This window comes from Neovison vison, chromosome 6, assembly GCF_020171115.1.
Source record: "Neovison vison isolate M4711 chromosome 6, ASM_NN_V1, whole genome shotgun sequence".
NCBI classification, from domain to species: domain Eukaryota; kingdom Metazoa; phylum Chordata; class Mammalia; order Carnivora; family Mustelidae; genus Neogale; species Neogale vison.
This window is the reverse complement of record NC_058096.1, coordinates 115,102,595-115,214,340: the sequence shown is the minus strand read 5'-3', so window position 1 is coordinate 115,214,340 and position 111,746 is coordinate 115,102,595. Positions and strand designations below refer to the sequence as shown.

Here is a 111,746-nt window from a genome sequence, read left to right as displayed (position 1 = left end):
CTTCCACCAGATCCCCACCTTCACCCTGCCTGTGTCTGGCCTGTCCATCTGCCAAAGGGCACAGCACTTCTGTGTTTTATCTCAGGTGTGCTGCAGGGTTTCTAAACTCCAAATTTTAGAGCCCCCCCCTCCCCCCCACAGACCAGCACTAATCCTCTCAGGGAGGGTCTTGCTGCCCTGTGGCTGGTACCCGGTTGTCCTAAAATTGGTTGTGCAACCACACCGTGGTATGCAGTTTATGGCAAAGTGGACTAAAAGCCAGCACTAAGGTTTGCTGCCTTCAGCCAGTGTCTTTGTTCCTGTGGTAGGGAAAGGGGCAAGTCAATGGTGTCCACAGGTCTTTTGTTCCTATGCCACCACTCCCACATGCACTTCAAGCAGGGGAACAGCTTCTCCTCCCATACCCGGGAGATTCTCTGACCATGTTGCCCACTCCTAGAATTCCATTCTTAGGAGGAGAAAAATCTATGAAGTTCGTCAGATTTTCAAAATTCTCTGTGAGCTCATGAAGGTGAATAAGCCACTAGACACACACCTTTGTTAGTCCTTTGAGCTGCTGGATTCAGAGCTCTCTCCTTCTTCCATTCTCTCTCCATCTGGCCTATTCCATTTGTTCTTCCCATAGAGGAGTCATATTTTTGTCTAGTTTTCTTACAAACTGTTAACTTACTAAGGGCAGGGTTAGTGTCTGATTCATTTCTGCAGCCCCTTCAGGTCTAACCTTAGTCTAAGAGCTTGGAAGTTGTTTGCTATATGAATTAATAGGACAACAAGAAGTTGAGAATTAATAAGAGAAGGTCCTTTTTCATAGTTTGGGCTCTTTTTTGTCCCTAGATAAGATAAAATTTTACTTCTATTCATTTAAGTTTTGACATATTTATCACATTTTCAATTTGTAGATCTTCTAAATAGAAAATTAAGGTAGGGAATATGAAAGACAAACCATGACTTCAGCTTAAGCATCCCATATTTGTGTTTCCTAAAGGGAGCTCCCTCTGCTCTGTTCTAATCTGTAGAAAATGTGTAGGTTTTGGTGCAGTGGTGGTTAGGGGTGGCAGGGGCAAGGAGTGGGTAACAGACTGAGTGCAGTTAAAGTACAGTTAAAGGTCACTCAACTGGATATCATAGGCTACTCAATACCCTGTCAACCAGTATCAGGGCCTCTTAGAGATACTCCTTCTTAATCCTGCAATAACCCAAGCCTTCCTCACTTTGCCTTGTATAGCAGCCACCTCTGTGTTGTTTTTCCCCTTTCATCGGGCCTCAGTCCCCTGAGGACAAGGATCCAGCCTGTCCATCCCTTCACCCTTCATAGGGTCTGTGTGGAAGAGACTGCTAGCAACCACCGTATTTACTTCCTCTTCCTCCTGGCACACAGGTAGACCACATTTCCTAGTCAACTTCGCAGTTAGTCAGGTATAGGCATCTGGCTGAGCTCTAGCTAATCTTCTAGCACAGTAAAAGTACCTCTTTCAGGACTGGTCCATAGAGATCTTCACTGATTATCCTCTATGCATTCTTTTGTAATAACCACAACAGCCTTGGAAGCTACTTGCTGAAGATGATGAAGACACAAGAAAGAAGGACCCTGGGACTCAGGATCACTGCTTGGAGGATTACTTCTCTTCCTTCCACTGCTCTACCAATGCTCTCCCACCACCACAATTTTAGACCACTCTTCTACTATGTTAAACCACTGACAAATGTTATTCTTTGTGGCTGTTCTAGCTGTCAGCTTACTTTAACTAAACAGTATTGCCAGTGTAGACATTCGACAGTGTTTGTGAAATGGGATGCCCTAATAAGGCTTCAGTAGTTAGTTGAGAAAACAGCAAGGGAGCTTTGAAATCTAGATAAGACATCCAAATCCAGCCTGGTTTCCCTTTAGGTCATGGGGAAGTGAAGATAGGTAATCATGCCCCTGCCAAATAAGAAGGTGCAATGTTGTTCTAACATACTCCACCATGCATACTGCATCTTCATTTCATAAGGCTCATGTACTAGAGGTAGAGACATCCCTTCTCTCCTAATCCATATAATCCCCCCAGGACCTTCACCTCTCCAGAATCAGAAAAGAGTTCTTGAGAAAATACAGCAGAAGAGGGGGAAGTATTTCCTAGTGGAAATAAGCTGGACCACAGACCAGAGACCGGTCTCTGAGTTCTTGATCTGCCTTTATTTTGTTGTGTCGCTCTGAGCAAACGTCCTTCCATCTCCATGTTTCTTTCCTGTTTTCTGGAAATTGTGTCCTGAGTCAGGAACTGTGAGAGGAGATGAGATACTCTTAGTCCTTTACTTCCTCTGGCTTCACTCTGAACAGTAAGGCCCTATTAGGTCTAAGACTAGGGTTCTGGGGGGAACCAGTTCTTCAGGTGAGGAGAGTATTTTCATGAAGTGAGCATTTCACTCCTTTTCCTTTGCATTTCATCATTCTGCTCCTTCCTTCCCTCCTACCTCTGGAGATCCTACCTTATGGCATATGGTGCTGACAACTTCTTCTCATTAATAAGGAGTTTGCCTTCAGGGTTCACCAGGAGGCACTGTGTTTTGCTTCCAGTCACAAGAGGTCAAGAATCTGGTCTCTTCAGATAGAAAAGAAATCTGAAGAGTCCCAACTTAAGTTACAGCCTCCTGGGTGCTATGACTGAGCAGCCTAGAGGAAGCCGTTCCCAGCAATGCTGAAGCCACTCCTCCCACAAGAGACCCTTTCATCCCCTCCCTATCCTCCACTCCTATGTCCCCACGTCCCTGCTACATGCATCAGCACAATTGGTGACTCTTCCACCTGTGGCCTTCACGGGGCTGATTAAGCCATGGGGGTATGACTGGCATTTTCTTGCTTATGGACATTTGAAAGTAGATCTTTTGACTTTTAATATCTGTTTGACTTCTAATCTCTTTTAATATCGAAATCCCTAACCCCAGGAGTTAGGGTTTAAAGCAGATGTGATAATTTTCTCGGCAGAGCAAATCCTCTGGTGGCTGAAGCAAGTACTCAGTACTTAAAGAACCTCAAGATTACCTAATACAAACTTTGACCTAAAAACTTAATTATCTGTATGGTGAATAGGCCGAATGTCAGCATGTATACCTCTGGGGTTGGGGAGCTCATTACTTGTGAGGTATTTGTGAACAGTTGTGATTATTAGAAGAGTTCATGTTTAACTGAAAGAATATTGGTCATCTGTAGAAAGAAGCTAAGGTCTTTGGTTTGGTGAGTAGAGAGAGCCCTTTAGCCACATACAAAGCAAACACACACACACACACACACAGAATGGATTAACCAGTTTGGCCTGTGTACAAGCTCTTAGTGGTCAGGCACACCTCTGTTCACATCTCCATCATCATCGCTCAGTGCCTCCCTTCTTCCCTTCTATTCTCAAGTCTTACTTTGATTTCTCTTGATACACCACACGGGCTATATTTTCTCATCTCTCTTGAACATTGTCACACATTCTCTTTTGTTCTCTGTCCTAGATTGTGCTCACAACCCACCACTATACCCCATTCCTTCCACCTGGTAAGTTTCTACTCGTCTTTGAGATGTCAGCATAGATGCCATTTCTTTCAGGAAGCAGTTCTTGTCTCAGCAATTCAGTCTGAGTTCTAGATCCTTTCTGTTTAAGAGGCTGCTTACTGGTCTGTCTCTCCTAAGCATCTGTAAAGTCCCTCAGGGTAATGAATTTCTTTTTTGCCACTGAATCCCAAGGGGCTGACAAGGGTCTGAAATATCTGATGTTAAACATGTAATTGCTGAGTAAGTGTTGAACAAAGTTTTGATGAGTGTTATATTTTGTGTCTTTGGGCTATAAGTAGCAGAAACCACAAACAGCAGCAGTTTTATTAAGAACATCTCATTACATATTGGAAAGATGTCTAGAGTTAGTAGTCCCAGCCATAGTGCCATGGCTTAGTGGTATCATAAGGACCTAAGCTCTTTCGTCCTTTGCTGCACTTTATTGGCATTGGTAGAAAATAAGTTATTCTCGCTCTTTCATCAATAGGATAATTAAAAAAATAGGATAATCTTTTCCAGAAGACCTCTGCCCCCAGTTGTCTTTCCTTTGCATATATCGTTGAAACTAGGTCACACGCCCACTCTTAGGTTATTCATGACTCATCATGGTGCTTTAGCTGAAGTCAGGCTGCCAGACAAAGGAAATGTTCTTTTAGCCAGAAATATTAGTGTATAGTTAATGGGTAAGAAGTGAATGAGCACTACTCAAGTCTTTAATTAGATTCTACCAAAGCTCAGGACTCCTTTCTCCATATTTTAGTTCTACCTTAAATTGGTGATACTTAAAATGCAGCATTTGTGATGACTTAGTATTCTATAGTGTGGGCACCTCAGTAGCCTCTCTGGCATGAAAAGCTGTTTACTTTCATCGCCACTTCCTCCTGGGCCAGAGAGCACACTGGATTCTCTAAACTTCAAGGTGGCACGAGTTCCTCCTCAAGGCACCCAATAACTCCCTCTCAGTAGAAAGAGTCAAGTATCATTCTCTGTAGTCTTGATTCCCAGTAAGTTTTCTTCTATGGTCAAAGTGGCAAGGATTTTGCTCATTGGACTGGATGTAATAAAAATTTAAAAAAAAGATAAAAGTGTTTATTGGAAACAAATAAACCAGCCCTTGAATGGATCCTAGTGTACTTATTTTTTGATAAAAATATCAAATTCACTGGTGATTATATAATCATGGAAACTTATATGATATCCTAATATTCAGCCTTTTTCATTTTTCCTGCATTATATATTTCTCTGAAAATTTTTTGCAAACTAAAAAGAGAAAATGAAAAGAACCCAATTATTATTATAATAGTTTACTTTTTAAAAAACTTCTCTCAATTAGTTTATGATGATGGTGATGATGATTATCTTTTATGGAATATGACAGGAGCTATAGATGATTTTTTACAAATATCATCTTAGATCTTCCTATCAACTCTATAACTGTTATTGATATTTTACATATTAGAAAACTAATATGCAGATTGAAATAGAATCTAATATAAATACAATCTATAAATATAGATTTATATTTAATCTGTATTTAGATTAAATTATAAGCTTATAATATATGTTATAATATATTATAAATTTATAGATTATAAATTACATTTATATATGTAAATGTAATCTAATATTCAGATGACCCTAATCTGTCCAGCATCATCGGTAGAGCAGGGATTAGAATTCAGGTTTTCCTAATTCCAAAATAATTGCTACATTCCCTGCCAGGAGCCAACCCTCCTTCCTTAAAATCTCTTTGTCACCCCAACATATCCATTACTTCCCCAAAGTCCACATGGTTTTTATTTATCTCTCACTGGTTAATCTTTCTGTCTTAGGTGGTTGTTGTTGTTATTTTAAGATTTTATTTATTTATTTGAGAGAGAGAGAGACAGTGGGGAGGAACAGAGAAAGAGGGACAAGCAGACTCTGCACTGAGTGTAGGTAGACTCATGCAGGGCTCAGCTTCATGACCCTGAGCTCATGACCTGAGCAGGAATCAAGAGTTGATTGCTTAACCAACTGAGCCAAAGAGGTGCACCTGTTTTGGGATTTTAGTAAAGTGACTATTCTCATTTGTTAGTTGAGACATTTAGGGACAGCACAAGAAATTATTTGTCTTTCTGGTTCGACAACTTAAGTCTAGAGGTGTTCACATTTACCTCAACAAATAAACACCAGGGAGGAAGAAAAAAAAAAAAACAAACACAACAAGCCGATAGGTTAGCAGACCAATCCTGTGGCTGATGAGAGTATTTCCTCTCTTCTCTTTGTTAGCCTGATAGGTGAAGTATGTGCTAGGAGATTTTAAAAGCACCTAAGAACAGCAGTGACAGGTAGTGACTGTTCTGAGTTCCCATAGCCCTAACTGGTATTGATTTTCCCCAAAGAATTATCCTGGAGGTCTTGTTTAGATGGAAGAGAAGAGTAAGGACCACCGGGGTTTGCTCAACCAAGGAGAGGAGAATGAACTGGTGAGTCTTCCCTTTTCGTGATTACAGTCTTCTCAAAGTACCCGAGGCTGTGGGCAGGTGCTACTGTATTGGGGCTGGCTTTAGGAAATGCAGAGGTTTAAGTGTGGTAAGGCTCCCTGAGATCTGAGGTCACAATTTTATAGTCAGGAAAACTGCAGGGGCTGAGAAAATTGTGTTTTCTAGATGACTGAGTTATTGCCATCCTTATATGCATCAGACCAAATGAAATTTCTTCCTTCTTAGACATTTTGTAGAGTAGTCAACATGTACCCTACATGGTGCTCATTAAGGTGTCTCCCCCTTATCATCTGGGTCTCCAGGTAATTGGCAAACTCAGGCAAAAACTGAAACTTTTTAAAAAAAATTCTTATGTTTTTGGTATATCTGTTTAACTTAGGCTCAGTGTGCTTTGGGCTGAAGTTATGCAAACAGCATAGAGAGGTTTAAAGTGTAGAGTGACCTGGGATTTAACACCTGTTTTTTAAAGTTTTCACTTTTTTCCCCTGTTACCTTTTCCACCAAATATATATACGCTTCAAAAACAATTACTGGGGGGCTTTGGTGGCTCAATCAGTTAAGCATCTGCCTTTGGGTCAGGTTATGATCCCGGGATCCTAAGATAGAGCTCCGCATCAGGCTTCCTGCTCAGTGGGGAGTCTGCCTCTCCCTCTCCCTCTGCCACCTTCCTCCCTCCCCCACCTCCAATTCATGCTCTCTCTTGCACACTCTCTTTCTTTCAAATAAATAAATAAAGTCTTAAATTTAAAAAGTCTCAAATAAAAAAGAAAAACAATCATTAAAACCTTGAAAATTACAGTGCCTATTTAGGACTGACAGGTTTACATTTGTTATTTTATTTGATCCTCAGAACTCAGTGTTGAAGAATTAATCCTATCTCATAGGAAGGACATTTGAGACCAGGGAGGTTAAGTAACTCGCCTAAGGTCTTCAGTCTACAAGAGACGGGTGGGAAATGCAGCCCACTTTTTCCCCTTTCACGCTCCATGATGTTTATAGGGCAGTCATGCCCACAGCGAGACAATGAGAAAGAGAGAAGGAACAGGAGGGCTGGATCAGAGAGAGCAAGCTGGAAGGGGATGGGCCCAAGGGATACAGTTCACACAGCAGAAGGGTGTCCGTTTCCTGCTTGGCCTCCTGGTTCCCCGTGAGATCTGTGGGAAATCCACACCCACCCTCTCTCCACATACCTTTCTTTGTTAACCTAAGAGGAATAAATGATGTCATTTATATCTGCACTAAGAAGACAGGCACTGGCCATATGTGGTTTTTGAGCACTAATAGAGTAGCTGGACCAAACTGAAATGTGTATGTATAGCATACATATAGCATACATACCAGATTTTAAGACAGTAAAAGAAAGTGAAATATCTCATTAGTAATTTTTATATTGGTTACACATTGAAATGACAACTTTTGGATATGTTGGATTAAATGAACTATATTATGAAAATGGATTTCACCTACTTCTTTTTACTTCTTTCACGTGGCCACTAGAAAGTTTAGATTCCAAATATGGTTCATATCACTTCTGTTATTATACCATGCTGATCTTGACAATGTTACAGTGCTTACAATCTTTAGACTGAAGGGATTTAAAGAACTAAAACCTAACTTACCTGTGTTCACTATTCAACAGTTTTGTGCTGATTCTGATGTTTTTTTTTTCAATGTGTAGATGAGTGTTCATGAAAATCTTTGGTAGCTTATTATTTTTCCCTAACGATGTGCATATTTGTAAAGTTTATAGCTTGGTATTTTAATTCCCTTAATCACAGAGAGAACATAGATACTTCTCCTCAGTCATGCGAGTCTGGAGGCGCACCTGTGTGCAATATTAGCATTTATTTTGGGATGCTCTTTGGCTATTCTTGTTGCATTTACTTTGTGGAGATGATCTTGATTCTGCCTCTGAAACTCAAGAGATGTTTTGTTCACATGTGTTGCAAAGCCCAACCATTCAGTTGGTACCTCCACGCCTATACAAACACCTACCAACTAAGTGTCAATATTACAATTGGAAGCAGCTCCAGAGGGAAGAATGGGTACTTGGTGTGGAGGAGACAGATTTGACTGGAGAGCACTTCACTTCGTGGTAACTTTTTTCTGGGAACCAGTGGAGCACTCCTGGACTCTAAGACCACAGAACTGGGCTTTAGTCAAAGAACCACTGCTAACCACGTGGTGTGGACAACTTTTGGGACCTTGCTAGTTGCCCCAAACAACATCACTTATCCCTCCTGACTTAAAAGGTTTTTAAGGGCCACATATGAAATGTGGGGAGTGCTATGAAAATACAAAGAGTTATTTAAATCCAAGGAATCAGGACTTAAATGGTGGGCAATTTGAAAAATGCAGAACTGCATATAGTAGGTGAAATTGAGGTTGGGAATATCTCCCCTTTCTCTGATTAAACTTGGGTAGTGATAATTGCTTGAGGTCTACCATTATGGAAACTGTGTGAAGAGTTAGTAGGAAAAATTAGGAACTTAGAATGTCTAAGTTATTTTAGACATCATGTACTCTTCATCTTCTATTAAAAAACCACAAACAGGGGCACCTGGGTGGCTCAGTGGGTTAAAGCCTCTGTCTTCGGCTCAGGTCATGATCCCAGGGTCCTAGGATCGAGCCCCCATCAGGCTCTCTGTTCAGCCTCTCTCTCTCTCTGCTGGCCTCTCTGCCTACTTATGATCTCTGTCTGTCAAATAAAAAAATAAATAAAATCTTTAAGAAAAAAAAACCACACACACACAAACACACAAACCCTACTCAAAGGATTAAAAAAGAAAATAAAAACCATGCTCTATTGGCTTTTATCTTCTGTCAACATTTATATTAACAGCTTGGATGGAGGCAAGCTTATCTAATCTGCAACTGAGCCCTTACTATGAGGGAGAGATAACAATCTAGGTGACAGAATGTGGGAATATCAATGACTTGGGCTTAGTGGCTATGCATGAGAAAGTAATTAAAGTTCTTTATTCGGTTATGACTGAATTTTAGTTGCCAGGATGATATTGCTATAAAAAATTAATCCTTGGATGTCTCAATAGAAGTCTGTTCTGCATAATAGAAGAAGTAATAGTCCTGCTATAATCTTTACTATTTAAGAAACCTCTAAGGAGTTAATATTTCATCCTAAGATTCACACAAGAAGCATAGCGTTTCTAGAGGGATATCTGGATATCACAAATAACAATTATTTAAAGGACATTGGGAATAGTTCCCCAAAGAGCAGTCAAGGCACTTGTCTTCCAGTAGTTGAATGGTTGATGTGGAGAACAGAGTAGAAGTTGGGATAACCCAGCCTGATTTATTTTCATTATAGGAGAATGTCCTAACCATTTGTGGTGGGAAAATTTTAACATGACATCTCTCCACTGAACCTGCCCTTATATAATTCCCTTCAGCTGAGTGTGGTGGAACCCATAAATATGATGAGCTGTAATTCCTGTGATTATGTAATGTTATGTGGCAAAATGGGTTTTACAGCTCTAATTAACTTAAACTCAGCTGAGTTCATCAAAACGAAGATTGTCTGAGTGGACTTCACCTTATCAGGTGAGCCAGAAATGATACTGTGTCCTTCCTGAAGTTAGAGAGATTAAGAGTGTGAGAGGGGCTTGAGGCAAGGGAGGTTCTCCATTGCCATTTTGATGATGGAAGGCTCAGGGTGGTAGGAACTCTGACTGTCTCTAAGAACAGAGAACCGAGTGCAACTTCTGGCTGACAACCGGCAGGAAAATGGGCATCTCTATCTCAGAGCTACAGACAACTGAATCCTGCCAATAGCAAAAAGATCTTGAAAGAGGCCCTTGATTTCCAGAAGGGACACAGCCCAGATGACACCTTGATGTCAGTTTTTTGAGACACTGAGCAAATGATCTAGTTAATGAGACTCCTAATCCACAGAAACTGAAATAATAAGTTTTGTTGTTTTAAGCCACTAAGTTTGTTATGCAACGACAGAAAACTAAGGCACCACAGCTGTCCAGCAAGAGAAAGTATACCCCTTTAAGTCAGTGACTATCTTAAGCAGACACTAGATGCTCATTGGCGAAAGATGGTCTATAGCTAATTTTTTCAGGAAGGAAATTGAACCAAATAATGTCTGAGACACTGCTTTTGTTTAGTGGTGCTCTTATTCCAGGAATAAACTTTAACAAAACATGCCATGTTGTCGCATGTCCTTGGTTTAAGGTAAATTCTGGCTCTAGAAATTGTCCCTGCTGATTAGCCCATGCATCTCATTACCTTTTGACCCATGCCTTCTGCTCTTTCACTCCAGCCACATCAAAAGAAGGTCGTTAGTTGCACTTTTACTTCTAATTGTGTTTTGGAAGACCACATATTAGCACTCTTGTTAGTCGACTTTATGTGAATGCGTGTAACTGAGAGTAATAATATGCTCATCTCTTTGGTACTAAGTTTTGATTCACACCACTAAAGAGGAAAGACACTTCCATATTCCAGAAGGAAAGCATAAGGGAAAATTTAAGATGATGAACTATTTTAATAATTATTTTGAACATCTTCAAGACTCAGTTTTCTTGATCTACAAATAATAATTTATCAACATATCAATAATTATAATATTATTATTTAACACTAATTATAATTAATTAGAATATTAATTAACAATAGTACTTTCAATAAAATTATGCCTATTTCATGGACTAGGTTGTGATGATGAGATGGCACCTAAGTAAGTGCTTGAGAAAGGTTATTTCTCATTGCAATATGTAGAAAACATGAAAGTAGTCCAAGACATTTTCTTCCCCTTCTCAAAGGACACTTCATGGCATAAATGCGAGACAAAATATATGAAACTATAACTAACAATGCTTGATGATTAGTGATAACTAACACAAATGCCTACATGTGGTCAAACCAAAGCAGTAATAGAGGGGTGAGGAACAATGACCGTACTAACAGGATCCATTAAACAGAGACACTATTATCCTAACATTAAAGAACCTTGAAACATGTCAGATTTGGAGACAAGAGAGTAGAGTTCTAAGAACCGCTTCCCATGGAACACATAAGGAACACATCTTAGCATGTTCAGATAAAGATGACAAAGGGTAGATTGTGAATAATGAATAGAAACCTGGTGATGTGATTGTTGTTTGAAAAAAAAGAAGGCAAACATGATGAAATCTTTCCCCATCAAAGGAATCAGAGATATTATCTCCTTGGTCACAATTCAAGTTCTAAACATTTGATGTCAACCCAGAAAAAGCTAACTTACTCAAGTCTTTTGGAACACTCACCCATGGAAAAACTTAACACTTCACAGCCAAAATTGGCATTGCCATTCTCTGAAAGTAATTATAGTACTAAGAGTCATTGATGTCATGTCTTGGTTGAATAGGTATTTTACAACTTTGTGCTGTGAGAATGTTGGTTAGAGTAACTGACTGTGTTATGAACTGTAACCCAAAGACCCATACTACTGTGCCTGTGCAACAAATATTTAGATGAATAAGTGAAAGATGAGTGTAAGAATAAAAGGATTTACAAAAATGATAAAGGACTTCTTTCAAGATATGTCTCCAAAGGCAAAGGGACTTCATCAAAATCAAAAGCTTCTGCACAGCAAAGGAAACAGTCAAAACAACAAAGAGGCAACCCACGGAATGGGAGAAGATATTTGCAAATGACAGTACAGACAAAAGGTTGATATCCAGGATCTATAATGAACTCCTCAAACTCAACACACACAAAACAGACAAGCATATCAAAAAATGGGCAGAAGATATGAACAGAGACTTCTCCAATGAAGACATACAAATGGCTATCAGACACATGAAAAAATGTTCATCATCACTAGCCATCAGGGAGATTAAAATTAAAACCACATTGAGATATCACCTTACACCAGTTAGAATGGCCAAAATTAACAAGACAGGAAACAACATGTGTTGGAGGGGATGTGAAGAAAGGGAAACCCTCTTCCACTGTTGGTGGGAATGCAAGTTGTTGCAGCCTCTTTGGAGAACAGTGTGGAGATTCCTCAAGAAATTAAAAATAGAACTTCCCTATGACCCTGCAATTGCACTCCTGGGTATTTACCCCAAGAATACAGATGTTGTGAAAAGAAGGGCCATCTGTACCCCAATGTTTATAGCAGCAATGGCCACGGTCGCCAAATTGTGGAAAGAACCAAGACGCCCTTCAACGGACGAATGGATAAGAAAGATGTGGTCTATATACACTATGGAGTATTATGCCTCCATCAGAAAGGATGAATACCCAACTTTTGTAGCAACATGGATGGGACTGGAAGAGATTATGCTGAGTGAAATCAGTCAAGCAGAGAGAGTCAATTATCATATGGTTTCACTTATTTGTGGAGCATAACAAATAGCATGGAGGACATGGGGAGTTAGAGAAGAGAAGGGAGTTGGGGGAAATTGGAAGGGGAGGTGAACCATGAGAGACTATGGACTCTAAAAAACAATCTGAGGGGTTTGAATTGGCTGGTGGGTGGGAGGTTGTGGTACCAGGTGGTGGGTATTATAGAGGGCACGGATTGCATGGAGCACTGGGTGTGGTGAAAAAATACTGAATACTGTTATGCCGAAAATAAATAAAAAATAAATTTTTAAAAAATGGTAAAGGACATGTTCACAAGACCAACTATGCACAAATGCTAGTGCTCCAGATGCAATGAAAATTCAGGAACAAAGACAGAGAGCCTATGGACCATTCCACACGACTAAGAGGATCCCTCCTAAAAAGAATTTTGAGAAGAAACAATGTTTAGTTGAAGCTGCACCCCATAACTCTTCTTTTCTAAGGAATTTGGCTAATCTTAGCTCCATGTCTGATAGAAGTAGAAGAGCTACCTATTAAAAAAAGAAAGAAAGGTAAATGATTTAAAAAGTGCCCTTTATAGGGATGCCTGGATGGCTCAGTGGGTTAAAGCTTCTGCCTTCGGCTCAGGTCATGATCTCAGGGTCCTGGGATCAAGCCCCACATCAGGCTCTCTGCTCAGCGGGAAGCCTGCTTCCTCCTCTCTCTCTCTCTGCCTGCCTCTCTGCCTATCTGTGATCTCTGTCTCTCAAATAAATAAATAAAATATTTTAAAAAAAGTGTCCTTTATATACTATTACATACATACATTCATGTATGTATGTTCTCATTTAATCCCTAGGAGCTAGCCAGTCAGATAGCCACTTTACACTGGGAAAATGAGGCTCAGTTAAGTCACAGATACAAAGTCACATCACATTGCTGGTGAGGATCCCCCATTACATGGTTTTCTTCCTGTATAAGTATACTGGGGGGTGTGTGTATGTGTGTGTGTGTGTTTGTGTATGCTCATCTATATAGTTCCGGAGCTAATTAATCTTTGAATCAATTTGGTGTTTATCTTACAGCCCTTCTCCCAGTTTCATGTATTACAAAGGTGAGCAGTTTTCTGTTTGGCCTGTGTTTGACTTTAATTTTGATAATTGGTGTTCTGTGCGATAAGCAAAAATTCCATTTAGGACATTGGCTCAATCACTTTTAGAAATACAACTTACAGTTTTCCCAAAGAGCATTTAGTTCTGAATATTGCCTGTGGTCGAATCATTTCACAATAACTCCAATGGGACCGGCCACTTTTCATCCACTGAGATTTTGTTGAACTGTGGATTATTCAAGCTAATATTAACTTTTAATATATGCTGCACACTCAAAATGTTTCGGGAACTGTGCTAAATGCTTTGCATGAATTAACTCATTAGTTTCTCAAAACAACCCTGGAAAGTATTTTTATCATTTTCATTTATGGAAGAGAAAATTGGGTCATCAGAAGAAATAAAGTGGGTTGCCCAATGTCTTACACCTGGTTAAGTGGTAGGAGAATTATCTGATTTTCTCATGCCATATCCCCAGCTTTTAACTGCTACACCAGAATATTCCTGTTGCGTTTTACAACCAGCCGCATTTTTCACATGAGGAATCTAAAATTTAGTGAATTGAGCCGCTGCCTTCGGCTCGGGTCATGATCTCGGGGTCCTGGGATCGAGTCCCGTATCGGGCTCTCTGCTCAGCGGGGAGCCTGCTTCCCTCTCTCTCTCTGCCTGCCTCTCCGTCTACTTGTGATTTCTCTCTGTCAAATAAATAAATAAAATCTTAAAAAAAAATCATTTACCCAAATCACATTAACTAGTAAGTGATGGAGCAAGGAACAGTGAAGTGAAAGCTTCTAGAAGGCAGTGGGGTGGGGTATAAATAAGACAGGCTCTGCTGATAAACCTGGGAGGGGCTCTAAGTTAATGACCTTTATTTACTAGCAACCTCAGTTGAAAGGCATGTGCATATTTTATTCTTCCTCCTAATCCAGGCTACTTCCTCTGGACTTTGGGCCTAGGAAAAGACTATTAAAGATGTGGTACCTCTCCTGGTATCAGGAATACAGAATTTTAGTGAGAAACGGAAAAGTGAGGGGACTGCTTAGAGAGAGTACAATTCAAGTCTATGTGAAAATGGCATGACCCCTGTGCTATTCAACTCGACTCACAGGTGTCAGATCTGGGTTCCTCGCCCCGTGGAACACAGCCTGTTTCCATTCACAACCTTGTTTCAGTATATTGCAACTCAAAACTGAAAACTCTCTCCACCTTTGGCTGAACCTGTTACCAAGGCACCTGCTGACATTGATTGAAAGCTTCCTTTGTGTGCAGCACCTTACACCTCTATTTAATCTTCACAACTATGCCTCCAGGTGTGTGCTATTATCCTCTAAGTACAGAGTTGGAAACGGAGATTGAAAGAAGTTAAATCCCGAGAGTGGCAAAACCCACTCTACGGCAAGGAACCATGTGTGGTGGGTTTGAAATTCTGATCGTCCCTCTCCCGGTTCCCAATGTCTTTACATCTATGAGACCTCCGGATTCTACTCGTCTTCCTCTTACAGCACACAAACTGCCCCTGGTTCCCTCCTCTACCCTGCACATCTTAGTGGATTTTACCATGGGTATTTAATACTTTGGAGAAATCTGAGTGACTCTTACTGCATCAGAAGAATAATCATTTAGAACACTCAAATAATACTTGAGATTAATTGATCAAAATGGAAGTATATACTGTGATAAACTCAAATTATGCAAATATTGGCAAGCTGACCAAGAGCAATTTGATTAAAAGAATTCCAGATTAAAGAGTGACTCTTTTAACCAAAACCTCAAGTCCATGTCTAGCATATAACTTTTGGGAAAACTGAGAAATGATAGAAAGGAAATTTACCAGAGTTTATGAGACCAGTTTATCAAGGAAGCAAAAATATTATTTCTATTCATCTTTGCTCAAGGAGGTACATATTTCTGAAAGCTACTTTGACACTTACAAGCTCTTTTATATCTATCTAGTTACTTATTTTTTTGACAGATGGGGGAGGGGAAATCTGCTGACATTTTGATTGGGCTGTCCCCAACTATAAAGAGGTCTTTCACAGAAACCTTTCCCCTTTCTTTTTTTTTTTTCAAATGATTTTTTTATAGATTATTTATTTATTTATTTGATAGAGAGAGATCACAAGTAGGCAGAGAGGCCGGCAGAGAGAGAGAAGGGGGAAGCAGGCTCCCTGCTGAGCAGAGAGCCCCACGCGGGGCTCCATTCCAGGACCCTGAGATCATGACCTGAGCCGAAGGCAGAGGCTTAAACCACTGAGCCACCCAGGCGCCCCCCTTTCCCTTTTCTTGATTATTAGGTATGTGGTCTTATCTATGCTCAGTGAAAACAAACACTTCCCAATCATGCACACTGGGAGGCAGCTACAGACTTCCTAGGTCATCAAATCTTCCTTCCATTTCTCACAGAAACTCCTCTTGCTCTTATTTGTTTTCACTTCTCAAATTTTGCAGCCATTTTCTCTTTCTCAATCTTACTCCATTAAAGAAATTAAAGTAACTCCTGCCTATTTGGAACCATGGCTAATAAACAGCAAACTTTATTTATTAATTTTTTTTGAGATTTTATTTCTTTATTTGAAAGAGAGAAAGAGAGTGTCTGAGCAGGGGGGAGGTACAGAGGGAGAAGCAGACTCTGCTGAGCAGGAAGCCCAATGCAGGGCTCAGTTCCAGGACACTGGGATCATGACTTGGCCAAAGGCAGGAACTTACCCGACTGAGCCACCCAGGCACACACCCCCCCCCCTTTACTTTTTATTGGTGGTGTTGATAAGATGCACTTATCTTAAGTGCACAGTTCAGTGACATCTATCACCAATTATTTTTGCTCATTTTGGAACTTCCTATGGATAGAGTTGTGTATCAATTTACCATACTTCATTGACTCAGTATAATGTCTGTGAAATTCATGCATACTGTTGTTTGCATTAGAAATTCATTTTTAAAATTGTTTTGTAGTATTCCATTGCATGAAAACACAAAATTTATTTATCTTTCTCCTGTTGATGTACCTTTAGATTGTTTCCAGTTTGGAGCTCTTCTGAATAAAGCTGATATGAATATTCTTGTGCAGATCTTGTTGTGAACATATATAATTCTCTGTGTAAAAATCTAAGAATGGAGTTACTAGCTCATAGATTATTTGTATCTTGAGCAACATAGTTTTTCAAAATGTCTGTATCAATTTATACTGCCAATAGCAATGTATCAGAGTATCATTTCTCCACATTTTTACCAATACTTGGTATATTCAGTCTTTTTAATTTTGCTATTCTATGGCTATATCATTTTGTCATCTTTGCATTGTGTCATTTTAGAGTAAATCTTCAAATCTGATTGTGTAAGCCTTTCAACTTTGTTCTTTTTTAGGATTGTCTTGGCTATTCTAGCCTGTGATATGTCATTGTAATTTTATTTTGCATTTTCTTAATGACATAATATTGTGTGTCCTCTTGCATGCTATATGAGAAATCTTTTGTAAATTGCCTGTTTCAGTGTTCTGCTCATTTTTTATTGTGTATGTATTTCTTTTTTTATTGATTTGAAATAGTTTTTTGTGTTTTTTAAATATTATTCTTTTTTATATATAGGTACAGATATACATACATATATAGCTAATATTTTCTCCAGACACCTTTTGTTAAACAGAAACTTTAATTTTAATAAAGTCAGATATACTTTTGGTCTTTTTGTTTCCTGTTTAAGAAATATTTGTGTGTACTTAACTGTGTGTACTCCATGAAATATATTTTCTTTCAGATCATCTGTTGTTTTAGTTGTCACATTTAAGTATATGTGCTACCATTAATGAAATTTTGTGTATGGAGTAAACCGGGATAAAAACCCATTTTTCTGGTACTATTCATTCTGATCCAACAACTACTTATTGAGCAAACCACCCTTTCTCCTACTGAATTGCAGTGGTTCTGGTTCCTTTTTTTGTAAAGAAAGCGATTTACATATGTTTGAGTCTCTTTCTGGACTCTCTATTTTGTTTCTCTTTTCTTTCTTCTTGTCCTCCTTTTTTTTTTTTTAATAATTATTAGGAATTTGTAGTAAGTATTTCTGGCAGTGTAAGTCCTCCACAATTGTTCTTTTTGAAAATTGTCTTAATTACTTTAGGTCCTTTACACTTCCATACCAATTTTAGAGTCAGCTCATCAATTACCATAAAAAAAGTCTAATGTAATCATAAATGGAATTGTTCCTGGCTAATCCCCAAACTTAATATATATTTTCATTTATTTAGATCTTTGCTTTCAGCAATAATGTGTAGTTTTCAGTTTAGAGGTTTAACTTTGTTAGAACCATTATAAGGATATTGATATTTTTTGCTTGATAATATTACAAATAGCTTCATTTTCAAATTATTATTAATATAATTGGTTTTCTATATTGACCCAGTATCTAGCAACCTTGATAAATTCACTTATTTTTTTAAGATCCTATTTATTTATTTTAGAGAGAGAGCATGAGCCGGGGGAGGGAGAGGGAGAGAGACAATCTCCAGCAGACTCTGAGCTGAGCACCGAGATCGAGGTGGGGCTCGAAAGCCCCAACCAGTGATCCCCTGACCTGAACTCAAGAGTCAGATGTTTAACTGACTGAGCTGCCAGGCCCCAGTAAATTCACTTATTAACTCTAATAATCTGTACCTGCTTTTGGTTTTCCTAATGTACATAATTATATTATTTATTCATACAGAGAGTTCTGCTTTTTTTTTCTTAGCTTTGTTGAGATACAATTGATGAATAACAACGTATAAGTTTAAGGTGTTTAAACATGTCGATTTTGCACATTTAAATACTGTGAAATTGCCACCAAAGTGTTAGCTAACACTTCCATCACTTCACATAATTACCGCTTATTCTTTGTGGGAAGAACACTTAAGATCTACTCTCTTAACAACTTTTAAGTATTGATACAGAATTGTTACTTCTTATGTTCCAGTTGTTACAAAATTGTTACTTTGTCCTGTCTTACTGCACTTGTTAGAACTTTCAGTACTATATTAAATACTAGTGGTAATTATTGATAATCTTATTTTACCTATAACTTCAGGGGGAAAGTACTCAGTATTTCATTATTAACCATGATGTTGGCTGAAGGATGTTCCTGTCTATTCCTAGTATGCTGAGAGTCTTCTTTATTTTCTTCCTTTCTTCTTCCCTCCCTCCCTATCTCTCTTCTTTCTTTCCTTTTCTCTTTCTTTCCTTCTCTCCTCTTCTTTCTTTCTTTTCCTTTCTTTCCCTGCCTCCCTCCCTTCCTTCCTTCTCTCTCTCGTTTCTTTCTTCCTTCGTTTCTTTTTTTTTCCCCTCTCTTTATTTCTTCCTGTTGAATTGACTTTTTAGATTATGAGCTATCATTCTTTTTCTCAGAATATGTATTTTTTCAAGTCTATTTTTGGGGCTTCTGGGTGGCTCAGTCAGTTAAGCATCTGTCTTCAGCAGAGGTTATGATCCTGATGTCCTTGGATGGAGTATAGGGCTCCCTACTCAGTGGGGAGCCTGCTTCTCCCTCTCCCTCTGCCTGCTGCTGCTCTCCCTACTTGTGCTCTCTCTTCCTCTGTCAAATAAATAAATAAAATCTTTAAAAAATAAAATAAATTCTACTTGTTTGAAATTAACATAGCTATATTAGTTCTTCTTTGCTAGTCTTTGTATTGCTTACTTTCTTTCCCTTCCCCCCCTTAATCTTTTTGCTTCTTTGTATTTAAAGGGCTCTCTTATAAATAACATATAGTGGGTTTTTTACTATCTAGTCTGACAATCTTTGTTTTCAATCACAGTATTAATGTCATTTACATGTAATGTAATGACTGATATCATTGAGTTAACATGACTATTTGTTTCTGATCTAGCTTACCTACTCTTTGTCTTTTTCTTCACCTAACGTTATGTCATAGACTGGCCCATATTTCTGCATCAACTTCATACATTTTCTTTTTAATGGTGCCACCTTGGCCATCATTTCGTATTTCACATCTTGCTGAGCTATTAGCTATCATTTGGTTCTTCCAGTAACTTTGCTATTACAGATAATACTGCCCTGAACACTACTATGCACATCACTTTCTACTTGGTGTATCATTTCCTTACAGTGTATTTCCAAGTGTGAAATTACTGATTCAAGAGATAGAAACATCTTTATAAATCTTGATATAATTTGCCACCTTGCTTTCTCTAAAGAATTATTCCAGTTTATAAGGTTATTAACAGTATGTAGTTGTAGTGATTTTATTGCCATGTTGCTGGCATTGTCAGTTCCTTTTTTTTAAATAAAAAATGTATAGAAAAGAACTGAAGGGGTATCAGAATTATGATTACCAATGTCATCATTATATGTAAGTTAACAAACAAACAAAAAAAAAGGGTAAGACATTTGAGATCTGCTTTTTCAGCTACAAGCTGACCTAAAGTTCCAAACCATTCTGCTTCAATTTTGAACACTTTGACAATAAGCTCCATGAGTAACTTAATAAAATAATGCAAATTTATGACATAATATGTGAACTGGCATATGCAGTTTATTGGAGTCTAATACAACTATCATTCACAAATAAAACTAAAGCAGGTTTATAGAATCAGAAGGTAGGTAGGAAGACAGAAAGGAGACCCAGCTGAAAATATGCTTAGAAGTAGAGTGAACACATTTTTAAATTCATTTAAACCTCATCATGAATAATCTCAAAATAGAGGGGCTGCATCAGTAAACTTAATGAACATTTTTTTCCCAGGAGGATGATAATACTGAGGAGCATTGGAAAGGAACTCTTAAAATTGTAATTACTTTGCAGAGCACTTAAGGAGACATTATTTCATTTGAGTACAAGTACCCTGTAAGGCACGTATTTCTAATTGTTTTGTAAAGGAATACATGAGGATTCCCTAGAGGTGATATGATTTACCTAAGGTCACATAGCTGATAACTAGTAGAGCAGTGACTCAAACTTACATCTTTGCTACCTGTGACCTTCCCATTACATTTAAGGATTACTTTCAACAACTGTTATTACAATCTTAATCTACCAAAGAGTTCTTTACTAGAAACAATTAATGAAAATGACCATATTGAAGATGAAAACTTTTCCAAAGTATTAAGCCAAGAGATTAATTATAACATGATCTAAACCAGCATAAGATTCAGGAGATTCTGTCATTAAAGACGGTATAGAAACTCAGTAAAAACCTATTTTCTTGACATTACATTTCTGTGATCTGGACACAGGAGTTCAGAATCTTAGGGAAAGAGCACATAAAAATAACACAGAGCCTAAAATAATAGTATAGTAATGATATAATTCACAATCAGCATCCCTCTGAGTCATCCAAATACAATAAAAGTCTAGTTTTTGAAATTTAAAAACTGATGCTATGAAACCTGATTGTGGAAGACGGAAATAGAGATTGGCTTGAAATAAAGGAATCTATTGTTTTTGGCTATGTGTTCGCCCTAAAACCACATTTCAAAGACTTCACTCCATTCAAGTTAATAGCAACTACCCTACTACTAAAAGTAGAACTACTATAGCATGTTACTGTCAGGGTAAATTCCTATGAGCAATCTTTTAAAAGTCTTTCATGTCCACAGATAATCTCTTGATTCATATCATCCTACTCTTTGTATCATCCTCTTCCAGTAAATTTACTTTAATATATTTTTTTAAAATCTTATATCTGAAAAAAGTAAAAGTGCTCAAAAACCAGTTTGAGGGTAACTACTGACCAGAAGAAGCCTTGAGAGACTTTTCAAGAAGCCTCGAAACATCTCTGGAGGGACATCAACAGTCCCTGGGCCGTCATGGGGGGGGTCTGTCAAGGTGACTCTTGAGGTGTTTAGAACCAAATAAGTCTGCCTATTCCTTGCTCCTCCTGCCTCATGTTTTAGTTTCATATGCCAGGGTAGCAAAATGAGTTCTTCTTTTTTTATGATATCAGCTGACAGCTATAAGCAATCAAACTAATTCAACTGGCTGAAACCAGATTTCCCACCCAACTAATATTGCTGCCTCTAACACTTGTGTTTCTTGGAACAGAGTGGTGTGTTTATGTGAAAAAAGAAAAATAGAGTCATGTTTTATTTACATTCCAGGAGGTGTTTGGTTACCGGACCCAGAATCTCCGCAGAGCCCTCTGCCTTATAGCCTCTGTGCTTACCTGTGGGGTTCTTCTGCTTGTGTTCTACTGGAAGCCCCAGTGGAGGGTGTGGGCCAATTGCATCCCATGCCCTTTGCAAGAAGCAGACACTGTTTTGCTAAAAACAACGGTGAGTGCCCTTCAGCATTGCGTTGAGCACAAAAGCAGAGGGAGCAGAAGGCAGAGGGAGAGGGAGAAGCAGGCTCCTTCTAAGCAGGGAGCATACTGTGGGACTTGATCCCAGGGCCCTGGGATCATGACCTGAGCCAAAGGCAGACGCTTACCCGACTGAACCACCCAGTTGCCCCAATAGTTCAGTTTTTTAAGAATACATATTTTGAGGGGAAAGAAGACAGTTGAAACACCTATATGTCACTTTTAAGATAGCCAGAAAATGTTTTCTGGATATAAAACTCTCCAGTAAAGTGTGTCTTTCTGTATTCTCTAGCACAGTGGTTCTCAAATTTTAATGCAAATCAGTGACCTAAAGGGCTCCTTAAAACACGGACTGCTGACCTCATCCCAGAATTTCTGATTCAGTAGGCTTGTGGTGGGGTTGAGGATTTGCATTTCTAGCAAGTTCCAATATAATGCTGAGGCTCTTGGTAACCATTAGTCTAGGTAGATATTTGGTTGATTGTCTTATTAAATAAATGACATTTGAGAATTTCATGGGCTGGATTTCATGGGTCTTCTCTAGGATGAATTTCAAAGATATATGAGGAAGAAAGTTATATGCCTCTACTTATCCACACTAAAGTTCCCTATAAGCAAGAATCCAGAAGAACCTGTGGTGGCTGACCGCCACTCTGTCATTAACCAAGCCATATTGAAGCCAGAATTAAAAGTAAGTAATTTTGAGTGCAATGTTATGGCATGTTTTTTATAAAAAGAATAATGCAAATGTTTGTTGGATGGAAGTTCTGAATGTCACATTGCTGGGCTGGGAATTGCAAGGTATCAAGGAAAGTGCGCATGGCATTGGGACTTGTGCCAAATAGACCTCACTAACACCATGGGCTTTACTTTGTCCTATCACATTTGTAATTGCAGCTGCGATGTATCCAAGTGCAGAAAATCAGGTATGTTTGGAATTACTTGGAGAAGAGGTTTCAGAAAGTCGGGTAAGTTTGACTTTTTCTCAACATTCATCAGGGTATAAAGGAAAAGCACTGATATGTTGAATGCCATGAGCTGAAGCATGCTTCTTGTCCTGACCACATCCTAGGCTACTGGAAGACAGCAACTCCTGCCACGACATCCATCACACATTTGGATTGGGCCTGACCAGTGAAGAACAAGAGGTCAGGTAGGGTTTGTGACACTCCCTGAGATAAACTCTGCCAGTAAAAAGTGAGATATCAAATGGCTTATGATCAGTGAACTGTTGACATAATGTTTCATCAGCTTCCTATAATCCCAGTTTATTTACCAGCAACAAAGATACATTTTAAGTTGTTCTCATCTTAGGCAAACTTATTAAAAAGAAAAGCCAATCAAATAATATTTGATTTTTCCCCTCTCAGGACTGTAAAACAGTCTCCTTTTTGTTGTCTTTTTTTTTTTTCTTTCCTCAAAAAACCTTGAGTCATTTCATAGACATCTGTTTCCTCATCCTTCAAATCCTCTGAGAGAGAGAAAGACAATATTATGACTGCATTTTCCTGTGAAGAAACAGCCTAGAGATGAGGATTTTGTTTGCTCAGGTAGTTGTGTCATTCACCATTGTATTGTCATTCACCTTTGTATCCAGCTACCTGGAACAGTGCCTGATTCATGGTAGAAGTTTGATAGGTATTTACAGAATGAATGAATATAGTAATATATTTGTTGACCTATGAATTCAATATCTCCTTCTATGCTAGGCACTTTGGAAGGAACTAGGGATCTAAGGATAAATAAGGGTTAGTCATTGCTCCAGAGGCATTCATTGACTATTGGGAAAGAGAGACAAAGAACAGTGGTATAATTGTGAGAATGAGATCTATAAATGCACATAGATTAGGACATAATAGTGTAATAATAGTACAGAAATGCTTATGCTGCTCATTAACCCATGGAGATTTTGAGTTCCTGGTTCCCTCATCTATCATCTGAAATGGTGACTCCTGATGAGTCTGAAAGTAAACCATTGCAAGCCTTCTCCAGAATCTTAATAATCACCTTCATTTCTTGCCCATTTTAAAGACATTTCTTGCCTGCCCTTCTTCCAGTCCATCAGAAACACAAATTCTCAAGCTAAGAAGCAATCTGGTACTTAAAATATGGGTTCTTGGGCCCACCCCCATAATTCTGATCTAGTAGGAGTAAAGGGTGGTGGTAAGAGCAGAAAATGCACTTTTAGCAGCCCCATGATTCATACACATACCAACTCTGAGAATTACCTATTGGCTGTTGTTTTTAAACTTTTCATACTGCCTGAACATGTTGAAAAATGAACAAGGCATCTAGATTCTGACAATATTTGCAAAATGCCTTAGAAAGAATATCATTATGTAAGATTTCAGATGCAATGCTTAATACTCTGAAACACAAAATATTTTCAAAGTCATAAAAACATACTGGTTTAATAGCATTAAGCGCCAGGTGTCCAAAGAGTGGATCTAATTAGGAAATTTAATTGATTATCACAGATATACTTTGCCTTTGCCTAGGACACCATTTCCATAGGAAAGATTGCCCATCAATGTAGCTACCTCACGTTTGTCCTTATTTATCAAGTGCCAAGCTTTAATAAACATTTAAAAAACATCATACATAATTAAATTTAAATCTGGCCCATGCAGTAAAGAACTTGACAATCTAATAAGCAAGACAAAGAGTCTTGCTTATTATATATATATATATATATATATATATATATACACACACACTATATATAATAGTTTCCCAGATATGAAGAATAGAGGAGATAATGTCCTTATAAATATATAGGCAGACTTTATTTATGGCCTTTTTAAATTGAACAGTAAAACAAGTAAGTAGAATGTAAACTATTTCCCCCCTTAATTTTTTAGTGTAAGACTAGGGCTTTTTTTCAAAAATTAAATGTGATCAATTCATTTGTCAGTTGTGTGATATTAGATTGATTTCCTGAATGGATATAAGCCTGCCTTTATGAAAAGCAAGGATGCAACAGGAGCAGTAAAGGAAGGAGAATCACAAAACTCTCTGATAACGAAAAGCCACAAAGTCTAAATACAACATTCTCATTAGGCTTCCTTGCCGCCAGGCAACGATGGAAAACGCACACATCTCTGTAGCAAAAAGGCAACTTGGGACATCAGGAGAGATAACGTTGTCCTGAAGAGAACTTTTCAGAGGGTCTCAGGGAAGAAAAGTGTTCTAGGAGGTCCCCTGCTCCTATCTCTATTCATTCATGAACTAGAGGCCTGGGAACATGTTTTAATTCTACGAGCTTGCTCCCTGAAAATTCTAAAGTTCACAGAAGTGGGTCATGCCAGAACCCCCTGGATTAGCCTTAGCTATTTAGGAAACTTCAGGTCTCCCTTTCTGCCAAGGACTCCTTTGGTGGCTTATCAGAATGGAATCAGAGTGGACATGTGTGGTTTGAAAAAGGTCACTAGTGATTCTGACACAGTCCTCCTACCTCCTTGAGGACCCCGACTCTAGGATTCACCATTTGGAGCCTCACAAAACATATTCGCCATAATTATTTGGTGAATAAATTGAAAAATGTATGAATGAACAAACAATAAAATTGAAAACAGACATAGACCATCCCAAAAGATGGTCCCAAAGACCATCCCATACTACAAAAGAAAGTATTCCTAGTCATTTATATTTGGTTTTTCAGAAATAAATACATTGCAGTAGATTTATTATTATGGAACAGTTGCAGGAAAGCTCAGTGATTCTTCAAGAGTAGTTTAGAGCCAACCCAGAAATGCTTTCCACAGCTTCCCTGTTAAGAAGTATTTCAATCTCTTTTGGAGAGGGACCTTCTGCCTCCAAAGAAATTATACTCCTAATGAATAGTAGTGAATATTAGGCAAGTCTACATAGTTTTATTCAGCCTATTTAGTTCTAAAAAGACTGGATATAATGGAATAATTCTGGAATAAATCTAGGATGACTTTTCCCTTCCAGCTTGTCAGATTTTTAAAGTCAGAGTATGTAATCTCTGTTCCTTGGAACTTTCCTCACATTTCCAGCTTCATGACTTCCATTCCTTCTGATTGCTCAGCCATTGGTCAATGTCCCTGAAAATCCTTCTTTGTGCTCAGATTGAGATGAGTACATGATCCCTAAACACGCAATATCTTTTGGCAAGAGATGGTGGAAAAGACCAAGCAGCAAGAGGTATGCCAGGCTGTGATCCAAACATGTCTCAGACAAGCCCTAAAAAGGATAATCTATAGGCACTGATTAATCTGTTGGGTCTCAGTCCTCATGGCAAATGAGCTCCTCTTCTTTTGATGGTAACACCAGAAACTATGTCACCAGACAGAAAAAGATGAAGAACATCAGACTTGCCTTGTTTCTTTCTAAACTGACTTTTCACAACTGTGTGCTTCTATAGTTCTGTGAACTGGATTTTCAGACTTGTTAGGGGAGAGAGCATTCTAGACATGGTTCACAAAGTTCCTCATTAATTAATCCCAATATTTAGGGAACATTCTCTTTCATACAGTGTGCCTCTAGATGTTAGAAAAACAGAGTTGAAAAGGCTCCATCCCTGCCATTAAAGAGGGTCTAGGAAATTTGAAGAAAGAGATATATAACTATATGATACAATTCAAAGAGGTGCCTGCTACCACTAAGAAAAGGAGGCATGTTGGAGGAGAGGAAGACACAGTTAATTGTGCCTGTGGGACTAAGGAAGACTTGAAAGATACCTGGCATTTACTGAGAGCTTGTCATGCCCTTGGCACTTGTGCTAAATGCTTTACTTGTTTATGTTATATGTTACTGATAGCAGTTTTATGAGAAATGTGTTATGAAACCCACTTTATAGGTAAGGGAACTGAGGCTCACCCCTCATTTATTCAACAAATATTACTTGAGAGTAGTATATGTATTAGGCCCTGTTTTAGGCATTCAAGATATATCAGTGTCCTCTAGAAGTCTATATTATAGGGAATGATAAGAGTCTCTTGTTGCATGCTTACTAACATGTAAAAAATTAGGTACAATTTCAGATTATCAACACACTAATAAAGAAAAATGAGATAGGGTAAGGAGATAAAGAGAATCTGAGTTGAGTATCATGGTGGCTGTTCTCAATAGAATTGTTAAAGAAAACTCCATTAAGGGAGTGCTATTGAAGAAAAACCTGAATGAAATGAGAGAGTAGGCCATACAAAGATGTGGGAAATCTAGTTCCAGGTCTAGGGAGCAGCTAAGCCTTAGCTGGATTCAAATCCAGGTTTGTTAAATCTCAGATTTCTCCAGCCTTAAGCTCTATCATCAGATTTGACTCTCAAAGCCCGAGTGGGCCTTTATAAATTGAAGATTGTGGGATGGGTATTCTAAGCAGAGAGATAGAAAGGGAGAAGACCAAGTTTAGGATTCTGAGAAGTTCTGACACTTTGCCAACAATAGGTTATTTCCACAGATTCTGGAAAGGATCCTGAGCACCAAGTGGCTTGGTTACGTTTCCTTCCCAGTGTGAAGTTTGGAGACACGTAACATTCCAAACCAGTAGCACATACTGTTTGACCTTTCTGTCCTCCAGCATCTCTGCACCTCAGGGTTTTCACATATGGGGTCAGAAAACCCTGGTTTGAGTCCTCTTGGACCCAGGCAAGCAATAATTGCACTTGGAAAGGCATGGCTTGGAAGTCAAACAAACGGGCTCAGTGATGTCATGGCTTAGCTAAAGAACCCATAATACACACTGCACCATTGGTGCTAATGGAGTGTGCAGTTGAGGCCTGGAAACCAGGGTGTGAAACCTGGATCTGCTTCTTTCTAGCTCTGAGACTGGCAGATTTACTGACTTTATTCGAAGCTCAGTGTTCTTTATAATAAAGATGGTAATATGAAACCTCATAGGGGTAATATGGGGATTACAGAAGATAATACATACAAAAGACTAAGTGCAGTTTCTGACAGTCACCTGTGCTTAAAAGTTGTATTGTCACAATTAATACTAGATATGCATGCTTTTGCCAAAACAGCCAAATGAATAGTTTTTCCCATTGGAAAGATGGGGATGTTGCCCCTTCCCTTTGGACCATTTGATTGACAATCAAATGAGAAAATCTTGTGTGAGAACTCTGTAAATTGTTAAATGTTACACAAACATAAGAGCTTCTTATTGGAATGTGTGGATTTACAAAGGTTAGCTGTGAGGACCATATGTCCTCTTCCAGTTCATTAGCTCATTCATTCATGTATTTATTTTCATATATTAAAGGCCTGTCCTAGGTGCTGAAGAGACCAAGGTAAAATGGATAAGATCTCTACAGTTAAGAGCAATCTCAAGTGCCTGAGAATTCTAGGAACATCTTCATATCCGTGTCTTTTTAGCTGTTCCTAGAATATAATTGAATTATTAAAAAATAACTCAAAATGCCTTACTAACTTCATTTTGATTCTTGAGCTACATTGTACTTAAGATATTTTTTAACTAGGAAAAACAACTTTGTCCATCATGCACTTTCCTTTTAAAAATACGTTAATTTTTTAGGATTTGCACATTAATTTGTGATTAAAGGCACAAAGTGCCTAGAGGGTAGAGCAGTGACTTTTGCTTAGTTTGGCTTGTATTTACTTACCAATGAGGTTTTAGATATGTTACTAATAGGTGATCAATCTCCTACAGAAGATTAGTGTGCGGGCCCAACGCCATTGAGGTAGAAATCCAGCCTATATGGAAGCTGCTTGTTAAACAGGTAACTAACTGTTTTTATCTATTTTTGAAAAAAAAATTTTGGTTGTTTACTTTTTACTTCTTGGTACACAGGGGAATTTCAGGTAACACATGGATACTTTGATTTGAACAAAATCTGTGTTTCATATAACTTCTTTTTATTCCCTATTGTTTTTAGTCCATGCTTTCCTGTCCTTAGAGGTTTTATTTCTTTTCTTTTCTTTCTTTAAAAACATTTCGATAAATATATATTTTTTATTCCAGGATTTTAAAAAAGATTTATTTGTTTATTTCAGAGAGTGAGCAAAAGAAAAGAGAGAGAGAGAGAGAGCATGCATACAAGTAGGGAGACGGGCAGAGGGAGAGAGAATCCCAAGCAGACCACCCCCCACTGAACATGGAGCCTGTTGTGGGGCTCAATCTCATGATCCTGAGATAATGGCCTGACCCAAAATCAAGAGGCAAACATTTAATCAACTGAGTCACCCAGGCGCCCCTATTCCAGGATTTCTAACTGATCCTTTTCAATAACCACTTGTTTTAAAGTAAATTCCACTTTAAAAAAATCCCATCCCAGTATGAGAGACATATTGCTGTTTCATAATTTTCCTTTTTTTAAAAAAAATTATTTTCTTATGTTTCTGATGGTGGTTGTAATGCTGGTGGTGGGTTTAATATTATGACTTCTACGATCTTTTTGACTATTCTAAATGGAATTGTTTGGTCTTTCTCATGTTACTTTATCATATTAATTTTCTCGAGAATGATTTTTTTGTTAGTGAGCCTATTTACTTTTTTTTTTGGAATATTTTCTTTGTGTGCTTTGAAGTTACTATTATTAGTGGTGGTGGTGGTGGTGGTGGCAGTGGTGATGGTGGTGATGACGGTGGTGGTGGTGATGACGGTGGTGGTGGTGATGGTAGTGGTGGTGGTGATGGTGGCGGTAGTGGTTGTGATGGTGGTGATGGTAGTGGTGGTGGTGGTGGTGGTGGTAGTGGTGGTGGTGGTGGTAGTGGTTGTGGTGGTGGTGGTGGTAGTGGTTGTGGTGGTGGCGGTGGTGACGGTGGTGGTGGTGGTGATGGTGGCAGTGGTGGTGGTGGTGGTGGCTTCCCATCAGTGGGCCTTCCCCTGCCTCCATTTCTCTCTTTCTCTCTGTGTTCACTCACACTCCTAGAAGGCTCTGAGTTTGACTGCCTCTTAGTGGTCCCAGGGTTCTCCATTCAGAGCCAGGGCCTTTCCTGAGGGTTGGGGCTCTGCTCCCCAGGATCTAGCAGACATGGTCCCTGAGCCAGTTGGAATGCGGCCAGGTTCACAGTTGCACCGTGAACTCTGTTGTTGTCTACTCCACCCTCTGCTAGGGAACAGTTGCTGGTTGTGATTTTTCTCGGCCTCTGCTCCGGGGCAGGGGGACAACCCTGGTTTGGTCTCCTGCTAGTTGTGGAACACTGTTGGTCTTACTCCCCACAGCAATGAATTCCTAGCCATCACTCTCCAGTACTTATGTGGAGGCCAGTGGGCTGATTGTGCTAGCCTCCACTCCATGCTGCATGTTTCTAATCTATTTCTAAGACATTTTGTTTAGTAAGATATGCTTTTCAAAATAATGTTTTATTATTAGACTATTTTTAGAGCACTCTAAGGTTCACAGAAAAATTGATTAGAATGTACTGAGGTTTTCCCACTTACCCTATTTCTCCACATACACACAGTTTCCTCCACTATCAAAAAGCAGGCTGATTTTTAAACTTCTTATTCATGGGGCACCTGGGTGGCTCAGTTGTTAAGTGTCTGCCTTCAACTCAGGTCATGATCCCAGGATCTTGGGATAGAGCCCCACATTGGGTTCCCTGCTTGGAGAGCTTGCTTCTCTCTCTCTCCCTCTGCCTGCTGTTCCCCATGCTGTGTTCTCTCTCTCTCTCTCTCTCCCTCTCTCTCAAATAAATAAATAAATACAATCTTTAAAAAAATAAATAAACTTATTTATTTTCAAACTGCTGAAGATTCTCCCAGGTATCAATTTGATCTATTTTGAAAGGAGTGGTAGTATTATCTCCACCTACTTACTAAGCCTTTAGTAGGAAAAAAGCAGATAAAACTATTTTGTATTTGATTTCAAAAGAATATTGAACAAGGGAACTAAATTAATTATGATGGTGTTGTTTCTTACACAAGAAGTATTTAGCCAATTTTCTACTGAATTTATACAAATTCAAAATCATATTATCATTAGTGCATAATCTACAATTAAAACATTTTATACATGACAGAAGAGCTATAATTTCTAAGGAAAGCATGTTGCAATGGAAATAATAAGAAACATTAAGGAACAAATCTTTGTTAATGTACAAAATATATCCAAGGGTTTAAGGAACTCTTAAGATAAAGCCTATTAACTTATTAACCTGATATCAGTTCATTTTCAGGACTAAAGGAGAAGTTTATTTAACATGTTAGAGAATTACAGAAGGTAGAGGTAGAAAGAGTAGCACTGGTTTTAGGTAATATTGCATCTAATTCATAATTATCAGAAAGAGCACTTTATCTAGAAAATAATCCTTAGGAGGGCCTGGGTGGCTCAGTGGGTTAATGCCTTTGGCTCAGGTCATGATCCCAGGGTCCTGGAATCGAGTCCCACATCGGGCTCTCTGCTCAGTGGGGAGCCTGCTTCCTCCTCTCTCCCTCTGCCTGCCTCTCTGCCCACTTGTGATCTATGACTGTCAAATAAATAAATAAAATATTTGAAAAAGAAAAGAATCTTTATTTTGCTCAGATGGGCTCTTTAATTCATGCTATGTGTGTACATCATATGACTCTAGCTCCTCAGGTTTGCTTTCTCTGCTATCATTAATAGTGGGGTCAGCAAAGCCAAAATGGGGACAACTGAAGGCTTAAAAAAAAGTTAAAGGTATTATAAAGAGACCAAAAAACTATGTGAATGGATGGCCAGCTTTGGGCTGAGGATAGATTCCGCCCATGGTTTTCACCACAGCTGTGGGTACAATGGTCCCTGTTTAAGGGCAGGCCTGTGCTGACTTGCCTGACTCTCAGAGCATCATGCTAAGACCTGTGACATGAAGAATCTGTTATTTTTAAATGACCTGGATACAAGTGCAGTCTTGCATCTTCCTCACACACCTTGACTCAATCTGCAGCATGTGATCACGTGAAGAATGCAATAAAATGGTCAAAGCTGAAGTTTGTTTTTAAAATAGACTAAATTGGGGCCCCTGGGTGGCTCAGTGGGTTAAGCCTCTGCCTTCGGCTCAGGTGATGATCTCAGGGTCCTGGGATCAAGCCCCGCGTTGGGCTCTTTGCTTAGCCGGGAGCCTGCTTCCTCCTCTCTCTCTGCCTGCCTCTCTGCCTGCTTGTGATCTCTCTCTCTCTCTCTGTCAAATAAATAAATAAAATCTTTAGAAAAAATAGAGAGACTAAATCATAATTCTCTTCCATTATGGGTAAATACTGTTTAAAAAGATAACTTGTTAGATTTTGTTATTGATAAAATATATATATTTTTTGTTTTTAAAGATTTTATTCATTTATTTGAGAGAGTGAGTGAGCGAGAGAGCATGAGTGGGGGGAAGGGGCAGAGGGAGAGGGAGAAGCAGGATTCCCGCTGAGCAGGGAGCTCAAAGCAGGACTCAATCCCAGGACTCCGAGATCATGACCCAAGCCGAAGCCAGACACTTAACCAACTAAGCCACCCAGACAGCCCTAAAATATTTTTCAAAGTTCAAAAGAAATAAGAATGATCAATGTGTGGTCAGGCTCTGAGTGCTTAAAATAACTTTGCTTCCACCATAGCACATTCTCCGTGCTTGACATTTTCTCTACCGAAATTGAGTTCTAAGTGAATTCCTGTATATTAGAGATCATTGTGTGTTGTAAAAAATTAAAGAAAAAATTTCCATAAAGAAATGACATCATCCTGATTGCCACTAAGATCTATGCAAGTGACTGAAATGCAGTTTTTGTACCTGCAGGTTTTAAATCCATTCTACGTGTTCCAAGCCTTTACCCTAACTTTGTGGCTGTCTCAAGGTTACGTAGAATACTCTGTGGCCATCATCATCTTGTCTGTTCTCTCCATTGTCTTAAGTGTGTATGATTTGCGACAGGTAAGAGCTGTCTGGGATTCTATTTCGCTTCCGGTGCCCATACAGCAAAACCTACAGGATTTCTACTGAGAGCAAGGAGTTGCTTTGTTAAACTTATGTCATAAAGCAAAAAGCAAGGTCTTAACTCAATGAGGGATCTCAGGAAAAGTGCTTCAGGACTGGCAGGTAGATGAAAATGTTCTTGTAAAGTCTAATTATTGACTGAAGGCTGAATGGCATACTATGTTTGGAAGGACTCTGAGGTTGTGTCTGAGTATGGTGAGAAAGAATGCTGTGATGGGTTAATGATGCCAACATAGTAACTTTCCATTATTGTTCATCTTATAGCCATTTAAAGCCTTCCTTTTTTTTTTTTTTTAAATCAGTCTTATAAATAATATGACAATGCATTCTGAAATAAAATTTTCTGGAATATTACTTATAATCCTATAGTCCCTGCAAGTCTCAGCTTTTCACAACATCTTTCTAGAAAATGTTCGGCAACTTTGCTTAAGAGTCATCAGGCTGAATCACGAGGCCACTCCAAAAAGATGTCTTGCTGTATTTATTGTATATTTTTTGAAAACTTGAGTGTGGAATTAGCTTTGTATACATGGGGCTGAGGGGCAGATGATGGTACAGCACAATGTGTCAGTCTGTCAATCCTACTGACCTGCTGAAACCATCTCGTCTCCAACTTCATCCTTCATTGAGAGAGAAGGAATTAAGATCCAGAGTGCTTGTTCCAGGTCAGAAAGGGGGTTCGTGAGAGAGTTGGGGCTTCTGGCTCCTTATACAACACAATTCTACTGCATGGGCAATATTTCATCAGCAGAAAGCTAGTACGGCAGCTGGGGATGGAAGTTGAACATACGTGTGAGAAGAGAGACGAGTTCTAGATGTCCGCAGAGTAAGCTCTGAGCACGTGTCAGTAAGGTAGACACGGGGTGTTGACACAAGAGTCACTGAAAGGGACCTTTTATTCCAACTCTATTTCAGTTGCTCAACAAATATTAGGTCTAATATTGGTTCTTTATCTGGTTTAGATCCTACAAATTTTGAGTTATGAAATGTTGGATGAGAAATGAGAGAGAAGCAATAAGTATGTAAAAAGTTAGAAAACGGAACCTAAACATGAAAAGTTAAATGAATGGAAATTCTATGAACTAGAGAGAGGGGATGACAGGGCCCTGTTTTGTTTATTTGTTTCTGTTTTTTCTTTTCTTTTTTAAAAATGAGTGCTCATGTGTGTTTTTTTCACAAACTAATTTAAATCATGAAAATATTAACAGTGACCCGTAAACCGCCTTTGGTGGTAGTGAATACTTTCTTCCTGGCTGCCAAGTCAGGGGGTAGAGTGACAGTCCTCTTGGTGAAGTCTAAGCATTTGGGCAAAAGCATGAAAATAGATAATAAAAGGATAATAAAAGATCTGACACATTCTGCCAGCCACAATAGAAAACCATAGTGTCCTAAGCTTTTACCTTGGCTGTATGATAAATGTATGTAATGTGAAGCCCACAAATAGAATTTAGAGGTCCCAGATTTTGAGAAATCTTTGCTTCATTAGAATATCTAATTTGATACCTGCAAGCCATTCATACACTTTCTGGCTTAAGTCAAACATCAGTGAATACGGTCCTACCCTCACGTCCTTCATTCCACAGGAAAGACAGTTACATACATTCACTCGAATACATCATCACAAACCATCTAAATGTTCTCAGGAAAAATACAGAACTCTCTGAAGACTTTTGTGGTGCGGAGATCTTACCTACTCAAGTTAAAAATCTCCCCCTCACCTCTCCTATTTGTGTTACTTGACACTATTATAATCAGCTTCCTCATCTATAAGAGGTGTGTGTGTGTGTGTGTGTGTGTGTGTGTGTGTGTGCGTGTTGATGTTACAGCTGAGAGAATTAAATGGAACCATGAATTTGAATATTTATATTCCTGGTACATAGTAGATACTCACAAAATATTAGTTCTTTTTATCACTAATATTACTGTCATTGTTTTTATTATTATGTCTGGAGTGGGGAAAGTTGGCAGTGGACAGATGGGAGCAGGCACAGAGATAGAAGGGAGGAGCCCTAAAATGTGAATAGGGAAGCGTCATGGGAATATGGGGACAGGGCTGCTAATGACCACTGGCTCACTCATTGTTTGACACTCTGGACTCTGTTTTCCCTGGATTCACTTTCCTCAGCCGCAAATGGTGGAGGCTATACTCTATTTTTTCTAGGTCTCACCATGAGGGTTCTATTATTTTGCCCGGGCCACAAATAAGGAATAAAAAAGAGCCCTTGAAAATTCAGAACACTACTAAGAAATTTTCTGACCACTAGAAATCTGGGCGCATGTGTTAGACTGGAGTCACTTCCTATTAGACCCTTAGGTGCAACTATCAGGTGTTAGCCTACCTGTCAGATAAACAAATCAGGTCAGGATGTATACAAATAATAGAAACCTACTTAAACTACCCTAATCATCCAATGGATATATATTATAAATATGTACCAGTAGCTCATAGAACCCAAGGACATAAAGTATAGCAGACTTCAACAGGGGCTGGATCCATGAATTTGTGTTACTCTCTCCGGTCTCCTACTCTTTGACAGGCATGAAATTAAGTACACATATTTTGGAGCAAGCGCTCTGCCTCCCTCCTCTTCTCTGATCATTGAGAGCACCCCCAGCTCTAGCAGCCTGCAGCTAGTTTGTTTCACTGGCTCTATCTTTCTTTGCACTGGCACGCATAGTTGGAACAGGGGTCACCAAACTCTGGAGAAGCCAGTTTGTTGACAGGAATGATGCCAACATAACTTTTTGCCTGGGATCCAAGCCTAAGGGCTTGAAGCTGTTTGTTACACTTTATTAGGAATGTGATCTGAGAAATGCTGCTAGCTAGGACCAGAATGGCTACCTTTGATCCCTGTGTGGGGACAAACAGAGAAAACACTATGCAGAGAAAGAGCAAAAGAATGAGCCAAATACACAGTGAAACACAGAGGTGAGCAATATGGAGTCCAGGGGAGAGGCTGAGGGAGAAAGAGAGGGTAGAGGGAGAAAGAGAATGAATGACCTGCTCCTCATACCTTTTCCTGTTTCTGTTGGGATCCCTTGAGATCCCTGGCTTCGCTTCCCACCTTAGGTTTATATGATATCCCTGTAGCTTCACAAATTTTCACCTGCCTAAGCCAACTTAACAAATTTCTGTTACCTGTAATCAATGGGTCTCAATTAAATGGGGTGTTACCGCATGCTATGTTACACCCCCGCAAAGTGTTTCCACATATTTCCCCCACTTAAATACTGTTTTTGTTCTACACATTTCCCATCTACATGTTTATGACAAACTTCAGTCTCTCTTTTATAATTTCTTCACAGGGGTGCCTGGGTGGCTCAGTGGGTTAAAGTCTCTGTCTTTGGCTCAGGTCATGATCCCAGGGTTCTGGGATCAAGCACCGCATTGGGCTCTCTGCTCAGTGGGGAGAGGAAGCAGGTTCTGCTTCTCTGCTTCTCTCTCTCTCTCTGCCTACTTGTGGTCTCTGTCTGTCAAATAAATAAATAAAATCTTTTTAAAAAAATTTCTTTACAATGCCCATTTCTTCACTTAGAACTTAGGTATAACTGTCTTGAGGGAGACAGAAAAGAAATACGGAGATTCCTGGGGAAAGGGTTACAGAAAAAAATAGGTTCGATTCTTCACTCTAGAGGGCAATGTTTCAGTGAGAGAATTACTCAAGTCTCCTAAACTCTTGACCTATTAAATCAAAATATTCAGGGTAAAACAGGAATCTGTGCTTTTTCACAGTTTCATTACAGGTGATTGCTATGCATGCTAGAAGTTTAAGAGCTATTGTTCCAAAGGAATCCACCAAAGGACAATTTCAAGCACTAGGATCCAAATACATCTGTTTAGATATTTATTAATGGCATCATCAGTGGACATATTTTTCACTCTTTCTACTATATAGGATGCACAGAAATATTAGTTTATATGGAGATTTATTTATATACTTATTAATTTATTTTATTAAAACAGGAATGTACTTTGAGTATTAATCTGGAACTTGTATTTTTCACTTTACAATACATTCAGAGGCCATCCACCAGGTAAATAAATAATTCTAAACCATGTTTCAAAAATCATGGTGTGGCATTCCATGGTATATCATAAGTTATTCAACAATCCTTTTCTTTATGGAAAATAGGGGCTTCCTCTCCAATTTTTCCATAAGTATGCTGAATTACACACAACTACACTATAGATGTATCCTTACATTTTAGTGTTCACAGTTTTTTTTTTTTTAGCAAAGCAACCAAAAGCCATGTTGTTGAATCAAAAGATACATGTATTTTGAATGTTAATAGATACTGAGATATTTTCTTCAAATAAAATAACAGCAACATATGAGAGTATCCATTTCCCCAGATCCTCACCAGCATTTGGTGTTATATACTAATGTTTATAATTTTTCAAGCTAACATTTTTAAAATTATGTCCCATGGTTATTTTAATTTACATTTTGCTGATTATTGGTGAGATTAGACACATTTTTCTCTAATAGATATATGCATTTTTCTTTTCTATTTACTGTCTCTTCATAGCCATCGTACATGTGGAAAATTTCATTTTATTAATTCATCTTTTTTCTTTTGACCTTGACTTTTCCCAGGTATTTAAAAATGTGTAGTCAAATATCCTTTCCTGTGTTTCTGGGTTTCCTGTTTTGCTTATCAAGTTCTCCTTTTCCAAAAGTAGGTATGCTCTGTTTTTCCATTTGTAGCTTTCTTAATATTTATTTTAAAATCCTTAATGAATCTTGAACATTCAGTTTCTACATTTTAATAGTTCCGGAACGCCTTTGCTTAAAGCAGCGACTGGCCTGGGAACTTCACTTAAACACGGTACTGCCAAGAATTCTTTAACAAAGAGACACTAATCCCATTAGCATCTCCCTATTTGTTAACAAAGCTTATCTGACCCACCCTGTAAAGCGACTGGTAACACCACTGCAAATAAGCCAATTTCCTGAAACTATCTTTGCAGTTGAAGTCACAAATCCCCAACAATCAGTATTTCTTTAGCTCTTCACTATTTATTTATTTATTTTTTAAAGATTTATTTATTTATTTATTTGACAGACAGAGATCACAAGTAGGCAGAGAGGCAGGCAGAGAGAGAGAGAGAGAGAGAGAGAGAGGAAAGCAGGCTCTCCGCTCAGCGGAGAGCCCGATGCGGGACTCGATCCCAGGACCCTGGGACCATGACCTGAGCCGAAGGCAGCGGCTTAACCCACTGAGCCACCCAGGCGCCCCTAGCTCTTCACTATTTAAAGTGGGTTCCCACATCCGGAACAGGCGCTTGGGTGGGGCAGGGCAAACTCTAAAAGGATACACTTGCGATGGTTGTATTCTCCCACCACCGGCGAGGAAAGAGCAGGAACAGTCAGGGAGGGAAGTGACTTGCTCAGGCTTGCGGTGTGACCGTGGCTGTGAAGACCATGGCCCCAGGTTTCCTGATTCCAAGGCAAGTATTTCACACTGTCCCACTGAGCAAAATTTCAAAGCGACCTAGGAGTTTCCTTGCGGCAGTAAACCATAGTTTGATCATTTTATTTCAAAAAGACTGGGGAAAGGCTTTGCCAGGAATGGAAGGACCATCTTCAGCCCTCTCTAAATCCTGCTAAACAAATACCAGCCTTGAAAATTGCAAGAGGGGAAGTGGTGTCGGCAGGAGCGGAATAAGCTATCATTCTCTACCTAACCTAGCGCCAAATCACGCTGCAAAGAGAGAGTAACCTTGCTTAAGCCGAGAAAAACCCCGTGGCAGCCCCTAACAAGTTTGGTGCAGGTGTGAGTGCAAGTTGGGTTGGCATTCAGCTGTATTTACACTGAGCTGATTCGCACACTCCATCGCTGTCTCCACAGGCCGCTGCTAGATACAGCTTGAGAGTATCTGACCCACAGTGCCTTGCCTTCGGTCATGACCGAACTGGACTCAAAAGATACCTGAGTTAATGCCCTCATGACTCTTCTCTGGAGGAAATCCAGCCACAGCAAACACAAGGACACACAGCAACAGATGCCGAGTAATAACAATATGCAAATTAGTCTTGGAAACGGATCCTGGTCCCACTAAACAGGGACGGGAGAAACCAGAGGGGGCCTGAGGAAAAGCAGGGAGCGAGCTTCCAAATCAGGGCAAGCATCACAGCCCTCCCTTTCTCCTAACTGGTTGGTTGTCATAGAAACCCGCGTTTGTAGAGTTTCCTGGTACATTAGCTGGAAGAGGATGCTTACATTATCCTTCTCCAGTGTTGTTGGGAGGAGTAAAATAATTCAGTTCTATTAAATAAATGTTTGCTGAGGGCCTACTATGGGATAGACTCCCAGGGTACCTGCATGAGTACTTGGGTCTTCTTTGAACTGCCTGCTTCCCAGGGGACACCTGACAAGAAAACAGCTGTAATGGAATGTGATCCGTTCACTAATACTGGTGGGAACACAGACAGCGGAACAATTAATCCTTTCTGGGGATGTTAGTGACATACAGGGTGGAGGTGACATTTGAGAAGGGCTTAATGTGAAGGATTCGGAAGAGTTTGCTAGTGGAAAACCTGAGTGAGCATTCGGAGTGTGAGCTTGAACAAAGGCGTGGAAGCATGACAGGTCTTGCAGAACACTAAGCCTGATGAATAAATCCGGCTTGATGCCATAATGAGTTTTGAGAGTTACAGTCAATCATTATGAACTCATACTTCACCACTTCCAAATGTGTTGATTATCATCCTCTTAAGCTAGGTTGAAGTTATCATGGCATTGACTAAAAGAGTTTGCTAAGCAAGAAAGTAACTTAAAGAAATTTATAAGGAAGGTTATTTGTCTTCTTACAGGAAAAAAAGCTATTTTCAAGCACTTTAGGAAAATGTATTCATCAACAGTGAAGGCTTTAGAGCCAGATGAACTAGGGTTTTATTGTCAATCTTAATACTTAGTAAGTGAATGATTGTAGGCAAGTTACTTTAACATTTTCAAGCCCCTATTTTGTCTTGGTTTTGCTTTTGTTTGGATTTTATTTTGTTATATGTACATTGGAGATGATAACATTTTCATTGTCGGATTAGTTTGAGGAGTAGAAAAAAAAAATCAAGCAATACATTCCAGGTGCTTACCCACTGTGCCTGGCACAGAGTAGTTGCTTAATGTTCTAAGCTGTTTAAAAGTAATAAATGTGAGCCATTAGAAACGCTGGGTATTTCCCCTATGAAGCCTTGGGGGCTTTGAATAAATCTCTGATATGCAAAATAAATCAGTATCAGACATGTTCAGTTTTGGAAGGTAACTGAAAATGATTCAATTCAATGTCACTTGTTCAGGGAGAAGGAACAACTAACTTACCATGTAAAATTTCTTACATAGGGGTACATGGCTGGTTAGTGTGTAAACCTGACCCCCAAATCAGGAATCCTGACTGAATCCAGTTTTCTTGTCACAGAACCGAGGCTGACTTTCTCACCATTATCCATCATTAAAATGGATGCCCCACTTGGCAAGCCACAGGAAGTCAATTTAGGCACTGAATATGTACTTAACAAACAGCAATATCACTTCTTCCACTCGGTTGGTCCAAATGTTCGAAATGTAGCTTTTTATAAAAAACTGAAGTAAAGAATAAATTGTTCTGTATAAATAAAAACACGGAATTTATTGTATTTCTCAAGAGGAAAGTTACGTAATTGTGTGTAATACTTGTCTTAGTCTGGTGACATTGGCTACCATCAGCTAAAAATCATCAATAGGACAGATAAAAATAATTGACCCTAACATCTGAAAGGAAAATTTTATACTTGCATTAAGCTGGGCTGTGTTTCAGTACTGTTGACAGTATTCAGATCTCTTCTGAGTATCCAGGTGAGCCTGGCTGTGCCTTCCAGGAACGCTCCAGCTGATGGCGCCCCCTACAGTCGATATGGGGAACTGTGTGGAGAACATACTCTCTCACCTCTGTCTTCCCCTCACCTGAGTTTTCCCAGGAGACTCTGCCTCCACTTCTCCGGACAGCTTCCAATTCCTTCACTCTGTCCATATCTCGGTGAATTCCACCCCAAGCAGATCTTCCCAGCTGACGCACTTCGACAATTGTTTATCCAGCAACAACTTTTATTAATCATTAGTACTTACTGAGCTCTTACCATGGTAATAAGTACCTCCAAAGGGAGAACTAAGATAAGCACTAACTAAATTTTAAAAGCCATCTGAAACAGATCCTGCTATTATCTTCATTTTCAGATGAGGAAAAGGGAGTTGGGTTGAATAATAATGCTTTACAGGAAGTTCCAGGCTTCCAAAACGAGCAGCACTGGTCTAGTCTGCAGACATCTCCAGGATTAAAATCCACCTGTTTATAAAGGAAGGGATGGCTGTTCCACATAAAATCAAAACAGCCCAAATATTCCCAGGCTCTTGCAATGTAAAGATCAAATTCAGCTTAATTGTTTTATAGACGGGAAAGAGGTCCCAAGAGGGGAAGTAACCTGTTCATGGTCTTGTCTTTCCCCTGCTTCGTCATGTGCCTTGAAGAAGTGCAGCCTCAGGACTTAGTGTTGGCCTTTGGGCAGGTTGGTTGTGCATTATGTTTCCTGGAATTGAAATAGTATTAAATGTATTAGCATATTTATTGCTACTGGTTGGGGGTTGGCCAGGGTAGGGGTCAGGGTAGGGAAGCAGAAGCATCAAAAGCAGAGCTTGACCCTTTGCCCACATTCGCTTTGGCTGTGATGGCAGGTTCTGTTTTTACTGTACTGAGATCATGTGGTTTTCAAGTTATGGACTATCCGATGTTTAAATGTGAACTTTGAATTGGCAGCAATCAGTCAAGCTGCACAACCTTGTGGAGGATCACAACAAAGTCCAGGTTACGGTCACCGTAAAGGGCACAGGTAAGTGATATGTTCTGTCAGCTTCAGCATCCTAATATTTCAGGGTGGAATCAGTCTCATCTGTTACTGATTATTAGTTGAGGAGAAAAGTCGTCTCTGATTAAACCCAGCTCTGGGGCTAAAGTGAGGCAAATAAGGCTTCTAAGATGCAAAACTTAAGGAGGAAAGATCATGCTAAATTACCTCTGTATTTGCAGGACCCGGAAGGTGAACCCCTCACTGAATTTTGTAACCTGGGTACTTCGCATGCCTTGCCTTGATTGAATCATTTACACCCAGTGTCTGGGCTGCTTCCAGTTCCCTCTGCCTTCCATACTTCACTCATTTGAATGTTGCTCAGTAAACCTTCTTAAAGCTTTTTGAATTCCCTTAATAACCATCCCAAACAGACCCTGAATCATAACATTTCAATTCGTTATCCAGAATCCAGCCCTGAATAATTCTTGTAAATTGCTGATGACTGGGCATTTGGCATTTTCTCTGGATTTAGCCTGGGGTGGGGAGGCCATGGTTCTTTGCAAGGAGTGAGGAGCTTCACCCTAGGGCAGCAGAAGATGTCTAAATGATTTACACTAGGCCCCAATCCAAAGTGTGCCAAGTGGGTTAGGAACCCAGCCCCAGCAAGTAAGCAGCATTAAAGGGGCACCTCTTAGATGACCGATAGCCTGGAGTATCTCCTATGGACAGAGAGCTGTCCCAAGTACTAAGATCAAGGTAGAATCTTGTTGCTCTGGTAATCTTTAGCTATGGATCCGGCTTCTGTGATTCTACAAATGAACAATGAGCAGAAAGGAGCTGGAACAAGTGAATGTGTAGGGTGGTCCTTGGTCAACAGGTTGGTTTAGAGCTCTCAGCCACTTGCATTTTTCAGTAAAAACAGGAATAGATCAGCCAGTCATGAAACCTTTGCTATTGTGTAGGTTTGCAGGAGCTGGAATCCCGTCTCTTGGTTCCTGGAGATACTCTTATTCTTCCAGGAAAATTCTCATTGCCTTGTGATGCTATTCTGATTGACGGAAGCTGTGTGGTGAATGAAGGCATGCTCACAGGTAGGCTGTTGTCATGGAGCTTCTCCTTTCCTGTCCAACACCTAGGCCAAGAGTTAGCAAAGTGCATCAACACATCCTTACCTGCTTTATACCAGCCTGATATTAAGATGTGGGGAGACAGGTGAGGGAGACACAACTAGGCTATTCATGCAGATGGAGACTCCATATATGCAAAGAGGAAACATTTAATAACTTAAGAATCAAATGACAATAAATACAAAATTTTTTAAATAGAAGAAAAGTCTAATGCATATGACTGATTCATTTCCTGATGGGTGGGGTGAATCAGGTGAATCGGGTGAATGCATAAGACTACTTGGTGCACGGTATCTTCATAAACATGAATATGGTTTACACGCCTATCCAAACACAACACAACAGGAAACCAACAGTTCTCACAATTGGCAGGGTGCAGAGATTTTATCCAACCCTGCTCTCTGTAGATGGAAAACTGAGCCCCAGGATTCCCTGGGAAGGAGATTGAATTGAACCTTCAAGGAAAGGCCATATAACAGTTCTGTTCTTTAGAATTGTGTTTCCATTTGATCTTACTGGGCAGAAAGCCAGTTTTCTTGTAATGGTTTGAACTGTCATTCTTATTCTTGATTGTATTTCGTAAGGTTCATTTGAATTTGTGTAATTAGCAAGGCACTAGGTATAAAATATTCTTCAGTCCAAAAACCCCCCAATACACAGGACGTCATACTAAGAAGAAACCATACAATAACACAAAATAGAAAATATTTGGTTTTTGCTGCTTACAAATTGTTGTATTTTTCTCTTTCTGAGTTGCTAAAGACAGGAAAAATACACTCACACATGCACATGTGCAGGCACACACACACACAATGTTTTTAATATCACCTAAATGTAAAGTACATTACCAATTCCTAAATCGTTCAACATAAGCAGATTTCACATTAAAAATGGGTCTTCTTAATGTAAAATTGAGGCAGGAAAATGTAGTAAACATAAATATGCTCGGTATAATTACAAAATACTCCTTTAGTGTGTTGAAATCTAACTGCCTTATAATGATAGCGATGAGGATTTGCATACTGATCATATCCTTCATTCAGAATGTTGCCATAGTACCCAATGCACAAACCTCAAGCCCAAGAAAAACTGTCCTCCTCACTCCCAGGTAGCAACTCTCTCACATTTCCAGCAGCCTGCCAGTGAAGAATGGCTTTTCTCACCGGCAAAGGAGCATGGCTATGAGGAGGAAGGGGAGGACTGATCAGGTTTGTGCCCCTGGGTGTACTGACTTGGGTGCATCCTTCTTGCCTTGATTCCAGGAAAACTCAGAGAGTTCCGGAGAAGTAGAGAGGGTAAACAATGCTGCTTTTCCACAGTTTTCCAGAATTGACTTAAAATGGCCTTAAGAAGTAAGTGGCATTTCTTAGGTCTGTTTCTGGAAAAATAAGGTCACCAGCATTAATATCTATGTAACCTAAGTACTAATAAATGTCAATTTTAGGGACTAACACATAAAACAGAAGTACATGTATTTCTTTCTCATTGTTTTCTTCAGAAAGATCTAAATACTACCATGCTTTAAATACGTTATTATGCAGTCAACATAGATCTGCCCACTCATGTACACTATTTGTAGAAAGGATCCTGATTGAACAATCAGATTATGCTTAGATTCCTGAAAATGCGTAATCTTCCTAGAGCATTTGTCCACAAATTTGACTCAGATTTTTTGTTTTTTTTGTTTTTCTATGTGCAAACCAGTCCTTTGCATATACGGAAGTCTTTATGTCTTTATTTAGAAGAAAAATAGCAAATACTCCTAGCATCTCTAGAGCAATTTACATTTTATAACTAACTTTTATATCTCACTTCATCATAGCATAAAATAAATGAAGAGCTGTTATAATACCCAACTTCCAGATGAGGAAACCCAGGTGGAGAGAGACCAGACTGGTCAGCTAGCAAGTGTCAGGGTCAGAGGTGGCTTTTGCTTCTGAACAGGAGGGACCATGGGAGGAGGAGGAGGAGGATTCTAAGAGGGGTAAAGGTCTCATTTCTTGCGCCTTATCATTTTTTTTCTCTCAAATGGATAGTCCTACTCACAGCACATGCCCATTATAGGATCTTCCTCCTCCTCATCTCCTTAGCTTCATCCTATTGCCATGAGCTCAATTATGCAAGAAATTTAATTTTATAACTAAACTTAGTTTTAATTTTTGTTCCAAATTTGCCATCCTTGAGAGTAAGTAGTGGTATAAGTCAGTCGTTCCCATCAGTTGGCGGGTCCCTGATGCATGGCACTGGGGAGGTAGGTCTGGTCTAGGGTAACTCTTCTGTCTGTTGCCCCCACTCCCCACTCTGGACTTGGGAAATGTCTCAGACCTGTGTCCCTGCAAAAGGAAGCCAAGTGGTACCTTTCGCTCAGTTTTCAGAAACTTCTAGAGTGTTTCCTTAAGCTTCTCTCAGGGACACATAATAGCTAAGTTTCCTTTGGATCCTTCTAATTTCCAATCCAGAGATTTTTATTTAGCTAGAAAAGTAGTAGAGGGAAGGCATAGTGAGCAGAAAAGTTTTATTTTTATTCTCAGGTCGTCTCTAAAGTTCATGGTCAAACTTATGAATGACTTCTGAGACCCAAAAGCCAGTTACCAAATCCTCAGTCCTTTCTGCCTCTGAAGGAGGTGAACCCCTTCAAGTTACAGCTCCTCACAAAGCAGTCAAGAGGCAAAAGGGAATAAATACTGTGGGGGAAATTCTATTAATGTTCTGAAATTTCTCTTGGCACGATAGCTCATTTCTCTTCATTCTTGTATATATTAAGCATTATGCTAATGTTTTACATATATTATTTCATTCAATCTATAACTCTCTAGGTGGGAGAATCTAAGGCCCAGAGAGGATAAGCCATTTGCCTAGAGTCACACATTTTAAAAGTGGTAGAGTTGCTATTTGGATTCATTTGTTTATTTATTTATCCATCCATTCATTCCTTAAATGTGTATTAGCTCCTTTTTATGGAGCACTTTATTAGGTGCTGGGGATATATCAGTGAACAAGGCAGATAAGATTCTGCCCTCATGGGGGTGACAGTCTAGTGGGGAGAAAAAAAATCCATGAGAATTGGTAAGTGACATAAATTTCCAATGACACGTTTTCGAACATAAATGCCAAGAAGAAAGTAAAACACTCAAATCCAGGTCTTTTGACCTGAGAACCTAGGCCTAAAACTACAGGCCCCTCATTCTCTTAGGAGTAATTATGGGACAGATTGGTAGTATTCAGGCTGCCACAATCCCTTCCTTTTCCCTCTACTCATTAGACTTAGTGACATATTTGAAATGTGTGTGTGGGTAGTGTGCAGAGATCCGAGTTGAACACACAGGAATTTCCTGAAGTGGTGATTTCACATTTGCATCCTGTCAGACAAGCTTGTAATGAGTTGTTAGGTCAGCTCTTTTCTCTCTTCCCTTTTCCTTTCCTTCTGTCTTTCACTTCTCCCTTTCTCTTATTTATTCGTTCGTCCATCCATTTATTCAATAAAGGTTGGGAAATGCCTATTCTGTGCCAGGCACTGTGTTGTTCCTGAATGGCAAGACAAATGAGAGATGACCACTAGCCTCAAACAGCTTCCAGTCGAATGGCCCCAAAATAGAACAGGACAAGAACGTGGCATTTCATGCGGAGGCACTGGCTCATTGAGGATAAGAGGCAGAATCCCACTTCAGAGCAGCCAGTGCTTCCAGGTCCCAGAAGTCAGCGGAAGTTGATGATGAGTGTTTGTCCTTCTAAAACACTCTCCAGACTCTTTAGACCTCTAAACATTTGTAGGCAAATCACTCTTTCTTGGGATTCTGAGAAAGGCCAAGCACGAGACTCCTCATTAATATGTGAATAGCGTAAAAGAGCCTTGAAAGTCATTTCTGTGTTAAAATCATATCTGATTTGAATGTTATCTTTGGAACATTATCTCCAAATGACTTCCATCTCTGGTTGACTGAATGCCTGCCTGCCACTAGAACTGTGGGTAGCGTGTGCAGAAGCTATCCACTAATATTAGCCTAAGACTGTATTGTAGATTCATATTCTGTGATTCAAAAGCAGAAAAACAGTAGAAACTGTCTCTAAGTATCTGCTTCTACAAAGGCTGATTTCAAAAACAATGGGGATACAGTGATTTGGAGATTTGTCAAAAAGGTTCTATCCCTTTTCCAAAACCACTTAGAACATAACTGGTAAAGCCAAACAAAGAATAAATAGCAAACTGTTTTAAAGAGAATGAGTTAGGAAGAATGCTCCGCTAAAGGAATTTCCTGAGAATATTCAAGATCACTAATAAAAATTGTATAGCTTCTTGTACCTTAGGATGTAAAAACTGCATCATGTAGAAAACTAGTTTTGAAAAACCAATCATAGCAAAACCTGGGTAATTGTTTTTATTCAGTTCACCCAGGCATTCAGCAAAAATATGTCTTTTGAACCTATTACATACCAGCAAGGAAAATGAGCAGTATAAAAAGTTATAATGTCCAAGTCCTTGCCCTCAGTTATTACCTAGGAAAGAGAGAACCTGAATTTTGTAACTATAATCAATATAATACTATTTCCAAATTAGAAATATGACATGTTATTTTGCTAATTGAACATTTAGCAAATGACTGATGGAGTTTTAAATTCATTCTAATGCTTTTTAAATCTGAGAGCCAGGAAGTGTTATTCGCATTTTTATTTTGTCTCTGAAACCTATCCTTTTAAACTCCACGTTAATTTTCTTTGTATTTTAAATAACTCGTCTTCCTGCTGCTATCAGGAAAAGTAGAGGAATAGTACCAGCAAAGAATGGCAGTCAGTAATAGGATATGCAGTGGCCTGATTTAGCTGGAATGTGTAGGAAAAAGAGCTAGTGATGCCCAGTTTGTGGTGGCTTTGAAAATCTAGCAAGAGAGAATGTTTGCACTCGGGACCCTTCCAAACGTCATCCTGTTTCTCTTCATCTGGCTATTTACCTGTATCCTTTAACATATCCTTTAACAAATTAGTAAATGCAAGTATTTTCCTGAGTTCTATGAGACACTCTAGCAAATTAATTGAGCCCCAGAAGGGGATTGTGGGAACCTCAGATTTATTAGTCAGGAGCACAGGTGACAATGTAGATTTGCAACTAGCATCTGAAATGGGGGGCGGGGGGATGGTCCTGTGCGACTGTGTCCTTAAGCGGTGAGATCTGATGCTGTCTCTAGGCAGATAGTGTGAGAATTGAATTGCATTTAATTAAATTGTAGGACAACCAGTAGTGTCACAGAATTGCTTGTTGTGGGGAAAATCCCCACCCATCTGGCATCAAGAGTGTGTGAGTGAGTGTGATAGTAGCGTTATGACCCATAGGAGGAAGGACTGGAGGTTTCTCCCAACTCAGGAGGTCAAGCCAGATGGTGGGTGAAATACTTACTCATTTAAAAAAAGAGGTATTAATTCTACTGTAGTCTCAAATTATTATCATTAAAATGTGTTTCGTGTCAAGGGGCTAAGCAATTACAGGTAATCTATTGATAAGGCAATCACCATGAGTCAGCAGTCACCAATGAAGGCTTTGGAATCCAAATGCAAGAGTCCAAGAATGAATCAGTGAGTCCCACTCACAGGCAAAAGCAGTAAGAGTTGGAGAATCAATCCATGAGAGGGAGGAGCATGGGAAAAGGAGGTGATTCTGAGACTGTAAACAAAAGGGTGGTACCATAAATAGTCAGGAGGACATTTCATGATGAAAATATTAATATGGATTGCAGATATTGTAGATATGGTGACTTGGGGATGCTAGTAAGATATCCAGATTGGGATGAACAACCCACCACTGGGAAATATAAAACAAGCACACAGGAGGGAGGGAAGATGGAAATAGATGTCACTGATCTAATGATTTAGAAGTATTAATTAATGAGAATAGAGCTGAGATGATCCAGAAAGAAAGAAAAAAAAAGATGTCCTTTATATTGGTTTCTAGTTTTCACTACAAGCTCCAAAAACATCATGAAAAATATTTTATAGGTCGTATGAGGGTGTAATTTCTTGTTCATCTCTGTACTTCTAGGACTCTACCTCTACTGTCACACTCAATGTTCCAAACACCCTCAGCCATCTTTAGTGCCCAGAGCACAGCAAGCTCTTGCTGTTATTTCTTCCAAGAACACTTTCCTCTTCCCCTTGATCTAGCTGGCCTCATTTCCTTTTGAGTTGTCATTTATTAATTGTCCAGGACCTCTTTCCTGGATAATACTCTCCTGGGTTAGATCTTCAGATCACCTGGTACTACTACAAAAATACTTCTCTTATTGTATTTTTATTAATTATATACTACTCTTTATTGGCTTAGCTCCTGGGCCTCTGAGGGCAGGATTTCTGTTTGTCTTGTTCATTAGTATATTCTCAGCACCTAGAGCAGTGCCTGGCACAGAAAAAGCACTTTTTGTTGAATATTTGTTGAATGAATGGATGAATGGACGGATAAAAAAGTAGATGAAAGGGAATAATAATAGTTATACACATTTTTTAAAAATATTTTTTATTTATTTGACACAGAGAGATCACAAGTAGACAGATAGGCAGGCAGAGAGAGAAAGGGAAGCAGCCTCTCTGCTGAGCAGAGAGCCTTATTCGGGGCTCGGTCCCAGGACCCCAGGAACACGACCCGAGCCGAAGACAGAGGCTTAACCCACTGAGCCACCCAGGTGCCCCAGTTATACACATTTTACTTTATAGTTCCTTCATTGCCTAGCATAGATCTGGGCATAAAGAATACTAGTGTGGGGGCACCTGGGTGGCTCAGTGGGTTAAGCCGCTGCCTTCGGCTCAGGTCATGATCTCAGGGTCCTGGGATCGAGTCCCACATCGGGCTCTCTGCTCAGCAGGGAGCCTGTTCCCTCTCTCTCTCTGCCTGCCTCTCCATCTACTTGTGATTTCTCTCTGTCAAATAAATAAATAAAACCTTTAAAAAAAAAAAAAGAATACTAGTGTGGACATTTAAGTGACAATTCCCTTTGCTAAAATGGCCTGCTTTTTAAATTATAACCGCATCCCATGCAGACCAGGTATGGAAAATATAGGTAAATTTAAATTAAGTAAATATCTGATATATAGCCAAATATACCACTGCTTGCATCACCAGCATCCCTGAGAAGTCATCTGACTCGGGGATGCCCAGTAAGACCTGAACAGCTGTGTTTATATACTTTCTTGAAGCTGGAAAGTACCAGCTCTAAATGTCTACCTGAGATCACATGGAATCAACAAAAGACAATCTTCTTCAGGAGAAAGTATACCTATCACAAAGACACCATTGCCCCGTGTGGACAGCACCATGGCCTGGAAATCCCACAGCTTGGAAGATTATCGGAAGCATGTCCTTTTCTGTGGGACAGACGTTATCCAGGTCAAGCCGTCTGGGCAGGGGCCAGTGAGAGCAGTTGTCTTGCAAACAGGTTGGTAGATTCCACTTTTGTAAATTTAGTTCATGATTAGAGGTGGGGGAATTGGACTGGAACAATTTTGTTTGGGAATATGGAGTTTGCTACATTCTGGTCATAACAGCCATGTGTAGTCGGACCCTTGTTGTTCTAAGTTGTCACCATTTCCAAATGAATGGTTCGTTGTTTAACCACGTGTCTATGATGAAGCATATACAGAGATGAAGTAGATTTCCTCAAAGGCAAGACTATGTTATTATAGGTTTGTTTGTTTGTTTTTCTTTTTGTTTTATGTCCACGTGCTTCTTTTCTTTTCCTTCTCTACCCACTCTGAGTGATTACCAAGAAAACAGTTTCAAAATCATTGCTTGAGGACTTTTTCCTTTTAAAGTGCTGCTTGCTAGGATATTATTTCAAGATCCCTGCTGGATACCTCCACTTAGTTTCCCTACAGACACTTCAAAGTCGAGGCATCGAAAGGACTCATCCTCCTCTTTCTGTTGACGGCTTTACCATCTAGCCAGTCCTTCCACATCACCTTTAACTCCTTAATTTCTCCCGAACCAAGTAGGGCACCACATCCTATTGATTCTACAAATACCTCCCAAGTCCTGTCTCTCTCTCCTTCATCCCCACAGTTGGTGTTTTGTCCAGGCCCTTTATCATCTCCTGTCTAACTATTACAAGAGAAATATTTTTTTGACTGTTCCATTTGAGCTTTTGCCTGAAATACTTTGTCTTGACTTTTGTTCTGTCTATCCCTTGCTCTGTCACCAAGTCATATTTCTAAAACACATTTTGAAGCAGTTTATGCACATCATGCTCAAAAACTTTTCAAAACTATTAATATTATGCCCAATCCTTCATATTACATGATGCAGCCAATACCTTCCATGACCATGACCTATCCTAGCTCCCTATATTTACCCGTGATCTTTGTTTCTGCCAGCCCACACAAGTACAAATTCAAAACACTTCGTTGTCTCAATGTTTTAGTTAGGCTATGATTCAATTGTTCTACCTGATTTTTTTAAATTAAAAATATCGTTTTGTTTCAAAGTAGTCAGTAGGCATAAGAACATCTCTCAGCTAGCTGATAAACAGGAACTAATGGATGGTAATCATGGAAGCACCCTGATCTGAGCTTGTAAAATTCTGAAGCAACAGGTTAGAGAAAGCTCTGCTCCTTTTCTCCAAAGCCTACAAAGCCATGTTTGAGGAGCCAAGCAAGATGTTCACAAGGCATAGGAATTAAAGCATTTCACACTTAAAAATAGTGACCTATTTCTAGTAGTCAATTTTTTTTTTTTTTTTTTTTGCCAATGACTTAGATTTTAATGGATACCTACAAAGTGCTATGCCCTGAGGGCTAAAGGAAAAAAAAAATGAGATACTCCTTGACCTTAAAGAAGACTGTGGTCTGGGGCAGGAAACAAGTGAATTTATAGCTATCTAAACAAAGAACAGTGATAGATGTCATGTGATTAAGTATTATAGGGACTCCAAAGAAAGGGAGAAATTATTTTTGATATGAAGTTTGATATGAAGTCCCATATTTTGATATGGGAGTAGAATTCAGGAAGCATTTTGTTGATGAGGTGGCATATTGAGCCAAGCCTGATAGAATGGGAAGGATTTAGCCAATCTTATCACAGAGCTAAAAGGACCCTGATCTGTTTCTGCAAAACACAAAGGAAAGAATGCACTGGAGTCTTCTGAGAGCAGTGTTAGTTAAAAGTCTAGCAAGATAGTAGTCTACTGGATTGATGGGGCTACAAATGCCATGGCTAGAAATTTGAACTTTATTGTAAAAAATGGTGGCTCTGGAAGGTTTTTGAGCATAAAAATGACATGATGAAAGGCACGTATATTTAAGAAATTACTTGTTTTGTGTTTTCCTTTTCTCTTAATTTTCTGTTTTCAACACATATTTGAGCTTTAAAGTCTTCTTCTCTCAGCAGCTCATCTTCTCTGGTGACTGCATCTGTTGGTTCCTTAGTCTTCTTTCCCCCAGTCACACGCTCGAGTGAGGAGCTGCATTGTGTGAGCCACTGAAACACTGACTCCCAGAACAAATGAAACTAAGCAGGGCTAAGGAGTGCCATTTATTATTCCTGGCAATCTTGTAAAAATAATAAATATAAATATACTGTTAGCAATGGTGTTTTCATTCCATATTCAAATGACACTATTAACCAATCCTTAACTCGATGCAAACCATTTTGGGTTTGGGGGAAACTGTATTAAAGGACCTTACTCCACCTGCAATTATCTTCATGTAGGTTACAATACTGCCAAAGGGGACTTGGTAAGATCCATCCTCTACCCTCGGCCTCTGAACTTCAAACTATACAATGATGCCTTCAAGTTCATAGTGTTCCTGGCCTGCCTTGGAGCAGTGGGTTTCTTCTATACCCTTGGTGTATATATGTACCATGGAGTAAGTATTGGGGGTAGGGTTTTTAATAGCAAAGCTTTCTCAAGGAACTTGGCCTAACTCAAAAGGATTAGATAAGGTTATCTTTTAGCCCCATCATTCTGTGAGTCAGCACGTCCAATGGAGCTTTCTTAGATGACTAAACTATTCTATACATACACTCTTCAATTTGGTAGCCCTTAACCACATGTGCTTATTGAATGCTTGAACTGTGGCTAGTGTGACTGAGGAAATGAACTTTCAATTTTACTTCATTTTAACTACTTTAATTAATCAAATTTAATTTAACTAATTTGATTATTTGATTAATTTCAATTTAAGTGCCCATATGTGGTTAGTTAAAATTGTATTGAATGACACAGCTACGAAAAGTTGCAAAGTTCATAGTCCTTTCACCATTTTGATGGAATGAGAGGTTACTGTGTGTGTGGTATTTGCAATACCCAAGCTTCAGAGGTAATACATGCTTCTCAAGTCTGATAGGATGGAGGGGACTTAGTCAATCATACCAGACAGCAGAAAGGGCATACTAATTAGAGTGAGCAAAGGACAAAACAAGAAATGTAGATGTGTCTTCTGGAACCAGTAAGCAACTGAGACATTAAGCTTAGCAAGGTAGAAATAGGTCACATGGAAGGGAATCTTGAATTCCATGCCTAGAAATTTAGGATTATTTGAGAATGTTGAAATATTTGAGAGTGTACATTGTCCAAGACATACCTGACAGGCTATGTAGGCAATGAATTGCTCTGTGTTCTGTTGGGTTCTGAAATGGAATTAAATGTCCACTTTTACAGGGGTGCCTGGATGGCTCAGTCAACTCTTGATTTCAGCTCAAGTCATGATCTCAGTTGTGATATCAAGCCCTGTGTCAGGCTCCACACTCAGCTCCTGAGATTCTTTCTTTCCTTCTGTCCTCCCATTTTCTTTCACCCCACTCACACACTCTATCTCTTAAAAAGAATAAAAATTATAAATGTCCACTTTTACAGAACTGTATGTGGCATGGAACCCCACTTTCTTCGTGAGATCTAGTTTCATTTGAATGTCCCTCTTAATAGTTGTGTTGGCTGGACAGAGAAGTAGATGACCTCTGAAGTCCTTTCTGGTCCTGAGAGTCTGATTCTGTGGTGAATTGTGTGGTCCTTTCTGTAAGACATATTAGGATCTTAAGAATGTGGGCTCATAAGGAAGAAGAAAAAATTATGAATAAAAGGATCCAAACATAGATGTGAAACTGTGTATGGGTGACCTAATTACAAAGCCCAAATTGATAACTTTAGTGCATTCTATGTGTGTTATTGGGGAGAAGGGTAAATATTGCTGGAGAGTCACAAGAATTTCCAGGCAATATTCATGCTCACACTTGTGCTTTGGGTAGTCATTTCAGTCTGATATAAGCCCCCAGGGAGTATTTCTAGGTAGGAGAGAGCAAAGGAAGCCATGGTGTAATGGTACCAGTAGAATAGATCCTGAAAAGAGCTCCAGCCAATGGGACTAGAACTTGAGGCAATGTGCCAGTTTTATATGGGGAGCAGGAGTGTTGAGCAAGAAAACAAGTAAAAAGTCCCTGCAATGTTTGGGAATGAAGATTTCCTGGGTGATACTCATTATCCAATATACACCAAAATAATGACACTAATCACAAACCCTGTCCTCTTGGTCATAACCTGGGGTCCTGTTGGCTGCTTCTATCTGTACTGGCTCAGGACTTGACAGGGCTGAGTCCTCAGGGTCAACACTCCACAGCTGTAATTGAAAAAAGCAGGAGTTGATGGATTTTGTAATAAATTTGAGATTGAACCAATGATGTATTGAGCAGGCATTGTTACTGAACTTGAACCTGAGTTTCCAGTACTCAGAAGAGGATTTTATGGCAAAAATTATGGTTGATTTCATCAAAATCTAAGGTAAAGCCAATAGTATCTAAAGTATTTGAAACATACAACAAACCACCCTGTGATTTGACCTTGGATCCACTCTTATCAGTCATGTGAATTTCTGCAGACTTGACTGGGATTTTGACTTGATGAGAACCAGCCAAATAATACTACACAATGGTCACATATTTGTACCCTGGAGTGGGACAGACTAGCGTTCAGATCCTCACCATTTAATTAGCAGGTGGATTGAGGAGTTATTTAATTTTTTAAGCTTTGGTTTCCTTATCTGTTAAATAGAAAAAATAACAGTATTTACAACATAAAGTTGCCATGAGAAATCACTAAATAATGTATGTAGGTTAACATAATGCCTGCCCCAGAATATGAGTAGTGAGAGCAAAGTATTTTTACTATTGACCTCCCTATAACAGATAATACATGCTGAGATCTTAGCAGAATCTTGGTCATCATCAAGTCACCATTCATTTCTTATATGTGCTGGGTACCTCCTCTATGTCAGAAATTGTGCTAAGACTCTGTATCTAGAAATGAATAAGATGAACTTGAAAATGGCTTAAAAAATGTATAAGCTAAAGCTGCTTCCCCAAAGGAGTTTGGAAGCTTTTGAGAGAGATTTATAACCTAACCATCAAGCTGGTGTGTGAAATGTTACAAATTCAAGGAAGGGAATTTGGGTAAATTGGAAGGGGAGGTGAACCATGAGAGACTATGGACTCTGAAAAACAATCTGAGGGGTTTGAAGTGGCGGGGGGGGTGGGAGGTTGGGGTACCAGGTGGTGGGTATTATAGAGGGCACGGCTTGCATGGAGCACTGGGTGTGGTGAAAAAATAATGAATAATGTTTTTCTGAAAATAAATAAATTGGGAAAAAAAAATTCAAGGTGGTCTCTGTGCCTGGGAGTCCAGACAGTGTGTTATGATGAGCAGAGGAAGGATGATGCTCTGGGTGGAGAGAATGCGAAGTTAAAAGAGAATCAGCCAAGGGCAGGATGGACATAGAGTAGGGATCAGAGTCCCCTTTTGTTCTCAGTGGGAGACAACTTGTCTATTCCTTAGGCACACCCAAAAGAGCTCTTAGTCCCACCAAGAAAGCCAGATCACTTTGAATACTCTTGTGGTATTATAGGAGATGGGGCCAGAAAGGGTGCCAGCCTGCTCTGCTGAGCTAACCTGTATGTCCCTCCCTCCCCAGGCTTCTTCAAGAGATACCACGACCATGGCCCTGCTCCTCTTCACCGTTACTGTCCCTCCTGTGCTGCCAGCTGCCCTGACCACAGGCATCGTGTATGCACAAAAGAGGCTGAAGAAAAAGAAAATCTTCTGTATCTCCCCACAGAGAATCAATATGTGTGGGCAAATAAACCTCGTGTGCTTTGACAAAGTATGATCTAAACTTTCCAGGTTGGAGGTTAATGATTTCAAGGCACAGCAGAGCTGGAAAAGGACTCCAAGAATGCTTGGCTCACTGCACTCACTTTACAGATGGGAACACTGAAGCCAGAGAAGGTCATACAGTGAGCTAGTGTGAGACCATGTTCTGGAGGACCACTCTACTGTGTCCTAAGGAAGTGGTTTAGCTATCACATCATGAATTCCTTTCCTATAAAATTTAATATTTTTGTGCCCATGTTGGGTTTTAAAACAGTCTCCTATTATAAAAACTTCTATGACTGACTTTTTTTTTTTTTTTAAAGATTTTCTTTATTTATTTGTCAGAGAGAGAGGGGGAGAGAGCGAGCACAGGCAGACAGAGAGGCAGGCAGAGGCAGAGGGAGAAGCAGGCTCCCTGCCGAGCAAGGAGCCGGATGTGGGACTCGATCCCAGGACGCTGGGATCATGGCCTGAGCCGAAGGCAGCTGCTTAACCAACTGAGCCACCCAGGCGTCCCTATGACTGACTTTTCAGGCAAAAAAATGTTGGGACATTTCTGTTCCCTGAAGCGCTTTGTTTGTCCTGTGCTTCATTGAGCATATTCCCTTCATTTCCTCTGCTTCTTTTAAGGAAAGGGAGGGAGGGGATCATGGCTGTTTATGCACTCAGTTCCTCCTTTCTCCTTTGATCCTCAGGTTAGCAAAATTCCACACAGCAAATATGTCCCTGTTCTTAAGGTCCTAGAAGTGGCAGTGGAGGAATATGTCTAAATGGAGAGGATTGCTACTCTGGGACAGGTTCTAAGACCCCTTCCGATGCCTCTCCTGTAGGGGATATGGAGGGACCTCAGCCACAGTTGCCTGCTGTTCAGATCTTGCCTCTGCTTGGGCAGGTCAGTTTAACTGCTACCACACAGTGGACCTGGCCTGGTTCTTCTGTGTCTCCACTTCATTCCCATTTGAGTAATTGATAAAGGCTTTGCCACTTTTTATCTAATCTGCATTGGCCAAGAGCCCTGTTAATGAGATGTTCCTTGCTCTGCAGAAATTCTTGACTTAGCTGAGGAAGCAGGTAAAGCAGAAGTGTAGACAATGATAACAGTGAAATGCATGCTGAAAGAGGTATGAACAAGGCCTTGAGGTGAAGTTACCTGCCATGGTTGAGAGCTGTGGCTTTGGGTGTTATACAGAATGGGCCCTGGCCTCAGAAGCAAGCGGTTCAGCAGCACAGTGATATCAAGGCCTTTGGCACATGGGGGACAGAGGACAGTGGGGTGTGGCTAGATTGGGGGCTGCGTGGTAGGGGATGCTGGTGGAGAGAGGAGTGAGTCCTATTGCTCAGGGCCTGATGTGCCAAGCTAAGGACTGGAGTTTTGTTGTGAAGGAGAATGGGGGTCTTACCTTTTATTATAAGAAGATGGGTGACATTGTTATAGGTGTATTTTATTTATTTCATCCAGGGTAATTGGTGAGAAGGGACAGAGGGGAGATAGGACTGAGACAAAAAGCTATCTGGGAACATTGTCCTAGACAAGAAGGGCAAAAATGGAGAGTAGAGGTGGAGGAGTCTAACTCCTGTCCGTTTGAATACAGCTGGAGAAAAACCACGAGTAGAGTTGATGGGTCTTGGCCCCGAGCTGGAAGTAGAACAGGTTAGCAGGTTAGTTATTTTTGTTCTATTCTTGTCAAGTTGCCTTTGACAAGAAAGCCCTTAACCCCACCCATCCGGAACCACGAGGGTTAACTTAACAGTAACCTCCTTTTAGTTTTAGGACCAGAGAACAGCCCCTGGGAAGTTTTCTGGCAGGGATTCCCAATACTTATCCAGGAGCCTCACTAGTGCCTGTAAAATAAGAAGGAGATTATAAAACACGTTCATTTCATAGTCATCTGTTTCTAAAACTAGTTCTTCCAGAGGATGTTCATTTTACATCTCTTATAAAGTTTTTTTCCTCCGCATCCTCATGTGCTCTTTTGCCAGAACAGCTGAAGGACTGCTTCTCAGCAGGCTTGGCCAAACCCCAGTGGCATGACAGCATTTTAGAGTGCAAAGAACTCTGGATTGGGAATCATCAAAATGGGAAGTCAGATCCTGGATCTGACACTAAGTTTCTGTGTGACCTTTTAAGAGAAAAAGTTTGAACTCTAATAATCTCTAAGTGTCTTTCTAGATTTCACATTGTAAAACTCTACCAATATGCTGTTGGAATAAAGCACCCCACAATGAACTGAAGCCCCATCTACTATTATTTCCATTTTGAAGACATTCACCACTGGGCTTCTGCATATATCTGTTCCATATATTTCCAGTTTATGTTGCTTTGTTATAAAACAAGTTCTCTCTTTTCTACCCAGTTCATCCTATGCCTGAGCTAGTATTCATGCTAAGAAGTTTGCTTTCTCTGTCTTACTCCCTTTACTACTGCAACTATAATTTACTTTTCTTTCTGTTCATGTCTAGTTTTATTGTATAAAGATCATTTTCACACAGAGAAATAACACAGTCCCATTCCTGTTTTGTTTTGGTATCAATTCTGTTTTCATATTCAAAATATTGATGTTTAAAAATATAATCTGATCATCAGGAAAACACTTCAGTTTGAATTAAGCTACTAACTTTCTTATGGAAAAACTTAAGAGGATTTGAAATCTAAACACACAGGTTGGGACCCTTACGAATTGCAGGAGGGAAATGAAGCAAATAGATTTTTGCTGTTGTTCTTCAAGGAATAACTCGCACAAAGCATGTTAGCTTTCTGGGAAGTCCGAATAAATTAATGAAACCAAGATTCCTTCATTCTTTAATTGAAAGTCCAGTATGGGTTTTGTCTTTCTGCATATTTTACAAAATTTATTTAACTTTATCTAGACAGGCTGGATTCTGGCTCTTTCTTTTCAACCTGCAGGCCACTGGACCTTGAGGCTGCTCATTTCATCTCTAACCTGAGAATGTCCTTTCCCTGTTTACTCAGTTGTAAGAATTGGAAGCATCATAAGCACTTCATTGTAAAGCATTATGCCTATTTTATGTTTTTTTAATGACCAAAATGTCATTGATAGAAGACTAGAAAATTCAGTGCCTTGTACAGAAATGATTTTAAAAGAATGATGACAGAGACCTGGGTGTCAGTATTGAAGGACACACCCCAGCCCTTTGGTAGTGTTCTGTTTAGCCTTGATAGTGCTGAAGCAGTGTGGCCTCATGCTTACTCTGGGTGTTGGCTTCTTGCATAAAGACACCAGCGTCTGTAATTAATAGTGGACTCTGAAGCAAAGAGCAAAATCGAAGTGCTGTGATAGTACTTAGTTTCATGTAGCTTTCTCTGTTACATTATGTGACAAATATTCTCATAACACAGCAAATCAAATTCTCCCAACCATTTTCCTCTTGATCTAACAATAAAACTCTTTCATGGGCATTAATGAATATTTATTATTAGCACTTCATTATCTCCAAATTCTCAAAGTCCTTTATCAACATTTCATTATCAATCTGGACAGTCACCATGTCACCCATATTTTATAAAACTGTTATGAACCAGATGGCACACTATGAACTAAATCGTCTTGAAAAGAAAGAAAAAATTCTGAACTCTGCTTTTAGAAAGACAGCAGGTGCCAACTGAAAAGTCAGACTTGCACTGGTTCTTATTGGATTTCCATTCCCTGAACACCTACCATTGAACAATAGCAAGTACAATAAGCACACAAAAACAAAACACTCACATTTTATTGTAATGACTAGTATCTAGAGTCATTTAATGATCAACATAGGCTTTGGGAGAATCATTTGTCACTTGCTGAATCTTTCCTTCAGGTACCCTTCTCTGATTTAAAATTTGATGTTTATAAAGAGGGGCTTTGGACAACTAGATCTACTTTGATTTCTTGGGATCTTGGGTTTTGTTTAAGTCATGATGTAAGTAAAAGCTCTAAATCTTATGTTAACACCAATTCTAATTTCTTCCAGACTGGCACTCTTACGGAAGATGGGCTGGACCTCTGGGGGACTGTCCCAACTGTTGACAACTGGTAGGTACTTTAGCGAAGGTGGACTGTGGGATTTGTGTGGCTATCTTGGTGCTACTCAGAGCCATCCTTCCAGTGGTGAGGGATGAATGTCACATAAAATATATATAATAATTTACTAGAACTACTTCTCAATTATTTTAATTTTTAAATTAAATGAGTTCTAAGTACAGAATCAGACAAGAAAAGTAGGTCTTCAAACTCCACATGAAAAATAGAATGAACTGGATGAGTAAGGAATTGCATGAATAAAATGGAAGAACAAAGAGTGAAATCAGAACTGTGCTTAATTAAAAACTGCAAAGACTTGCTAGTGGTTAGTGGGCTGGCGGGGGTGGGATTGGGGAGGAGTCCAGAGAAAAAGAGCTCTGTCTCCTCCCTCATAGAGCTTACATTTCATGGGAAAAATGTTCACCTGCCTTCTATGCACAATATAGGCTGTGGAAAGTGCTACTATTAAGACACACAGATCAATATAGAGAAGAAGAAACAATAATGATTGCTTGATATACTACACAGTCCAGATTTTAGAATAACATAATAAATGGTAGAAATTAATTTTGAAAATGAATAGAATGAGGAAAACCACCTGACAGAGATACCACTTGAAATAGAATCTTGAAACAGGTATGGCTAAAATTTTTATAGACACGGGCTTAAACCTGGCCATGGGAGTGGAGACAGCAATCAGAGATGCTACCCCAGGATGGAGCTAGAGAGGGAAAGGCCCTAGCTCCCTTTGTAGTGGGGATGAGATCTGCCTTCTCAATCCAAGTGCAAATCCCTCAGCCCTTAAGCTCTGGATACTCTACTTTGGTTCCAAACATGGCTCAGTCTCTGTCATTGAAAGAGTCATACAGGAGCTACCCAAGACAGTGATGGGAAGAGTGTAGATCTGGCACAAGATAACAGCAGACAGGCAGTGAGACATGTGAAGATACTTGGGTTCAACCCTACTTGTGTGCTTCAGCTCCTGGCTGCTCAGATGTCTGGTCCAGGCTTTTGTTCAGACAGGTACCACTTTGCCTTCTATTGGCCAGACCAGTGAAAGGGGAATGGGATGTTTGCAGCTTTTACCCATCCTCTTCTTTGCTTTCCCCAAGTAAGCTTTTGGGGTGTAGAGAAAACTGGATACAGTTACTGTTTGGCTGTAAGATGGGAGGAGGGAAAGGTAAACCCAGCCAATCTATTTGCATAGAGGAAAGTGAACTTCAGATGCTGGATATCCATGCCCAGAGTTTCAGAAATAGGACAAAAGGTGAAGGACTGAGTCTTGAGAAACGTTTCACAGTCCAGGTGTGCTTTTACTTGAAGGAAAAAGAAACCAGTAGGCAGTCTTCCTTCCAATCCCTGCTACTTCACTGACCCAGAGACCTCTTGCCTGGGGGTGTGGCTTTCTAGAAACTACTCTGAAGAGCTTGCAGGTGTCAGTCTGAGCCTTCCCCTGCCACTCCCACGATAGGTGCTGGCTGCAAGTAATCTGACAGAAGTTTCAGTGATTATATCCGAGTGCTCAGACTTTATTACATAGGGCATGGGAGCTATGGAAGGATTTGAGCACAAGGTTTACATATTATTTAAATTCTATGTTGGTGAGATTTAAGGGGCAGAATGTGTAAAATGATTTTGTTGAGGACCTTCACTTATTAATCATCTTCTCTATCAGTTTTCAAGAAGTCCACAGCTTTGCCTCAGGCAAGACATTGCCATGGAGCCCGTTGTGTGCCGCCATGGCCAGCTGCCACTCTCTGATCCTTCTCGACGGGACCATCCAGGGAGACCCACTGGACCTCAAAATGTTGGAGGGCACTGCCTGGGTAAGGTGATAGTTTCTTGGTGCGACTAAATGAGAAAAACCTGAAGAGATTCTTACAGGGAGTGGTAAAGCTTTTCTAACTTCAGCTGAAACCCAGAGAGGACTTATAACAATATGTAATTGAAGGTCTGACTGTTCCCAAATTTCCGGATCTATACGCAAAAGAACTCTGTTAATGAGTGCAACATGAAAGTGTTCCACGATCAAATAATTTGGGGGAACTGCTATTTTAAGAAAGTAAAGTGGATTTCTTAACTATGGAATTTCTTTGATATATTGTGGTACACTATGAATATTCAAGAGTGACTATGATATGCAGCGTTTGTCAAGCCTACTTGACCACAATATCTTGACAGGCCAAAATATGGTACAATGGCGCTCCTTAACACCCTCAGAGAAACAGTAGTCTAAAGCAGTGCTATTTAGCATGGTAGCCACTAGCCCCATGTAACTATCTACTACTTGAAGTGTGGCTATGCAACTGAGAAACTGAATTTTCAATTTCATTCACTTTAATTAATTTAAATACCAATAGCCACAAGTGGCTGATAGCTACTGTGTTAGACAGTATAGGTCTAGACACCAAACTGAAAGTCCCCCACTCCAGTTGGCTCAGTTTTCGGAGATGAGTGTGAATGAGAGTTGAAGGGTATAAAACTGTCCTGGTGGCCATCATGACATGGTAGGCAGGCCTCTCAACTCCACGACTTTCTAGCTCTGTGACCCCAAAACCGGAACCAAGACTGCGTCTGTTACCTTCATGTGTGCCCTTGTGATAATGATGCCTCATTCACAGACTTGTCGTAAGCATTGAGCTTATGACCCTATGGGGCTGCTTGCATTGTAAAGTGCCCAACGAGTGGAAGGCACACATTCATTCATTCACTATTTAATTGATTACATTATTCTGCTCTCAAAAAATAAATTTTAAAGCTACTGACAGTGATGCATCAACTACTGGGACAGCATTTAAACAGAATGGTGAAGGGGTGAAAACAAATGATTGCAGGGACGTGAAATACACCTCACAAGAGATAATTTAAAGATGTAGAGTGAGAAAAGAGCAGCTTTCTAGAAGCCAGAGTAATGAAAGAAGAAACCTAGTTAGCAGGGAAATTTCTGATATCAGTAAGTTAAAATTCGAGCATGTGTTGTGGAGAAATTTTTGACATAAAGACAAAGCAGTGATCACTTTCCTGGATCTTACAGGGGAGTAATTGGTGTAATCCTTATAAACAATGTCTTTAGCAGCATCATTTGAGCTGACACAATGATGAGCTGCTTAGGGTCAATATTTACTGTATGTGACTTTGATCCTGGTTCTGACAGTGCCTCTTCTCCATTGAGGGGGTTTGATCTACTTGTACAAATTACTTACAAGTTGGGGTCTTGCATGGGAACGTAAATCTTTAGTATTAGCTCTATAAGAAGAATTGTCTTTAAGAACAGTGGTATCGACCCCAAACAAAGCATGAAAGTGCAAGGTGATTCACTGAGTTTAAAGCTGGGTGAGAAGCAGCCTCCAGTTATATATCCTTTGATGGTTAGGAAACTTTCATGAAACATAAGGGGGAGGGGAAACATCCTTGTAGACTCTAAGAATTTTAGCTCTAAAAAGGATATCAGAATATTTTTCAGGAGAAATTTGAGATCTGGAGAAATGGAGTAATGTTCCCAAGGTTAAACAGTAAGTGAAAGAGCAAAGGGCAGATGTAGTCTCCCATTTTCTGATTTGTACAACAGATTTGTACAATGGATGGCCTTTTCCATATTTTTTTGTTAATATCAGTTTCTCAGATGATATAACTTACACTGTTGTAACATCCAAGGTATACAAACCATTTTCAAATATGCATTCTTATTTGCTAACAACTAACTTGCTAATTCTCTAGCTAACCAATTTGTTTGTAACATAAATATAGAATAAGAAATAACCCTATGTTTATCTCAAGATCATGTTTATCTGAGGGCTAATGTGCTCAGCTCTATTAGAGGTAGATCTCTACTTAAACTCTTGTCCAGTTACTAGACATACTAATTAGGAAGAGCCATTGGCCTATAGCTAACATTTCTTCCATCAGTTACTACTTAAATGGTACTCACAATATTTCTGGCTTTTTGACATTCTACAATAAGGTCCTTAATCTTAATCAATGCAACAGAAATTTGACAATGATGGTATTCAGATAATTGACCTAGAAGAGAAAACATGTGAAAGAAGTTTTGAAAAGATTAAAATGCTATACAAATGAGAGGTATTTCTTTCTTCTTATTTTTCTCTAAGGAATCTTATGAATGTTTTCATTTTAAAACAGATAATGGAAGATTGCAATGCAGACTATGGCAAATTTGGGATGTCAGATTCAAACATTGTAATAAAACCAGGACCAAAAGCCAGTTGGGTATGATTTGCTTTTTTAAATCAAATGATTTTTTTCTCCTTGAAATTCGTAAATTTCTCTGGACTTTCACGTATTTTTATATTCCTATTATTTTGCCTTCTCCTAACAGTATGCATAGGTTTGCTCATTCCTTCATTCCTGAATATATCCTTTAATTTATTAATGAATCTGTCCTTTAATTTATTCAACAAACACTCATGGAGTGCCTATGTGTGCCAGAGCACTATGCTATGTGCTAAAGGACAGAGTGAATTCAGAGCTAGACGTGTTGGTCTCTGTGTTGGAGGAATACATGGGTGGATAGAAAAATCCATATAGGTGCAAATAAGTGCAAGACAATGTGTCAAGTGCTCTCATAAAAGCTGAAGAAAGAGCTACATGGGTTCAGAGGTGGGAGTGAATACTGTTTCTGAGAGAGAGAGAAGCATCACAGATGAAGTGACCTGTTAAGTTTGCCTGGAAGATAATTAGGATTTCCCCAGGCAGCCATGGGGAAGGGCCCTGCAGACCAGACAATTTGATGAGGGAATCACCTTAGAGACAGGCAGAAAAGTATCAATGTTGTGACAAATACACCACTTCGTTATGTCCCTGGGTTCACTACAGAGCAAACCCTGTTGGTGTGCACCTGCTAAATTTCACTTATAGGCATCTTAAGCTCCCCGTTCTTGGTGCTCTCGCAGAGTCCTGTGGAAGCCATAGCCATCTTGCGCCAGTTTCCATTCTCCTCAAGTCTGCAGAGGATGTCTGTGGTCACTCAGGTGGCCGGGGAGGATCACTTCCATGTCTACATGAAGGGTGCCCCAGAGATGCTGGCCAAGTTCTGTAAGCCTGAAACAGGTACTCATTTAACTGACCCTGTTCTCTTTTAGGAGGTAAAATATTTTAGAAATCCAAATACATTAAACACACAAGTCTGAATCAATGAATACATCTGATAAGGCAGAGGTGAGAATTTCAAGGCAGAAAGGCAGAGAGTAAATATCTGACTTCGGTCCATCCAGAAAAGTCTAACCACAATGGGGTATCAGGGAAGCAGCCATCAGGAGCCAAAACAGGAAGCTATATAAGGGTCTCCAGAAGGGCAAGAATGAGGAGCATGCACTGGGAACCAATGGGACAGGTCTGGACCCTGCGCTCATCCTGCGGCTGGGGTACTCCGCCACCCCCTCTGGGGGCTGACACCACGTAAGTGCTTGTGCAGATCAATGGAAGGAGAATATAGACAAGATAAATTTCTTACCAAAAAAAGTGATTAGAGTAAATTAGGTGGTATTAGAGCAGTGTAATTGATCATTTTCATAGCAATTTCATCTTTCTGGGACAGATTTTGAGTTGATTTGTATTGTTTCTTAGTCTTATAAATATATGCACCCTCTAAGCGGCAGCCCAGATTTGTAAGAATATTGTTGCATTCAAATGAGTTCATTTGGATAAAATTGGTCTTTTTCTCCTGATTTTCATCTATATTCTCCTTATGATTGCTGGTAACCATCAACTTGTGCACACAATTCTAGATTCGGCAAATGATTGCTTTAACTTCTGCCTCCTACTTAGAGTCATTTTTACCTTGGAAGCAGGCCCTTTTTTTCTGACTTTGATCTTTCTCAGAGCTCTCATTACCTCTATCACTCTATCCTTCACAGACTGATGTCCTATATTTCGCTGTTTAATTGTTTTTCCCTCACAGATACAAGTGAGTATCTTCTTGAAATTCTAACCAATGACTATTGCCCCTGTTCTTTTGTGAGGGTTTGAGCCTGTCACTTCTCACCTCTCATCCTTCTGGTAGAACTTTCAGTTTTTCTTATTGTTCTTATCTTAGATCTTTGACATAGGCTAATAAGGACTCTGTATTTAAGAAAGAGAGAGAGCCAGGATCTTCTTCAATCCCCGCCTCCTGGAACATTTTAGAACTACAAAAAGTCCGAGCTGAATGGGGACATAGAGTTCCGTATCCCCTCATTCTATGGATGGGGAAATTAAAGTATAGAAGAGAGACCTAACAAGCCCAAGGTCAGAGATCTAGATAGTGGTAGTGTAGAGACTAAAAATTAGGTGTTTTGTTACCTAAGCCACAATATACTTCCATTATGCTGTGCTTCTTTCTAATACCCTTATAGGCATTCTACAAACCATAAAGATTTTGTAAGTATTTTAACAGAAGTTATGACTACTATGCCCAAATACACAAATGTTGGCATTGTATCATCTGTCATCTAAAGCAGGGATTGGCAAGCTTTTCTGCAAAGAGCCAGGTAGAAAATATTTTAGGTTTTGCAGGCCACATGGTATTGTCTCAACCACTCAACTCTGCCATTGTGACTCCAAAGTAGTCATAGATGGTAAACAAATGGGCATGGCTGCATTTCAGTAAAACTTTATTTTAAAAAACAAGTAATGGGCCAGGTTTGGCCAGTAGTTTGCTGACTTCTAGTCTAGAGGATTGGCTGTTTCCCTTGTTTTACTCAGGTAGACTCAGTCCTGAGGCCCGTCTTTATTAAAGCTAGCCAGGGGATTTGACACCCAGTTGATGACCAGTGTAGCTTTGGCGTTCATTTCTGTCAAAATATTAAGATCACATTGATGAAGTTGTTAGTGACTTTTAGTTGGAGCTTTAGTTTTTCTATTAAAGTATTTTCTGGAGTTTTAAAACAAGGTGCAGTGATTGGGTCCCAGTCTTGTTTAGGAGCTGGGTAGCCTTCAATGTGACATTACATTTACCTCTTTCCTCTCACCTGACAGTACCCAAGGATTTCCCACAGAAACTGAGGAATTATACAGTACAAGGCTTCCGTGTTATTGCTCTTGCCCATAAAGACTTGAAGATGGAGAAGCTTTCAGAATTACAGAATTTAGCCCGGTAAGGAACTCAGAAATCAGCACTAGAGCAGGCTCTGTGTGCATCAAGTAAGTGAATGCTGGAGACGGACAGGGCAGCTCAAATCACAGGGAAGTCTCCTGGAGATGGAGACTCATCTCCTCCAATCTCCTAATTTGGAGATAGGTGAGTCTAAGCCACACTGGGGAAGACTTGGTGAGGTCACAATGCCGGTTAGAGGTAGAACAAGGATGGCAGTCCAGATCTCCTGACTCCAAGACGTCAGCGAGCTATCTCTGCCCTACATTCCAACATCCCATCAAAAATAATTGACCTTCCTTCAGCCTTGGAACATTATGTGGCTGACTCACTGGGGTCCCATCTCCTTGAAAGAAGGAGACAATGGGCACTGTGACGGACCTCTAGCATCCTTTAGACCTGGCTTCTTCCAGGGCTCAATAGTACACCTCCCTCAGTTCTGGAGAGATAGTGAGTGCAAATTCAGTTATAGGAAATAGAATTCAGCATTCTTCATTACATTAAGGGTATAAATCATCTTCATTAGAGGATAATCTGCAGATTCTTTTTTTTCTCTTAATGTTTCTCAGTTTTTAAAGGTTATTTTTGAATTGTCTAAGACAAAGGAATAGTGAAATACTGTGGAACATTGAATAACAAATTATCTATGCATTATTATCTTTGATTTTGTGTTGCTGATAGAAAGACCCTCATTTATATTCAATTAACACCTTTGCATACATAAGATGTGGATATCCTTGGTTCAGTGTAACTATTTGCAACCTATGTCCATTTGCTCTAATGGGATCATTGTCTCTTCTTTATGCTGTGTCTATTTCCCTCATCTTTAAAGTGTAGGATTGGATGATCTTCAAGGAGACTTTCAACCATGACATTTTAATCTTCTAAATAGAATTGCGAAGATCATTTTGAAATAAATGAATGGCACTGTCAGATTTAATATTCAAGGTGTTAGCTATTCTTAAGCAAGCATGAAGACCCATTACACACAGGATTTTGTAATTTTTCAAGACAAAACAATTTTAATAACAAAAGCTAGGGTTAAGTGTGAAGAAAAAAGTTGATGTATTTAGACAAGGAGGATAGCCATCACCCAGCTGCCACATACTAGTACAGCTGTGATGCTCTCATTTAAAAGTAACTAATGAGGTAGCTATTATTATAAATATAACAAAATAAGAAAGTGATGATATAATGTGCTAGATTTCCAACCATCTCATATTTTCATAGAGAATATCAGCCCCCATTATGCTTCTTAAAATTTAGTTACTATTTTCAAACAGAGAAAAGGAAAAGTGTTTTGAGTTTTAGCACAATCAAATTATATTTAGCGAAGTTTCCCAATCAGGAAAATCAAAAGCTTCTTTTAAAAATGGTATCATAAAAGGGAAGTAGAAGAGTTTCATTTTTTTAAGGAAAAAAAAAAGAAAAGCAAACTAGAAAACAGAAGCAGTACTTTTTCAAAATTCCCTCTTTCATTGGTTTAGCAAATTTCTATTGAGCTTGACTCTGTGTGATGCTCTTCAGGACACTGAAAATTCAGAAGTGAATAAAACAAAATCTTTGCCCTCAGAAGCTTATATCCTAATTAGGGGAGATAGATAATAATGCCAGTTTACATGGGTGATCAGCGAGTCCTCTGAGGAGGTGACATTTGAACAGAGAAATGCATAAAGTAGGGGAGCAAAGCACGTGGATATCCGGAGGAAGGGCACTACAGGCAATAGGAAGAGCAGTACAAGCCCTGACACAGGATCTTGCTGAGAATGTTGCAGAGTAACAAGAGGCCTAAGTGTCTGAATTGGTGAAAGATGGAAGAGTCATAAAATAGAGATCAAAAACAGAATAAACTGGTGAGAAGATTTCTGGATCTTTCTTTTAGTTCTAGGTAATTAGAAAATATTAGTCCAATCTGTAATAAAGACTCATGAAGTTAAATGATGGGAATTTAGCACAATCTGTATTAGATAGATCTTCTTTTATAATATTCTCCTGAAGTCACTAAGGCATGACTCATATCTAATTATCTGAGTATTCACCAAAGTGCCTACTATTTGGTCTAAAACAGAGTAGTCATTTGGTGAATGGACTTTTGAATGAAGATGTAGTAACTTGCTCTCTACTCCAGAAAGAAGTTTCTTCACCATGTTCCCATCTAAGTTTGAGTTATATTTTTCACCAGGACATCCAACTCTGATCTTTCTCTTTCTCATGTGTTTATTTCCTCTCCCTCCCAGTTCTACCAACGTGATAGAAAAGAAACAATATCAAAGAAAACTAGACAAGCGATAAGTACAGATGAGAGATTTCTGTACGTTTTTGTAAGATGTGAAGTAGGTGGGTGGGGGGAAGGAGGAGAGGCAGCTGAATCAGCAGATGGAAGAAGTATAGTCTACCCCACACCAGAAAGAGAGATGGCAGGAGAGGGAAGTTGCTTCCCCCGTGGAAGCTGAGAGGCTGTGACTCAGCTCTGTCATATACTGTGAAGATGGAGGTGGGACAGGACCCAACACCAGGGTTGACTGACCATAATCTCCCTCTCCTTCTGCAATCTTAACTCCTCTCTGGACAGAAAAAGAAACGATGCAAGATTGAGGAAGAGATCTTGGTCCCACATTTACTTTTTTTTTTTCCCAATTTATTTATTTTCAGAAAAACAGTATTCATTATTTTTTCACCACACCCAGTGCTCCATGCAAGCCGTGCCCTCTATAATACCCACCACCTGGTACCCCAACCTCCCACCCCCCCGCCACTTCAAACCCCTCAGACTGTTTTTCAGAGTCCATAGTCTCTCATGGTTCACCTCCCCTTCCAATTTACCCAAATTCCCTACTCCTCTCTAACGCCCCTTGTCCTCCATGCTATTGGTTATGCTCCACAAATAAGTGAAACCATATGATAATTGACTCTCTCTGCTTGACTTATTTCACTCAGCATAATCTCTTCCACATTTACTTTTTAAAAGGTCTCCATTCCTGAGGAGTTGTCCCACATAATGAATGTGACCCAGTTAGATTCTAAGCTTCCAATTTCAAACTCTGAAAACTTTTCAAATGATTGGCTGATGTCATGTATTTTCTGGAGGTTACAGATGGAGGTTGAAATGAATGATTCTATATTCAACTATTACCATAGCATTTCATATGCAGTACATACTTAATCAATGTCTAAAATAATTACAAGGTCAAAAAAGTTCTTTGAAATAAATAAATATATATATGATTAATATGGCATGTATATATGATTAACAAACGTTTTTAAAAACAACAAAAGAGTTGTTAGATAAGCATATTAAAAACAAAAGTTTTATAAACAGCAAAAGAGTTGTAGATAAGCACATTGTTTTTAAAAATGAAGTTGAAACTGGGAGAAGTTGATAAAAGATATAGAAGTACTTCCCTCTGGGAAGCTGAAGGGGAGAGGGTGTCTGGAGACAGGGACTATTGGTTTTCATCATAAGCTTTGGGTTCTTTCTTTCCGATTTTTAAAATATATGCATGTGTTATATTGATAAAACAAATTTTTTTAAAAGGAAGAAATAAAGTTCAATTGTCAAAACTACATAAATAAGCTTTAAAATTGATTTTCTCCTGAATCCAAAGAGAGAAAGCAGAGTCAGAGTTGACATTTCTGGGACTTCTCATAATGGAGAATCGCTTGAAAAAGGAAACCAAACCAGTCTTGAAGGAACTGAGTGAAGCCTGCATCAGGACGGTGATGATTACTGGTGTGTGTTTTTGGAGGCCTGAAACATTCAATGTATCCCAGGAATCAGAGAAGACCATGTGAGCTGAGTGGGTTCAGGTGGCTAAGGTAGAAGGAAAAATGCTTAGCTGTCATTTGTTATCTTGGGCTCCCATTACCCGGGCATAAGTGCAGCAGCCCTAATATGACCATATATTTTGGTGGCAGGGACCATACTTCATGCTCTTTGTCTCATGTCCTCTCTCCCTACCTGGGTTTGGCACAATGCTAGTCAGCTCACAATAAATGTTTAAACATAAGAATAGATATTTGATCACCAGGAACCACAGTGAGACTTCTGTGTAAAGGATGTAAAGACTCTACTGGACTGTCCTTCGGGCTGTGGAGCAGGCAGTCATATGCTGATCTAATGCAAGAGTGGCACAGCTTTCAGTGTTCTCTTCTCTGCTTGTCAGCAATCCAGGTCCCCAAGATGGTCCCGTGCTATCAGAGTGGGCCCATGTTACCTTCAGCCACTCAGGGCTGTCAGTCTCCTGAGATCTGTCATAAATTGCCTAACCATGTCTTTCTTCAGTTCTGCATGTGTTGGGAATATGCAATGTTCTGGACATGATGCTATTATGGGAGGGAGATGCAGACATAGTTTTTCACCACTAGGGACAGACAAGCTTGGGCAAGAGATGCTGCCAAATGGTTATAAAATAAGGCAGAAAAAGGGAAATGCCCCCAAAGAACACCAGCAATGTAGTAAGGACACTCGAAGAGGCAGAGCTCAATTCTGGCTGCTGAGAGATTAATACAGAAGCAAGCTAACTCTCTTTGTCATATAGGTGACAACCTTCAAACAGCTATTACTGTGGCAAAGAATTCTGAAATGATTCCTAGAGGAAGCCAAGTGATCCTTGTTGAAGCCAATGAACCAGAAGATTTTGTTCCTGCCTCTGTGACTTGGCAACTGGTCGAGAACCAAGAGAATGGCCCGAGGAAGAATGTGAGCAAATGTTAGAAGGCCCCTTGGTGGCCTTTCCTGATAGCATATAGCCCTGGTCCCAGCAACCTTCTCTCACCATTAGAAGTCATCACAGTCGAAACCCCTTACAGCCTGTCCAGAGTTCTGCAATTTGCAAAGCATTTAGCATTTCCACTAGCACATCTCAGCCCTGGCTGTGCAAAGAAATCACCTGGAAGAGTTTTTAAGCTTCCAGTGCCAAGGCTTTATTGATTAAATCCAAATCTCTGTGTTGGGAGCTTGCAGCAGCCCTTTTCTCCCCAAGATTCTGATATGCAATCGTGGCTGAGAACCAATAATTTACATCCATATTTCCCATTTGATTTTCACAGTTAGCTTATACAGTTGACAAAATGTTCATTTTGCAAATGAAAAAACTGAGGCCCAGCAAGGTAGGCTTACCCAAGACACACAAGTTGCAGAGTGGGAAATAAAACTTAAGTCTTTCTGATTGCACCCAGAACCATGGGCATTTAGATTGTGCTGTGCCTGTGACATAAAGTTAACAGGCGTTGGGTTTCTCTAGATAACAAGTTTCTTATGCTTTTGTGAAGAAAATGAGCTGCAGCCTGACATCCCATCCCTAAGTGTAATGCCTCTGCCTATATGTGAGTTCAAGGAGGTGGTTTTCAGATGGCAAATTATAAAAATGCTCCCTTCCTTGAGACTGACCAGCCCTTTGGATTGTTAAGTGTAGAGTAGGCCTTGTTCAGTATACAAACTGCACAACTGTACAGAGTGACTTTGCCCTTACTTGGCTCAAACCCCTTTGCATTGGCTGTAAAAGATGGCAGCTCTATGTTTTGCAGATTTCTGGTGCTTATTTCCTTGCAAACTCACTTGCTTCTGTGTCAGTACATGTTGCCTCAATTGCACTGTGTGATAAAACTCAAGTCTTCATTAATTTTTTTTTTTTTAGAGATCAGTCTGCATTAATTTTTAACAAATAGTCCATTCACACTACCGATTCACCTGTGTAATACCTTTAGTGAATTTTTAGTTGTTGCTGGGAGAAGTCACATCACAGTCTCAGGCTTTTTCCTCCTCACTGGCTCCCCACCACACTTTTCTTCTCCAGCTTTTCAGTGAAAATAAAAGGAATTCTGTCTTCACCTCATGTAGAATTCTTTAAGCATATCCTTTATTGGCTGTTTTGCATGGGGGAATGGAAAGGGAGGGCTCTATCACTTTGCCTCTTAATTCAGTACATCAAAATATTTTTCTTCCCAAAACAATGCTTTTCCTCAGATGGATCCCTCTAATGAAAAAAAAAATGTTCTCACCTTTTATACCATTTGAACTCAGAGTCCTACACTAATGTAAAGACCTTGAGAAATGTTGCATTAAAAAGCATGATCAGTGGGGCACCTGGGTGGCTAAGATGGTTAAGCTTCTGCTTTTGGCTCAGGTCATGATCTCCAGGGTTGTGGGATCAAGCCCCATATTGGGCTCCCTGTTCAGTGGAGAGTCAGCTTCTCCCTCTCCTCCTGCTCATATTCTCTCTCTCTGTCTCAAATGAATAAATAAAAATCTTAAAAAAAAAAAGCATGATCAGCTGTGGGTATGATGAATACATACGCATTCACTGGGAGCTCTTTTTCGAGGTTGAGCCAGGTGGGACACATTGACATACAGAGGGCAGGAGAGAAGGGTTTCAGCAAAGGAGTCGAACTGGTGAAATAACACCTAGGGTATGCAAGAAATGCTGGCCACTGTGAAGGAATGTGTCACCTGCTGAGGTGGGGAGAAGGCAGGTGCTATAAGGAATTAGGCTTTAAAGAAGAAGTCTGCCTTTTTTACAGAAAAGATATTGGGGCATGATGTGTGAATGAATGAATGAATAGTAAAAGATCTTAGAAAATTAAAGTCTGCATGAAGAGGAGAAGAAAGAGAAGGGAAGAATGTTTTCTGTTCTTCCTTGGAATTGCTAAGTGATACCTTGGAAGGATTTCCTCAGTAGACCGATAACGCATGTATTATCTCCTGGGACAGAATCCCAAGCATTATCTTGTCAATGTCTCATATGTTCATATAATTTGGGGAGGACATTGTAAGCATCTTCTTCATCTGTATCTACGTTCCATGGACAATTACACGTTATGTATTTGCTGGTCCTCCCACTGTTACATAACTTAAACATACTTCCTTCTATAAAACATAGGAAAGCAGAAACATTCCCTGAGAACCCATGTGAAAACCATGCTCTTTTGAATTTAGGAAACATACCTTAACATTGGGAACAGTTCAGTGCCTGATGGAGCAAGAGGGAGCTGTTACCATTTTGCAATGAGTGGGAAATCATACCAAGTGATATTTCAGCATTTCAACAGCTTGCTTCCAAAAGTAAGTACTGGTGAAATGAAGTGTTTTGTTTTGCCTCAAATTAGTGAGTCAAAAAAGAAGAGAGTAGTGAAGGTGATAATTAGTGAGGTTGTCTCAGATTTGGGGAATAGACACCCCCAAAGGGGCACTTGTCCCTTCAGAAGTTCCCCAGACCTACCTGGTCCCACATATGCACATGACCCCTTCTTCAGAGTCTGAGCTCTGGTCCAGCTCCTCACCCCCATGGCCAGCCCAACCTCGGGCTTCCTCCATCTCTCCCTCCCTAGCAGGGAGTATCTCCAAATAGTTCCAAATGTGCTGCCTGTTTTGTGGGTCAGTCTCTCTCTAAAAGCCACCAACTCAATGTCAGGCTATGCTCTATTCCCCGTCCTGTCTGGATTCTTAAATTACAGCAGCAGGAAACAAAGGCTTCATGGTTTATTTTCAAAATCATTTGTTATCTTGTCCTCTGTGTGTCTATTTAAAAATAGTGCTGTGCAGGGTTGTGCTGTCAGTGTGAAGGAGATAGTGTGAAGCACAAGCTGAGGGCAGCAACCATCTGTTAGCAGTTTCTTGAAAATTCTGTCGCCTTACCAGTCAAGGACCATTGGATCTCAACCCCAGAGGCTTCTAGAAAGCTGTTAGTGTAGTTCCTCCTTGAGGAGATGGGGCAGCTGAGACTCAGAGAGGTTAGGTCCCTTGTGAAATGTTTGCCCAGATAGTGGGACCAGAGCTGAGAACAGAACCTTGGTTCTCTACTCCTCATCTGTTGTTTTTCTTCTACCTATACTGCAATGGTGGGGATGGTGTTTAGTAGAAAGAACTGTATTTCCTTAAACATTTTTGTCCCATATGCTCTGCTGCTTTCCAGTTATTAACTCAAGGTTATCCCATTTCAGAAAAATGGCCTGGAAGAAAGTCATAAAGTCGTGATGGGGGATGAAAGTGAAAGCTGAAAAGTAAAGCACTGAGTCCCCTTTCTCCCTGTCCTGACATTTGCGCTAATGACACACCTCCCAAGGCTATATTTGAACAGAGGCCGGAAATTATTTTCAGGGCTGTTCTTTAACTTAAAAGGTGCTCCTCATCCTAATCTTATTGCAATAGTTGTTTTTCTCTTCAGATTCTGGTGAATGGAACCATTTTTGCAAGAATGTCTCCTGGACAGAAATCTAGTCTTGTTGAAGAATTTCAGAAATTAAAGTAGGTATTATTGCATGAAAGGAGAGTGTATTCATTATCTATTGCTGTGTAGCAAATTACCTCCAAGTTTACTAGTTTAGAATAACACTATTTATTATTTTTCATTTCTATGGGTCAGAAACCCAAGTGTACTGAGTGGAATCTTCTGGCTCGGGGCCTCTCACAAGACTGACATCAAAGGTCTGCCAGGACAGCAGCTCCCTCAACGCTGGAGTTGGAGGGGACTTCCACCAGTTTCCCTTGCATGTGGTTGGCAGGATTTAGTTCCTTGTGTGTGGTTGGGCTAAGAGTCCTAGTTTTCTATTGGCTGTTGGACAGAAGCCATCCACAGTTCCTTGCTACACAGGTCATTTCATAAAGCAGTTCACAGTGTGGTGGCTAGCTTCCACAAGAGTGAGCAAGAGAGACAGAGAGTAAGATCACCATTTTTAATAACCTCATCTTACAAGTGATATCCCATCACTTTTGCTGTATTCTCTTCATGAGAAACGAGTCAGTAGGTCCAGCCCACACTGAAGGAGGAACTTAAACAACATTATGAATACCAAGAGGTGGCAATCGCAGAGAGCCATTTTGGAAGCTGCCTACCCCAGACAGCGTTCCTCTACAGCATAACGTAGAGGAAGATTCTTGGCTTGAATGTGGAGAATAGAAAAAATAGGGGCTTGTACAGTTTAAAACAGGAAAAATGGGGAAGTGTTGGAGTTGTCACCTGGGATTATTTAAGGTTGGTTCATTAGAGGATAGGTGAATAATTTCAGGTCTTCCAGGAAGGAGGTGGAGTGATATTTTCACTGTATCCGGCCCTGGCAGGGGTTTGGGTATAGAGGCAAAAAAAAAAAAGAAAAAAAAAAGTCCTTTCTTATGTTTTTAAAAATAGAGACGACCGAGTCACATCAGAACAAAATAGTTCTTGAGACCAGACCTACCTATAGCTTTCTGGGAATGTTAAAATTTCTGGGCTACAGACTTCAGGAAAGTAAAAAGGAAAAGAAAATAGTGAAACGTCACATAATTGCCAAGAAGTAGTAGGTAAAATCAGGAGACTGACTTTCACTATTATTTTTTGTTGTCAAAACATTCTTAGGGAAGTTTAAAGAAACTGCCTACCAACTCCTATTATGCCTTGAAGCTGGGTTAATAACCAGTGTCTAAAATGACTATTTTACTTACATGGTCATTATATGATAGTGGCTGAAGAAAGTGATTTTACCTTTCTCAAATGCCTAAGATATTTTACCAATTTATATGCTTACTTTTGAAAAGCTATATTCCCTTTAAAATCGATTCAGGAAGATAGATGCTGTCTCAGAATGAACCCCCTTCTTGATTTCCCCATCTTACTCCTCCTGTCTTTATCACTGACAATGCACATAAAGTTGTCCAGGTTCTTGTCTGCATTCAGGGAACACTAGAGGATGTAAGATTCTTTGTGTGACATAAAGACTAATCATGGGCTTCAAGCCTGAAGAAAGGAAACCACTTCAGCAAATGTGTGTGGTCATGTGTGTGGAAATGTTCATGGGGGATCTTCATGTCTCCCAGCCAACCTCATGAGTTTGTTCAAACCTCATGAGTTTGTTTACATTTGACCATTTTAGACTTAAAAAAATGAATATTTCTTATGTTTCAACTAATAATAAGGAAATTTCTGAGAACTTCATTTTTTGCCTGTATTAATTTTGTTATTTTGTGTGTTTCTGGCAAATTGTCTCTGAACCTTTAATAGTATTGCCATTAATCAATACCCATAATGTATTATTTAACCTATAAGAGAAGACAGAGTATGTCCTGCATCAGAAATTCCTTTTCTTTGGCAACAGCTTTATATTTACCTTCTATTTAAATCATTGTGTTTGCACATCAACTGGTATAACATGTTATCTCATATCACTCCAGGTTGCACCAAGATTATGTGTCTATGTCTCTGGTTTTATCTGTTCAACCATTTCCAAAAAGTGTTTCTCCTCCTCATGTCTAAACTCTGAGGTTTCCATGCTGTCAGCCACCAAAACACAGATGGATTATGTTCTATCTGTGTGTTAGGTGTGGAAAGTGCTATGATTATGGTTGCACGCTCTAAGGCTTAGCCCTAGTTGATACAATCACCCAAGACTTCTTACAAAATGTATATTCATCTTGGTAAATGTCTTTGGCAGAATCACTCTACTTTCTATGTGATTGAAACAATTTAGATAACACAATGGCCTTATTTGTCTAGGAATACTTCTCTCCCAGTCATTTTCTGTCAGCCTGATTCCACATGTGTTCAAAACACACACACACACACACACACACACTGCATGCAAATTGGTTGTGATGAAAATTATCCAAGTGAGGCATTAAGGTATTAATTTTTCTCATGGTTTTCCTTGCAGTTACTATGTGGCCATGTGTGGAGATGGGGCTAATGACTGTGGGGTGAGTAGAAATGACTTCAACCAATGCAGGTGGTTCCCTACTGTCCCTCTCGAGGACCCCATAGTTCCCCAGGGTCTGTCTCTTCACCCTTCTGTCAGCAATCACTTCATCAGTCTGCTGTTTACATTCCCCACACCCGAGTGTGAGCTGGACACTGAGAGGCGTAAAGTCAGATGAGCCATTTCTGTTTTCTGACAACTCCTAGAATAAGAAGGACAATGAAAGTCTACTTAGACTCCTGTGGTTCAGACCCAGAAGAGACTTATCACGATGAGCTGGTTTAAATCGCTCATGTTACCAATACAGAAGTGAATCTCAAGGAGATGAATTCTTTATTCTCTTTCTTTTTCTTCTCTTTTGTTTCATTTTCATTTTTATTTATTTATTTATTTTGTCTTAAGTCACACAACTTGGTAAAGGCTTAGTGAAGAAAACATTTGAAACAGATGGTTTAAAGTTTTGAATTATGTATAAACTGCATTTTTCCCCTGCTAAACTTCCCCAAGGTTAGTTTTTAAAAGTTGTCTTTAACCCCAAATTCTTACCATCAGTGAAATCATAGACCAAACTATTTGGCTATTACAAACTATAGCAAGCCTTAATTAATGATTCTCAGCAGATTGCATTCCATGCACAATAGAAGGCAGCACATATTTTGGATTCTGAGTTTTGAAGATATGTTGAAATCATAGCCTACCTTGAAAATAAGAAAATATTTTTAGTACAAAATTTTCAGTACAAAACTGAGGAGTATTGCTTTGTATTTCTAAAGTCTATTAGATACTTGAGATCTGAGTAGTTGTTTTACTTTCTTTTTACATATTTTCTTCAAAGTGCTATGGAAAAACTGCTCACACTTAAAGATCTCTTACACATTTTTCTACCTTATGCTTCATGAGAAGCCAGTTGTTAGTCTGCTTTTCAAAAACGAGTACCCATTGCCATAGTTATGTAGAATTTAGTACAAAAGAAATAATAAGTGTTAAAAAGGACATAGTCTCTGTCTCCTTAAAATTCATTATCTAGTCAGGGTAAGAATCTTGCATAATATTAACCGAAGCATAAAGTAGATAGTCCTAAAATATGTAATAAAGAAACTAAATACTAAAGGAGAAAAGAGGAAGAAGCAAATATTCTAATATTTATTGAATAGGAATTTAGCATGTACTGGCTGTGGTAACAAGGTACTTTGCATACTAAAAACTACAGAAGTACGAAATCCCATTTTATGCTCATAAAATTCTTGTAGGATTAGGAACTTGCTGGCCTGCTAATTAGCCATTGTCTGTTCTGTACACTCTCTGGGCTGCTTCTCGTCTTGATGAGAATGAATTAGCCTTTATTTCAGTGAGGAAACACATGTCCTGGAGTGATCTGTGATGTATATGATCCAGTCCCTGTCTCCAGTGCAGATGCTTTCCGTCCCGTACTTCATCCCAGCAGTTAGCTGGTTGGCTAGATCAGGATACCCAGGAAAAGATGAGGATTAGATAGCTTTTCCTTTTGTTCATGAAGATAGCCTGCTGAGTGGTAAGAACTGTGACAGCCCCCACAAATGTCCACTCAAATGCTGTCATCTTTTTCATGGACTATTTGAATGAATGCTTCCATTTTCTTTTCACATCTACATCCCTGCAACCAAGGCGCGCGCGCACACACACAAACACACACGAACACACCCACCACTCTCCTACACTGAGGTCATTGTTTAGCTGGTCCCTCTTCAGTTGATGACTTTCTGGATCAGGAGAGGGAGGGTACTCCAGGTGGGGGAACAGCATAAGCACAAACCCAGGGCTGGAAGTTTACAGTGTTATAAACTCGACAATGTGAAGAATAGCCTTGTGGAGTTGGAAGAGTTAGAACGTGGCCTGAGGAGTCCTGGGTGTAATGTGGACTTGTCATTCTAGGCTTTGAAAATGGCTCACGCAGGCATTTCGCTGTCAGAGCAGGAAGCATCTGTGGCCTCCCATTTCACCTCGAAAATAGCCAACATCAAGTGTGTGCCTCAGCTCATCAAGTAAGCCACTACTTCCCCTTCCACCCTCATGACTGATGGGCTCCTGGTCTGACTCTGGGCAGAATTCAACACAATTTAAAGCGATAAATGTCCCAACAGAGGTATGGGTAAAATGTTATCAGAGCACCAATTAAGGGACCATCAGTGCTTGGGAATGCTGGTAACAGCCACCCAAAAAGTGACTTTTGCTGAGGCTTACAAGATGAAAGCCTATGCCATGTGAAGAGTTGATAGGTAGAGTTGATATTTAAAAAATAGTTGCATTTCTTACTTCTCCTCTTCCTTATTTTATATGTTGGGTATATACTGGAACCTTCCTCCCTAGGATTGGGGTGGGTGAGGAAGCACAAAGGGAATACTGCATCAGATAACTTCCCCAAACCGTGTTACGTCTTTAAGATACAAATCAGCAAAAATCCAAAATGATCACATGGAAGACTACATTTGAGGGAAGGTTAAGGAATAAAAACTTGATTTTCTCAGTAGGTCCCTCACCTCCACTCAACTCTCATTGCTGATTTTGTCTCTACTCATATTTGAAATGTAGTTAAAAATAAAACATTAAGTTTTATGTTTTGTTCACAAATCTTATTCACCTGTAACACGGTGGGGTAGCTTCAGTCTATATTCACAACCAGTGGTCTGAAAGCACCAAAACTTGAGATTTATTCAAAAAGGATGATCCTGAAGTTCTCCAGTATGTCCCTTGGTGCATCTGTGCATCTGAATGGGCAACTACTAGAAGGAGTCATTGGCCTAAATATTCCAGTGCAATTTTTTCCACACCCGCGTCTGTTTGCATAGCAGCGAGATAGCTTGACACATCTACCTGATCCCAGGATGCTTGTACCTATGTCCTTCCACACCCTGAAACATCAGCACCTCCCCTGCCTCCAGAACATCTCCTCTTCCTAACTCCTTTGTTCTCTGGTCCTTAGAGCCCTGAGAACCTCGGAGCATTTTGAACTCTTTCCCTTCTTTATCCATAGCCAAGCAAGCATTGTGTTTTCCTGATCTTTCAGAGACTCTCTCCAAGCCCTTTCCTTACTCTCTCTACTGTCTTAACTTTGGTTTATATTATGGCAACTGCAAAATGACAGTGCCCACGACCCATTCCCTAGATCATGCCTTCCATCATCAACACAACTCATGGAGCTTTTTAAAATATTGTGCTTGGAAATGTAGTGGATGAAGGATGAGACCAATCTTGCCCTGGAAGACTCACATCCTAGTAAAGGTACAGATAGATAGAAATCTAATCCTAGAACAGAGAATCTTCTGCCTGATAATTGAGAAGTGTTCAGCAAATTAGTTTTAATGAATTAATGCCCTAACAATATGGTAATTTTTCCAGTAGTTCAGGTTGATGACTTAACCCAGAAAGGAAGATTTCAGTAGGGGAGTTGGAACTTGAAGGAGGGACAGAACATGTGTAAACAGGAAGGAGGTGGGAGAATATTCCATGTTTAGCAATGGGGCTTTGACTTGGGAGTGTAGAAACCCAATGGCCCAGTTGGGCTCAGGAGCTTCTCAGGTGGGAGTTACACAGGGTAAGCTGGAGTGCCAAGTGTGGAGAGAGTTTAAACTCTTGGACAGTTGCACAAAGTTCCTACTTGATCCATCCAAAGGCAGCAACATTTGAACTTCAGATGCTCTGTCTCACACATGTGACCTAATGCATTTGTGAATGCAGTGTAGTATTTTAAGATCCAAGTCATGATGTAAAATTTCTCTAGAGGCAGATGGTTTAGTAAGACTTCAGGGTGGAAGGTTTTTGCTTTTATATTTCATAGATTCATAAAAATTAGGTATGGTTCAGCTCTGTTAGGTTCATTTTACCCTTGCTATCCTTGATGTATGCTTATTCCTGGGAAAGCATCCTCCCCACCCGAGGTACCGTTTTAGATGCGTAGATCCACAGGTTCTCATTTGTATCTTTTGAAACATGATTGACTTGTTTCTCTAGTTGAAGCCCTTCAGGACAAGGACTGTACCTCATTCCTTTTTGTATTATCATGCCCAGTACTAGGCTGGATACATCAGAACATTCGAGGAATGGTTGTGGAATGCATAAATGATGAGTTAGCTTCTTAAAATTCATCATCATTAGGGATAGCGGTAATTTTGGAGGCCTGTGCAAACCTCCCTTATACTTTCCTCAAAATGGCTTTTTGCACTTGCCTTTGAATCTGGGTGCTTTCATTTTTTTCTGGAAAGGTACACACAGAAGGATAAAAAGGATGAAACCACAACGTTTATGCGAGAAATTGGTCCAGGCTTCACATGCTGGCCCCTCCTCAGCTTGTGGGTTGCTCCATTCTGCACTGAAAACAAATGGCAGTGCCTTAAAACTGGTGGAAAACATCTGGCCAAGGCATCCTGGCCCATCTCTCCCAAACCTTCTCATCATGTCTAAGGCGAAGCGGTTACTAGTTTGGCTTTTAAGGTTTTCCTTCTCAGGTACCCCTTCCTTTGACAAAATGTTCAAGTGGTGCAGATGTCCATGCCACGGAGGGAGGACGTGGGCTGCCTCCCATGTGAATTCACTTCTGTCATGACAAAAGCAGGCTACAGGAGGGGTTATTTGTCAGGTTTCCTCACTCCTCCATTGTGAGCTCCTGCCCCACACTGTCTTCTTTGCCTGTCATCATCCACTACTGAAACAAGCCTCAGTTAAGGGAATAAGAGCTCAAACGCCATTTTTAAAAGGGAAATACTTACTTTTTAACCTGCAGTTTCTACTGTTGTTTTTATGTCTTTTGAACTCCATACCAGCTCAGATTATTACCATGGGATCTTCCTGGAGCATTGAAACTAACAAAACCCCATTCATCTCACATATTGGAGTCATAGCCATGCTTCCTAATATGCGAGAACACCTGTCCTTTAGCGTGAAGTCTCTGTGGGACTCTAAAATGTACACAGTTCAGTTCTCAGAAGCAAGTTGTTAGGATGTAACGAGTCACAGTCGAGTCAAAGCTTGACATTTTGCACCTTATCATGATGTCTTGTGTTTATAATATCCATGTTAATCTTTTTGATTCACTGAAAATAAAGACTGTGCCTGATTCGTTTATATCCTCCACAACTCTAAGCAGAATGTTGGTACCTCATCAGTCCTAAATAAGAGTGTGTGCATGAGTCAGTGAGTGAGGTCATGATTGAAGCAGAGAATGAATGAGCAAATGAGCGCTTTAATAAATAATCGAGAGGATGAATCACTGATTAAGTGAATGTATATCAACAAGCTATTAAACTTGAACTCTGTTTGAAATATAAGAGATTGAGAAATGTATATCATGCATAACCAGTTATTTTTATTTTTTTTTTCTCAAACAGAGAAGGCCGAGCTGCTCTGGTTTCATCCTTTGGGGTATTTAAATACTTGACCATGTACGGCATAATCCAGTTTATTAGTACTTCACTGCTCTATTGGGTATGAACCTAAATAATTTCTTCCCAGTTTTAATTGCATTTACATCCTTGGTTTATTCTTTGGGGTGTGGCTCCTACATGGGATTTAATGTTTTATAAATAAATGACATTTCTCAAAATAGATGTCTGCAAACTTGGGAACTTGGCATAACTGCACATGACACATGGAGCTAGAAATAAGTAGCTGGGGATCAGTTTTCTAGGAGTGTTGTTTTTTCTAGATAACTGGAGACACTTGACCTCTTGAGCATCTATTTCTTTACTTGGAATATGAAGAGAGCTTCAGAACAGCCTAAATATAACTCAGCAGGAAATGCATCAGTTTCCAACTATGGAATATTTTTGACAAAAGACTAAGAGGAGATAAAAAGAAAGAGAAGTTTTTGAATTTGACCTTGAAGCACCAAGAATTAGAAAAACTCAGACCAGAAATTTACTGCTGAACCTGGTCAGAACGTACACACTTCGACATGTCATTAGCGAAGGATTAGTATTTAAAAAATTTTTAAAGACATTTATTTATTTATTTAACAGAGAGAGAGAGAGAGAGAGAGAAGCAGAGGAAGAGAGAGGAGTAGACTCTCCACTGAGCAGGGAGCCCGATGTGGGGCTCAATCGCAGGACCCCAGGATCATGACCTGAGTGGAAGGCAGACAGTTAACTGACTGAGCCACCCAGGTGTCCCTATTTAAAAAACTTTTAAAAAAGATTTTTGAAATTAAATAATAAAAAATGAACATTTTAAAATTAACTAACTGTATGGAAGAAATATGTATAAGTCAAAAGTAATCTTCATTAATTCAGTCATAGCTTGCTCTACAGTGAGATGATCCAACAGCCTCAGGGAACACTTCAAGGAGGCAATTATTATACTGTTTTTCTGAGACATTTGAGAGATGAACGAGAGGACCACAGGCCTCTAGCATCTGGTGGGCTGTTGTGTGCAAGAATCATACGCAGAGGGCTAAGTGGCAACCAGGCAGATTAGAAATAGGAACTGGGTTGAGAGTCAGGAAACCTAGATTCAAGTTCTACCTCTATCACTAAGAGCACCTTAGATTTTGCCCTTGGCCAAGCCCTTATGTGCCTCTGGGAAATCAGGTTGGCAGATTTCCAAAGTTCTAGGAAAGCAGCTTCTAGAACAAAAACTAAGGCTGCATTGGGAAATTTCTCCCTGTTGCATCTCACCTGCATTCTGAGGGGAAAAGAAAGGAAAAGATATGAGGAAGAAATGTAGGAAGATAGAGAGAGAGTTGGAGGGTGAGAACCTTGGGGAACAATTTATGGGGATGAGGAACAATTTATGTCTTCTCAAAAATATGAAAGACTTCTCAGTTCCAAGTCTTTATGCATAAAGTCATGTCCACATAGAGATAGGCCACTCTGCAGCCATTCACTCTGATGGTCTGGGCTTAAATAAAAGTGTTCCCCAAAGACTTTCTTTTTTTTTAAAAGATTTTTCTTATTGATTTGAGAGAGAGAGAAAGAGAGTGAGCACCAGCAGGGTGGAGAGCAGAGGGAGAAGTAGACTCCCTGCTGAGCAGAGAGCCTGATGCGGGGCTCAATCCTGGGACTCTGGAATCATGACGGAGCCAAAGGCAAATGCTTAAACCAACTGAGCCACCGAGGTGCGCCCCCTCACCCCACAATAAACCTTTAATTAGAAACTTCAGGGTCTTGGGTTCACACTCTAAAAATCCAGAAATACTTCTTATTCGCATAAATATGGTCCCCAATGGTTCAAATCATAATTTAGTGTTCAGTCAGCAGCCATGAAGCAGAGAAACAGCTGGTTGCAACAGGTATTGCAAAGTATGTTTCTGGTGGTAATGAGTTGACCTTTACATAAGACTCCATAAACGTAACTTCAGACAAGTTCTGTGTCTATACAAACCTAGGAAGTCAAGCATACCAGACTGAAGTCTGCAATGGGCTTACTTGGGGTAGGGAGTACTTGTTCAGTTTGTGAAAGTGAATGAACCCCAAGAGAATGATATTGTGAACTCAATCTATGGATAAAGATGGAGAGTAATACCTGTTGAATGATTCGTGGCTTGGATTTCAAAATTTTAAGTTTGACGTTCCCAGTGGGTATCTTATGTTGAGAATTCAACTGTCCAGGCTGAGACAGCAGCTGCCAGATTACTGTGGCCAATAAAGAGGGTGTTTCCCAACTGGCTGACTCTCATTGCTAACATGAAGTTAAGGTAAACACTGCAAAAATTGTCATCTGGTTTCATTCTCTCCAATGAGATGCTAAAGGTTGTAGGTAAATTACTTCCTTTTTAAAGAGGAAAGAAAAATAACTGTTGCTTCCTGACTACTTTCAGAAAGATTTTTGGCAGTAATAACAATGCTGCAATGGCAGAAGCAACTCTTCCATTTAATTTTTGTTCAAGATTTAGTTATTTATTTATTTTTAGAGAGAGAGAGAAAGAGAGCCTGGGGAGGGAGGGACATAGACAGAGGGAGAGAGAGAATCTCAAGCAGATTATGCACTGAATGCAGAGACAGAGGTGGAGCTCAATCCCATGACCCTGAGATCGTGACCAGAGCCAAAGCCAGGAGTTGGATGCTCAACTGACTGAGCCACTCAGGCGTCCCTTTATATTTACTTTTATTTCCTTTTCAGCAACTACAGCTCTTTGGGAATTACCAGTACCTCATGCAAGATGTAGCCATTACTTTGATGGTCTGTTTAACAAGTAAGTGTTTTAGCAAAGTAAACAGAATTATCTTTATTTATCCGTGACACTTCAGAAATGCTCACATAAACCGAAGCTTCTGAGAAAGATGCACCTTTATGTACTAAAACCACATCACCTGTGAGTTTTTTGAAAGAGGTGTTGGAGTAATTTGAGTCTTGAAGTCCTCAGATCTGGCACTAAAACATCCTGATAGCAAATAGGTCTTAATCTCATAAAATGATCAATGTATTCTGAGTTCTTCATAGGTGTGTGTCTTTTACATAGAAAAATGTACAAGAAATCTAGAAAGGGAAATCTTTAAAACCCAAAGGTCACTTTCTATTATTCAGCTATACTTCACATTGACGTAAAACCAGATTTTTGCTAGGTCTTTGACATGTGAAAACAAATGCTAGCATTTAATTCTAGGAATTCTATCAAAAGCAAGGTGTGGCTCACAGTAGCTATTGCTCATTTCCTTCCTTTGAGATGACACTGATAAAGTATTTCCTATCAAAGAACTCAGGGCTTCATACTAACTCTTAATAAGCAAGAAAGGTGACTACCTCAACAGAGAGCAAAGAAAAAGAATGACATAGTCATCTCTTTTTCCTTGTTCAACAATGGAAGTGTTATGAAAACTAACAGATTAAACATCAGGCAATGCAGGATATTAATAACCTTAAGAATTTTCATGTAACATCTTAAAACATGAAACTGATACAGAAATCATTTATTATATCAAACCGATGACAGAAGTTACCAGCATTAGAGATGTAAGTAACATCAGTTTTGATTCTTCAGGCTGAAATATATATTAATAGTCCATTAACATATTTTCTGTGTTTTATTAATAGTCACACGACTGGAACATTTTGAATCGGTGATATTGCTTTTGCAGTGTTGGACATTTTTAAGTAATTTGTATGATTTATTTGTGAACATGGTCGATGATGCTAAAAAAACAAAACAAAACAAAACAAAAAACCACAAAAATACACCAGGAAGTTCTAGGGGCTAAGCTAGAAGGCAGTAGCATGGTGGAGAAGGCCATGGCCATTTTTGATCACTCCCTATCTTTGCAAACTTTGGCAAACTATTCATGAAATAATTTCCTGATATGAGATATCCTCCTAGGGTTGAGAGGATCAGACAAAACAATGCATGTGACGTGTACAGCAGTGTGCCACACACTGTAAGCCCTTGTCACAACATGAATGCTATCACCTTGCACCTAGTCTTTTATTCTTCTTTCGAAATGACTGGCTAACTCAGCGAACCTTGAATATAATTAGACTAAGTACAAGTAGATTGATTAGAAATCCAAAAATATGGATAGTGTGTTTGGGGTATTTTTTAAAGATTTTATTTATTTAGTTATTTGTTTGAGAGAGATAGAAAAACAGAAAGAGAGAAAGAGACGGGGGGAGGGGCAGAGGAAGAAGAGGGAGAATCTCAAGCAGGCTCTGAGCTGGAGGGAACCTGATGAGGGGCTCAGTCTCACAACACTGAGAAGAAATCAAGAGTTGGATGTTTAACTGACTGAGCCACCCACACACCTCAGTGTTTGTTTTTTTATCCTCTGCTTTCAATCACTATTGTTTTTCCATTACTGCAAGCCCAGTCATCCCACAGGCAGATCATTTCCTTGTCAGTATCAGGTATTAAAATGATCTCATCTTTAGACATTAGTCTAGACATTGTAAGCTAACATTTCATGTTTTCATCCAGTTCAGACTTTTTCTTCCTCTAGATCAAGCCTGACCTTGGAGCAAGCAATGGGAGAGAAGGCCATGGTCTCTACTCCGCTTGTGTTGCTTACTCTCCACTCTTGCTTTAGGGACTCTAGGAGCAACAAGAGCCAATGACTTTTTACTTACATGGGGATATTTTAATCTGTCCTATCAAGTGTCCTCTAACATGGCAGCCATCTAAAATTCATGTTCACAAGTAAATCATACATATTGCTTAAAAATATTCAATATTGCTGAAGCAGTATCATTGATTAAAATTGGCATGGGACTCACTGGTGAGTTCTTGGGCTCTTCAGAAATTCCTGCGAATTACTCTGGACTAGACTACTCCCTGACATGGGTGGTGCTTTCACTCTCTGACTCCTCAGGATTCCTCTGAGGAGCTGCCTTCTAATGGTAGGCACCTGAAGCCTTTTTCTATTGCTCGGCCCTCTACCCACACTGGGCAGAGTCCTTCCGAGACAACTCTAGCCTGGCTCATTTCCATTGTTTCTACCTGACCTACCAGATAGTGGATGTAGCCTGCTCTCACTGCTGCCTTCTGTCTTTCCCTTTGGTATTGCAACCAGAATGAGCAAGCTAATCTCCGCCTCCCCAAATACTTCAGGTCTCTCCTGGAGGGGTTGGATTGGAATGATGCCAGGAAGAAAATCACAGTTCTTGCTACTCTTCACAATTCCCTTTAAAAAATCTCTTGGGGGGGGGGTGCGCCTGGGTGGCTCAGTGGGTTAATGCCTCTGCCTTCGGCTCAGGTCATGATCCCACTGGGATCAAGCCCCGCATCGGGCTCTCTGCTCAACGGGGAGCCTGCTTTCCCCTCTATCTCTATGCCTGCCTCTCTGCCTACTTGTGATCTCTGTCTGTCAAATAAATAGGTAGAATCTTAAAAAAAAAAAAAAATCTCTTAGGGGCACCTGAGTGGCTCAGTGGGTTAAAGCCTCTGCCTTCAGCTCAGGTCATGATCTCGGGGTCCTAGGATGGAGCCCCTCAAGGGGCTCTCTGCTCAGCAGGCAGCCTGCTTCCCCATCTCTCTCTGCCTGCCTCTCCGCCTACTTGTGATCTCTGTCTGTCAAATAAATAAATAAAATCTTTTAAAAAATCTCTTAATTTCTGTAGTTTTATATATTCTGCACATAGGTAATTGCTTGGGGTTAGGGGCGTGCTTACAGTTGAGGGACCAGTATGGATCCCTCTGAGTGGGTGCAATAGAAACAGGCCGTCATCTCTCTTTTCATTCAGTTAGCGTTTACCATTCATGGTCAGCAAATATAAGGCTCAGCAAGGAAAGGCCCAAACAAAGGAAAAGCCCCATTTAATATCCTCTTAGATGTGGTCATCTCCTACTATATATTAGGCACATAGGTGTGTCTGGGACATAAAAAGCCTGATCACTGAAGTTTACAGTTTAGTGGGGGATTCACATACATGAATAAGGAAATGCAAGTCAAAAGTAGTAAGTGCCAGAAAACAATGCATACTTTGGGAGCTCAGAGAAAGGAGAGATTATAAAATCTTGTGGGAACAAGACAGGCTATATATAGATAAGCACGTACATAAGTTAATTAATACATGATGATGTTGTTTTTGTTTCATACTAATTTAAGCTTGAGGTCAAAAGCCCTAATGTGGGAACCTAAAAGGCAGGCACCTTGGTGAGAGTGACAGAGAAACAACAGGTGCTTTGGAAGTTCAGAGAAAGGAGAGATTGTTGCTGAAAATCTGGGGTTAGGGAAGAGCTAGCAACAAAGAAAAGAGAGAAATACTAAGGACTGCTTCATGGAAGAAGTAACATTTGCATCAGAATAGAAAAAGAAGGACTGATTTTGAAAATCTTTTCCTAAAGGATGGGTACTTCAAGTAGAATGAAGCAGCATGATCAAGAGAGAGCTGGAACATGAGTTTTTCAATTTGACCCTACTGTACGATATGTGAAAAAAAAAAACAGCAGGAGATAAAATTTGAGAAGGTGAGTCAGATCAGATCACAGAACCTGACTTCCAGGCTGAGAACTGTGGACATTCATCTGTGGATGTTAGTAGTCATTGGCAATTGGACGATCAATGTAAAATCACACTCACCAATCAACCTGCCTTTCCAGGTTCCAGGATTAGGGCTTTTGACCTCAAGCCTGAATTAGTATAGGACAAAGACACCACCATAATATATTTAATTAATTTAGGTACTTGCTTATCTATATATACTTTGTCTTGTTTCCATAGGTTTTAAGAACACAAAAGCAGCTAATAAGACAAGATATAATATGTTAAAGGGAAATCAAGGAGAAAAGTAAAATGAAGTCAGAGAACTCAATTAAGAAAATGTATGTCTTAAAGCCCAATTTGACCCTAAAAGTTACCAAAGTCATTATAAAAGGAAATTGTTCTAGCTGCATCTCTACTCTTTTTAACAAAACCCACTCAAATTAGATCAAGAAAAAAGAAGTAAGGGGATGTTTAAGAACATAATTCTCAAAAGAAAAAAATCTGAGAATAGAAACTCAGAAGCACCTGGGGTCAGAGCAGGTCTAGAGCACTAAAGAGTAGAAAACAGAGGCCACCTTTTTTTATTTCCAAGAGGCCATCTTATCTCTTTCTTCTTCTTTCTATTCTTATTGTTTTTGTGTGACTTCTACTCATTCACCTTGCAAATGACCCTAAATGGTGACTCTACTATTGAACCTCCATAACCTTTCTGTTTGTCTTTGGACAGCTAATTAGCTCAGCCTCTCAGTGTCTCCTTTGCAAATATTTTGGAGAGAAAATTCATGGACCTAACTTAGGTAAAATGTCCACTTCTAAGCCAGTCCTTTCTGTAAATAAAGATGAGGTCATGTAATTTAGCTCAATTTAGGCCAACCACTCCAGCATATGGATGGAGACAGTGTCCAGAGAAGACTGTGGGAGGGAACCCATCCATTATATAAATGCCTCTCTTACATAAATTCCATCAGTGCTTCAAGGACTCCTCACATTTTTGGGGTCTTGGTCCCTTTGGAGAATTCATGGAAGATATAGATCTTTTCACCTTAAAAATCTCATGAAGCTTATTCAAAATTTTGCGTGTAGTTTAGGTGGGTTTGGGAACCTCTGAAAATTTGATGTGCATGACTTGAAATGTCCTTTATATAAAGCTAAGCCAACTGTTTAGGAAAAGCATGCCTACCTTATATCCAAATGATGCTGAACAACCAAAAAGTAGACTTTGAAAATGTCTTCCTACTTAGCAGGCCCTGTACCAGGTTCAGCGAGGGACAGACAGTGGGATGAGACAAAGTTTCCTCCTTCGGGGAGTTCACAGTCTGCTGAGTGCATGTGTAAATGACTGCATTTAATGCAAGACATTCTCACTACATAGCAGCAAAATGAGTAATGGGCTGTGGAAACTCAGAGGAGGGAATGATTAATTCTGAATGAAATAGAGCACTTCACAGGTTTACATTCCTCTGCATACAGTATGATAACATATATCATCACCATTTTAAGGAAACCTGGATTATCCAGAAAAGTTCTGGCTGCTGAGAAATAACAAGCTGGCATTGTAGTGCTCCTCATTTTATCCTTTTCAGTTCAGGAAATCCACGCTACTGCAATGTGCTATAGAACAGAGAATGGGGGGCTTTATAATTAGGCAGTCTTAAGTTGATATCACCCTGTTGCTCACCAACTATGGGTCTTTAAATAAGGGACCCTACTTCTCTGAACCTCAGTTTCTTCACTTGTAAAATAAAACTGAAATACCTATTTTGCATTACTTTAAAAAATTTATTATTATTATTATTATTATTATTATTATTTATTTTGAGAGAGAATGAGCAAGGGATAGGGTCAGAGAGAGGCGCGGGTAGGGGGGCAGAGAGATAATCTGAAACAGACTCTAGGCCCATCACAGAACTCAAGGCAGGACTTGATCTTTCAACTCTGAGGTCATGACCTGAACAGAAATCACGAATTGGTTGCTTAACTGACTGAGTCACACATGTGCCCCTTGCATTGCTTTTTAATGAAATAATGTTTGTAAGACACTTCACAGAGCCTCTGGAACATAATAGGGGCCCTAAAATGCTAGTCTTTTCTTTTATTTATTTATTGTGTGTGTGTGTGTGTGTGTGATCAGATATTCAGATTCTCTATCAGAAAGCATTAGAATTTTTAATATAGGAAGGGTTAAAATAATCATTATGTAAGGACTCTGCTTCAATCAGCTATTGCAACAATAATACTGTATAACAAACCTCTCCCCACAATTCTGTGGCTTACAATACCCACTCTTGCTCTGTAGATAGACTGTCATTCAGCCCATCTAGGTCAGCTGAATTGGATTAGCTTTAGGACGTAGATCAGGTAGTCTTGGTCCAGGCTATGGGTTTCATTCAGGTCTGCTCCACATTTTTCATTCTGGAGCCAGGCTGGAATGACAGACTTGGGCATGCTCTCCTTGTGATCACAGAGAGTGAGGCTGGCCACACAAGCACACCTGAAACCTCTGCAAACATTGCTTTGGCCTCAGAAAATCACACAGTGAAACCGAAATTAAAGGCTGGTAAAGTGCACTCTACCACCATGAGGCCAATAATTCAAGCCAGTATGGTGTCTGGGTAATAGAAAAGTCAGAAACTCAGTGAGCATCTGAGAAAGGGAGGACTGGAGAGGTAGAGTCAAATGCATAGAGATACAGTTGCACCTCTCTCCATCACCCACAGCCTCTTCATGCACTCTGTAGCCATCTTCATCCTTGAGTATAGGAACGTGGAAAAAACTCCAAGCATGGCAGCCTCTGCCTTCTCTGGCCAGAGCACAGTCTCTTTGCATTGACAAGAGGCCACACTGTGTGCCCCTTCCTTGCATGCCATGCAATGACTTTTCACACCAACTACCCAGAGTGATGCCAAACTTCACAAGTTAAGGACATAACGTTCTTAAGACTGTCCTTACTTCAGACCTCAGCCATAAGTTTTGGGTCCCATTCACATTTTTGACCAGTTGGCTGCAAATGTGGGGGTTCTCATTTTCTCCTCAGGTTCAGTAATTCATATCAATAACTCACAAAAGTCAGGAAAGTGGTCTACATAGGATTACAGTTTCATTATAGCAAAGGGATACAAATCAGAACCAGCCAAAGGGAGAGACACACAGGGTGAGGTCTGGTGAAAGGATCCCATGGTGGGAGGATCTCAACACTTCCATTGTCCTCTTCCTGGGGTGCCCGTTTGCCCTACTTTCCTGACACATCCATGGCGACAATATGCAGAGTATTACCAAACAGTACTCACCTGAACTTTGGTGTCTTGTCTAGAATTTTTATTGGGTTTTTCTTATGTAGACATGTTTGGTTGAATCATTGGCCATGAAGTTGATCACAATCTCTAGCTTTTTTTGTGGGATGGCCAGTTCCATCCTGAGTCATCACTTCATCACCAACTTTCTTTGGTCCCACCATCTGTGATCTTGTTTGCATAAACCATCAGGGCTACCATGAATAAAAAGACACTTTTGTCAACTCAAGAAATCCCAACAATTTAGAGGATACATCCTAGGATCTAGGAATAAAGGTTGGCCAAATTCTTTATGACACAACACATCTGTGTTTTTCCATCAGAATTCAAGCTCTTCAGGGCAAATGAGATGTCCTCTTCATCTCTGCATACCCCATGGCCTATAGCCTAGGATCCTCCTGGGGAAACACTGATTAAATTGGTAAAGCTAAAGCCTTAGATAGTTATAGAGCTTTAGAGTAAATGAGTCAGGAGAGACTTTGGAGACCATTTAGACATTCCTACACATTCACTTTCTACGTGAGAAAATGAAGTACCAGAAGGTCCATGTGATTACCTGAGAACCCACTGAGAAAACTGAAGACCTACTTTAGAGTGTTATCATCCCAAACTGGACACCTGCTCCTACTGCCTTGCCCTTACATGCATGAACACAAACCTAATCATATATACCCTACTTTCTTCTTTACATCAAAGAAACCAGAGATCAGCTATAAAAAAGGAAAAGGCAATAGATATGAAGATAAGAACTGAAACCTGACTATAATGTAAACCTTTGAATGCATTGTATCTAATTCCTGACCTTTCCATGCTTCTTTCCTGTGATGCACTAAGAAGTAAAGTACATTCCATTTTCATCAGCTTGTTAGAATATGTGGCTTCTACGAAGAATGCAGTCATCTTTTCTTATAGTTGTTCTATTTAACCTTTGCCTATTGTCAAACCTTTAAATTAAAAAAAAAAACACCTTAGGATCAAAACTATAATACATTTTAACACTCTCATCTGGAAGCAAGATTATCTTGTGAACTCTTTTCCCTGACCAGGTGTAATGTGTTCTAGCAGTTCTCCACTTACGACTTAACCAGGATGGAACAGAACATACCTTTAGCATCTATCCTGTTACACTGAAGTATAGAGAATGTTGACTGAATGAATAATAAAATGAGTGCTTTTTTAAAAAAAATCACCAGTATATAAAGATTAATCTAGCCTGATGCCTCTTATTCTCCACTTTTTTTTTTGAAGATTTTATTCATTTATTTTTCAGAGAGAGAGAGTACAAGCACAAGAAGGCGGAGAGGCAGGCAGAGTGGGAAGCAGGCTCCCTGCTGAGCAAGGAGCCTGACAGGGGATTCAATCCCAGGACCTTGGGATCATGACCTAAGCCAAAGGCAGATGCTTAACTGACTGAACCGCCCAGTCAGTTATGCTCCTCTTCTTAACTCCCCACCTTCCCACCACTAAAAGATCGTAGTACTGCTTATTCATGTGAAAGGCCACACTCTATTTTACCTACCGTTCCTGGTCAGTCTGGTTATGGAGAAAATATTTGCACCATGAAACATGGTAAATGTATAATTAGCAGAACTTTTAAACCTATTGGTTTTCATTTCTGAAGGTGAAACAAAAACATGGAAGAGGCAGGGACTGGTAGCATTGGATATGCACCTAGGCAATGTGCTTATCTAGATATAAAGCCTCGTTCATGTTTGCTGACTCTGAACCCTAATGCAAGTCTTGAGATAAGATGCATCCCAATTTTTACTGTCAATAATGAAATCATAATAGGGGAAAATGCATTTGTTTTTCAGTGAGTTCAACTCATGCCTACCCAAAGCTGGCTTCTTACCGACCAGCAGGACAGCTCCTTTCTCCACCTTTGCTGCTCTCAGTCTTTTTGAACACCTGTTTCACCTGCATTGTGCAAATCTGTGCATTTCTCTACGTGAAGCAGCAGCCCTGGTATTGTGAGGTCTACAGATACAGGTAAAGTTCAGTTTTTTAGTTTTCCTTTCTGAAGGTGATACAATGAGTCCGCAATGTCATTGTACAACTTGTTTTGCACATATACCCTTAATTAATTAATTAATTGATTTTTATTTTATTAATATATAATATATTATTTGCTTTAGGGGTACAGGTCTGTGAATCATCAGTCTTACACAATTCACAGCACTCACCATAGCACATACCCTCCCCAATGTCCATAACCCAGCCACCCTATCCGTCCCCTGATCCCCAACAACCTTCAATTTGTTTCCTGAGTTTAGGAGTCTCTTATGGTTTGTCCCTCTCCCCAGTCCGTAACTTTTTAATTAACAAAAGTTGTGTCTCCACACTGCAAAATATCAATGACCAGATAGAACACAGAACACAGTTAATGGGTAGAGTCCTGGGGTGAGCCATGTGCAGTGGGTGGAAAAAGATCTTCACATTTGTTGTTGATGTGTAGACCCAACCATTGGCTGACTGAATGAATGTACTCATTCCCTGGTGGTTTGGAGATCATATAGACCAGAGGTCAGCAAACGTTTCTTGTGGAGGGTCAGAGAGTAAACATTTTAGGCTCTGTGGACCTGACAATCTCTGTTGTAATTACCCAGTGCTACTGTTGTAGTGAAAAGCAGCCATAGACAATCTGTAAATAAGTAGGTGTGACCATGTTCCAATAAAACTTTGTTTATACAAAGATGGGGATGGTACTTGCTATGGTGAGTGCTGTGAACTGTGTAAGACTGATGAATCACAGATCTATACCCTTGAAACAAATAATATATTATATGTTAATTAAAAAAAAAACTTTATTTACAAAAAGAGGTGTTGAGTTGGATTTGACCTAATGAGCTGTAGTCAGCTGACCCCTGTTTTACCAGATATATTTGTTTAAATTTATTTGCATTTTTCAAATGAATAATATGTTAGTAGATGGTACCATTTTTCTGATTTAACTGAACACTAGACTTAGGGAAAGTCTTTAACTATAAATTAAGGGTAAAATGTAGTGAACTATGCCATAGATATTCAAACTTTGTTTTTTCTGACAAAACCTGCCTGACCTCCAAAGGAAAGGCAGAAAAGGAGCATCTCTTTTTGAAGTAAGGCTTGTACAAACTCCTTTACACACACTCTACTGTGATCCTGAAGGAGCCGAGCCCCAGGAATCAGTGAAAGATTTAAAACTATCAAATGATGTCCCAGATTGTCATTGAGATCCTAAATTCAGAAATTCAAGTATTACTTGGAGTGAGAATTCATAACCAGATTTTTCTCAAAACAAGATTTTTCTCCTAATTGGAGTGTGTGTACTCAGAGATAATATTCTGATTGAATCTGGAGGACAAGAACGTATAGCCCCAAGGGTGATGGATAGGTAATCCTGCCTCTATCACTAACGGCTATGCTATGCTATGCCTTAACTTTCTTATCTGCAATGTAAGTATAACAGATTAGATACACTTTTATGTTAAACTCTATAATTCAGGCCTTTGGTCTATCTGTCCCCTTTGTGCAAAAACACTTTGTGGCTACTGATGATTAATGTGTTCAGCAAATAGTCACTGAACCTCTGCTCTATGGAAAACACATCTCAGGACCCTAGGGAACCAAGGATTAAAAGACTTAAGTCTATTTTTTGGGAACTAATTTCATCTATAACAAGTTATAGGAGTAAAAATTTCAAGCTGAACAAGAAAGTGGATAGAAACTAATTTGTAAGTTTGATTATTTAAAAAAATGAATATTGCTAATAGATCAATCTGGACTGGGAAAACCCATCTGTTAAGTACTTTTCTGAGCAAATATTCTGTGGCATATCTGTGCTAGGTGCTAAGGATTTGTAAATTTGAGTAAAACAATAACAAAATAAAACCAAAAGAGACAGTTCATATTCAAGGAACTCTCATCCCTGAGATGGAAAATAAAAATATGCAAATGAATAATTGCAGTGAGCTAAATTCAGTGCTAGAGGCAAGAATGGAGTCTGGTAGTTATGCTTGCCAGTGAACTAAAAACAAAGCCGTTCAGATAAAGGGGTGGAGAGGGAATGGAGTACATGACCCAGATGTGTGCAAACTGTGATATTTGGGGAACAGAAAATATTCCTATGTTTGGAATAAAAGGAGCATAAGGAGACTGTCAAAAGATAAGGGAAGGAAGGCCGATAGAGACCAGAGTACACAGATCTTCTGAGCTTGCCTGAGAAGCTGGAACTTAATTTATTAGCAAAATAGAGCCATAGACACTCAGAAGCAGGAGAGGGTCATGTTTGGATCCTCAGTATGAGAGTGGATTAGAGTGGGCAGATTCAAATTGAGGGCCTGAGTCAGTAGGCTTACATAAGTCCACAGAAGAGAAGACAACACACACACACACACACACACACACACACGCTCACTCTAATGCATACAGGCACACGTGTGACAACACACCTAACCATACACACACACACACACACGCAGATAGCCATGGTTCATTCATTCTGAATTGAAAGGAATGCCATAGAAAATTATCATCCAAGTCCTTTCAAGACAGATCACGTGTTCTAAATGGAATGCTAGACAAAGAATAATTTTGACTTGTTTTAAATTTTATTTCCGCTTTGTCATTGCAAAAAGTGAACAAAATATGTTCTGGTGGTTACTGGCTGGAGCAATTTGAAAGCTGAGATCCCATGGTAGTGATAAACTTTTTTTTTTCCTACCACCTGATAAAAATAGAATAAAAGATCCCATAAATGCTGGCAATTCTTTTGTAGTAAGTGCTTTCTGGACAACCAAAGTAATTTCTCAACGAATGTGAGTTTGGAGAGAAATGGGACTGGAAATGCGACTCTGATTCCTGGTTCAATTTTAAGTTTTGAGAGTACCACACTGTGGCCCATCGCCACCATCAACTGCATCACAGTGGCGTTTATCTTTTCTAAGGGAAAGCCATTTCGAAAACCCATCTACACAAACTGTGAGTATATGAAGTTTAATTTTTCTTTTCACATTTTCTTTCCGTTTCCCCACCCTCCCAGAGTCCCAGGTCGGTGATGAAGGGATGGCTGAATGCCAAAATGGAGCGCTGGTATTTCTACTGGTTGTATAATGCTGTTTTGACTTGATTCATTCTTCTAAGTTCCCCTTCTAGCTATCCACATTTTTCATTATTTTATTCAGTTTTCTCTATTTTCTCGGATTTGCCTTGTCATTAAAAATATAATTCTGTTCTAAATTTTTTTAAATTGAGTGTTGAAGGACATTTCATAGGTGGTAGAAGATTGGGCAGTAACCTACTCATTGGCAGATAAACACATGCATTATTAAATAGTCACGTGAGTCCTGTCCCATTGTGAGTCATCAAGAACGATTTAGAGCACATTTGTATATGTCAAGGTATTTTGTAAGACCTTCTTTTAAAAAAAATTATTTATTTGAGAGAGAGTCCACAAGTGGGAAGGAGTACATGAGTGGGAGAAAGGGTAGGGGGATAGGGAGAAGCAGCTTCCCCACTGAGAAGGAAACACCATGAGGGTCTCCGTCCCAAAACCCTGGTATCATGACCTGAGCTCAAGGCAGAAACTTAAACGACTGGGCTACACAGGCGCCCATGTAGAAGACCTTCTAATCAATTCAGATACAACTTGACCTCTTTTGTAGCTTCATAAAATTGGACAAGTTACTTTAACCATTCTGTGCATTTCTTAAGTCACCAGTGAGGATGAACATATTTTCATATGATTAAACATTTCTTTTCTGAATTGCTTATTTATATTTTTTAATTCATTCTTTTTAAAAATCTAATGTTAATAGTGGCATATAGTTTGAGAACTCAAACTACTTTATTCAAGTAATTACTAGTTTTCCCAGAAGATTTTATTACTTAGTATTTCTTTGGATCATTTATTTCTTAATTAAATATAATGCCACCCTTAGCATACATACATATTCATGTATATGTATGGCTTTATTAGATACATACTTTATATTATGTGAGTTTTTATATTATATTTAAATATTTTATTTTTATTCATTCTAGGAAGAGAGACTGTGGGGGTAGGAGCAAGGAGAACAGGGGAAGGGAGAGGAAAGGTGGAAGAACTTCAAGCAGACTCCCCACTGAGTTCAGAGCCCATGTCGGGGCTGGATCCCATGATCCTGAGATCATGACGGGAGCCAAAACCCAGAGTTGGCACTGAACCCACTGAGCAACCCAGGCACCCCTATATTATATTTATATATGTTATATACCTACAAATCAATTTTTATATTATTAATTAGTTCCTAAACTATCTTTTCTGTCTCATTAATGTACCAGTCTATTCTTGATCTAAAAATTATAGTTTTATTCATTTAGCTATAGTTTTATAATAAATTTTAATGAATAGTAAGATTGGCATAACTTCATTACTCTTCACTTTTCACAAAGATTTCTTACTTTTCTTGCTTATTCATCCTTCCAGATAAACTCTATAACAAACTGTAAGGTTTAAAAAAAATCCCTTTCTGAATTCTGATACTTTGGGAAAAAATTATTTGTTAACACAATTTAGTCCTCACATTTAAAATCATGCCATCCTTCTCTATTTGTTCATGCTTTTTTTTTACATCGTTCAGTAAATATTTATTGTTTTTTTCCATTGTAGATCCTGAACATTTAAGAAACTTATTTTGTGTTTTTTTAATATTTTTCTTTATATTGTGAGTGACTTTTTCCCATCACATTTTTTAAACATTTTTTTATAAAAAGATTTCATTTATTTATTTGACTGACTGAGACCACAAGTAGGCAGAGAAGCAGGCAGAGAAAGAGGAGGAAGCATGCTCCCGGCTGAGCAGAGAGCCCAATTCAGGGCTCGATCCCAGGACTCTGGGATCATGACCTGAGGCGAAGGCAGAGGCTTAGCCCACTGACCCACCCAGCCCCCCATCACATTTTTTTAACTGGTTATCACTAAAACCTGTAAAAGTTATAGTGTTGTTTATTTTCTATCCAGAACCCTTTTTGAACTTTGCTATTATTCCTTGATTCTTGAGTGTTCTAGAAAGATAATTAATATGATCTGCAGGTAATGCTTCTTCTTCTTTTCCAGTAATTATATTGCTTATTTATATTTTCTGTCTTAGTATACAGTCCAGAATTTTCAGGATAATATTAAATAATTGTGTTGGTAGCAAAAAGTTCTACTCCTTAATAAAAATACTTCAGTTGTTTTCACCTGTAAATATGATTTCAAATATTGGTTCAATATTGGTTCATGTAAAGAAAATACCTTTTTATTTCCATGAAATAAACCAAGAACAGGAGATGTATTTCATCAAATGCCTTCCCATCACCTACTGAGATGATGATGCCTTTTTTTTCCTTTTGACCCGTTGTTAGAATCTGTTATATTAATAAACTTATTATTAAGTTATCTTCATATTCTTGAGCAAACCCTACTTATTTGTGGTGGATTATACTCTTACTAAGTTGAATTTTATAGTATTTTAATGTCTGCATTTTATATTGGATTGGTCTGATGTTTTTGTGCAGTGTTTTGTTAGATATGAGTATTAGATTTGAAAACTCTTCGACTTTTTCTTTCCCAGAAAAAATACTTTGTAGATAGGAATTGTCTATTCCTTGGCAGTTTGCAAGAACCCAGTAATATCATCTGCCTCAAAATCCTTCCTTTGAAAGATTTTTTTTAAAGAATTGATTTAAGTTATTTTATTTTTAAACTGTTTTTTAAATAATAATTTTTTGGGGGGGTCTGAATAATTCTATTTCATCGAGATTATCAAACCTTAGCATCAGATTTTGAGTGGCATTTTCTTTGAACTTTAATGCCTTCTCTAACTTTTAACGTTCTCATCCTGTATGTCTTATGTTTCATGTATTCTTTTTTAATTTAATTTTATTTTTCAGTGTCCCAAGATTCATTGTTTATGCACCACACCCAGTGCTCCATGCTATACATACCCTCCTTAATACCTACCACCAGACTCACCTATCTCTCCCATCCCTCTCCCTCCCAAAACCCTCAGTTTGTTTCTCAGAGTCCACAGTCTCTCCTCTACCCCTCCGATTTCCCTGGTTTCATTTATTCTTAGCAGAAATGTATTTTTATTGGTTTTCTTTAAAATTTAATAATACTGTCTTCCATTTTCTAACTTGTTAATTTTTGCTTTTCCCATTCTTTCCCCCTTCTTACTTTGTCTGAAAAAAATTGTAATGTTTTAATTGTCTTTATAATATATGCATTTTCTTTTATTTTTATGAAATTAGAAAAGCATTCAAGATCAAGAAGTATATTTTGGGTTACATTCTTTACATTTTCATGTGTCTAATTATGATTGAATTTCTTCTTTGACCCACTAGTTTAAGAATAGCAATTTTTCATTGGGGAGGGTATGTGCTTTTGGGTAAATTGGAAGGGGAGGTGAACCATGAGAGACTATGGACTCTGAAAAACAATCTGAGGGGTTTGAAGTGGCGGGGGAGTGGGAGGTTGGGGTACCAGGTGGTGGGTATTATAGAGGGCACGGCTTGCATGGAGCACTGGGTGTGGTTAAAAAATAATGAATACTGTTTTTCTGAAAATAAATAAATTGGAAAAAAAAAAGAATAGCAATTTTTCATCTTCAAGTGGGAAGAGATTTTGTTTTCATTCTCTTACTACTCTTCTTATCAGTAGCTTACAAATGAAATGGACTTGATTTCCTTTTTGACCAAGAGATGTTTAGAATTTTGTTTTAAATTTCTATGTTGGAAAGGATTTTTCATTTAAATTTGATTAATAATTTTTACTTTCATTATCATGATCAGAAAATCTAGTCTATAAAATTTTTGCTTTAGAGAATTTACTACAGATATGCCATCCCATGGCACAACCTGTAAACTCTAATTTTCAAAATAAGTCATAGATATTAGAAAAGTAAGCCTTACTCCTCTTTCTAAATTAGAAACATACATTTACTATATTAAACTAATTTTAGTAATTATTTACATTCTATTTCTTCACAACCCCACCTTTTTTCTGTATAGCTATTTTGTCAAGGGTTTTGACAGCATGCTAATATCTTCTTTTAATTTTATGTATTCTATAAACTTCTTCCTGAATTTCTTATGAGATTTCTTAATTTTGATTCCATTTTGGTAATGCCTTTAGCTCTTCTCACAACAATCAAGATTTCACTTTATGTTTTAAGGTTAATCACTTATAGTCCCTTTTTTAAATTGTGAATATATTTTATAAGGAGGATATGATATATTGTATTAGCTAGCACTTTAATTTGAACAGTAGCTACAAAGTCTTTTTTCATAAATTGAATTAAGTGAGAATTGGATTAGTTACAACATATTGACTTAGAGTTTGTGGGTGAATTCAAGTTCTACATCAAATCTAACTGCTAATTTTAAATAAAAAAACTTTATAAACAAATTAACAACATAATCTCGAAATAAATCACATACTCTCAAAAGTCTTGGAACTAATATTAAAATATCAAACGATTTTATTTTGATATAACAGACAAGTCTATGGGCGCCTAGGTGGCTCAGTGGGTTAAGCCTCTGCCTTTAGCCCAGGTCATGATCCCAGGGTCCTGGGATTGAGCCCCACACTGGGCTCTCTGCTTAGAGGGGAGCCTGCTTCCTCCTCTCTCTCTGCCTGTCTCTCTGCCTACTTGTGATCTCTGTCTGTCAAATAAATAAAAAAAATCTTGAAAAAAAGAAAAGACAAGTCTGTCCCTGTCTTAATAACCTTGGACAGGAGATCAACTTTATGATGATGAGATATAGAAAAAAATACAAATTTAATTTTTATGGAAGTAGGTATGAATATTTGTGACCCCTTCCCTTTCATGGTCTGAAAACAATCTGTAGTGCCTTGCCAAGGACTTGTCTTTCCAAATTACCTATGTAAAAAGAGTTTCAACTTTCCTCATCAGTAGAGATTGATCAGGGGAGGCAACATTCATCTGGTTCCTCATTATGTTTTCTAATCAAAGCTGAATTAAATGAAGTCTTAAGCGTTTGCTTCCACAATGGTCATTTGTGCACCCACCTGGCCTGGTTTTCAGATCGTCAGTCTAAGGACAATGTGATGTGCATTGCACTCAGTTGGTTCCTGTGATGACCGGGCCTTCATCAGCTTGGACATTTGGGGGCATCCTCTTCTTCCCAGTAGCTGGGTCCCTGAGACATGGAGACAATGGTTAAAATGAAAACTCCATACAGCCCCTTTTCTGGGCTCTTCTTATCATCAAGCTATTCAAGTCACTTTATTTTGGGAAATAAGCAATCCTGCAGCTCCTGCTTTTCTTCTGTCTGCCTCACACCTCTTCCATGCAAGCCTGAGTATTCTTCTGGGAGGTGCTGCATCTAGTTGTGTATCTAAAGTGAAGCTTTGGGGCACCTGGATCATTAAGCATCTGCCTTCGGCTCATGATCCCAGGATCCTAGGATCGAACCCCATATTAGGCTCCCTGCTCACCTCTCTCTGCCTGCTTCTCCCTCTCTCTCTGCTGCCCACCACTGCCCCCACCCCCGCTGCCGCTTCTGCTCTCTCTTTCATTGTCCCTCTCTGTCAAATAAACAAATAAAATTTAAATAAATAAATAAAGTGAAGCTTGGAAGAGTGTGTGGGCACATGTTGGGCACAAGGGTGAAAACAGAACTCTGATATCTTAAAAAAAATAGAAAAGGGCCAGCAGTAGAGGGCAGTTACTTCTGATTTCTGGTTATAGAGGCCTATATAGAGTTGGGGGCTGGCAGACCATAAACACTGGAATAAATGAGGTGGAGAGAATATAAGAGAAAACCTACTTTGCTTGTTTGTTTATGAATTTTAACACTTGTAAGAATCATTTATGTCATGGCAACACAGATGAAATGCTACTCTTTTGGCCTGGAGATGCTAATCGTACCAAAAACATTTCTAAGGCACCATCTACAAAGTGCCCAAGAGCTCTGAGGACACAGGTGTTGGGAGGCTTGGAGGGTTAAGAACAGTGGTGCTGGCACCTTGCATCCTGGGAAGTTTAGCTCCCCAAAGCAAAGCCATTTGGGCTGGTTGGAGAGAAAGAACCCAACAGATGTACAGGAGAGTTGCTCATTCTTTCCATTCAGAGTCCTAGAAAAACACATACAAAGACACTTTTAAGTGGTTACAGTCTAGTAGATTCATAAAGGAAGATCAGGCAAAGCAGAGTGGTCCATAACCATACGAAATAAAACTTTGTAAGAGAGGCTGGGGAAGTCTTTTTAAAAAAGTGGTATCTGAAAAAAAAAAAAAAAGTGGTATCTGAATTGGCTTTTTTAAAGAAAAAGTGGAACTTGCCAAGACAGGAAAAATATCACCTACACAGTGTATGTTGTCAACAAAGGCCTCCGTGGAAATGGCAGCTATGTGATTTAACTTCCCTAAGACACATAAGGAAGAGCCATCAGAGAGCAGATCAGAAAGGCAGATTGAAATCGAATTGGGGAAGGCCTTGAACGTCAGTTGAAGACCCTGGACCTTAATCTGTAGGCAACAAGGAAGAATGAAGTGGTGCTGAGGGGACTGACTCTCCGTTCAGGCACGACTCACTAGCTGTGCGGTGATTTAGGGCCTCTCTGGGGACCTTTTACATGAGCTGGTCCCTGCGGGGTGTCCTAGCCTCCCTGGACTTCTCAGCTGACGTGACTCCTTTATGGAGTTTACCGTAGTTAATTGGCAGTTTTCTGCACCTCGCCTTTCAAAGAAAGATGTTACAATACAGCCTTTGTCTTATAAGCATTAGAACATATTTTAAAGCATATGAGGATATATCAAAACATCTGAAGATGTATCCGGTATTTGCCCAACAGAGATCATTGGTTCTGCAGTGTGTGCCAAATTATATGAAACATTCATTTAGTATCTAAAAATAATGTTTTGGTGTTTCTTCAGATATATTTTCATTTCTGCTGATGTCTGCCTTGGGTCTCACAGTTTTCATTCTGTTTTCTGACTTTCAAGATATATACCATGGAATGGAGGTAAGAGCTATTCATTATCACATCTTCAATGACTCACATGTGCGATGGAACCATATCTGCGCCATTAATTATTACCATATTCTCTCTGATATTTTAATATTGTGAGGTTCTTCTCATTTACTAAAACAACAAATAGCTTACCTGGCTCTCCCATATGTGACCCTCTGATTGTTTTCAGATTATCTATATTTTCAGTCAGGGACATTTATCTCTTCACACCTAAAATACTATGTGTGGATATTTTATCCTTCCATGTTATACTAATATAATAAATTAATGTATTAACACAATAATAACTAATTCTTCAATTTTAGTTTTTTTAACATATAGTAGAAATCCTTTATGATGTAGTTGTAAGGAGTAAGAAAAAGTAGACATACAGGCCAATCATAGTCTCTCTGTCAGACATCGACTGCAGGGAGTTTTATTTCAGTGGACATCATTTAATCTGGGGTGCAGTGAGTTAAAATAAAATTTATCAAGAGGTCATTGAATCCATTCTTGGAGCCAGACTTGTGGGAGAAATTTAAAAAAGAGGATTGACTCTTGATTTGCAATCTCTAGTTTTGTTGTGAAGATGAGCCCCACCCAAGAGATATGATGATGTGGTGACATGAGACCACCCATGCTTCAAGAGGGTGTAACATAGAAGTGAGAACATAGGAAGAAGGAGTTCTTATGGGGCCGTGTCTATCATGGGAGGCTTCATGGAGGAGACACAATGTGATCTGGGTCTAGAGGATAGGCTAGGTTTTGCTAGGTAAGGGGTAGGGGTATTTCCAACCAGGAGAACAGCCTGAGCACAAGCAGAGAGGGCTGGAAGAATCTCTTTTGTCTTGGAAATGCAAAAGAATGTAGGGTGGCAGAGATAAAAATCAAAAGCCAGACTTGTTTCACAGAACACCTGGAAGACTGGCAAAGATGGCAGCACCATGCTATGGAATGTGATGAAGGCATGGCTGGATGGAGAGGGTCAGGGAAGTTTGGGCTCTCTTCTGAAAGCAACAGGGAGTCATTGAAGATATCCAAACAGGTTTTTTTCAGCAGAGTTTTTAAGGATGACTAAGTAGATGATGGCAGGAAGGCTACATGCTAGAGCCAGAGAGGCTGTGGACAGAGACGCAGTTAGGAAGTGAAAACCTAGATCATTTAGTCACTTACAATATATTATGAAGCTTTAGCGCATGCTTGGCACTAGGGCTCCAAAGATGAGTAATATGTGGGCAACCCTCTCAAGTAGTTCAGGGACTAGGAGGGAAGACCATCCCACAAGCAGATGATTCCAAAGCAATATGACAGGTGCCATCCAAGCCAAGAGATGGAGAAGAGACCTCCAAGATGAGGGCAGGGGCCACAGGGAGGGCAAGGGCCAGGTTCTCCCCTGGGATCTGACCCCCTACCACACCTTATAACCGTCTCCATACACAGCCTGTGTCTCACAACCTCAGAAAGTCTGTCTGTACTTGGGGAAAAAAATAACAAAGTGTTACTTTGAAATACCCCATATCAGACTAGGGGTGAGAATTGCAAGTGAGCTTCTAGACATGGTGAAAGGTCTGTGGGTTTAGTCCTAAAGGCAGCTCAATCCCTGTCCTTTACTTTGGGTCAGAAGGGCTCTGTGTGAATAGTCTCTTGCTATGGATACAGCATGAGAAGTTGTAGTGTTCACACCTATTACCTAATTTTGTTTGGTGGTCAGTATGCACCTTTTAGTCCTTAAAAGGAGGTGGGTTGAGTGGGTTCAAATTCCATCAAGCCATTAGATTTAGTGCTAGGACCATTTGTTCAGAAAATTTCCACCTAGTTTCAAAAGCAACTTGAATCTCTTTCCCCTTTATGTTTTACTCATACATCAGTTTTACTGAAAGAATGAACTCCAGGTAGATTTTGCTTTGGGAGGATTAGAAGTAATAGTATTATTAAATGAACAACTTCATCTTGTATTCTCTTTCCTGTTTTTGAAAAGATAAAAATGAAGAGAGACACGCAGGTTCCAAAGTGCTTTGTCTCATGTGTGTGACCCATAGCACATTTTCCAAAGTCTCTGTCAGGCAGTCAAGGGAGCACAGGCCCAGAGGCAGTCAATTCTCATTTGCATTCTGGCTCTGCCATTTATTGATTGGCTTTGAATCCTTGGGCAAGGTACTGACCTCATCCGTGAAGTGGAGAAAGCCATCCCCACCCTCCAAGCTCAGAGACTTGTTACAAATATAAATTAAACAAGATCATTAAGATATTTTGTTTGAAAATGGAAGATATGCAAAGCATAAAGGTAGTATTTCTTTTTTTAACAGCTCATCCCAACCCTGACATCATGGAGGGTTTCAGTTTTGGTGGTAGCCCTCATCCAATTCTGTGTGGCCTTCTTTGTAGAGGTAAAGTGATTTCTATACATCTCTTACTTTCTTTCTCGGGGAAAAATAGGTATCATTCTCAACACATGCCTGTTTTTTAATGCAACCTCTTTTGTCCCCAAAAGTGTTAGTTATTAAGGTTTTGTAAAAGCTGTACATGCTCTCTTTGGGGGAAATTCCATGGAGAGTGATCTAAAATCTCTAAAGACTGGATAGAAGTGCTTTTAGGAGCTGTAGCATAGAAAGCAAAACATTAAATTAACTCTAATGTAATCTCCCATGAAGGCATTATACTTTTCTAGTATTCTCATGAGCTAGTAGAGACAAGACCAGGTGACCTACTAGCTCTAAAATTCAATGAGACCTTTCGAGTGAAGAACTGTCTTCAGAAGGGCTTCCTTAATTAAGAGAGAAAGGAAGCCATTTCTCATTTTAGTCAATTCTTATCCTTGAAAGTCTTCCTCTATAGCATTTTTCTTCTACTCAATGTCACTAAATGACTTCACCTACTCAGTGAAAGTTTCAGGCACTATTGTTTTTTTTAAAGGGACAGTTAAAAAAAAAAGATTTATGTATTCTAAGTCCCTTGGGGAAAGGGATCAACCAAATTTTAAAAAATACATACACATGCACACACACCCACACATATAACTGTATATAATGGTATAAAATTTCTCGTACTCTTTAAGGAATTCCATTTTTGAGCCTATATATTTTTAAATAACCCTAAAGGAGAGAGAAAACTTATGTGTATGAAGGTATTCATTATAGTATTATATCAGGTATTATCTCAGTATTATCTGAAATTTTAAACTCAACTCATGCATTCAAAAATAGACATGCTGTTTGTTTAAATAGTTATACAATTTGATAAAAAATGGTATTTGATCATTAAAGGTGATTATTAAAAGGCCATAGCTATAAACTGTATATGACAGCAAGGCTAGCATAACCAAAAGTGGAATGCAAAATTTGACCACTTCTATTATGAAGAAAAAAAAAAGAGAGTACCCCCCCACCCCTGAATAGAAAACAAAACCCATTGGAGTTCTGGAGTTTATCCATTCATTCAGCAAACCATTATGTGGCACCTCCTATGTGGCACGTGGCAGATAGCAGTGATTTTTTTTTTCTTTCCTTGATTTTGAGTACATTATTTTGTTATTATTTCAGTCTGGCAGTAAAATAATTCTAAGTGAATCAGCAGCCAGGATTTAACTAGAAAATCTGTAGAAATGAAAGGCTGTAAGCTTTGGGCAGATTTCTCTCAAGCACTCTTCTTCCTCAAAGGGAAGCACCGGGGGGAGCTGCTAGACATCGTGGGGACAGCAGGAAGGAGAAGCTGCTTCAGAAGCAGCAGTACTAAGCACATCTCATAGGAAGACCTGGGGGAGCGGAGTGCGGTGGTGAGCAACCTGGCTGCAGGGAAAAGTAGGCTCATAATTTGGTTGTTTTCTCTACCTGATTTCTCAGGATGTCATCCTTCAAAACCAAAAGCTCTGGCTATGGATCAAAAAAGAATTTGGATTCTCCTCTAAAAGTCAATATAAAAACTGGCGAAAAAAGCTGGCAGAAGACTCCACCTGGCCTCCTACACACAGAACAGATTATTCAGGTGATGGCAAAAATGGATTCTACATCAACCTCGGCTATGAGGACCATGAACAGATTCCAAGAGCAAAACTCGAATTGGGAGGCCAAAGCACAGAACAGCATTTTTGGACGAGGCTGTAATCAGAATTGTTGTACTTGCTTCACAGCATCTCCTTGTTCCCTGAAACTAAACCATTATGGAAAATGGATCATAGTCTATCCTTTTCTCTCTCCATTGGATGATTCAAAGGGTGTTTCTCAATGTACTGAATCTTGCAAAAGAGAACTTTAAATATGATTATTTGGACTGTATCCTCTCCTATTGAGGAAAAAAAATGCCCTTCCTGGATTACCTTTTTTTTTTTTTCTAATAAACTAGTCACATTGCATAGCATTATCCTGGCTAAAATGCGCAAGTTTTCATGGTAGTGAAATTAGGAGTATGAACATTGGTAAAACAAAGGAAAATTGAAGACCAGTTTGATGTTTGAAAGTTTCAATAATATATTTTTATTTGCATCTCCAGAAATAAAAGAATTTGGGGGAAAAGCCTTTCTCTCAATAAATCATCATAAATTTACTTAATCTTCTATTCACTTGAAAAGATCATTTATGTGCATATCTTTTCCCAAGGTCACAAAATTCCTCTTTTTGCTTCTTTTGTATGGCTTTAACGGAGAAACAAGAATTGACATTTACTTCAGAAAAGTCAACACTAACTGTGGTAGTGTGGGTAAAGAGAGTGTTGGAGATGTCTGTTAATTGTCTATAATCTTGGCTTGGGCACAACTTATATCTAAGCAAACTCCACTAATGTTGGCATCTTCCAAAGGATATGGTTTTGGGCTCAGAGAGCAAGAAAATCCTGGGTAAATCACAAAGATAATGGGATAACCTTTTAAAATGTACTTTTCACTTAAAGAAGCATGGCACTTCTATTTACTTTTTGCTACTGACAGATTAAACCTCAAGTACTAAGTTGAAAAGTTGGTTCAAAATCAGCATTGCTCATCTTAAAAACAATCCTGGGGAAGGGACCCATGATGTTTGTATCTACAGCATGACAATTATCAAGCTACTAAACAACCTTAAGTTCCATTTCATCTTTTTATTATCTTAATCAATTCTTAATGGCCACAGGAATGGTAAATCTGCAGATATATGCTGCACACTATTACCTTTAATATATATCCACCTCACTGTGACCTTGAGAGGACGTATATCCCTAGTGAACATTTTAAATTAACTACTAGGCGTTTTTTGTAAAAATAAATCTGATTTTGCCAATTTAACAGATTTCCAGTGACTCATAGGTGATTAGTTAGCCAGTTCTATCCCATGAGTGCCAATTATGTGCCAGATACTGTGGGATGTATGGATTCCATACACCTTCACAATTCTGGAATCTTTAGGATTGAAAAAAATGTTAACATTTCAGCAATACATTGCTCTGAATAGTATTTTTTACTATGTTCTTCAAGCCAGTAGCATAAATGCCAATTCCTATAGGAATAAAGCCTTTATATTTACATTTTATTTGCTTTTTAACCTTTTCTTTGGTGCACAGCTTTGGAGAATGATAATTTTTAAATGTGTTTAATTTAGTGATTACCAATGAAAGATCAAAAGATGAAAAAGATTTTTAGATTATGATTAAGAAATGTATGTCAACCTAAAATATATGACAGCTCAGGTTCCTTGAACTGGCATATCTGTATTTAGTAATTTGACCTTTAGAATCAGAGATTCAACTGATACACCATGACATTTAGATGACATAAAAAGATTTTTTTAAAAAACTTTATTAAATAAATGTACAGCTTCTCCCACCCAGTTTTTCCAATAACCTATTTGTTACTATCCTGATAGATGATGGTATTTATTTCACACATCCTTTTGTGTGGAGGGGGTACATAATAAAATTGAACTCTACACTTGGCTTTGCTAAAAGTACGCTCAGAGAAAGGTTTAATAGTCTTGGAAGAAATGTTTGATAAAAGCACAATGAGCATGATCATCTATCAATGATTACCTATAGGAAACACAAACTGTACAGTCTTAAATTGCCCATCATCAAGACTGGCCATTTTTATGGAAAGACTGATAACTAACTTTGTGAGCTTTCCTCTCAGGGTGAAAACCAATGGAGTCTGAATGCTACTTACCTGAAAAGGTTTCCTCAAATTCAATTTAAAAGTGCATTTGTGACATAGCATAGCTATAACTGTCTTCTGGAGTGGAAATGTCTAGAAATGTTTGACTTGAGGGTCCTCAGGAGGTCCTCTCCTTCTCCAGTTCGACTCCCTCTCCTCTCCCATTGGTTAGCATGGTAATCGCACCACACTCAAGTCTCCTGCCTTGGGGAAAATTTGCCCTCTGCAGTCATCCTTTATTAAAAAGTAAGTACACCTTGGGAAAAATAACATATTAAACTGCTGCCAATCTCATCCTTATTTGACAATCTTAAAAAAAACTTTTTGTTTTTTTGGGGGGTTGTTGTTTGTTTTTTACTCTTACTTGAATGCAAAATATAAAAGGAAAGGGAAATTCAATTTAGAATAAAACTGAAGGGGTCATTTTTGATCATGATACCTGGTAGAAGATATTCACACCTCCCAGAGGACCACTTTGGGGGTTATCAGGAGACAGAATTGGTATCATAAGAAAGAAAAGAGATTGGTCAGGGAACAAAGAAGAAAGACAGGATCTCTACTGGCCCTGAGTGTAGCCCATTACCCCTGCTGTCATCATTACTCTTAAAGCTGCAATTAAACCATAAAGTATTTCTGACTCTGGGGTAAAATCTACATCAGCTTAATAGGTCCAAGACTTTCATTGAGTCTTCTGTTTACTTTATCTACCACATTTCTAGTTCCCTGATCATCCCCTTCCACCCCCCACCTACTTGAACTTTTCCTTTATTTAATGCCATGCTTCTAATTATGGCATGAGAAGGATGTCATTGGCTGGTAGTGTGGTTTGTAGGGTAATGTTGTAATGTCTGATACAATCCTAGGGCTTAGAGACCTGCATTCACTTTTCTCCACCTGCTGCCAACAAGAATTCCACTGGGAAGTTATTAAAAGGTAATTTGTTTCATTCAACACATAATCAATAAAATGCAAGCATAAAATCATGACACTCCTTGACTTACAGTAAAAGTCTTAAATAGTAACACGAGATATTGTTTTCTAAATATGGCACTTTAAACCTGCATTTAATGATCTCTTGCTAAGGTTAAGAGGGTCAA

The 111,746-nt window shown here is 39.3% G+C and overlaps 1 protein-coding gene across 1 annotated transcript; it reads left to right on the top strand.

Annotated features, from left to right (window-relative positions):
• Window positions 1–5,925: 5,925 nt before the first annotated feature.
• Window positions 5,926–108,674, top strand: ATP13A5 (ATPase 13A5). Its single transcript, XM_044254822.1, has 30 exons — window positions 5,926–5,985; window positions 21,498–21,671; window positions 22,242–22,388; window positions 22,595–22,665; window positions 22,770–22,850; window positions 28,332–28,401; window positions 32,363–32,497; window positions 41,352–41,424; window positions 42,345–42,473; window positions 49,754–49,924; window positions 52,192–52,349; window positions 55,443–55,631; window positions 59,591–59,652; window positions 61,316–61,466; window positions 63,781–63,867; window positions 64,551–64,707; window positions 66,613–66,730; window positions 70,333–70,457; window positions 71,266–71,426; window positions 73,662–73,787; window positions 74,890–74,969; window positions 77,348–77,390; window positions 79,301–79,410; window positions 82,750–82,846; window positions 85,478–85,550; window positions 94,373–94,547; window positions 97,315–97,517; window positions 104,461–104,549; window positions 106,844–106,924; window positions 108,377–108,674. Exons 1-30 carry the CDS (start codon window positions 5,926–5,928, stop codon window positions 108,635–108,637), a joined length of 3,657 nt encoding a protein of 1,218 aa, XP_044110757.1. The 3' UTR covers window positions 108,638–108,674.
• Window positions 108,675–111,746: the final 3,072 nt, after the last annotated feature.

Bases quoted from the DNA above. Each gene is read 5' to 3' on its own strand.
- ATP13A5 (XM_044254822.1), top strand. From the start codon at position 5,926: ATGGAAGAGAAGAGTAAGGACCACCGGGGTTTGCTCAACCAAGGAGAG. The intron at 22,851-28,331 runs GTAGGGTTTGTG...AATCTCCTACAG, and splicing joins AGTGAAGAACAAGAGGTCAG to AAGATTAGTGTGCGGGCCCA. The intron at 52,350-55,442 runs GTAAGTATTGGG...CTCCCTCCCCAG, and splicing joins GTGTATATATGTACCATGGA to GCTTCTTCAAGAGATACCAC.